Consider the following 140,976-nt stretch of genomic DNA (forward strand, 5'->3'; position numbering starts at 1 on the left):
TGGAATTTTTCTTTCTGGTGTTTATACCAAAAAGAAGTAAACGAAAACGATGATGTTTTTGAATTGGTTTATGTGGGGATGATATTATTGGTTGTTGTGCATGGTGTTTCTATTTCCTTTACCAACCAACCCACTACTTGGACTGGAGTGACTGCTGTCTTTCTAACACAAGGACACGAATCTGTGAATCTAGTCACGACCACTCACTCACCATATTATAAGGATGTTGTGTTATAACAAACAAAATTCTTAGACTGGATGCCTACATTTACTTATTTTATTTCAAAGTGAATATCCAATTCATCTTTAAAATCTCACTTTATGCTTCAAAGTTGAAGGCACATCAAAACAAGTCGCAAATATTTAATTTGTCATTAGTTTAAAATAGATTCAAAAGATTGTATAGTTTTAAGTAATATTATATTACAAGTTACTGAAGGTGTGCTATGAAGGTGTACTAAGAAGTGGACTTTAAGCTTAACTCAACTTCACAAAACCAGCTTATAAGATAAAGTTTGGATCCACTTATATATTATAAATTAATCTCATCTTTAGTCGATGATACTTCTAACAAGATGAATGTTTGTTCTTATATCCATGTTTATCTTAATCATTTGTTCATAATTATATTTTATCGTAAACTAATCAATATTAAATATAATTAAATTATACAATGTTTTGTTTGTGGGTCGTTTAATTTTAATAATATTGCATGTAACATGTTTAACTGTTTGAATAATTCGATTTAGTATTAATGATAAAATCATCCTATACAATAATAAAAAGATAATGTTAAAATGTTTCTAGTTTTTTTTAATGTCAATTTTATTATTCACTTTTTATTTATATAATAATCTGTTTCCCACATGTTATGGTAAACTTGTCCATGATTTTATTTATTTATTTTTAATATATATATATATATATATATATATATATATATATATATATGGGTTTGTTAGTTAATAAAATTTCTTAAAGTTTACCAAATTTTAGTTTAAAAAAAGTTTTCATATATTATGGATTTTAAGTTTTAAGGTTAAGAGTATTTGAATAATTTTTAATCTTTTTAATCTTTTTTTATTTTAAATTAAAAAAAATTCATTAAAATATCCTAATATTTAAATGATACATTTCTTTATGAATAAATATTTTTTCTCGATTAAAATTTGGTAGACTTTAATAAATTACATAAATTAGTGAACTATATATACTCTTAAAATGTCATATAAACAATTCATTATAATTATAATAAGAGACAAAATAAGATGAATTTAAAATAATAATAATAATAAAATACAAGATTGATTTTCAATTTCTAAAAGTAAAATTTATGAATATCATAACTTTGAAATGTTATTATGGTTAAATTGAAGTAGAATTATTGATAAAATAACAATTACATTATTTAATTAATAAAAAATCTAAAATAAATTTTTTATTAAAATTCAAAAGCTTTAAATAAAATTCGGATTTAAATATACATAAACTTATAAAATATTTGAAACTTAATTAAAAATTAATATTTTATTAAATAATAAAAAATACACAAACACTTTTACATAATGATATTGTTATATGGGATATTAAAAAAAATAGATTAAATGTTTGTAGGAAAGTTATTATATGGAAGAAATAGTTGGAAATCTCATTATAAAAAGGATGAATTTCATTTTTTTAGGACTATTGTTTAAATTTCAGGATTGTTCTTTTTCATGAAACTGTACATTTCTTTATTTAGAGTAATGACAATAAAAGATCTAAAGGTCATTCTGAATAAAATTGATAAACCATGTAAAATTAAAAAAAGTATTTTAAAAATTCTCTTAACCATTTTTAATTTAAACAGTGTAACAATATTAAATACAACATTTAATGAATAACATACTTATTATATTTTATTGAGTTCTTTAACCACATTTTTTATTTTAATTAATCGTCTTGCAAAAATATTTCAAGTAATATTTTAATAGCCTCACGATAAATATAAAAAATACCTTTACTTTTATATTCTTAAAATAAACATTGAAAATAAACTCTCTTTAAAAAAAGAGATAAATCATTCATAATATATACGAGCTTAAGTGTTTTTAAATACATATGAATTATTTAGATTTTAAAAATAATAATTAAAAAAATGAAACTGAGAAACAATATATATATATAATTACATATGAAATAAATTTTAGTTATTGAAATAAAAAATACTATAAGTAATTATTTAAATTTAAAAAAGTGGTTACTAAAATGATAATAAAATAATAAAAAAATATTTTTTTACAATTAATAATTATTTCAATTAAAATAAAGTAGTTATTAAAATAATAATGAATAATTATTTAAATTTAAAAATCATATTTAAGAAAATAAATTTAATAAAAAGGACAAAAGATTATGAATTTTTTATCCATAGTTATAAATAAGTAGTAAAATCTTATAAATGAGTTGTTAAAAAATAAATTTTAAATCTAATTTAAAATTTTAAAATTAAAAGCTAGACTTTAAATTTAAATTATTTCTACAAAACTGTTTATAAAAATTAATTCACATGAATCTTTCAACATAGTTTTATAAAACTGAAATAAATTAATATTTTAAAACTTATATTAAAAAAATTATTATTTATCAATTTCATAAAATTAAATTAAATTTAAATGTGTTTACTTTTTAAACAACCTGCTACATTATGTTCCAACGTACAACCTTAACTGTTACCAATTGTCTTCAACATTAAAGTTTTATGATTCCTTTTACGGTCAATCTCTGTCCCACATCTGAATTCAATAATGCCCTTTAATGGCACTTCATCCACGGACATTAAATTTGTGGCTACTTTTTGTTTTAGACATATTCAATGAAGGCTCCAGGAAGCAACGAAGCAAAATAACTTTTTGTTCTTTTTAAGTGAATTTGATTAAATTTTAACGAATTTGAAAATAAATTTTTATTTTATTTATTTAAGTGAATTTGAAGGTTGATGAGACTGAATTTAAAAATAATTTTTTTAATTTGTCACGTCAATACAATTTTATACTAATTATTATAAATTTTATTTTCAAATTCATTCTCATTTATCTCTAAATTCACTCACGACAAAAAAATTATCTTTAAATCCTCTCAAATCCACTCTCTCAAATTCACTCAAAAGAACAAGTTAGACTTTTGATTCTTTGAAAGAAATTTCACCAACTAGGGTTTTGTAGTTGCATGAATCTTAGAAGTGCCATATCTTTTACCAAAGTTGCTTTCTAGCTTTCTTTAATTTTTGTTCACAAACTTTGTTCTGCCACCACTTTTGTTTCCGTGACTTTCTCTAATTTTGAATACTTTCTTACTATCAAGCGAAACTCAATTGTAGTTTCACTAAAGGCGAATCAAACTATTTAATTAACTCGTGCATGAATGAAACTTTATTCAATCATACAAAGAATATCATTTCATTGTTTTTTTCTTATGTTTATAACCTTAAAAAAAGATAACAATATTGGTTTAACCATTTAGGTTGATCCAAAATATAAATATATATAAAAATAAGTTTTTTTATAGGGTCCAAAAATATATAAGACTATTTAACTGTAGTATTTTTTTTACTTGATTTTCGATTTTGGAATTTTAGTTATCGAAACTAATTGCAAGGTTATTGATTTCAGTTTAGTATGGAATATTTGATCGACGATCAAGTTAGTATAAATTTAAATTAATACTAGTTTGTCAAAAGAAACAAACTTTTTACTCTTACATTATGTAACGGAGTTAATATAAGTCGATTTATAATTTAATATTATTTATTTTGTTTACTTAACGTTTACTTTACTTAACATTTTATAGAAGTTGAGTGAAATATGTTTTGATTGTCATTGTAGTTATCATAAAGATCCTATTGAATGATCGAGTTTGATAAAACGTAGTGTGAAACTCTAACGTGTTTCAAGTTTATTTTCTTCTCCAAATTACCATAAGGATATAAATTATTTACGTGTAACAAAAAAAGTTATATATGATTTATTGAATTATTCCGTATGTTTTACCGATTATTTTTGTCTTTTTTATTTAATGATTTTAACTAATTTTACAAAAAATATGGATCAATCCCCCTTATTTATAGTCTTTGGTAGGGTAAGTTTACTGACTTTATCTTATTTTTAGGTTTATAGGTTTAGTGAATAATGTGGTCTATGATGGGCCTACTTTTATAATAAAAAATGTCTATGGGTGCTATGAACTATAAATTGTAGTTTTAATACTCCCACGTAGAATAATACTTTTTTTTGTGTTTGGTAAAAGAAGAAGCATTTGTAATAATGGGCTTAGAGCATTTTTTTTTATAATTACTCGTCCTAATCACATGTTTCATAAATTAAGGTGTTGCTCCCTCCACCACCCCAAGTGCTCCTGCACCTCTCCACTATTTTTTTTAATTCCAAAAATACTTTACACCTCCTCACTATTTTCTTTTATTCCAAAAATACCCTATACCTCCTCAATAATCTTTCTCTCTACATTAATGGAGCATTTATATGGCTCTGATTTGAACTTATGATATATTGCAAAATATAAAATTTAGAGAAACTTCAATCTTAGTGCTTCTACCACTTCCACTTTATAAACTTAAAAGTTAGATGCAAATATAAAATAATAAACATGATAATATTAATAGTAAATAATAATAATATATTATTATTATATACTAACTTTATAATAACGAAATAACTAAATAAATTCCAAATCTTTAACAAATAACTTTTCTTTTATATTTTAAGTATTTAATAATATTTTTATATTATTTATCTAATAAATTAAATAGTTTATTCAAGTTATTTGAGTCATGTAAATAATATTCAAGTTATTTTACATTTTGCAATATATCACAAGTTTAAATCTTAGTCACGTAAATGCTCGATTAATGGAGAGAGAGAAAGAGAAAGATTGTTGAGAATATAAATGTTTCATTGATGCAGAGAGAGAAAGAGAAAGATTATTGAGGACAGTGGGGAGGTGTAAGGTATTTTTGGAATAAAAGAAAACAGTGAGGAGATGTTGAGTATTTTTGGAATAAATGAAAATAGTGGGGAGGTGCAGGAGCACTTGAGGTGGTGGAGGGAGCAACACCCTATAAATTATCGTGCAAATTGTGATTGTTTAACCAACAATTGTTTCTAACCAAAGCATATTTTCAGTTTTTACCAAAAAATTAATAATAATAAAAATAAATTGAAAATAGTAAGATACAGTAATGTGACTAAATTATAAGGACAATGTCTTTAATCACAATGGTAAAGTATACATCAATTGTTATTTTTATTTATAGGTCCTCGACTAATAGAATGATAAACAATTGAGATATATTAGATAATTTTCTTTTGTAAAGGTGTAGATCTAGTAAGTCACGTTGAATTTATAGAATGTTATTAAGAATTTGAGATTGATTTTTCTTAAATAAATTTGACAATTTTAAAGAAAAAACTATCATATATTATCAATACATTCTCACGTTCACAAAATTCATAAAAATAAAAAAACTGATGGCATTACTATTTTTATAATAACCTCGTATATTCCCTTCATATACCAACTTAACTACATTTTATCAATATTAAGTTCAACATGAGAAAATGTTTGAGAAAAGTCAAATATTAGTATAAATTGATTATGATCATGTGTATACAATATAATTGATTTTTTTTACTATACCGTGAAGTCATTTCTATAGTCGCAAAAATATCGCAAACATGTAAGATTGATCTTTTGTAGAACAAAATACTAATTAGTAAGAGTAATATTCATGCGTATGGTAAAAAAGAGTTAAATATACTATACTTTTGAATAATAATATTTTCTTAAAAAGTGAGGAATGATCTTGACTTAATGAAAACATGTAGTAAGATAAAGTTGAATACAAGATAACTAGAAAATTTTTTATTCTTGGGCAAAAACTAAGTCGATTTTGATTATTTAAAAGCAGTACAGAAGGTTTTAAAAAGAATCTGTAAGTACAAAAATTAAAAACAATTACTGATCTTAGATTTTTAACTATTAAATTTCAAATAAAAAATTCAATGTGTATATTTTTATATAACATAATTGTATTTGGAGTTTTATCCATCACTTTTTAACTTTAATAAATATTTCGAATGGTAAAAGAAAAAAAAGTATTTAATTGTATTTAACTTTAATTTTTAAGTGATAAAAGATTATTAAATATGATGAGAATAATATAATTACGTATAGTTTAAAAAAAAAAAGGAATTCCAGACTGGGATAGTGACCAATTACAAATTAGGTTTTTTAAGTCCTCCAAACAAATAAATATCGGAAAACTCATTTTAAAACGAATGATATATACCAAATTTTTACTAGGTACAAAAAAAACACGGCTACAAATTAACACGAACCAAAATGTAACGGACTTGTGAAGAAGAAGCAAGAGGGGGAGTGCATAAGTAGGAGGGGAGTGTAAATAGCTGCTCTCTAATCTCTATTGGAATAGACTAGGCCCAGACACAAAAATGAGCTAAGATGGGCCGTTTCTTCCAAACCTCCATGATTTCTTCCAAATACTTTGTAAACTTTAAAATTTCAATTTTATCTTTCTTTTTTTTCTATTTGTAATTCTGAAATACTTGAAAATATTTTAGAATGTATAATTGGGAACGTAAAATTTGTGTTTTCAATTGTACAATTCAAAATAAAAAATGAAAAAAATGTTAGATTTTTCAATCTAAAATATAAAATAAAAAATACATTTTGAATTTTATAATTTAAAATAAAAAATAAAGGTAAAAATGAGAAAGAAGTGGGTGCATGTAGAGGAAGAAGGGAACGTCGGTGGAAATAGAGAAAGAAGTTTCGTTGGAGATGGAAGATGAGAGTACCAATGGAAGTGGAGGAAGAAGAAGGTCGGAACCCTGGTGGAGGTGGAGAAGAAAAGAATGAGAAGAAGATAAGGACAAAATCGTCTTTCTACGTATGGAGGTAGAAGGAGAAAGTATGGAGGTGCATAAAGAAGCGTCCGCTGATATGAACTTAAGAATAAGAAGGCCACGTTTGATTTTTTATTTTTTTTTGGTTTTATTATGACAGGGCTGTCGATAAATAAATGGATATAGTTAAGGACACGTATCGGAGATAGAAAGACCACCAAAATCTATGGCATAGAAGGAAGCAGGTGGCCGAAGCCAAATCCAAGTCCTAACATCCACCTGAAATCTCGGTTTCCCACTTCATTCCTCCAACATATATGCGCAACGATCTCTTTAACTTCAGTGTGCAGTGTGCTGCAGTGTTTTACCTCCTTTCGTGGCATATATAGCCCCACACCGGTGAATCCAAAATCTAGAGCTACTTAGAAGATAGAATAAGAGCACCGAATCATTCCCAGTTACGATGGCCTTCGCCACCACCGCCTTGCTCTCTTCTAACTTCCTTGGAAGGAAGGTTGTGGTATCACCGCCAACCCCCAAAACAAGAAAACCATCCACTCCGTTACCGTTTGTTTTCAAGAGAACCATTTTTAACGCTCACAAACCCAATTCGGAAAAACTGAATTCCGCATCTTCACAAGCTGCTCTAGCGGCTCTTCTATTTTCCTCCGCCACTCTCTCCGCCACCCCACAGGCCGTAGCCGCTGATAACGTCACCCCTCCACCCGTGATCGAAGCGCAACAGAGCCAATTAAACCCCTCCAACGCAACCTCCTCACCTTTCTCTACGAACCTTCTCACAGCACCCAAACCCCAAGCCTCTTCGGACCTCCCCGAAGGCACCAATTGGCGCTACAGCGAGTTCTTGAACGCCGTTAAGAAGGGTAAAGTCGAGCGAGTCAGGTTCAGCAAAGACGGTTCCGCCCTCCAACTAACCGCCGTTGACGGCCGTCGAGCCTCCGTTATCGTCCCCAATGACCCCGACCTCATCGACATCCTCGCCATGAACGGCGTCGACATTTCCGTCGCCGAAGCCGAATCGCCTAACGGCTTGTTCAACATCATTGGCAATTTGCTCTTCCCCTTTTTAGCATTCGCCGGGTTATTCTTCCTCTTCCGCAGAGCCCAAGGCGGCCCCGGGGGCCCCGGTGGGCTTGGAGGGCCAATGGACTTCGGGCGGAATAAGTCCAAGTTCCAAGAAGTCCCCGAAACCGGGGTTACCTTCGGTGACGTGGCGGGCGCAGACCAAGCTAAGCTTGAGCTGCAAGAGGTTGTTGATTTTTTGAAGAACCCTGATAAGTACACTGCGCTGGGTGCGAAGATTCCGAAGGGGTGTCTTCTGGTGGGGCCACCGGGAACCGGGAAGACACTTCTAGCTAGGGCTGTGGCGGGGGAAGCGGGAGTGCCGTTTTTCTCGTGCGCGGCTTCGGAATTCGTGGAGCTGTTTGTGGGGGTTGGTGCGTCGAGGGTGAGGGATTTGTTTGAGAAGGCGAAGAATAAGGCGCCGTGCATTGTTTTCATTGATGAGATTGACGCCGTGGGTAGGCAGAGAGGGGCGGGGCTTGGAGGTGGCAACGATGAGAGGGAACAGACCATTAACCAGCTTCTGACGGAGATGGATGGGTTTTCTGGTAATTCTGGAGTTATTGTTTTGGCTGCAACTAACAGACCTGATGTTCTTGATTCTGCATTGTTAAGGCCTGGCCGGTTCGATAGGCAAGTTACTGTAGATAGACCTGATGTTGCTGGCAGAGTTAAGATCCTTCAGGTGAGTCGGTCTCATCCACGAACCCTTTCTCGAATATTGTTTTTTAATTAGATCAGTTCCTTGCTGTTTTTTACGCTCTCATTTAATTACAAGATGACAATGGCAATGCATTCTTTGACACACTTTTTAATATAATAGTAGAAAATGTGATTAATATAACCAACTATTATTAGAGAATGTGTTCAGCAGAGTGAGTTAGAAAATGTGTTGATATTTGTCTAATTGGGATTAGAGTTTCACTTTGATAACTTAGCGAACTTATTTTTAGTTGAGAGGAGTGGCAGCACCACATTGTCTTTACACACTGCTTTCAAGAGTTTCTATCCTTGTTTAAAATTTATAGGACAATTCAAAATTATGAGTAGAGGATCATTGACTAATGAATGAGACTCATACATTTCTGATTTCCATAAAGTTTTTGCTAATTATGGTATTAGAGAGTGCGGTGCCAACATTTCCAAATAAGCATTATTAATGTAAAATTTTAAATTTGATTGGAGGTGAAAAACCAAGAGCACCTCAGCATCTAAATTTTCTCTACTTTTAATTCGATTGGTGAATTTGGGAGTTTTTGGTAGGTCAACCTTTGTGTGCAATGCGTGTAGGTCGAATTTGTTAAGTACATTTCTGTATCTGAACTTCTGGATTGATCAACTCTTGTTCTCTGTTAGGTTCATTCAAGAGGAAAGGCGCTTGCAAAGGATGTTGACTTCGAAAAAATTGCAAGGAGAACACCGGGGTTCACTGGGGCTGATCTGCAGAATTTGATGAATGAAGCAGCTATTCTTGCTGCCAGGCGTGACCTCAAGGAAATCAGTAAAGATGAGATATCTGATGCACTTGAAAGGATCATAGCCGGACCTGAAAAGAAAAACGCCGTGGTCTCAGATGAGAAGAAGAAATTAGTAGCATATCACGGTGTGTATTTTTTGTATGTTAAATACTATAGTTTGGGAGGTGTTGGCTCGTTTTTTGGTGTTCAACCTTATCTTTTCCATGTTTATTTTCAGAGGCTGGCCATGCTTTGGTTGGTGCTTTAATGCCTGAATATGACCCCGTAGCCAAGATATCAATTATTCCTCGTGGCCAAGCTGGTGGCCTCACATTCTTTGCTCCCAGTGAAGAGAGGCTCGAGTCTGGATTGTACAGCAGAAGCTACTTGGAAAATCAGATGGCTGTTGCTCTGGGTGGAAGGTTAGTGCAACTTTCAGTTAATAGAAACATGCACTGTTACCTGTTGTCAATTGGCTTAATAGCCTACTTAGTGATCTGCATATAAACTGCTCTTTTTATTGGCTCCTATTATATATTTTTAATGGACTCTTGTGGATGTGAGATTCAGAGTTTTCATTTTTGAGTATTGTCTGACAAATTTCATATCTCTGGCCAAACAGGGTCGCTGAAGAGGTTATTTTTGGCCGGGAAAATGTCACCACCGGAGCATCAAACGACTTCATGCAAGTTTCTCGAGTGGCAAGGCAGATGGTTGAGAGATTTGGGTTCAGCAAAAAGATTGGACAAGTTGCTATTGGTGGTCCTGGAGGAAATCCATTCTTGGGTCAACAGGTAGGCCTTAAAGAAATAGTTTGATGCCTTAGACACAGTTACCGTGTTCTTGATTCTTGAACAACAACATATGCCTCACCTTTTCAAATGACTTTTAATGCAGATGTCAACGCAAAAGGATTACTCCATGGCAACTGCCGATGTAGTGGATGCGGAAGTAAGGGAACTGGTAGAGAGAGCATATTCTAGGGCAACAAATATCATCACAACTCACATTGACATCCTTCACAAGCTTGCTCAACTTCTCATAGAAAAAGAAACTGTTGATGGTGAAGAGTTCATGAGTCTATTCATTGACGGAAAGGCCGAATTATATGTTGCATAATCATACACGTAAGTCATAGGATCAATGTTTGTACTTTAAGATACGCTCAGACATGTACACTGTAAGAATGAATTAAATATTTTATCAAATTCAAGGAGGAAAAAAAATAGCACAACGGCTGACGCCGAAAAAGAAATACTGTTCAGTTCCTGTTTTAGGCCTTCTAATGAAGTCCATTTCAAACTTCAAAGCATACAATGGATTTTCTGCTTGGATAATAGAATCCTATGGCAAGTCACGACGATTTCTTTTGGCTTCCTTTGTTGGGTCCCTCTTGCAAAGAACTAAATACGTATATGAAGACGTGTTCAATGTAACATTTGAAACTTACACATAAAGAACTCGTGTGTTTACAAGTTAGTACCTCTTTACTCCCTTTGCCATCTTTCTCATTGGTCGTCCCAGACAGGAGGTCTTTCACACGATTAAACTCTCCTAGAGTGCACCCAACACTTACGAAGAAAAAATGTTCACTTGTCATTCTCATTATGCTTTTCATCAATGTGCTTGCGGATGATTGTGCTTTTATGCTTTTTATCAATGTAAATATTTACTTCCCGCAATCAAAACTATAGAGTGGAAGAGTGTGTGTGTGTGTGTTTAGATAGTTTTACACCAAATAGGATGGATTAATTAATTGTTTATGACCAAGTTTAAAGGATTTATATTCGAGTTGATTTAGTAAAAACTATTTTAACTCAAAATTCTGCTTGTGTTTGAACTATCTTTTTTAGATCGCACTTGATTTGATTTAAGCTTGTTTGAACTACTTCATTCAATTAACAATTGTGAAAATTATGCTTATTTAATATTTATTTTATGTAAAAAGGAATCTAAGAGAAATAAAGTTACATGAATTTAATATATATTGAGATGATTTAAGCATAAGAAAAGTTTAATTATGCATGTTTCGATTTTAACTTATTTATTTAACGACATCAAATTTAATTTAAGATCACTTCCTTCGCTCAAATCAAGTTCAACTTATCCATTATAAAATTAAGTTTTGAACTAAATTCGTGTTGTTTTTTTCATTGTTAGACCTCGATATAATGTTTAGAAACTTATGTACAAGTAAAAAGTATATTTAAACAATAAGATTTGTATTTACAAAAGCTAATAAGATGATAATAAAAAAAATCATATGAAAATCACCATGAACAAAATATAATCAACAATAAGGTATGGACTTTAAACTAGCCCCCTCCCAAATAAAACAAATAACATTTTATGTTTTTCTCACAATGATTTGAATTTGAGAAAATAAAAACAGTGATATACAACTTAATGAGTTGAACAATTTTACCGAATGATGCAACAAAATTTATCAATTTAGTAGAGATAGAAATTGCTAAAAATATTAATCTTATTTAGTTTGAGACAAAATTTCAATTTGAATCAAATGCCCCCAATTTAGTGTGAAATATGGAGGAATATTTACTTCACATTTTTAAATTTCCTAAATATTTAAATAAATTTTATAGCCAAAAAATATTAAAAACCTAATAAAGTAAAATAATTGTTTTCTTCATTTATTTATTTTTACATAATTTAACATTTTTAGTCTTTTTCATTCATTTAAAAGAGTTTAAATTTCAAAATAATATATTACTTTTATTTTAAGCTTCCCACTTTTACTTAATTTCTCTTGATAAAAAGAAGTAAATTTCACACGCGCAATGTGGCATCTCAGGTGAGGCGAAAGATGCTAAAACCCTAAGCAGAGTAAGCGGAAAGAACCGTGGGAACCCTTTTGCCTTCACCAAACGCAGTCTTTGTCTTCTTCCTTCACCAAAAATCGTTATCTTCCCCGCCACCGCGATTCCCATTCTTCACAGATATCAGAACTCAATGGAGCCACCTGCACAAAAGTGGCTCCTACCTAGGTCACGCATGCGCCAGAGAACCACTAAAATCCACTACACAGGTTCAAGCAGGTAGCCATAGCGGAATCCATGACACAGCACAATCTTCGTTTCCCACCTTGTTCATCCAGAAGCCCTTACAATCAATAAATCACGTTTATAATCGAACTGCGTCTTTATCTCAGCAGTATTTATTCTGCCATATTTCAGAATCCCCGTCACTCGCATTGATTGCGAACTTAGAAGTGTGGCGTCGTGGATAGAGAGATCCAAGGCCCAGGCTGGCCCAACGAAGAAAAAGCCCGAATCGCGTGCACGTTTGGCGAATTAGAACCGATGTTATCTACTTGGAACCCATGGGTTCGATCAGAATGGCCGAAGCCTGGTTCGTCAAGATCGCGTGCACCATTTTCGTTCGCTCTTCCTCGGTGGACCCTTTCCTGGGCTATTTAAGTAAGCACCTGACCCCTTCGCTCGTTTACGAGGTCGTGAATAAGCTGCACATTCCCAATTTGGGTTTTAAGTTCGTTGAATTCAGTAGACACGAGTTGCACATGAGTCACTCTTATTTGACGTATAATCTGCTCTTGAGGTCACTTTGTGGATCGAATCTTCACAGTGCCGCGAAATTGGTGTATGATTGGATGAGGTGTGACGGGCAGATTCCTGATAATTGGTTGCTAGGGTTTTTGGTTTCTTCGTACGCCGTTGTTGGTAGGTTAGATATTTCGAAGGAACTGCTTGCGGATGTTCAATGTAATTGTAATGTTGGAGTCAATGCTGCTGTGTACAATGACTTGTTCAACGTTATGATTAGGCAGAATAAGGCACTTGATGCGGTTTTTCTGTTTAGGGAGCTTATCAGGTTGCGGTATAAACCGGTAACCTACACAGTCAATATTTTAATGCGAGGGTTGTGCAGGGCCGGGGAAATTAGCGAGGCTTTTAAGCTTCTTGAGGATATAAGGAGTTTTGGTTGTTTGCCAGATTTAATTACCTATAATACTCTTATTCATGGTTTGTGTCGGATTAGTGAGGTGGATAGAGCTAGAAGTTTGCTAAAGGAAATTTGTTTGAATGGGGAGTTTGACCCTGATGTTGTTAGTTACACGACGATAATAGGGGGTTATTGCAAGTTGGGTATGATGGGGGAGGGGACTTTGCTTTTTGATGAAATGATTAGATCTGGAGCTGTGCCTAATACGTTTACCTTTAACGCTCTTATTGATGGATTTGGGAAGTTGGGTGACATGGCCTCTGCACAAGCCTTGTGTGGGAAAATGCTTCTTAATGGCTGTCCACCTGATGTTGCTACTTTCACTTCTCTAATCAATGGGTATTTTCGAGTTGGGAAGGTGCACCAAGCAATGGACATGTGGCATAAAATGAACGACAAAAATATTTGTGCGAGTTTATATACATACTCTGTTCTTGTCAGTGGCCTTTGCAATAATAACAGACTACACGAAGCTCGGGACATTTTGGGACTGTTGAATGGTAAGGACATTGTTCCACAGCCATTTATCTATAATCCTGTTATTGATGGATATTGTAAATCCGGCAATGTTGACGAGGCTAATAAAGTTGTAGCAGAAATGGAAATGAATAGATGCAAGCCGGATAAGTTAACATATACCATTCTTATTATTGGGCATTGTATGAAAGGGAGAATGCTTGAAGCAATTAGTATCTTTGATAAGATGTTGGCTGTTGGTTGTGCCCCGGATGAAATCGCTGTAAATAATTTAAGATCCTGTCTTTTGAAGGTTGGAATGGCCCGTGAAGCTGCCCGTGTTAAGGAGGTTATTGGTCAGAACCTGCCCTGCAGTACTATATCGTTGAAGAAATCTTATAACAAAAGCACACATGCAGATGTTCCTGTTGCTGTTATTGAAGTGCTATTGCAAACCAGTGGTTAGACAGGTCTTGGACCATATACCTTGAGTGCTGGGTGCACGTGTCTCCAGTGTGGATCAAAGTAATGCTATCATCAGAGGCAGAATGCCTCTTTTTTGTTCTGGGGATTGTATTTACATCGCATGGTAATTCTCTCCAAGTTTCAGCTGATTATTTTTGGACCCGGAGTTAGGTATACTCTAGTTAACTTTGAGTTGATTTTTCATTTTTCATGGTCTCAGCCAGTCTCAAGCTCAAGTAAAGCAGGTGGAGGCTTTTGTTAGGCCTTTGACAGCCGACATACAACTTTTCAAAATCCCAAACACGGATTTTTCATTGTCCTCTGGATTTTGAATTTTGTTCTTACATGAAATAGATTTTATCAAGTCTCTTCTTTTGTAAACTGTAGTGCTAGTTAATTTATTTTCTTGTTCATATGGAAGTGCATTTACTTGATAGTATATTGAATTCTACTTGAAAGAAATTGAATAAAATGAAATGTCAAGCCCTTTTTTCTTGTAAACTTTACAGTAAATATCCTATATTGTACAAAGATAGGAGATGTATTATCGAGGATTTGATGAGACAAAACCTTTGATAAGAGAAGTATTAAGGAAATTCTTGTCTTCTTAGGCTCAGAAATTGGTAACATGCAGGATAGAAAGTGGTTGTATAAAAAATTTTTTGAACATTGTTGTCATCCATGATTGTGTGTAAAGATTTTGGCCGAAATGCTAGGAATTCTGTAATACTACAGTTCATTTGCAAAAAACCTCCTGTGGTTCGAAACTCGATAACAATTCCTTGTTCCTAAGTAAATTTTGTGTATTGACTCCATACAGGCGGTTTTCTGCGCATGGATTAGTGGTTAAAATCACTCTGCAAGATCTGGTAAGCTTTGCCACTTGAGTTACTGAGTTTTGAGCCATATGGGAAGTTGGTTATCCGTTTGCATAGGACAAAGTATTTCATCATGGGGTTTCTCCGCAAGACGCTTTTATTGAGATATCTCAATTGGTACAAAGGGTGCTTGATGGGTTCTAGGTGATTTGAACTTGCCACTTTTGGCTCATTATTTTTGGACCGAATTAATGCATAGAAAATAGGTAAAAATTGAGCATGAAAACTTCAAAACATTAAAGTTGTATCTGAATTTCTTTTGTTTTTGGATCAATCTGAATTTTATTTTTAATATTTTGTGCTATTTTATCTCTTAGAAATTAAATGAATATGAATAAATTCTGAATTTTGGTGCAGGCTTATGTTCTAGGATACCTACCAAACCAATGAGAAATGGTTTGCTCACAAATGTAGACTTCTATTTGATGAAGAGGTAACTTATCTTTCGTTTATACACGAATCCATCAATTGCATGTTGGCTGTGGTGCATTAACTATAAGTCGGTGCTGTTAATATTAGATAGATGATTAGAGTTAATGAATATGATGTGATGTGAGAAGCATGGGTAACCGATTAATGTGTATCTTTCACCATAGCTATCTCTAGATTATCAATACATCAATACCTATTCTTCAATACTTCTCACGTAAACTGAATTAGATTGTCTTATGTAAAGGATAGGACGTGTAACAAGATAAAAGTGATGAGATGTATTATAGTACCTTATTCTTTAAGACCAATATTGCTGTGTTATTCGAGTTAGGAATATAAAAAATCGCGCTTAATATATTATTTTTAAATTCACTTTCGTTTCTCCCAGCGTTGATTTTATTCCACTGTTGTTTTTTTCACTCTATTTCTCTGTAAACTATTTGGGTGGTTTTTTTTAGTGTTGTATATATTTCTTCATGAACATGTCGATTAACGATGAAGAAGTACAATAATAAGGTGTACGAGTTAGAATCGTTAAGAAAATAAAGAGATTTTCTAAATCAATGATACCGAAAGGGCAAAAATGAGTCATTGGGTCCCAAAGAACGGCTATGCCTTATAGCCCCTTCAGAGAAAACGGCACTGAAATCGTTACTTGTGCAGAGAGAGAGGCAAGGGGTTGGAATTTTTGTGCAAGGTTCAACTATAGGCTATAGCCCCATCACTTGGATGGGGAGATGAAGACAACCCCGCCAGCTACTTGCATGAGGCATTTACAAAATCTTGTGCAGAGGTAGAGAAGGAACTAACATACAAGAATGACCTTAAGTACAGGTGTGTCTGTGATGTATTAGTGGATAGCACATCAAAGATATTAACCATTCTATATGTATTAATGGATATTGATTTTGATGGGGAAAATATATTTTTTTAGTCTTTTTATTGTATATTTATTTTGTTTTGTTTTATTAGCAAAAATAATATATATTATTAGATAGACTCTAGTAAATACAGGTCCAACATGAAGGTTTTAGAGCCTCTCCATTTCGACGTGTTTAATGATAAACATAGGTTTTTTCCTGGTTCTGACGTTGGAGATGAATGCAGTGGGAGTTGTACCATACCTGAGACATCGGTTTTGGTAGAAAGCAACTGTTGCATTCCAGTGTGTATGGATCTAAAGCGCAGGGTCCAGGTGCCAGAAAATAAAATCACTCAAGGATCAGTGGAATCAAATCTACTGGGGTAAACAAATGCTAAAAAGTAAAAAATGACAGTAAGTGTTATGTATCAGTGAAAGCTATAGAAAAAGGAACAACTAAAGGAAGATTCTTGAAATGGAGATACGTACTTGTCTTTGGGTTACCAAGCATCAATGCAAACTAGAGGCCCAAAATGCATTGTAACCCGCACCTGTCAAATCTAACAAACCACACGAACTTCCCCACCGTAAGAACATAATCTATTTGACATTTTCTCCAAAACGAAATATAAATAAAATGCAACAATACGTTGTTTAAACCCCTTGTAATACAGGCCTTCCACCTTGAACGCGTGTGAATGCAAGCTTCAATGTTACTCATCCACTTAACAGGTGAAATACCAGAGTTAGGGAATAGATATGTTTTGAATTTGACTTCCTACACCGAGTTACAAAATCAATTGAGTTTTATTTGTTACTTTCAATTTAGTTTTTAGAAGATTCAATTTGGTTGTTGACTCTCAACATAACATGAGGGTCAATTACAAGAGACAAAAGTTCCCATAGTGGGTAAGGTGTGACCAATAAAGAAGGAAATTGGGAGAAAAAATAGATTGGTGTGGGAAAGAAAAGAAATATATAGGATTAAAGAGAGGTAGTTTGTTTGAAGAAAATAGGAAAATTTGAAAAATTCGAGATTAATTAATATAAATAAATTATTATTATTATTTGTTTCTATTGATAATGTTTATATTAAACAATAAACATTTTTGTTTTTCCTTTACTTTTTTTTTTCTTTATCAATGAAATATGGTTAGCTTCGAACACTTTTCATTTACTCAGAGGTGTTCATATCAGTGGCGTGTTAAAAACAGATGTGAGTACTGGTTAAGGTAGCCATATGAAGCAAAATAAAGAGTACAGAGAGAGTTTGAAGAAGGAAGTACATAGCTCTACTTAGAGTAAGAGTTACCGGTTCCGTACTGAAGTTGAAACAAGTTGATAGAGGGTTGGGACCCAAGAAAAACTCAGCAGCCGCAGAAACAGGACGACAAATAAAACTGGCCATCGTTCACGTTCCGGAAAAAACAAAACCACCAAAGCGACGACTCGATCAGGCACTGGAACAAACAAAGGAACGGTTTCCAAGAGTTTAAAGTTTCAACACTCTCACAACGTAATTTAGATCCTAAAGTTTCAACAAAGGAACACTTTCTAAATTTTCTCTGCATAGTGCTAACTAAGAAAATTGATATTTTGACAACATAGTTTTTACACCTATCTTTCATTATTCTTCACTCTTTTTTTATATAAATATAGGAATTGACCTTTTTTTCATGATCATTTTACCTCTAGATTAGATTATCAAATGGTTGTTTTGGTATGAAAGCAATCTTTTTTCCAGTGCTAAATTCATTCTAGAAACTAAATTACATACCCCTAGTTACATCTAAAAGTGATGAATAATTTCTGCGAAAAATATAAAGGTTCTGTCTCAGAAGCACGGAGACCGAAAATTAGAAGAGACCCTGAACTAGAGCAATTCAGGTTTTTAACTTCTAAAACTGGTTTTGCCATAGGAATTTCATTATTAAAAATTAACAGATCAAGTAAACAAATGTTTTCCTCCAACAAAATTTGAGATACTGTGTACAAAAAGACTAGGTTCGAAAATTGAGATCACATCATCAATCCTACAAAATCCATCGAATCAAAAAAGTCTGAAGCTAGTTATTTTTGTTGGATTCTTCCAAAACATTGTCCTCTTGCTTAATTTGTTGGCAAAGTTCTTCATACAAGCGAGCAGTGGTGTCAGTGAACCTCTCCATGGCACCAAAGATCTGCTTCAAACCTGATTGTAGGTTAGTGGTATCAACAATATCAGCATGATGCACAGCATCCCCTCGTAACAGTGCTTCAAAATCTTCTCTATCAACCGGAACCATTTGTTTCTCTCTAGCACGCACCACTTTGTGCATCTTTTGCTCCTCCCTGTCCAACATTTTCACTTTTTTCTCTAATTCTTTGTCCAGTGTTAGTTTTTGTTGGAGCTCCAAAATATGCTTTTCCAAGAGCTCATTCAATCTGAGCATAAACCCATTTACGGCTTCAATCACATTCTTCTCTGAGAGATTATCTACTGCCCTCGACCATTTGTTGCAGATGACAAACACAGGCGGTGCCCCAATCTTACTGGGTGAAAAGGGAGTTGAGTCATCGGGTACTTCTTCAGGTTCATATAATAGACATCTTACGAGCCAACCATTCAACGCTTTCACATGAGACTTCTGTGCTTGAATCCAATCTAAGAAGCTCAAGTTCCATTTCTGTATCTCAGATTTGAGCTTCATTGTTGCATCAATATGATCACTGCCATGCTTTCTGCTTAAAGAAGAGGCATCTAAAGTTTTGGCTTCAACAATTTGTTGATATTGACACTTGTAACATTCTTGCATGTCTCTCCACATTCCTAGAAACCTTTTCCATACATGAACAGTCATTAGCAAGGGAGAAGAAAGAAAAGGAATATCAGTCTTTTAGATGACTACAAGGACTACAATATAGACGCGTTAATGTCCAATACAGCTTTCAAAACACATTATATAGATAAATAAACTTAAAAACAAAGATGTCACTCAAGAGGTTCCCCTGAATTAATTTGCCAGAAAAGTACATGCCCAGATACGCTTACGTTTTCTTAATTTATTTATTATCTAAAATATCTCGTAGTCTCAGTTTGATACAGAACAAGGTGTGTCATTGTTTCCTAATGCAACGTTACTAGGATGTCATTGTTTTCTCGCTCGTGCTAATCATGCCTGTGATGGTTGTTGGCATAGTATAAGATTATAAAAAACTGTTACCTACAGGCTAAAAAACAACATAACGGCCATCAAGAGTGAAAAATACTAATTCTTAGCTATTAACTTCTCAAAAACTGAGTTATAAAAAAGCAAATATTATTGCTTTAGATCATGATGGCTATATGACGCATCTGCCAAGTGCCAAATAAAGAGTTTAAAACAATTCAGCACAGATTTAGCTACAAGAAACTTCTGTTACGACTTACGTGAGAATAAATCCATTGATCTGCGGCCACAACTTCTCGTCCCTCAACTTACTAATTGTAATTGATATCTTGTCAACTACTTGGATAGAAATTTTCATTTTTGTAGCTAAAATCCCAATGAAAGTTTGAACAGAATCAATTTTCTGTGCATCGGCATCCTTTTGTTTCATTCGTCTCAACTGCTTACACTTCTTCTGATGAAGCATGCGCAATTTCTCCTCGGCCTGAGAAATTAAACACAATGATTATTGGATTAGAAAATAAATTAATTGAACTCTTTTGAGAAACTTATCACCATTTTTACAACTAAGCAAAGTGAAAAGAAAAAATAAAAAAAGAGTTTATACCTTGACTTCATGATACAGCTTCCTCTCCCACATACATAGTTTCTTCAGAGTAGAAGAGAGATTTCCGTAACTACAAACTTCTTCACTCTCAGATCCCATTCTCCGTACAAGCAATGGAGATTCCATGCATTTAGCTCCAAGAGGACTTGAAGGAGTAAACACATGCATCATCTTGCATGAAACTGATCCCAAAAACCTCTCACTTGTTCGTTAGTTTAAGTTAAATCAACAACAGATACAACAAAATTAAAAAAAACAACAAACGTGGAAAAAAAAACAAAAACGCATGCACCATCATGCTTACCCGGATTGAGGTCAAATTTTCGATGATAACGAAGTTTCCCAACGTCCAACAATTCCAAAATCGGGTTCCCTGACTCCGACGCTCTCTCAAACAGAATCTGAATCTCTTTCACCGCCTCGGAAAAACCTTTCCCTGATTTCACTTTCACAGAGTCACTACACTGCTCTGAAACTAAAACCACTTCCTCTTTCTCCAAAACCACCTTCTTTTCCTTCAAATCACCATTCTTCTTATTCTTCCTCGCTTCTCCATTTTCTGCCTTCAATTTATTCACGTCACGTTTCACAACCTTCCCTTTTTCCTTCTCAGCGGCGTCATCGTCACCGCCGCTGGGAATGTACGGTACGTGGTACTTCTCGTACGGCTCAAAGAAGTTAAGGAAGTCCCATGCCGAGCCGCTGGGCGGCGGCGGAGACGGCGGCTTCGAGCCGAAGTATCCGCCGGAACGAGGAGGAGAAAATGGAGAGTAATCATAACGAGCGTGCGTGAACGATTGGAACTCTTCTTTCTCAGCTTCTTCGGTTTCCGATTCAGAATGCAAAAGGACGTGAACATGCGTATCATCTGAGTCTGAACTAAGGGAAGAAGGGGAACGAGGCGGCGGTTCAGATTTCGCGACAGAAGCCTTTGTTTCCTTATTTGGGACATTCGTTTCGTCGGAATCGTCGAAACCGTCGAAGAAACAGAGGAGAGCGGGTCCAAGTGTTCTGAGTGCCTCCATGTGCGCCACGTGAGCATCGGCGAGTGCGTAGCTTTGGCGGAGCGCTTCGTCCAAGAACTTGTAACGGTCACGGCACAGCGCCACTGCCGGTAGCCGGTCAAGCCTCGAGGTGTTGCAGCCCATTGCTCCGAGCAGTCACCGGCGGCGAAGCCTCTTAAGGCGAGAAAAAATTCAGTAAAATTATTTAATCTTTTGGAAAGAGTGGTGTTGTTGGAAAAGAAAGTGATATTTTGCAGTTCTTAATTTCTGTGACGCTTGGAACTGTGAAACGATTTGGTTATAGTGATTGGAAAAAGATTGGTACACGTTTTGTGCTAATTGGTGAATTTGATTATTGTGTTATGCAATTGGGTTTATTATGGTAAGACTGGACCGCTTAGTGCAACTGTTATAATAAAGTGGCGGGTAGCGCATGTAACGTCTCTTTGTTCTCATTTTTTGAGTTTTTTTTTCACTCTTTCATTACCAACAACATCGTAATTTTGTCCTAAAACTAAATAAATAAACAATAAATTTGCTGTTAAAATTGGTAAAATGTTTGGAAAGGACATTAATAATTTATTACTACTAATATTATAACTTAATGTTAAAATAATTCGCTGTTTAATGTCACATTAATATTTAAAGTTATGTTTTAATGATCATAATTTTATAAAACTCGAAAATCATATATTTTTGTTTTTAATTTAATGATAAAATAATCTATGATTTATTGTAATTAATCTTTAAAATTTTATTTCTTAAAAATTAATAGTAAAACGTAATTCTACAATTTGTTTTATTTTTTCCATGAATACATTAACAACTTTTCATATATTTAAATATTAAATTACTCCATTAAAAAAAAAACAAGGTGACGCGAACTACAGTCATCGCCGTTAGATGTATTCAAATTTTGTGGAATATTTGCTAGAAAAAGGAAAAAAGTCTTTTTAAGTAAAACACAGTAAGGTGAAACTTGTCGTACATGTTGTTTTTCTTCTTTTTCTTTTATTCTTTTTCACGACTCATCTTCGTGTCTTTTGTTAATCAAATTCAAACAAATTATATAAAAAATAAAATTACCATGTTGGTGAAAAGTACGAATTGTTAAATAATTTTAATTACTAGTACTTTTCTTGGACCAGATATTCCAAAAAAATATTACTGTAATGGTAAGAAGATGGATGTCTGAATAGGAATATTTTTTTACAGCCATCGTACTTTTAAAAAGTTAGCACTGCAGCCTTTTCCTTTTAAGAGTTTAATTGGAATGCATTCATAGTATAGAGTTTTTACGGTAATAAATTTTAATTGGAATGCATTTCTAGAATTCAGTTTTTATGTTAAGAACTTATTATAAATTAAAGGAGGCTTGATTGATTCGGATTAAGATTTCATATTAGATAAATTCATCAAATTTGATAATGTTTGATTTTATTATACATTAATTTAGATTTTTCCCTTATAAGATTTCATCTTAATTAAATTCAGAAAATTTGATAATCTTTGATTTGAGTATATTCACTTAGAATCGAACTAAATTAATTCTTTATTGTCAATATTTTATTATTTTTACCATTTTATTGGATGCTTTTTAATAGTTATTACTATTTTCTTTATTTTTTTTTAGTCAACGAAGATTAATTTCTAAAGAATACGTTGTTAATACTTTCTAAAATATTCGTTTGTACTGAACAACAAAGATTAGTATACGTTAAAATGTGATTTTTTTTTTAACGATTTGTATACGTTAAATAGGAATCCAATTGATTCCAACTGAACAACAACATGCTATTTTATATATCGTTTGTACTGATACTGAAAAAATTATCAATAAATAAAAACTAATAGAGATACCGATTTAGATTTTATTTATTTTTTAAATACGATACAAACTTCTCCAAAACAAACCTCTAAATTCAAGGGGACCAAAATAAATTCTTTGCTTAGTTTTCTTATTTTCAATGTATTGTAATGTATGTACCTTTATATATACAATCTTAAAGAATATATAAATTTTGAGAATGACAATTACGAATATAATTAATCCTTATGTTTATTGAAAATTTAAGTGTGAATTTATATTTTATGTTCGGAATAAAAAAAGTAGAGTATTTTATAAAGAATAAAACTTATAAATTTATTGTTACTTTAATATTTTAAGATAAAAGTATAATTAAATTTTTTATGTAGATCTTACTTATGTTTTATTATCGTCGAATATCTCCTTTAAAGAGTGTAGTAAAGTCATTTTTTATCTAACCAATTTAAACAATTAAAATATGAATGAAGAATTCCAAATGTAAGGAATTATTATATTGAAAGTCTTTCGATAGAGATTTTAAACAAAAGTATTCCCTTGTGATAGAACAATAGTAAAAGAATATTATGTATGGTTAAGGTATTGGTGAATTGAGAAGGAGTGCACTACCCATTAAAAAACACGATTGAAAATTAAATCGAAAAAAGATGAAAAGAATTGAGTAATAATAAAAATATTCATAAATCACTTTCTTAATATTTTAAGTCAGTATTAGACGGACAATTAATATTTTTAGAAAAACATTTGAAAAAGGTTGTTCTCAGTGCAAATTGGACAAATTTTCAATAAGTTACGTGGATGTTACAAATTTAACATATTAAAAGGTAAAACACATTTATCGATTTTTGGGTTTGATTGGATCGTTATTAGGTCAATCCTAATTAAAATTTCATTTTGAAACTTATAAATAGGTAAAGAAGATAAATAATTAAATTTTTTGTGAATTTAAAACTTGTTATTATAATTGATCGGAACGTATAACTGACTTGATTGTTGGATGGAGTGTGTTTAATATGTATTCATCCGTTCTCGATTTGAAGTTAAGTATGGAAGATAACTTTGTAACCGAAACCTAAAATGACATTAAAATATTGAAAAAAAATCGTGAAGAAGTATTATTTATGATTCTCAACCTCACGACCAAAACTATTCATAAATCATTTTCTCAAGATTGAGTTAGAATGTTTATATAAATTAAACTCAGGTGACATATATTATATATCCTTAATATAAATTCTTTCTAGAAAAATCCATCGTAACCAATAGAAGTTAGTTTTATCTAAGTGAAAGTTAAGATTCCAATAGAAAATTTTCCATATTTGACAAGAAACACAACATTGGTGGCGTGGAGGAAAAGAAAAGCATTGAAGTAGTATGACTTAGAGAAGGTAACTTTTTAAGTTTCCTTCGTGATTAATGAATAAAAGGTGTAAAATATAAGTGTGTTGTGATTATAAAATTACAATGGCATCTGATGTGGAATGATGGACAGTAGGAAACCGTGGTAGTAGCATAGCACTCCGTTAATTTTCACCAATTTTCAACTTCGCCATCAATACCAATCATTGCTAGCTTTTTTTATCGATCATAAGGAGGATGGATGAAAGAATCAAAACGATATGATTTGAGTTCATTAAGTTGAAAGGGAAGTCGAAGGGTTGGTATAGAGGCAAAATGATTAAGGAGAGGAGATAATGGAAATGGAAAGAAAAGTATTATAGTTAGAGAAAATTTTGCAATGCACGCCTTTGGCATTGATGGGAAATTAAATTTGTCTTTACACGAAAAGGAAGTGTTGGGTGGAATTCCAACTCGCCTTTCAGTGTGGTAGCCATGTGTCTTTGCTTTTTAAATCATCTTTTCTTACACTGCCTTTCTTCTTTTATTCCGCGCTCTTATCCTATTTCTACGTACAGTGCTACTAGCCATTATAATAAATAAATAAATTAAATATGATTTTAAGTGTATGTCTAAAATTTTGATATATCTTAATCTTCAAATTTTATTTTAAAAATAGATGAATATAATTATTTTAATCTAATTACGTTAAATTTTTTAATTTATCAAATATAGTTTATGTTAGTATTTAAATTATTTGTACTGTTTCACATATTAATTAAAAACCGTGTTTGAAATATTAAAAAATATTAATTTAAATGAGTTAAAAAATTCGTATTTATTAACTTTTAAAATTTTAAAATTAAATTATATCAACTTTTTTATAGAAACAAATTCTAATATTATTCAAATTTTAAATTCTAAAAACATGTTTAACCTAATAAATAAACAACAAATAAACACGAACACCCATTATGACAAGTCAAATAATAGATTAAAAATAAATCAATCCGAATTTATTCTTTTTTAATGAGTTAAAGATATCGTAATCTAATTCATGGATTAATAAGTTAACTTATTTAGTAATAATTTATTTTTTGATTTATTTCATATATTTATTTCATAAACTTAGAGTTTATTCACTATATTTATTTAGTTATAATAATAAAATAAAAAATGTTCATCTATTTCTTTCAATACTATCATATAAATATTAAATCTCAACTCGAAAAAAAAACATTAATAATATTCAAATATTATTAAATAATATTTTAATATTTAAAAGTATCTAATTGTTAACTAATATAATTAAAAATATTAAATAATTATAATACAAAATAAGTAAGAAATCATTATCTATAAAATTAGATATTAATTTATTTTTAATTCACATTAATATTAAAATATTATTAAATAATGTTTTAATATTTAAGAGTATCTAACTATTAACTGATATAATTAAAAATAGTAAATAATTATAATATAAAATAAATAAAAATTATTATCTATAAATTATATATTAATGTATTTTTAATTCACATTAATTTATTTTCAATTCATTCGAATATGTTTAATTATGAAATAAATGAATTGAGTTTAAGTGAACTTATATTTTTAAAAAAAATCAACCCAATTTCGTAATAAACTAAGTTAGGTCATAGATTAAAATATAGTTTGACATGTTGAGAAAAGGTCCAATACCAATCACAGACACCAAGTCCGACAGAAACATAGGAAAAGTCTGCTACTAAATACGTAACATATGTATGATAATTGGGAAATAGTAATTAGAGGGACATGTTGCTTTTTTGGTGGGTCGTTGTCAGTAGATAAAGTCGTTGGAGATTTATCTTTTCATCTGCTATGGTCCTGCTGGGGATGAATAGATTTTACAGACAACCATAACTTTAGGCCATGTTGTCGTAATCATGGTTTACTTTCAAATAAAATCTACTTCTCAATCTCTTCATACTTTTCTTTAGTAAAACAATTCTGTTCCTTCCTGCTTAGGGGAGACTATTATGTTGAAGGATCCCACATATATTCCTTTTGTTATATTTAACGGTTTTTTCTTTCTCTTTTAGGCTTTGTTGTTTCACAGGAATATAGAGAAGATGATTTAAATTGATTTGAATGGATTTAAAGGTAATTCTATTGTTGTTGTTTTAATGGATTTGTAGATAATGAGAATGGATTTGAAAGTAAAGTTTGTGAGAATTAGTGTAGGATTTGATTGATGTGACAGATTTAAAAAATTAGTGTAATTGATAAAAAGTAAAGATTACCAAAATGCCCCTAGTTATTAAAGTAATATAAAATGTTATTTATTAATGTTATATTTAATTGTAAAAATGTCTATCATAAATAATTTTTAAAATTAATTTTTAAAATCTAAAAAATATAAATTAGTAAAATGAAGTTTAGTATATATTTTACTAATATTATAAATTAGTAAAATTATACATCTTCTTCTCTCCCAACCCCTATTCTAATATTATCAACAATACGTACTTATCACCACTCTCTTTCTCTTTTCTCTCACATACAAACATTTTCACTTCTGCATTTTCATGATACTTTTTTTATTTCTCTCTGGTGCATATTTACGTAAATATTATGTTATATACATGTTTTTTTTTTCTTTTTCATTTTTTACATTATCAAAGGTAAAGATAACGTGAAACAAAAACAAACTTGATTTTCGGATGTGAATAGATTCATTATTTTTAAAGATTTATTTGCTATGTCTAAAGTAAATCTTTCAATATATATAACAAAAAATTTAATTAAATTAATAGTGATCGACCAATAAACATGAGTAAATGAGATATTTTACTAAACACTTCATTAGAAAAATTAACAAAGTCAACGCTATTGACAAGAATCTATAGGAAAAGTGTCAAGATAGTTCTTTGATAAATTTTACAACTTCTAATTTAGTCAGTGTCGTTGTCCCCTTATGTTACGACGTTATTTTTCTGAGACTCTTGATCTAGGACAATGATTGGTCTCATCAATACTTTTAGACCGGACGGCATCATTTACTCTAGCGTTAAAGTATTTGTTCTTAAATCATTTAAAAGAAGCGGTATATAAAATATACAACCACTTTTCCTTTCTAGAGACGTAGGAAACTCACTCCCTCTGAGTTTGGACGAGTGTTAAAAAAGAAGTAATGGCACCATTACACACTTTTACATTCATTTGACACAGAGTACAAGGGTAAAATAGTCATAAAAATGTAAACTTTTGTATTTTTGTAAGAAAGAAGAGAGTAAAAAGTAAGAACGGATAGTATCAAATGAATGTAAAAAATCTAGGTGCGTTAAAGAATCATTTTTTCTTAAAAAAAAATGACAAAAATGGAAGTACAATATATAATTAAAATAAAATTATCATGAATAGAATATTGTATAATTTTTATAGTAGTTAGAAACTAAAACTATAAGTACACCAAAAAAAAAATTTGCAAACAAATTTAAAGTAAAAAAATGTATAATATCGTTTTAGCACCTTGTTTGTGTCAATTTATGTTATATTACTTATTTCAACATATAATAATCGAATACGTAGCAATCAAGTTAACTTTCAACGTCTAAATTGTTTTTTAACTTCTGGTTTATTGTGTTAAATATAACGTTGTTAGTTTTGTTTTTGTAAATACGTTTTATTTCGTATTTACTGATTCTCAGACACTAATTTTTTAAGATTTTAGTTTGTTACTCTTGTATTTGTTTATTTTTATCCTTAAATTATTTATTAAGCTTTTCTTTTAATACATTTTAAAAATAATTTCAGATTTAATTATATATTTTTTGTTTGTTTTCTTTCTACCCACAAGGTGGATTATTAATTTTAATGGTTATAATATTTACTATATTTATTGTATTTTGGTATTAAGCTTCAAATTATTTATAAATGGTACTATGTTATGTTATATTATATTTTTATCCTTTAACTTATTAACATAATAAAAAGACGGTGTTTACTTAAAATTGGAATAATTTTACACTATTCTAAATGTTATGAAAAATATTTTAAGGTAGAATCTAAATGAGTAATATATCACATGGTATACAAAAAATACAACAATTAATGTTGAAAAAGATATAATTCAAATGGTTGATTTGTAAAAATATAATTAAAAATAAATACTATAAACATACCTCATAATAAAAATAAAATCATTATATTTGTAAATTATTTTTGTACTATTTACATTTGTAAATTGTTTCAACAAATAATTTTATCAAACAATTATAGTTAATAAGTTAACTCAACAATTTTCTACTTTTCAATTTTTGACTTTCAACTACCCATTAATTCCTAAGTTTTAACTAACTTTTCCGCTTTGACCTAATGCAATATATTTCCAGCCAAATACATTATTAATCGCAGGAAAAGTTTCAATTCAAAAGCCATCCACCATATCATCTTTATTCCTATAATTATTCATAAATGTCCAGAATTATTTTGAATAGTGTCCTACTACCACTGTCAATAATCATCAAAACCTATAAATGCATTTATTATATATTATTGAATCATTAATAAATTTGGATTCTCTACCGGATTTATATGCATTGTTTTTCTACTATATTTTCAAATACACCAACAATCATTGATGTTTTAAATATATTAAAAATATTTAAAAGTATTAATATCGGTATATTTTTAATGTTAAGTATATGTTCAACGAAGAATTTGAACAATATTTTTATCTTCGAAACATCTTTAAAAGAAAAAATTATAATAAAATTTTATGCTTCAAAAAATGGACAATAAACATGTAGTGATTGGTTCTACTTGAGATTGAATCATATAGTATTAGTATTATTAGGATAAATAAAAATATTGTTTTTAAAATTTAACAAATTTAATCACCTAATTATAAAAGAATAAGGATTTAATTAAAAAATATATTATAGAGGCCCACTTCAAACTTTCATTAAAACGTGGGGATCAGTTACTAATTTAACCATTAAAATACGATTAAAATAATCATAATTGACTTTTGACCATTCCTCTTGAAAGCAAAATATAATTGACATAGAGATATTTAAATTCTAACACTGCACAGTTGGAACTAACTAACACAATAAGATTAAGAGGGACCACACTGGGTTTAGATTAGATAATTGGGCCTGCTATAGGAAGGCCCATTCCACACTGTCGTGAGAGAAAATGGGCTGTCTCTGCCGGTGGACCACGAGGAAGCACCACCAATGATTGCAAACAAACCTTCGTTTTCTTCAGCAACACTGCCAATAATTAAGGAATGATTGAAACTATAAAAGAAATAATAATGACGATGATTAAGAAGAAGAAGGAGCCACTGGCTGCATGAGTTCAGTTTTGCATAGCAAATCATGTGGTCCAATTAATTTTCAAACGCTGCTAGTAGCCTCAACGTGCTACCTTTTTATCATCTCTATTATTATTTCTTTAACATCTATCAAGTTTTTACACACTTTACATTTAGTATTTATTTTTTTAATTTGTTTTATAAATATAAAAATTAACTTTTCTTAACTATCAAAACACATCTAAAAAGTGGAAGTGGTGTAAAGAAATATTTTCCTTTATTATTTATAGATAAAAAATATTATTTGACACACTTAAATTTTTTATATTAATTTAACACAGTCTTTTTTTTATTTTTTATTTTTTTTATTTCTTAAAAAAATATAAAAGTTTATATTTTTATGATATTTTATCTTTGTATTCTATTTCAAATAAATATAAAAGTATGTATAGTTACTCTATAAATTTAAGCAATTAATTGGCGTTGTCATCATTTTCTATGTCCTTTTCCAATCAAGAACCATCAACATCCCATGTGCATAACTAATGCCTCATCACTCATCACCCATCTCCCATCTCCTCTTTTATTTTCTTATGTTATTAAAAAGGAATCTTATTCCTATATTCCTTTCCTAAATAATGTACATGCAAAGTTCAAAAATATAATTTAACTTGTATTATTTTTAAACGTGAAGAAGGTATCACGTAGGGATTGGTGGCCAGGGTGTTAAACATGTGACTAATTACTTTTAGTAGAGAAATGCTACAAATATTCTATTATCAAAACAAAAATAATTGCCTATTTTGTTTAATTAAAGTATGCGCTCCTCCAATACCTTTTTGACAATATTTATTCCATAAACAAACTTTCCAATTTTTGTAAACATTATGGTATAAACCACAATATCAATCACATTAAACTTCTAATTACGTCTTCAAAAGTTCATTGTTGCATAAAATGTAGATTCACCTTACTTCCCTCGCAAATTTTGAAGAAAAAATGGCTTATTTTTTTTAGATAAAATTGAGATAGCTCAGAAAACTAACTTACACACTACACAATCGTGACGAACGTAACCAAGGTTATCGAAGGAGACAGCCTAGGATACAACAAAAATTAATCTGTTTGGATTAAATCCAATATGTTCCAATCATACACGTGTGTTTACAAAGAATAAGAGCGTGAAAATTTTCTAATTTCGTAAGGAACAACATTAAAAAGAATGAAGTTTGTTATATCTTGTTCAAAAATTAAAAAGAAAAAGAAAAAGTGGGATCTACTGTGTAAGAGTAAGAAGGTTGAGCAGAGCGACACGAGAGTTTATCAAAGCTCTCAACACTTTCTCGGTATCGTTTTCAATGGCGGAAATACATTCATCCAAATCACGCATTTTCTTCAAAACCAATCTCACTTCTTCATCGCCTTTCTTCTTCAGATTCCGAAGACTTTCCATTTCCACCACATCCCGTTCTCGAAGCTCTTCACGATCTTTCTTCACCCTCCCACCCTTTCTCGACAGCTTCACCATTTGCGCCCACGACAACCTTCGAGGCGCGAACGACGCTGCCATCCCGTTGAACAGCGCAACGGAAACGGACACCGTCACGGACATAACGTCCGCGATGACGTGTCTCAGCTCGGCGTCCACGAGGGACGTTGGAGCCTGCTGCGTGCAATGTTGTTGGTGTTGGGCAAGACTGACACGTCGGAGAACAGACACGATCTTTTCAATTTCTCTGGAGATTTTATTCTTGGCTTTTACGTAGGCGACCACCTTGGAGTCGTCGCGTTTTCTTATGGCCATCTGGGCGGAGGAGTGCTCTTCCTTGAGAGTCATGACGGATGTTTGGAAGATTCCGAAGGCGTCGACGAAGCGGAGGAAATCTTCTAGAAGGTTGTGGAGCCAGATAGGATGGTTTCGGAGGGATTCTAGAGTCTGGGGGAGGTTGAGTATGTGTTGAAGGGTCTCGTGGGTGTCCTTGAGAAGGGTCAAGCCCCGAGAAAGGGTCGTGCAACTTTGTTGTTGGGCTTTGGAAGTGGAGGCCCACGATCTGAGGCCGTTGATCTCGTCCCTGATCTCGGAGATCAGAGGGTGGGATCTGCAGGGAAGACTGATGGACCTGATGTGGTGGGATATGTGGGGTTTTTGTGATGGACGGTTCGGATTTTTGTTTGGGAAGGAGAGGGAGCGCCGGAAAACGCCTACCATTTTTATTTCTATTTCAATCTTATTCTCAGCGAATAGAGAGAAGCTTCGTGTATTTTGGGGTGCTTCGTGTGATTTCGTTTGAGTATTTATATAACGATGTATAATAATAGTTTATTCTGTTAATTTTTTATTCTTTCTCAAAGTTGCTTTTTTATATTCTTCGTCTCTGTAAATACACGTGCACGTCTCCAAATAAATATTTTAGCTTTTTTGTTCTTCAATTTCTTCTTTGGTGTAGAAGATAGTAAGGGAAATCAATCTCAAAAGAAAGAAAAAGCAAAATTACTGTGTTGAAGTTGAAGATGTTATGTTATTGTTTTGGAAGAAAGAAATGTTTGTAAGTAGCTGTCAGTGATACAAGTTGGAGCTGGATCACGAAAAGAAGCGCGTGCGTCGGCGTGGTTTCTTCTGTAATGTCTGATACATGGATGAAATGGAATCTTTAATGATTCTCTAATTTTTGCATTAATTGAAAGCGTGTTTGTTGTAATTACGCACATCTTCTCGTCTTCCAACTCCAACCCTAGAAGATTATGCACGCCTTGCTTAATTATACGCGCCGTTTATCATTTCTAAGAAGATAATGTGGAAACCAAGAATCCTCCAAAAATATCGCTCAAATCTTTTCTAAAGTCAAACGGCTATACCCAGCTTTTTTTTGCACATGAAAATAATCCCTCCTTTTTTTTAGAAAATAAAATGGTTTTCAGATCAAAATAAATGTGAAGACATTAAATTTTAACAAATGGGAAGAAACTATTTACATAATTTTATTTTGAATTTTCTCTCGTATATTTTCTTTTCAGAAAATAAAATAAAAGGTTATTTTAATTTATTATATATAGAAAACAACTACTATATAACAATGGTATTTTGTACTTGATAGTTAAAACATAAGGTTGAATCATTTCTCCATTTTAACTATTTTTTTAATATAAATAATAAACGATGTTGAAGAAAGTAGTTAAAGTGGAGAGATTTGAGTGCAATAAGGTGTAGAAGGAAGATGGAGAGGATTTCGGTGCAGCCAGGCGTAGAACGAAGAAGAAGGTCAACTGATTGATTCTTTTTTTTTTCAATATAAATTCATAAGAGTAAGGGGACTTTAAAATTTATTGGGGTGCAGGAAGAAAGTGAACAGATGCACGACATCAAAGCCCAAAAAAAAAGAAATTATGGGCCTGGGAAATAAAAAGAAGAATAAAAGATATGACCCAAAAAAATCTGTAAAAGAAAACAAGATAAGAACAACACCTTTATAAAATGTTGAAAAACAGCGTTCTTTAGAGGGGTGAAAGAAGGAAATTTTTAGTATCTCTTATAATTTTAATAGACAGAAATAACTTTTTATTAAATTAATAAATAACAAATAACTTTACGATTTTAACTGTCTACATTTTATTATCTGAATTTGTTAAATAATTTCCAAGACTTTTGTTGCGTCTATTGTTTTTATATTTCCATGTTTAACATTCAAAAACAAAAAATAAACTTCATTCAAATTTTCTGCAATTATAAAATATTGTTACAATTAAATTTTAACTTATTATACAAAAAACTATATTTTAAAATAATCGAGAACAGAGATAACAATAGTGGAAGAATGGATATGGATGGGCTGAAGGTATTGAAAGAGAAGATGGGATACGTGGCATGGACAGGTGCTGCCACGTAGATATAATAAAAAGACACTTGTCAAACACAGAAGGCGAAATGAAGATCTAAAAATCTGTGATTCTAAATATAAAGAGAAGAGATGAAGAGAAGACTCAGTGAAAGCGTGGTCAATGGAGAGAGAGAAGGAAGAGAAAAAATTGGGGGAGGGACCCCAAATCTCAAAAATGGATCCTGTGACGCACGGTGCCTATGGTGGCGGAATGTACGGTACCGAGAAAGGCCAACCGGAGAAACCTACAAAGCCACCGGCTAGTGACAGTCAGAGTGCTGATGGCCCCGTTGATAAGGACGCTATCAAGCCCAATCTCAATCCTCCCCCTTCATCTGGGGACAGAGATTTAGATATCACCGGCCAATCTTATATCCAGTAACCATATATATATATATATATATATATATATATATATATATATATATATATATATGTGTGTGTGTGTGTGTGTGTGTGTGTGTGTAAATATGTAATAATAAGGGTGTTGGTTCATTAAATCTCTTATAATGTTTATTTTCGTCTGTAAAATATGTAGATTTTAAAGGTATGTCGACAGTATTGTCGAGTAATTAAATTTAGAGTTAATCTTGAGCTATTTTTAAAAAAAATATAATTTTAGTTTAGACCATAATTCAAAATGAATAAGTATTTCTTTCCACTAACAAAATATACCATTAATTTTAGTTTAGATATTAGTCGTTTAATTGATTTGTTCCTATAGCTGTAACTTAAAAAAAAACAACTTGAATTAAATTATTTTTAATTAATTCAGTTCTTAAATTTATCTTTCTTAAAACCCAGATCAAATAATATATTGTTTCAAAAGTTGTATGATTATAAAGTTAAATTAATGCAAACCAACAGAGTAAAAGTAATAAAATCAGATTTGATTTAACTCTAATTTATCACTATCTATTCCTAAATAAGAAATAACAAAAAATGGAAGAGAGTCAGTACTTACTACCTTGTTTTAAACTTAAAGATGGCAGAGTGGTAATTTGCAAAGTGAGGATGTGAAATGAATGAAGGTAAAGGTGGTTAGAGAAAGAGAGGGAGATGGGAACGATGGGCCAAAAGGAAGAAAAGGCAAAGCCACCTTCGTTTCATTGTTTAAAAAGCAAACGAATGGCCCCATCGTTTTGTGCCAAACTTTCCAAAGTGCCAAAGTGAAGTGAAGAAAGAAAAGAGATGACGAGAAAGTCTGAAAGCGATATAGTTTGCAAATGGACATGAATAGAAGCGGCAAGAACAAAAAGATGAATTTAATATATTATATTAGTTACACGATGTCTTTCACTTTTTCATTACATTGTTAACACTTCACTTTCTATGCTTTTTTGGTTCGTATTATTTATAAAATTCTCACTGCATCATCTTTTATATTTGTTACATTTGTTACTTTAAAACCGATATAATATGTAACTGTAAAAAATATTTTATGTACCGGTGTTCGACAAAGAAAAAACTATTGAAAGGTGGTGGAATAGAGGGTGACAAAGCACAACTGCTTTTAGTTGCACTGTGTACGTGCATGACACAAAGCTAATTCAAACGGGTCATGATTTTGATGCTAACAAACGTTCACTGTTTTGTCTTTTATGTTCTTTTGATCATTCTTTAATTATTGAATTTTATTTTTCTAATGACATTTTATTTTTCATTTCAAACTGACCTTGGCTTATATCAACTAACCTGTTTTTCACATCCGCTCGTGAACTTTTAAATTGATTTTTAGCTTAAAGAAGCTAGAATTCCAGGAAAGCTAACCCGGCACGAAAAATAGTTGTATGGAGTGAATAATCAATATTTTGGGTCATAAACGGGAAAAATAAGCTTAAGTTTATCTAAGGTAAGCTTGATTCCACACCCTTCACGCATTTGAATGACGAAGACTTCACCCATTTGAATGACGAAGACTTCACGCATTTGAATGACGAAGAGTTTCCGACAAAAGATCTTTCATTTTTTTGTTATCTCTTATTTAGGACTACATGATCGATGAGTTAGGATTAAATCAAATCTAGTTTTGTTACATGTACTGTGCTGGTTTCCATTAATTTAACTTCTTTTTTTTATAATTGTACAACTTTTGAAACAATTTGATCTGGGTTTTAAGAAAGATAAATTTAAGAACTGAATTAGTTAAAAGTAATTCAATTCATTTTTTTTAATTACAGCTGTATGAACAAATCAATTAAACGACTGATATCTAAACTAAAATTGTTAAAATTGTTAGTATCATTTGTTAGTGGAAATAAATTCTGATTAATTCTTGTATATATCTAAGCCGAATTGTTAGTATCTAAGACCGATCTGTAGCAGCAGTTAGCTCGTCAATAAAGTTAAACGTGAACAGCGTTTGCTAACATTTAAGTTATTGAGTTAATAATTCAGAGATAAAATAATCAAAGATCACGCTTTATAAAGATCCAAATACTCAATAGTGATAATAATTTATTAAATATTCAATTGTGAGCAAAAGCTCATCAAACCAATTCAATAGTAATAACAATTTACTAAATATTTAAGCGTCATAAATGTTTAGTGTTTCGGTCCTACAAAAGATCTACCAAAACAATTCTTAATTATGATCTAAACTAAGATCATATTTTTAAATATATAACTCAAGATTAACAGTTTAATTACTAGACAATAGTTTCGAAATACATTTGTAATCTACATATTTTAGAGGCAAACGTAAACCATATAAGAGATTTAATGAATATGGATCTTAGTAATAAATTTTTTACACTTAAGCAATAAAAAAATACTTTTAATATAAATTTTAAAATAATGATTAAAAATTAAAAAGTTATTACAAAATATCAATTATATTATAGACACGTTATTATTTTTATCCATAATAAAAGATATTTGTAATAGTTATTTACAATTAATTTATAAATGCGCTATATTTATTTTATTTTAAATATTAAAAATGCTGTATTTTTATCTCATGGGATTTTCTAATATTGTTTTGATGATGGAGAAGAACTCAGAAATTTTAGAAAACTGATTTATAAACATAAAACAATTTTTTTATATGTCCTGTATTTTCAATTTAAGATATTTTTCCTATTTCTACCCTGGGACAAAGAAAAGGGTGAAAAGTTCAGTGTGGAGTCAAACCGAATGTACAAATCTCATCCTCCGGAGGCGCACTCCAATGCGTACTGCGTTTTCTCAGCTTCTGAAAATCCTCAACGCATTCTCCCATTTTCATAAACTGGATTCCCTTCCTAATACGCGCAAGTTTCTTCCCGGCGACCCCATCGAAAATCTTCTCCCAACCACTTTCCCATCCTTCGCGAGCGTCGCATAGCTCAAGCACGCCGTTCTCCCACTCCGTCCAACTCCACCCCTTCTCCACCCACTCCATCACGGTCTCCACGCACAGACCCTGGCACACCGCCGTGCACGGCCTGCACTTTGCGCCGCTGAGCGGCCCGGGGCTCGACAGCGTCGCCACCGGCACGCCGAACTGTCCCGGGGGGAAATCGTAGCGGCGGTCAGAAACGACGCAGAAGGGGAGTCGTTTGGCCACGTGGGTCACATTCTGCGTGGTGAGTTGGGCCTTGAAGGCTGCCTCCGAGTTGAGGTTGTTGAAGCCCGCGGAATCGAGTTGCGGAATTAACGAGAGACGCGACAGTGCGACCGTGGAGGTAGTGAGGTCGCCGATTCCTAAACGGTCGTTAAGTCCGCCGTACGAGGAGCCCGGTGGGACCAGGTACTTCCCGGGAACAAAGTTTTGTGGGCCCAACGGTGCGTTCCAGTACCCGTCTACACGTGTTCGAACTACCCAGTCGTACGTGAAGTTGTTCTTCTGTTGGTGTGATCTTATCATTGTTAAGCAGCCCTCCACGAGGTTAAAGTACTGAAGAAGCCCCTGCAAAACGTATACTAATTAAATTCACTCATAATTAGCGTTTGGTTTCTACGTTAGCGTCACGCTTCAACTCTAAGCAACTTTGGTTGGTTTAGCTTTTCTAAAAGTTCATGGATCATTTAGACGTGTAGGGCCAGAGAGGAACTTCCCCTCTCATTACCCTTTTCATCAAAACTGAAAAATACTTCCCACCAACTCTCCAAAGTTTCCACCTTTTCATCCAAATCCCAAGTAAGTAATTCAATATTAATGTCAACAAATTTTAATCTACAACATACTTAGCAAAAATTAAACAATTTAGGAATTAATTTAGGTATAAACAAAGATGGTTGGTCGCGAGCAAGAATTGCAGCCAAGTAGAAAGTGGTTGACTGGTAGCTAGTGCATAAAAAGGGAAGGCTGAGGCTTTCTTTATTTGATTCTATTTCTATTTCAGAATGAATATTGCATGTGACATAAGGAACATTTTTTTTAATCTTTTTTGTGTATACTTATCTTAAGAAATTTAGAAATTTAAATGCTCTTGTTTTATCGTCCTAGTTTTGTGTTATAGAACATTTTCCAAAAGAAAAACCTTCCTATGAAACTGAGCTGGATGCTATTCTAAATGTTATCTATTAACTTAATCTAATAATAAGTAAATATAACTTGATATACATATAATTATTTAACATTTAGAATGGACACATTTTATATGACTAATAACAATACAATTATAATATACTATGATAGTGTGCATATGAAAAAACTTAAAACTAAGAACACCTAAAATTAACATTTTGACACAAATATAAAAATATATAACAAAAATATCGTAACAACCCTTTTTAAGTATACATAAATCCACAAACCTAACGTGATTACGTGCCTGCAATAATAACCTACCCATACTAAAAACGGTTAAAATATTGTGCCCCACCCATAAATGACAGTTTTTCCATTCACCAAACTTCATCTGGATTTCATGGAATTGTTTTGGAAGATGAAATGTAAAAGTCAAGATTTTATATGAATTTTACTTTTCTTTTCTTTTACGATAGCATCCAAAATGGTACTGGGTAGGAGGAGGAGAAAAGGAAAAGAATTCGATACTGATATGACAACGTCTGCAAAGGTGCAACAAGGGTGACCGAGCAACTCGCTCAAATTCTTCCACCAAACAATATTCGTAAAATCCTCAGTTTTAAAAAATAGGTGATAAAATTAATTTACTGTAAATATTTCTTTTATTAATTTCTGATAACTGTTCTTAAGACTATCCATCCATATTTTGATTATTTGTTATTTCAAAAGAAAACTAAAAACTGAAACAAGCAAAATATATGGAATATATCTTTAACAATTGATTCGAAGTGGTATTTTCAGGAATCCAGAAAAAAGGAAAAAAGATGCAATAAAGCAAGAAAGAAAAAACAGACGCGAAAATTACCTGGATGCCGTTGGGTGAGTTGTGCGCGGTGAGGACTCGAACATAAGACTCGTTCTCCGGCAACGGCTGAGGGTGGAAGATTCGAACGGCGGCAACATTTGGCGCAGACTTCAACAGCGAGAACTTGAACGTGTCCGAATCCAACGGACTGTGAAGAAAAAGATCCGAATTGGGATACTCTTTGAGGATATTTTCAATTATGGATGGTCCCGTGAGTTCGAACCTCCTAGCGCCACCAACCAAACACACGGCAATTTTCGACCGCAACAACTCCTCCTTATCCAAAACATGGTCGCTCTCGCCGGAACAAGGGAGCCGGAGAAAAAACTCAACGGGATAGAAAGCGTTAAAACCGTTTGAAGTGGAGGAATAATGGAGAGAGAAGAAGATAATGAATAAAACGAAAGGAATGATCAACCCGGTTAAACGCCAATTAATCTCACAGACCCATTTAGTAACGGGAGCAACAAACTTTTTGGGGCTCTTTAACATCTCTTTTTCGTCTCTCGAATTCTCTGCTTTTTGTTCTTCTGATGCCTCCGTTTTCAGCAGCTTCACCGTCTCAGAAGAGGGTGGTTGATCACGCGACGTACAACGCAACAAACGCAGAGAGCAATAGGATTCATATGAAGCGATGCGTGATGAAATGGAAGGAGCATGGTTTGGTGAGAAATGGTGTTGGGTTGCATAAGAAGGTGGCGGGTTTTGGTATGACTAGAAAGAAGTGTTGAATTAGCATGAAGAATGAGAATTTTGAAAATTGCACACACAAATTTTCCATTAACACACTACACCTAATTGTAACGCCGTGTTTGAATCAAAATAATGAATTCGATTATTCTTCCATTTCCTTAATTAACTAACATTTTCTTTCTTTTGTATATTTTTTAAAGAAAGATGGTTGAGTCGGGTCAAATGGTGAAATTGTAGATGTAAATCAGGTAAGATTTTGGAAGATATTATGTGGTTGCCAAACACAACTATATCATATCCCTATCTTCCTAATAAGGTTTCATTGTTTGTAGAAATCTATAGACCCCTTAAAACTTGGATACGGACGGTTAAATTTGTCAACTTAATATCCAATAAAATAATTAATTATGCATTTTATCTTTTAAGTATCATTATTTTACTTTTTTACTTAGTTTTCATTGTAAAATAGCCATTAAGGGAGAATTAATTAATTAAATGTGAAGAGCAGAGAACATAATTTAATATTGGTTAATAATATTTATTTGTTCTTGCTGATATATAGTGCACCCAGATGTTGATCTGGATATGCGAGTCTTGTTTATGACTAATTATTATTTTATTGGATTTTTTATTGATTATTATTTTAATTTAATGATTTTATTTTTCTTTATTGCTTGAATTATGATTTAATATATCACCTTTCCGAATTCTTTTCAGATTATGTATTTATTTGAATTTAATTGTAATAAAAGTTTTCTATGTACATACAAGATAAATATATTTTAAATCATTCGTTGAGGTTTGTATTTTATTTGTTATTTCAAATGTCTTCAATTTTATTTGGTAATATTTACATCTCATCCTTCTCAATTAACATCGAACCACAAGACTTAAGACTTGTTAAAGGTAAATTAAACTCTTATTTTTTTTACTACATACTTTTTTATATACTCTTAAGACTTTTTTATAATTAATTTACCTCATATATTCGATTTCTACCTATTATTAAAATAATTAAATTCATTCATTTTCTTTTCAAATTGATGCGAGGAAAATATTAGATTAGGAGGATATATACAATTGTGTTTGATGTTTTAAACCGTTACAATATCAGGAATTGTGGAGACTGCGTTTGATTAAAAATCCATATTTACTTTATATATAAATTTTAAATCTAAATCTCTACCGTTCATTTGGATAGATTTCGATTGTCCTGGGTGGGTATCTATGTATATTTTCTTACCACTGGATTTATAACGTTAATTTTAAATTCTTTCAATAGTCAACTGTTTTATAAGTTTTTTTCTTTTAATCACATTAAATATTTATCTTTTTCTTATACTGAATACTACACCAAGTATTTTCTATTTATAAAATGCTATTTTTACTTTAATTTTTTATACAATATAAGGTGAGTAAGTTTGGATATGTGATTCGAAAAATAATCTTTTATACTCACTTGATATCTATTTTTAATGATAAAATATTATATTAAAGTAATAATAAATATAAATAAAATGTTACAATAAAATAATAATTTATATAATTAGTACTTAATTAAATATCGTAAACTTGTCTATTTAACTTTGTTGAATTAGGAGTTGAGTTAGGCATAACCATCGTGACTGCGTTTAGATACTATAAGTAGAAATATTAAGATTGTACTTGAAGTTGAAAAAGTTAAGAATGACAACAAAAACTAGTTCACAACTTTAAGATACTAACTAAAAGGTCTTAAACTAGTTTAGTAAATCATAAATATTTCATAATATCTATCCATCAAAGTAATTGAACATGCCAGATAATAAGCATACACATATTCATGTGTTATTTTTTATTTGCTTTATTTTATTTTCTGGTTAAAAATACACTTTTATGTGTTTAAATTTTTTTCAAAATTTACTTTTTAACTTTTGAATTCTTTTATTTTTAAATGAACAATTTTAATTGAAAATTTAAAGTTTGAATTGATAAAAAGTTTATATTACAAATTAAATATTATAATTAAGTTAAATTCAAGCCAATTCGATGCAGCTGTAAACAAAAGAAAATTAACTTTTACATCTAAATATTATCGATATGAATATATAACAATGGCGTTTGGAATTTCTGATACATTGATTAATATTCAGTGGTCATTTAAATAAAATATTTGCCTCATACTTAGATTACTTCGTAATCTATCTTGAATTCTGACTTAGTCATATTGGTGAGATAGTAATTACTATGATTAAATGTAATTTTAGTATTTAAATTTTGATATAAAATTAAAATTTATTAATATATATTAAAAAATTTGTACAATTTGATTCTTAAGTTTTAAAAATAAATAAATTTAGTCATTAAAATTATATAGTATTATTTTTTTTAGTGTTAAATGATATTTAAACTAATATTTGAAATGTTTACATCGACAAATTTTAATTTAAATAAAATTTTGAAACATTATTTAACCCTTAAAAAAAGTTGACACAGTTAAATTAAAATAATTAATTATGTAAATTTATTTTTTTGAATTTAAAAAGAAAAAAATATATTAAAATTTAAAAAAAAACATTTAATTTTTTTATCTAAATTTTAAATCTAAGTACCTATTTAAATGATTATTATTTTGAGCGGATGAAATTCATTCTCAACAATAAAACGATAACTTAACAACCGAAAATGTTTTGTTAACACTCGAGTGTTCATAATGAGCAATTATGCATGCAATGGTTAGTTAGCCATGCCTACTTCCCTGTTACAACATGAAGTGGCCATGTTCCTCGCCAAATCACCACCAAACCAGTGTACCTCATTTTGCTTTATCATCACACACAAACCAACCTGTTACATATGATGTTACATATGACATAAATGAAGGATAATGATGTTTTCACAATATTCTTTTTATAACATTTTAATATTATTTACGTATCATTATATATGATTAGTTTAAAATTACTTTATAATCAATAAACATTAACATAAACTAATCACAGAATGACACATAGATGATGTTAAAATATTATAAAAAAAAATGTTGTGAAAATATCATTATCCAAAGAAAAGTAACGTTTTAGTGATATTAGAAGGTTACATATTTAGGATACGATGGATTCTTTTATATATATATATATATATATATATATATATATACTCATGAGTGGATCAATTTTAGAGTGATGATATCGATCACTTTTTGACTAATCAATTAAATTGAGTAATAGGATCATTGATTAAAATTGAAAGTTAGATTAATACTTAATTAATAATAATTACAAATTATTTTATTAATGTTGTTTATAGTATAATTTAATTATGAATAGACCAATAAAAAGTAAAAATCTATAACAATTATTATAATAAAAGTTTAAAATATATTTGTTCATATTTAATCACATTTAATATCTTTTTAATCAGTCACATACTAATTTTAACGTAAAAATACTTTTTTTAAAATATCATCCAAACCAGTTTAGATATATAAAAAACCCAAAAGATCGAATGAACAAAATGTAAGAATCATCTAAAATCAGAAATTTACACTACTCATCTAGCACATATAGAAATAGACTCTATTTTACAAAATCTAATTATCCCAAATCAATAATTGTGCATATGGATTTATCCTAAATAATTTCACTTTTACATTTTCTTCAATGGTGTGTTTGTTTTTACAAATGAGAAATTTGTAATCGCATAAATACAAAATATTAAAAAATAAAAAACTCAAAAACAATAAATTATAAAAAACAAAACAAAATTATTCATTTAACTTTCCTCTCTCTCATATATCTGACTGGAAAATATGTTTTTCTTTTAACTTTTATATTAAAATATAATTTCATAATTATTAAATAAATCAACCTAATGGATTAAAAGAAAATCGAATATAATAAATCAAATAATAATAATAATAATATAGTAAAATAAATAATAATATTATTAAAAAAATAATAAAAAGTAAATTTAAACAATAACAATGAAAATCACAAAAAAAAAATATTTTATTAATTAAAATATTTTTTAATTTACTAAATTTATCACATTATTTATTAATTTTTATAAAATTTAATATTAAATTTCTCAATCCAAACAACTTTATTTTCAAATTCTTGTTCTCCTCAAATCCACTCATTTATACTTTTTCAAATTCACTCTTCAGCTCAAATACAAGCTAAATTTTCCCATTTTGGCTTCTTGAAATTCATGCTTTAATCAATACAAATTTGTCGAATTGATTTTAAAGTTTTACTTCTATTATTTTGGAACAGATTACAAAAAGTATATAATTTAATTTTTTAATAATCATATTAAATATTAAATATTATGATTTTATTCATTTATTATTCAACGTATTAATCAGTTTTTAACTGATTTTTTTTATTATTGTATTTTGATTGAAGGATGTAAAAAAAAGGGTAAAACTTTAATAAAATAAAAAAATAGAATTAAAAATTGAAAACTACAAGAAAACCAAATCATACAAAATTGGTTCGGGCTAAAGTTCTTTTTTTTTTCTTTCAAACTGAATATATTTTGTATATATTTATATGGATGTTTATTTTAACAAAAGAATTGAACCAACTCGCACCATTAACACTTTTAAAAATAATAAGTGTGTTTACTAAACTCGTGTACATTTGTTCCCGTTGTCATTTTAATAAAATGTTGTAAGGTGATTTAATAAACTGCTGATAATTCAAATAATGAATATATAAATACCATTTAATTTGAAGAATAAAAAATAAACATTTGGAATAATTGAATGATAAAATATGTTTTTTTTATTAGATGACTAAAAGAAATAGTATCCATAATTTAAAAGACTACAATTTATTAAATCTTTCAACAAACTCTTAAAAAATTATGTGGCTTATTTGAATGAACGAGATACATGTTTGTTAAATTACTATTTTTTCATATAATTTCACTGATTTTATCTAGTCTCAAGACTTAAAATTAATATTTTATAAAATTGAAAAAAACAAAAATTATACTTTTAAAATTTGAGGACAAGATATTACTATCTTCAATTTAAAACATTAAAAACATATTTAATCATTAATTTCATGATTTCGTAATCTGACGTTGCTTGTTGATAGAAAAAAAATTATGTCTCGTTATTTTTTATCTGATCATAGTTTTAGATCCAAGTGATTTTTAAAAATGGATATTGACAAATAAAAATACTTTTTAATAGACAAATTTTAAAAATATATTTAATGTAAAATTTTAATTTTGAATAAAGGAAAAAATAAATAAATAAAATATCATGTACTACTTCTACTCATAAATTTTGTTACAAAAAGTGAAAGCGAGGCACTATAAGAGAAAGGTGACAATAAACAAACACCCAAAATCTTATTCAACCCTCTATTCCACACCTATAAAATAATATTTTTACTTTAAAATATATAATAATTTAAATTAAATAACTTAGAAGAATAAAAAAATTAATATATGTTAAATAGGGGTAAAAAACTCAAAATGTGTTCATCAAACCTTTTCGATAAGGAACTAGAAACCTATAACAGAATCATAAATCAATTGTCACATGTAGTGATTCCATATAAAATTAGAATAAACATGTTCAAATGAATAAATTGAGCAATAAGAGTAAAGCTTAAGGTAAAACAACCTACATGGTTGTTTGTTTGTTTCCCAACCAAACAGTCTAGAATTTAACACCTACCAAGTAACAACTCTATTTATTTTTTATTAATAACCTTTTTTTTTCTTTAAATAAATTTTGCTGCTTTTTAAATTTGACTTGTTTGATATAAAAAAAGAAAAATCAACGTTGTCATTCAATTTTTTGTAGTAAACATGTTAATTTAATATTAAATTAATAATATTAACATATAATCATCAAATTAATAATATTAACATATAATCATCGTAGTAAAATATTTTCATCATGTCTATGTGTATTATTTTTAAATTATCGCATTGCTATTATTAATTCCATCATATCATAATAATTATGTCTAAATTTGTATATTTATTAAATGCTTGGCACAGGGTCTCAGTATATGTTACCTAACTTGTAATTAGGAATAAAATATAAGTACGATGAAATTAATTTTATAAAATAACTTTCATTTGCCTAATATATGACTTTTAAAAAGTTTGACTTGAAAGATTATTTAAAAAACTTTTTTATGATAGGGTCATTTAAAAACAAGAAAAAATTTGTATTTTAATATACTGTAAAGTTGTTATATTTGAATTCTCTCAAATGGTTGAATTCAAAGTAATTTTGATGGTTAATGATAACAAAATTAATGATTAATTTAAATCGTTTATTTTGAAGGAGACATGCCACGTATTTAAACCTTCTATTAGAACAACTTATAAAGTCTTGAAAACATTTCTTTAGATTTATATTTTAATATTAACTTATATTAATATGTCTGGTGGTGTTATGTTATTCAAATAAGTTATCTTTCAAACCTAAAAAACTTACAGAATAGTCAAAGTTTGACCTTTCTAACAAAATGATCCTTTGAAAATTTAGCCTAACTTTGCTAATAAATGTATAAGATGTGATTTTAACTACATCAGCCTAACAATGTAAGTTAGATCGTCCTTTTTTCAGCGACTGATTTTACATATTTTTATTCCTAATAAAAAACATTTATGTGTAACATTTAATTTCGTAAATATAAAAAAAAAACGACGAGCACCTCTATCTTATACTCACTGAATATTCTAATTATTATTTTTATTTTATTCTGAGTTTCTATTACAAGTCGTGTATCTCATTATATGTTTTCTTTTTTTCTCCTCAATATTTCATATTATCTCTTTTATATTTTAGAAAATTTAAGTAACACGTGATAAATAATTGTTTACATAACAAAACTTCTCTAATTTCAAACAAACCGAAATCCAAAGTTATATGTGCAATTCTTTCTGTAAGTATATTATAAAGTATAATTAAACATTCATTTTCTTTTGTAAGCATGCCATACATTATAATTAATCAATTTTCATTATGTGTGTTTTAATAGTTCATGGTAAAGAAGACTACTGTAAACACATTCGGACTTACTAGTTTTTCACATGTAAATAATGTTTTTGAACAGTGTTCAAGCCCTTAGCCATCTTAATCTTTCCTATTATAAATGATTAATAACATTTGTTTGATAAAGTTAATGAAAAATATTATTTAAAATAAAATTAATGTTTACAAAAATATTATTATATGATTGTAATTTTAAAATTTTTAAATAATTATTTTTCCATTAAACTTTTAAAAATCTGTATTTGTTAAATACAGAATTAGTTTTTCGTAAAATAGTAAATGATAGTTAAATGTAAGGGTGAGTGTATTTACTTCCCTCCTTTGAAGCTAAATGAGAGAGATATGGATTGAAAAAACAAATCCGAAAATAAAATATGAACAAATACAACTTAATGGTACTCATTTATCATCTTTAAAAGGGAGAGTTCTATCTTTTCTATTTTTTTTAAGTAATTTTTGTTTCTCCCTAAACTACTTTCTGAATATGTTAAACTTTCAATATATTTTATAATGTTAGAGAAATAAACGTGTTTTCAGAACATAACTTCATTATTTAAAATTAGTGGAAATATAGCATATGTGTTTTTTTAGATAATTAATTTAATTAAAAGAGTAAATGAATTTAAATAAATAATGATTTTGAAAATAAAATAATTAAATTTAAATCAGTGATAATTTAAAAGATAAAAAATATATAATTATTTTAATTAAAAATAACATTTGCTTAAACAATAAATTTAAAAGGGAGAGTTCTATCTTTTCTATTTTTTTTAAGTAACTTTTTCTCTCGCGAAACTACTTTCTGAATATGTTAAACTCTTAATATATTTTATAATGTTAGAGAAATAAACGTGTTTTCGGGAAATAATTTCATTATTTAAAATTAGTGGAAATATAGCATATGTGTTTTTTTATAGATAATTAATTTAATGATTTTAAATAAATAATGGTTTTAAAAATAAAATAATTAAATTTAAATTAGTGATAATTTAAAAGATAAAAATAAAAAGATAATCATTTTAATTTTCAATAACATTTGCTTAAAGAATACTTTTTTTCAATATATATATATATATATATATATATATATATATATTAAAAATAATATATGTAAATAATTCATGATTGATATTATAGTTTCTGAGAAATATATGTTAGTAAAATATGGGCTGTTCCTCCTAAACATTTACAAAAGTACAAAAAGTTTTTTTTTGTATACTAAGATTAACTTAAAGGTAAATTAGTTTCTGATTTTTTTTTTATAATTTTTTCTACGAACTAATTTCATAGTAGATAAATATTTTTTGTTAACTTTATTTTCTACGGAATACTAATTCAAATTTATCCTTGTTAATATTTTAAGGCAGCTTCTTCTTGTATTTCATGAATTTTTTCTTTTAAATTCATAAGTTTTTATATTTAAAATTTTACAATCTAAAATATAAATTTTATACTTTAGAAAAATTAAAATATATATTTTTATTTTATATTTTAAAACATATAATTTAAATTATAATATTTTTTATTATAAAATACACAAACTAAAATATATTTTTATTTTGAATTATATAATATAAAATACTTATATTCTAGATTTTAGTTTCTTAGTAAAATAAAAATTATGAGTAGTGGCCCAAAAGCATATCATAGCTGTCATATAATTATAAGGAAGAAATGAGAGAGTTGCTCCCTGTATAACCACGAACTCTGCTCCTTGCATATTCCTTTTTTTTTTGCCCTTCAATGATATTTAATAACTGAGGTTAATTTTCATCCGTCCATTACATTAATGAAATATCAATGGTCTTCCATATATGAATGCACCCCTACCACTTCTATACAAAAATCATCTTCTGTTTTCTTTTTCCCCTCTAACTATTTCATTGTGTGGTAGTGTTACGAGTGTCTCTCTGTAAGTGTGGTATGCTTGGTGGGAGGTTGCAAAGGTCAATGGTGGTGAAACTAATCCAGTGATGACAGAGTTCGATCTTGATGGTGGTGGTATCAGCAGCATAGGAAGTTAGCTTTAGATGCGAAAAAAGATGGTAACCCTTCAACGGATGTGAAAATCCATCAACAGATATCAACATCCGTCGAAGGAAGAACGGACGTTGATATCCGTTTTATATAAAAACTATAATGAATAAACTATAAAAACTATAATTATATAAAAACGGATGTTGATATTCATTTTATATAAAAACTATAATTTATAAATTATAAAAACTATAATTATATAAAAATGGATGTTAATTATATAAAAACTATAATTTATAAACTATAATTTAAAAATTATCAATTATAACTATTTACAAAAATTAATTTAAAAACAATTTGAAAGCAATAAATTGAATTAATTGAAAAACTATAAATTATAAAAACTATAATTTATAAAATATAATTTAAAAATTATCAATTATAACTATTTACATAAGTATAATTAAAAACAATTAATTTAAAAACAATAAATTGAATTAATTGAAAAACTATAATTTAAAAATATAAATTATACGTAAGTATAATTAAATTGAATTAATTTATAAACTAAATTTACAAACAATAAATTAAAAGCTCCAAACTTGACAACATCACGAATAGAATAAAATCACGAATCAAGCACCACAACAAACAAGCTTTAACCACACAAAAAATGTGGAAGGAAGAAGAAATGAAGAGAAAGAGAGAGAGGTGGGTTCTATGTCTGTTGTAGGGAGATTTAAGGTTTAAAAAAAGGTAAATAAAGTTAAATGGTAAAAGTTAAATTAAAGTAAAATATTTTTGGAATAAAAAATAATAATAGAGGTGTAGGAGACACTTTGGACAGGGGAGGTAGCAACTCTCAAGAAATGGGCATGGCGTAAAAGCCCATCATAGCCGTCATATGTACAAAGGCCTAAGTAGCGGCCCAAAATACGGTTTCAGGAAAAAAAGTAAAAGAAAAGCAGCAAGAAGCAACTGCCTGTTATGGTGTTACCATTCTCCGGGTTTAACTCTGGTCTCCCTGGACAGTGTTCGCGCAACTCCACGTTGAGGTGTGGCACAGTGGAGTAGTAGGAAGATTCTGAGTCCGAAAAACCGCAATGCAAGCTGCATCTTCAGGCATTGGTTACGGTCTCAAATATCAGGTTCAACCCACAAACCCCCCACAAGTTATCCCTATCGATCTAATTGTTCCATTTCTCATACTCTGTTTATAATGATAGGCTAGATGCATATCGGATGTGAAAGCAGACACAGATCACACTAGTTTCCTTGCAGGAACTCTCAGCCTCAAAGAAGAAAACGAGGTACATCTTCACATCTTCTTGTTTCTGGCGCTTCAATTTCCCTCGTTAGCGTTTGATTCGTGTGAACAATTATAGAATGGTTCATTCGTAGGTACATCTGATTCGGCTCTCGTCCAGTGGAACCGAACTCTTCTGCGAGGGATTGTTTTCTCACCCCAACGAGATCTGGGACCTCGTCTCTTGTCCGTTTGATCAACGGATCTTTTCGACCGTCTACTCTAACGGTAATCAACCTCGTCTTTTAACTTTCTATTTCTGTATGTTTGTCCTATTTGGGATTTTATTTTGCGCGTTGTAAATGTTTTGCTACCTCTACAGTAGCTTTTTGCTTCTTGTGCATCAGTTTAATATTCTTGGTTTCGAAAATTTATGATTGCCTGTGTTCTTATAGGTGAAACGTACGGGGCAGCGATATGGCAGATACCTGAGTTATATGGCGAATTAAATTCCCCTCAGCTTGAGAGAATTACTTCCCTTGACACTGATTCTGGGAAGATTAAATGGTGAGTTTGCCTGTTAACTCTAGACTCTGGAATGATGTTTCAGCCTAATCTTTCGCAATTTGATAGTTTGGGTTCTATCATGTGCTTTGTGCGGTGAAACTGTTTGTGTGGGAAAGTGGTTAGATGCCGATATTAAGTAAGGCGGGGTTTCTTTAGTTTACAGTACTGGCTTTACTTTAAGCTATATACTACAAAATTTGCTAATATTATTTAGGCTTAATTGTAATTTGGTTCCTCTATGTTTTTCGAAGCAATCAATTTCTCCATTTGCTTAATTATAGAAATCAGATCCTAGGTATTATCATGTTGTTTAATTAATAATAGAAGTTAGTGACTGATAATTTACATGTGACAAAACATTTTATTCTGTTGACTTATTAATGATCTCACTGTTAACTTTGACTTAATTAAATCCCCAATACAAATAAAATATACAATGATACATTTAAGTGTAATGAAATGATATATTTAAATAGGTTAATACTGCCAGTGGGTTCATTAAGTTGCTTTACTCTGTAAAACGTCATGTATTGTATGTAAATTGTTGGCCATGTCACCAACTTCTCTATAAGTAATTCGGCCCTAGATTGACAAGGAACCTGAACTTTCAATTAGGAAATTTGGGGAATTTGATTACTGCAAAAAATTGGAGCCTCGATATTGGGATAAAAATTGTAGTCAAGCCTATTTGTAACCTTTAATAACCTTTCTGTTTACTATATGTTTATTGAAACCTTTGAATTTGATACATTGATTTGTATTCCTTACTAAATATTCACACCAAACAGTATTCTTTGGTGGCCATCTGGACGGCATGATAAACTAATCAGCATCAGTGAGGAAAATATGTACCTGTGGAATTTAGATGTTTCAAAGAAAACTGCACAGGTATGAAGTTCATGTTATTGTATATTTTTTGTGACACAAGCACATTTAAAAAGAAAAATCATTTATACATACAGGTAACATATTGGTGGAAAATAACATGCTTTCACTGTTCAAGGTACCATAATTTGTTTTATTGAACAGATAAATGAGCTCTAAACGGTTGGAGGAAGAATTCACGATGATTGGGGCAAATTAAACAATTGCTCGTGTAAAAATTAAGTGGATAGTTTCTCTTGTAGCTCTCTTTTTTCTGGGCATCTGAACTTTGAAAGTAATTTGAAAAATGTTTAACTATTTATATTCCTTCATTTGTTATGCATCAACGATTAATCAGTTCATTTCTGTTACGGAATCTTATAATGTTATTTGAACGAGAGGCATTATAGAAAATGATTGGTTGAAGATGAGTGAGGATATAGGTCAATGGACTTCCTGAAACCAATCTGTGAAGCCTAAATTTGTTAGAAAGTGTTTCAAAAGTGGATCATATTGCCCATAATGGATTTAATTTTGTTCCCTTATGACAGTTGATTAATTGAAATGGAAAAACTGACATTTAAATTTACTTCAATTCTCATTACAAGTCAAACACCCAAAAAATTTCTAGGAAGTTGGTGTTAAATTGATATTGTATGTCTGTGGTTCATAAATTTAGCACTGAAGATCTAGTTCAGAGTTAAATAACGAATAGTCATGCGTGATTATGATCACTACTATTTGTAAAAATGCCTAGATTTCTTTTTTGGTGATTTTGAACTAGTTCCTCCACGGCCTTCCAATACATTCAAACATAACATCAGGTACAATCACAAGATTCAGCTGGTATGCTGCACAAATTATCTGGAGGGGCATGGGATCCTCATGATGTGAGTTCTGTTGCTGCAACTTGTGAATCATATCTCCAATTTTGGGATGTCAGAACAATGAAGTATGTAATGTTTATATAACATAATTCAGTTTATATGGTTTAATTTTTAGCTATGACATGATAATATTCCATCCCATTGAGTCGAAATGTGATTTTGTAGTTGAATTTTTTTAGTGGTTTAGTTTTGTTTGAACCTGGAATTATGCAGTAATATGATTTTCGGTATCCAGAAAATCATGTAATATTGTTTAGTTTTGGAAGTTAATATATATTTGCACCTGACTTTTCCTTTTGGTTAAGTAAAATGCTTGTTTCATTTGAAGTTCATTATTTGGGGTGCTAGGAGAGGAATATACTTTACCCTGAAACCAATTTGCTTTTTGTCTGAATCGGTACCCCTCCTAGGAGTTTCATGTATACTGATGTGATTAATTTTTAATCACAGGAAGACTATTTCAGTGGAATGTTCTCATGTATGCAGTGTTGATTACCATCCTCAGAAGCAGCACATACTTGTAAGAGTTGAACTTTGTGTTCCTCACTATAATGATAAATGTTTATACCTTCACTCATTATAATGTGTTCATTCACATGTCAGTGTTTGTTGTTGACATTCTATTACAAATACAAATAAACTCATCCCGGATAATTATTTTTACTTTTGTTTTCCAAGTATACTTTGACTTGCATACATGCTTTTTTTTCACGCCTATTACACGTTGAGTTTACAAAAGCAACTGCCTTATGAAATAGTGTAGGAATGCACCACCTTTTGATCTTGTTAGCAAAATTGAATTCTATGTTTTGGACAGGTTACTGCAGAACATGAGTCTGGGATACATATTTGGGATCTAAGAAAACCCAAAGTTCCCATCCAAGAGCTTCCAGGACATACTCATTGGTACTTGTCATGTATAGTCGCATAGCTGGTTTATATTTTAGCTATATTCCCAGTCCAAGAACCCTACAAGGTTCCAATTTTTTGTCATCCCCGTGGTGAAATTATGAAAAAAAAGAGAGAAAAAAAGCAGAGAGGGAAACAACTGCTTTACTTTCAGTGGTTGCCATGTATTGTTACAATCGTTCTTTTAAAACAGAAAAAACAACTTTTTTTCATTGAAAACTTGCATCTAAAATTAAAATATATTATTTGATATTATTTTTTCAAACATCTGATTGGCCCTGTGTTACTTGTGTTGCCAGGACGTGGACTGTCAAGTGTAATCCAGAGTATGATGGAATGATCTTGGTTCTCTCTCTCTCTCTCTCTCTCTCTCTCTCTCTCACTAACTCACACACACACACACACAGGAATGCTGTTCCTCTGAAGTGAGTTTGTTTCTAAAGTGAAGGATGTATCAATCCTTGATTTATTTTAAAGTGGGTGGTGAGCTTAACCAACTAAAATTTGAGGGTGGATACTCGTTTAATTTCTTACTTTAGAAGTGAACTTGGATTTGAGAAGCTTTTTCCCACACTCACATGTTGAAACACATACAAAAATGCATTTTTTATTGACTTTTAAATCTCTTGCTGGTGTCATTCATTGGTGAAAGGTGGTCTGCATACTAAATTATCATGAGGGGACATTTAGTTATTTGTCATGGATTGTGGTTGTTACAGAGTAGTGGTACGGATTCAACTGTCAACTTGTGGCTTGCCTCAACGAATCATGACGAGCTAACAACTGAAAGGTCATTGTTATCTTGTGATATTACTATATTGCATTTTATTTTATGGCTACTTGGTTTTTCATTCATCTGTGCTTATGTTTTAGCAGACTAGTAGACTCATCTGCTCGATGGGTTGATCCATTGCTTAATTCATACAGTGATTATGAAGATAGCATTTATGGTAAGAGATTCAAGATTTTTAGTCCATGATCTTTGTAGTTGTCTGGAATTACGTCATGTCAAATTTGATCCACATTCGATCAACATATAAAATTGTAGTTTCTGTTTCTTTTGTGAATTTTGACATTTAGCTTTTACATACACACAAAATACCATTCCAAACACATGCAGACAGACTTTCCTTTACAATTTTTTTTTATTCATGTTACAGGGCTCACATGGAGTTCCCGTGAACCATGGATCTTTGCATCATTATCCTATGATGGCAGGGTAAGACTACAAGTAAATCTATAGGCTATTTTCAAAAGATGATAGATTCCCTAAATGAAAAAAAAAATGCAGAAAACATAAAATTCTACTTTGGGTGTTGAATTTCATTGTTTCTTATTTCTTACTGTTACATACTTGATTGGTAATGAATTTTTCTGCTAGTAGGGCCACTAATAGGATGCATATGGTCCATCATACTACTTAGTTAAAAACTAATATTTATAAACAACAGTGTAATATCATGTTTTGTTATTTGATCTATGATTAGGTCTTGGGTTGGGTATAATGACAAAGACAAAATAAACAAGTGACTTTCTTAGAGCATTAACAACAATTTGATTGACTAGTATACATTTATCAAAAAGTTGTCCCATTAATTTGATATTTCGTTTCCAAAACAGGTTGTTGTAGAATCAGTTAAGCCTTTCATACCCAAAAGATGAAGTTCAGCACCAGTTACCATGATGCCATCATTTGTTATCTTGTGTATGTTAGTGATGCCCCGTTTCTCGGGTCTTTAGATAAACAGTTGAATCAAATGTCTTTAAATATAAGCAGATGACTAAAATGCCCGATGATCATGCTCTCGGTGACGAGGCTGAAGAGGTTAACGTTACATGCGCATTTCATCTTTCTGGCAAGAAAGCATTGATAGATTCTAAACATTTCTTTTTGTTTAATTTTTTTATATTTGGACATTAAAATGTTTTAGGCTGGACTGTGTTTCTAGCTAATTCTTTTATTACACATCCATGTCATGTAATTCGTGGAGTCCTTGTATAATCTATGGAATTATAAGTTTGTACAAGTTCGAACAATTCTTTCTTTGAGGAAAGGTAATAACCCCTTCCCTTGTTTTATAAACGGCCTGTAATTGAGAAACAGAGAAGTGCTAGATGAAAGAAGTTTCAATTTTGCTGTCCCATCCCAGTTAATTATCATGAAATGTTACTATTAATTTTTTTATACTGCCAATCAATAATAAATAAATTGTATTATGATTTTAAAGTTAGATGTTGTAGAAACTAATAAAATTATTTATAAGTAATAGTGATTGAAAGATAATAATATTATAAACATTTTTATTTATTGTGTTCTACTTACATCTAAGGCTATTCTGTTCTATTTATAATTAGCTGACCAATAATGGTTAGGCTGAAACACTGATTTATGGAAGACGTGATGTTGTAGGTGTATTTTAATCAATCTCAGTGTAACTAAATCAACACAGAGCTGCCGAATAGTTATTGACACCTATTTATGTGTGAAGTAGGTGTATTTTAATCAATCTCAGTGTAATTAGTATGATCAATACAGAGCTGCTGAATAGTTATTGACACCTATTTATGTGTGAAACTCACTCAACCGTGGAAATAGTCTAGTGGGAAATCATTTGTTTTCTATGTGGTGGTGAATCTAAGATTTCAGCATGTGGATTTTACTCTTCTTAGTCTTGGCAAAGGCATGGTATCAGCTAAAGGAAATCTAGCAACTGAGTTTGATAAATTATTGGATTTCTGTTTGCTTGCTGAAAACATTTATTTCAACAGAGTATTGAATCATATCCATTAATTAACGTCATTTCAGGGACATCCTAATCATATAAGGGGTGACTAAATTGCGGTCCTTGAGAAACAAGAATATAACAGGAAGGTTGAGTTGCATTGCCTTGCATTGTTATCCACTTGAGGCAACACTCTTTTTGTTCTCATTCTGAATGTAATAAACCACAAATAACATTGTTTGGTCTCCTCGTCAAAGTGCAATCCGAGTGATTTCACTTCTTAAATGATTTATGTGTGCCACGTTAAGAGGTTACTGACCAAGAGTTTTATGTCATGTGTTTGGTACCACGTCAGCGTATACTTGAATTGAGTCAGCTTCTTATCCACCATTTCTGTCAAAACATATAGTTTGATGTGTCTTGTGGAAATGGAAAGACACGTGCCAAGACAATGTTTAACTAAAGGGTGGAAGTGAAGGTGCAAGTAATTTTCAGTGACTAGACTCAAGACTTGGGGCTGAGGTGTGGATAAGGTGAGAAGACTTTTGCTTTCCAACGAGGATCAATACTTCATTTACTTTTCTGCCGTGTGGTGTGTCCCTATTTCCACGTTATCCATTCTGCCCATCATCCTATTTGTGGATTCTCGAGTGTTTGCAAATCTCTCATAGGATGACACACCACTCAATACTTTAATAACACTTATTTAGTAATAGTTTTAATATTATTTTTATGACCACTATTATTAATTTTATATTTTTTTTAATGAAAAATCCATGGATCATAAAAGAGACCTCCAATATTAGTCAATGACAAATTTGATAACATATCACTAAATATGAATATTCATCAATTGTTTAAAGCATCAAAGCCAATATTTAATCATTAAAATTGTTCAGACATTTGTGTAATATAATTGGTGTGTTGGTGGATTTCTTCACTCCCACTTTAAAAAAAAGTTTCCAAATATTTGGTTTAGAAAGAAAACTAGAAGAAAGGAATGAGACATTAAAATAAAATAAAAAATTTACTAAAAAAATTAGAGAGTCCATTGTTTAATATGAGTAAAATATAAAATAACATAAATACTTGTATATTTAATTAAGTTTTCAATTGTTTACAATCTTTAATATTTTTAATTAGTTTTTTTAGAATTTTTATTTTTTAATTGAGTATTTATCATTTAATTTCTTGATTAATTGAGTGATGATGATATTGTTTAAAATCCACAAATACATTCTTTCAATACTTCAAGTTAAAAGTGACATTTATTAAATTAATTAACATCTCATTCATGTTAGATTTGTCATTAAAGAAATTTCTTGATCTAAATTTCGTAAAAGTTATAACAAAAGAAGCATCAATGGTGAATGTAAAACAAAATAACTTGTACAGCTTTTCTAAGTCCTTACATATACAATATGTATTTTTGTTTGCTTTGTTAATATAAACTTTACCATTTTTTTTTCAATTTTCCGTCTTGCATAACTTGGAGATAACTTATTATAACTATTACATGGAGATATATCATTAATGTAGGTATTGAGAAGAATAGAACGAATTTTTCTACTTCAATCTTCCATAGCCGTTCAAAATAATATTTTTATATTATAAAATAAATATTAAATAACAAATTAATACTTTATTTATAATTTGAAAAATGTTTTATCATCATACAACCACTCGATAACTTATTTTTCAAGATAATATAATAATTAAAAAATTACCTTTTTCTAATCATGAAAAAAAAGAGTGTCAAATTTATTGAATAATCAATGTATGTGAGGTTTCAAATAAGAGTACCCTCAAGACAAATTCAACATTTAATAAAATACAATAAATGTTTTATAATAATTATTCTTAATCATGTCAAATAATTGTTTTCATTTATTTTACTTAATTTTAATTGTTTTATAATTGTCTTAATTCTCTTTTTTAGTTTTAGAATTTAACATAAAATTGATATTAGTTTATGAAACTTTTCAAATTTTAAAAATGAATAAATATAATCTTTTTTAACTTAAATTCATTAAACTTTTTGTCATATGAAATACATTTTTCAATTCAACGCGTTAAAATGTGTAGATAATTCAAATGTTAATATAAAATGTGTTTAGTAGGTGAAATTTTTTTAACATAATTAAGTTAAAAATTCATTTTTAAAGCTTTTGACAAAAATATATTAAAATTTTGGACATAAATGTATTACAATTTTACGTTAAAGTTCTATACTAATATATTTAATCCTTTATAATTTCTTTTATCTTATAATTGAAGTTCAAAAAAACCTTGAATGACAAATTCTAAAACATAATTTATTTTTAAATATCTTCATGTTAGATATAATTAAGTTTTTATAACTTAGTTATGCAGGCACTAAAAAATTTAACCATAGACATCACATGAAAAATTTATCAAAAATTTAAATTAAAAAAGAAGAAGAAAACAATACATGAAAGATTGTATCAAATTCATAATAAAAAATAAGATTTATTATGAAAAATATTTTGAATAAATACATGTAAACCACTGTATCGTTCATTGTAAAAGAAATCAAGATGAATATTTTATTAACATAATGAATTTGTTCCATAAAAATATGAAATTTTTTAATTTGATATATTATTAGTTAACAACACTATAAACATGAACACTTTTTAATTTAAAACAATTAACCGTAATAACAAATGAAATAAATTGATAAATAATATTAAATATGTAAAACTTTTATCCAACAAACATAATCTACTAAAACTCAGTAATTATTAAAAAAAATTATTTTGAAAGATTTAATATTAACTTTTTTTTATGAATTATTCTTACAACATTTAATAGTTTAAAGAGACTCATCAATAGTTTTAATATTAAATTTTCTTTTTTAAAAATTATATCAATTCATTTAAAAAGCTACTTTAATTTTCTTCACCAGACCGATTTCCTTATACAATGAAAATGTAAACCATGCAAAGTATGTACAATGAGCTACATTCTATCTGTAACTAAAATCACCGGTGTCCTAATTGAAATTCATCCACAAGTTAGATAATTAAAAAAAGAGCGCTCTAAGGCAGCTGATTTTGTGCTCCTCATCCAACAAAGATACAGACGGCTGTTGTAGGAGTGACACGTGGCAAGACCAAAGTGGAATAAGGGTTAAGGGTCACAAATGTTGGTGGGACCCATGTGCTCACGTGTATATGTATATTGGAGTAAATCTTGGGATTCGTAGTATGATCAAAGTCCAGCCCGGATCTGATCTCTTTCTCTCTCTCTTTCTCCTCTCTTCCCTTCTTCACCATTCCCCTCCTCTTCTCACCTCTCTTCACGTCTCTTCAAATTCCACCTTCTCACTCTCAGATCAAATGCTTCGAAACAACGATTTCTCTCACTCACTCCCAACTTCTTTTTCATCCTTGCTTAACAAATACCCAGCCGATTCCAATTTCGTTCGCATTGCTATTCTCTGAACACTCCGCCGCACAATCCAAACGGTGAAAAGCGACAGCGCGGTCACGCTTCGCCGCACTATCCTTCGCTGCCTAATTCGTCAATGTGTGTTTGCATTCGTCAATGGCGGCGAGTTCAAGAGGTTTATCCACTACGCAGTTCGATTTCAAGCTGAGACTAGCGCCGCTCAATGTCGTTCCGCTTCACAAGAGTCACGTGCTGGAGCTAGCTCCGAGCAAGCGTAGAAAGCTCTGCTTCGACTTCGCTGATCGAGTTCGATTCGGAAGTGGCGCAATTCGGTGCTGCTGTTCTGACTCGGTAACTCCGATTCGCAGAACGAGTGGACCTGGCAACGGCGGAGACAAGAACGAGGAACGGAGGTTCGATACCAAGAAAAACCCTCACATTCACCGAGTGAGGGTTCAGGCCTCTCCTGCCGCAATGCCTTTCGCCTCTCCACCGTACGTTAATAATTAAAACTGTTGTTGCGTGAAAATTCGTTTCTATATTTAGGTCTTAATAACCTTGCGTCTTTTATTGATGAAAAATTAAAAATAAAGGGATAACAGTGTTGAGTTGCCGTTTTTGCATGATATTGGATCTGCATTTTGTAGATGTTACTTTCATTATCTATTCGAATGTACTGACAAGTTTATCATCGCGATTTGTAATATTTATGCATTTGTGGTAGCTGATAATGTGCTTGTATCGTCTTGGCTCAATTAGTAAGTTGAGGTGATTCCCTGGTGAGTGGAATGTGTGTTATAACATCATTGCTTGTGAACTAATTAATTACGAAAACTTCTATCCTGTTCTTGGCATTCTCTTTCATATTTTCTAACATTATGGGGCCAACAGACGACATGTTGATTCCCTGGTGAGTGGAATGTGTGTTATAACATCATTGCTTGTGAACTAATTAATTACGAAAACTTCTATCCTGTTCTTGGCATTCTCTTTCATATTTTCTAACATTATGGGGCCAACAGACGACATGTTGATTCCCTGGTGAGTGGAATGTGTGTTATAACATCATTGCTTGTGAACTAATTAATTACGAAAACTTCTATCCTGTTCTTGGCATTCTCTTTCATATTTTCTAACATTACGGGGCCAACAGACGACATGTTGATTCCCTGGTGAGTGGAATGTGTGTTATAACATCATTGCTTGTGAACTAATTAATTACGAAAACTTCTATCCTGTTCTTGGCATTCTCTTTCATATTTTCTAACATTATGGGGCCAACAGACGACATGTTGATACGCGTGAGTACCATGTTATGGTTTTTGTGAAATGAGAGGAAGAGAGTGGTTTTATGCACATTAGGTTAGTATGTAAAAATTATGATGCGTCGACCTTATTGGAGATTTGAATGATTTAGCAGGTTAAGTACACAAAGTGCCAGCTGGGGTAGACAATATTTGTAATATTGAGTTGAGTACATACATTATGAAGGTTGATTTCATTATATATACTTAAAGGGTCAATTCTTTTTGAATTGTTAAACGTTTTTGGGAAGGAATTTATCTAGATTTTAATAATGTCACGGTGCTGAAAATGTTCTGACCTACATTTAAAAGCATGAAAGGATGAAGCATGTTTTCAATTTTTCCTCCCTGTCTTTGCTTTCCAGTTGTCAAATGGTTTTATTGAAAATAAATGAAGCTTTTCTTGAGCAAGAGATTTATACCCTTGAATGTTAATTGGCTATGGTTTATACATTATATGCAACATATGGTTGTAATTGAAGATTTTTTTTCGTGGTTATGCTGCTTTGTGCCATGATGGCAACAGATCATTTCTGAAGCAGGAAAAATTTTCTCCACGTTGCACCCCGAGAAATTCTGGTCCACAGTCACGTGATACACCCCCGAAAAGAGGTATTTTTGTGTAATTTATATCCTTACTGCTTTGCTGCAAACATTACTGAAGGCCTTCTGATGATGTTCTTCAGTGACCAATCATGGAGTGCTAAAGTACTATAACTGTTTGTGTTCACTGATTCCTAACAGACACTGGTATAGCAAATGAGAAGGACTGGGGTATCAGCTTGTTAAATGAAAACGTTAATGAGTCAGGCACAAATGAAGATGGGAGTACCTGGTACAGAGAAAGTGGGGAAGAACTGGGTGAAAATGGATATAGATGTAGATGGACAAGAATGGGTGGTCAATGTCATGATGGTTCTTCAGAATGGAAAGAAACGGTATATTGTAATTTTAATATTTGAATGTCCGTATACGTTTTTAAAAATAAAATATAATATTAAACAGGGTAATAAATCTATGAAAGCATGTTACGTTAATGCAAGTTTTTGAATGAAAGCTATCTTCCAATTCTTTTGAGGAAGTCATCACATATAATCTTCTTGATACCTGCTGTTTATTGTTGTTTGCCTGAACAAATCGTCATACCATGGTAGAGGACTGGTCCCTTGTACCAAATGAAAAGGAGAGATCTTAATTTCCAAACCCTAGATAATAAAGATATCTGTGCTGACCTTCTGGTTATGAATGTTTTATGCTAAAAACGGTAACAATGAAAGCTTGTAGCTGAATAATGCTTCATGAATTTTCTTTTAAACAGGTCTAGAGTAATTTCTCTCCACTTGGATTAAATACCGTAGTTGATATTAATGCATTAGAATACGAAGTGTCGCTCAATGTAATAAGATCTTGATATGTAAGCATTCCACATACCTAGAAAATATCTAGCATTGCATTTGAATATTTCGACAGAATTTTGCTATAACTTTGGGATTAGTTCTAGTAATTTGAAAGTCAGTTATTATTGATATAAATATTTTTAGTGCCAAGTAACTCTGTAAAAATACCCATCTTCTTGATGAGGGAATGCTGTACTATTTATAAAATCTAACATCTGGATGTAATTCTTCTATAGCTGAACCAGGTATGACTTCAATTTGAATTTATTGGGGAGTATGGTGGTTTGGGTTTTCATTCGTTTTGTTAAAATCAGTCATTAGGATTGATTTTAAGCAATTAAAAGTGGAATTGTTTTATTGGAAAAGATATAATTTATTGTTCTTTTGTATTTTCAATGTAATGAGCACTTTCTTTGTCAATAATAACTTTCTACTTTTAGTTAACATAAAAGCCCAAGGGTTGATATTAACAAAACTCTTCTTTTAATGATAGCCTGATTAGCATCTTCCCTGGTGGATTCATTTTTAATGTTAGTTTCACAGTATTCATAGTGTTATCTGTATCACACCTCAGGTGGATTCCTTTTAATTGGTTTTATTGATCTAATTGGCAGTGGTGGGAGAAGAGTGACTGGACTGGATATAAGGAACTAGGTACGTTCTTTTCTTTATATTTGAAATAGCAGCCTTAAAATACTATAGGGCCAGTGCAGAATTACTTCTAGAAGTACATGGTTTTCCTGGTAAAAAAGAATATAGTTTGAGGGTTTCAAACTTACCTTTGGGCCTTGCCCAAACAGTTCATTTAGTTAATTAACTATTATTAATATTTGGATGGGCTATGCTTATATGCACATGTATGTAAACGTGACATTTAATTTATAAAAGGGTCCAAAATGAATCAACTGATTAAGATCGTGGATAGGAGAAGGAAGAATAAGCTAATAGCTGCCCAGTGATGTGGAATGTGGCATGCCACATGTGATCCAGTTGAGAGGGAAGTCAATTATAGGAAGTGTGTCAAAGGAAGGAAGGCAGTAATCAATTTGAAGTCTTGTTCGGAGGAGACTAAGCACTCTCATAATGCTAAGTTTTTCAGTTCTATACTCATACACATTGTTTTAGGCTCTGTAATTAGCTGACATGGGTCTTATACACTTGGTAAAATACAAATTTTCCTTATCTATAATACCCTGGTACCTGTCATTTTGGTATTATAGTCTTGATTCTGAGAGCTTGGATGGTCATCATACAAGCTCTGATGGAGGCAGGAGTGATAGATGTGGATCAAGAAAAGTTGAGTGAGATCAAGAAGCTCTTGCTGTAATGATTGTCATTGGTAAGTATAGGAAGTTGGAAATTGTTCATGGATGGAGTTATGGGAAAGAACCTCGTAAGTCATATTCATCATCTTGATGCAGTAAAGATACTCCCATTCCACTGTAATGGAGAGAAAGGAAAATGGAGATTCTAATATTCTTTGATGATGCGTATGGGTGTATTGTTTGGATTGAATGCTATTTCAAATTAAATTCCATCACTCAGAAGAAGCTCAATATGTTGTTGCTTGTAGGAAGTTCTGGCCTTGGATAGATATCATTGATGGGGAGAGAAGACATCTACATGGTGTTGGGAGGACTTCAAGGTAATTATAACACGGCATTTTAAAACTGGGTTCACCAATTCATTGAAAACCCATTTTGACCTCTACTAAGTATTCAATAGACTAATTATCATGGAGCCCATTAACAATTGCAATGCTCTTTTGCAGCTCTAAAGAAACTGGATTATGCCATGTTGAAAATCATTAGAATGAAGGGGACATGAGGCCCAGAGAACCAACTAGAAAGTTAGCCTGATAAGAGTTGCTTATAAATCAAGAGTTTGTTTGGCTGAGCTTCTCCATGAGATTGATACCATCAAACTAAATGTTTATAGGTGGTCCAATAACAGCTTGATAGTGGGTGACACGATAGGTTCAACACACCTCGCTTGGATAAACTTTGATATAATCCTAAAAAGTAGACTTTAAGTTGAACTTAACCTCACAACATTCATTTGGTAATATAAGATTTACACACATATATACAATTTGATTATATTTCTAGTCGATGCGAGATATTCAATAGTTAAATCCGTTTTCTCTAGCTCCTAGTTCATATTTTCTTCTGCTGAGTGATTGCTTACCTTTTTAGAAATGAGTGGACTTCTATGCCCTTGATAATTTATATCAGAGCAAAGCTCAGCGCCTGCTTATAATATTAATAATTTCTTCCATTGCTTTAGTTTCTCAACAAGTAATGCAGATTTAAGATGATTGCTTACTGCCCCCACCTGTCAAACAAGTTGAGGCTGGCTGACCTAAATTGCAACTTAGTTTCTTTTTGTTGATACAAAAGTTACTAAGAAAAACTTTACCTCAATCAGAAACAATTGTCAAAGGGTGAATCCGTGTAAGCTAAGCACCTCTTGGATTAAGTTTTCTGCCATTTCCTTGGCTATGAAAGGGAGACGGACGTGTACAAAGTGCATATATATACCTAGTTAGGTGATCTACCACTACAAAGAATGGTATATTGACAAACTTAAGTAGGCATTCTTAGGGGTTGCAATGAAACCACCTAGCTATATTAGAGATAATGTTTGGTGTTTGTATATTAGAGATAATTTTTATAATAAAGATATAGTTTGTAAGTTTTTTTTGTATATATAACAAAAAGTTGTCTTGTTGTGGTGGTTGAATTTATTTTAGCTTCCTAAAGGAACAAGGCAGGAACCCATATGGGACCAAAATTTCAAAATTTGGCGATTTCACTCCCTATATTTCTTTGCCTGCATGCACCTTCCAGGTTCGTTATGTGTGATCAATCCAGTTTGTGGAAAAAAAAAATCCACAAAGAAAACAGTGTTGCCATGTCAAGCATGCCAATTGGTATGAGCTCACTTTATAGACAGATTATTTCCGACTGTCAGACAAGACTTGAAACTCCTTACATAGTAGTATGGAGCCTCCTTTATCGTCATGTTCCCTAGCAGATCAATATAAGTTGTATAAAATTGGATCCCATTATACAGTTGGGCCCTCACTACATACTGCTGTACCTCATAATGATGGATCTTCTTTTAAGATCACTTTTGCTTCAGACTTTTCAAAGTGATTCCCTTGAAGTTTCCATGATTTTGACCAAACCAGATAGTCATTCCATGCCTAGTGCCCAACCTTAGAAATCTAGCTGATTGAATTGCAATGTTTGAAATCCCAGATAGCGTACACAGTGGCAGACACTAAAAATGCTACAGTGAGATAGCGTATAGCAGGATAACTATTATTCTGAAATTTCTTATATTTTATATACGGTAGGTACATATAAATTCTAAAAGATCATACTCAAAATTGATAAAGTCGCAGACATAGGTATCTTTAACAAAACATACAAGTAAATACCAATACAAGTCTGTACGAGTTTCGTACATGGGAATTATCAATCATCATCTTCTAAATTTAAGTATTCTTTATGATTGTCACTTTACATCTATTGATCTCAATTCTGGAAATTAAAATCTCAAAAATGTCATTCCAAAAACGCTTAGTTTCTCTGCTCACAGGGTTTTTCTTTTGTAATCAACACATAGTGTTGTTATATCATATAATTGAATGATTCGTTATTTTCTCTTTTCACACTTTTCTTTAACCAAATCTCATGAATGAATTAGAAAAGCTATATAAGCTGGAATTGTAAATGAAACTATGAAAGAAATTAAGAAAGTTCTTCTGAAATTATTTTAGTTGATTATTCCTCTACTTTATTTGTCATCCAATCATTCAATGCATACAATATATTTGGTTGTTTTATTAGTTTCTTTCCATTCTTCCAAAATAGAGGCTTTACAATAAATAGTTGTTTGTTTTATAAGACTTTTGATTAAGTTCTTTTATCTATTTTCAAGTTTAAAATTATTAGATTAAACATTATATATCATCTATACAATATATTTCAAGTCATTTTTCATTGTCTCTAAATTACAGTTCACAATTAAAAAATAAGCTTGTGTACTTTGGATCTCGATGTGATATCTTTGATGTGAATGATCATTTATCAATCGATGGTGGGGTTGCTGAGTTGTAATTTCATATATTGCCATTCCCGTACATGAGCTGGCATTAAAACATTTCTCTGAATCGAGTATCATTATCATCCAATGGTGTAATTGATTGAAGAAATGCTGGATAACAGTTTGTTGTATCACTTGTTAGACTCTTAAATAATCTTCGAAGACTTTGGGTTTGGGTGTAACTGAACTTAAAAACCATAACTATAGGGTAAGGGTTGTCCCTCACTTGTATATATTATTTTGTCCCTACAATATGGGATTTTCAACACTCTCCCTCGTAACAAGATTTGGGCTTCCTGAGTGTGAATTTTGTAGGATTCAATATCTAAATGTGATTAAATATAGTTTTGAAGCCATCTTAAAATCTGGTTTTTGGGTTTAGTTCAACCCTAACAGCTAGCTCATAGAATTGTCCCTCACTTGTATACACTATTTTGGCCACACCATTCGACAATGGGGGATAACCTACAATTATAAATCCTGTGACTTGTTGGTGCATTTGATTGATTTTATACGATCTTGCAGGTGTGGAGAAATCTGGTAGGAATTCTGAGGGGGATTCTTGGTGGGAGACGTGGCAGGAAAATCTTCATCAAGACGAATGGAGGTCATTACTTTATTTCTCTGCTCGTGATGATTAGGTAAACCCTGTGAATTCTTGACACCATGTCTTGCATGTTTAAATTTGCAGTAACATAGCAAGAATAGAAAGGAGTGCACAAAAACAAGCAAAATCAGGAACTGAAAATGCTGGATGGTATGAGAAATGGTAAGGTGGTGTAGTTTACCAGGGGGAGGGTGTTTGGTTTTCTGTATGCGTTATAAATAGGTCTAATGCATTCCAATATTCTGTGTCTGTTCAATTTGGCTAGGTGGGAAAAATATGATGCTAAAGGCTGGACCGAGAAAGGAGCACACAAGTATGGTAGATTGAATGAACAATCATGGTGGGAAAAGTGGGGAGAGCATTATGATGGAAGAGGGTCTGTTCTCAAATGGTAAGGGTTCTGATTTTCCCATCTTCAAATGTCATTTACAATGTCATGTTACTCTGTACAAGATATTTTTTAAAATAGCTTATTAATTTGTAGTGATAACTGGGTGTGGTTTGGTGAGTAGAGTTGGTTTTCATTTGTATTGAAATTTGCGTAATTGTACCGTCTAATTTTCAATAACGTACTGTAGAATGATTTGATGAATCTAAACATCAAATTACTATATTGATTTTGTGCACTAAAATTTAAAAACACTAAATGACTATGGGTATGTGATCAAATGGTGGATATCTTTATTATTTGTATTGGTTAGTTTTTAAGACATTGTAGACTTAAAATTAACATGAACTTAATTTGCATGACTTTCAGGATCTTTCAAACTTTTAGCCCAGCAAGGATTTTTCGAAATTTTATCTTATAAAATAGTATTCATGATGTAAGATTGGTTTTGATTTATGCTAATGTCAATGGATACTGTCAAGCGTTGAATTATGACAGTTTTTTCAGGAGCATAGGAATGTCTTACTTTTTAATTTGTGGTCATTGTTCTTTTTAATTTTTTTTCCTTCTTTCTAATGGTAATGTGTTGATTTCTTCGGATACGAGGGAAATATTTGAGTTTATAAAAAATTTATTCTGGGTTTTAAAATTAGTTTTTTTTGTGCTTCCTCCTCCTTGCTTACACTTCCTCAGGACAGATAAGTGGGCTGAAACCGAGCTTGGAACGAAATGGGGGGACAAGTGGGAGGAGAGGTTTTTTAAAGGCATAGGTTCAAGACACGGAGAAACATGGCACGTATCTCCAAGCAGTGAACGTACTGTTACCATCACTAAAATTTTAGTGAAAAGTCTACTTTCATATTCTTACCATTCAATAACGAAACATCATAAATATTCAACAAAATTAAATGTGATAAAATATAACAAATTGTGATTTATATTATTAATTCTAAAACTTTTCTATTGATGAGCCACAAAAATTATTGAAATAGTTCAAATGAAAGTGTCTTTTCATTCCATTTCATGATTCTCTAGTGCTCCCAAAGATTTAATAGTCGAAGGTTGCATTCCATTTGAATAAAGCATGATAGTTGATTTCGTGTGTAAGATATGAAATATGTAATGCATTTTGTCCTTTAAAGTATTAAACATGAATGTATGACTCTAAAGAGTTGAACTAATCTTTGGACAAGTTTTTCTATACGCAATTATAGGAAATAAAAGGAAAAAGAAAAAAATGAAATGTGTTTTTTTGTGAGTTGAAATTAACTCATGCAAAATAATTTAGAAAAGTTATACGAAAGAACTTTCACAAATTAGCTTGTGCACAAATTAATTTGAGTTTGCGGAAAAGTTCTTCTGATTTTTTTCTCTCCTACTGATGCTTAAAAAGAAGTTTGTTCAAACAAATCTTGGTTCCGCAAATGGGTCTTCTGGGTTTCTCTCATTTTCACTCCTGCTTTTACATGCTTGCTAACATGGTCTTCTGTCACCATATTCCTACTTTTTACCAGGTTGGTCTAGAACTTGGGGAGAAGAACACTTTGGAAATGGGTATGGTATCTAAAGTTTACTTACAGCTGATTAGTGGATTATTTGTTCATGGCAACAATTTAAAAATGCTTTGATTGTTAAATAGATCTGCATCCAATGCCCCAGTTTTTTATTCTATATCGACTTCTTTCGCTTTCGTTTTTAACAGGAAAGTTCATAAGTATGGAAATAGCACAACTGGTGAGAGCTGGGATATAGTTGTAGATGAAGAAACGTACTATGAGTAAGATTTTCGGCAACTAGCCATTCTATTGCTCATGTCCTCTAGTTAATCCAAAGGCCTTTGATGCATCTAGATGGGTTTAGTCCATATAGAAGTATGTGTCTAGCGATTGTTGGGTAACCCGCAAGTACATATTCTTTCCGTTTTTTCATAAAGAAAAAAATTGCTACAAAATACTCAAGCATTACAATAAAGTGATAGACGTGTTAGATCAGGATGAAACATAATACTGGTTCATTCTTTGCTTTGTACATTTTAAAAATAGAATATATTTTGAATTAAAATTCCGAGTATTAGTCACAAATTGATCTCTATAATTAGATTATAAAATGCCATTAACGTTTGTGATTATGAATGATGATAGGCATATTGGTAATTTGAATTTGATAATGTCTAAAATTTAGGGCGGAACCTCACTATGGATGGGCGGATGTTGTGGGTGATTCAACCCAATTACTTTCAATTGAGCCTCGGGAGAGGCCTCCTGGTGTCTTCCCTAATATAGACTTTGGTTCGCCTCTATCACCTGAGGCTAATGATGACTCGCCTCAAGATTTGCCCCCTTCACAATGAACATGATCTGACTTACAAGCTCCATTATTTATTTTCTTCAATTTTAGGGAGATTCCATCATAACGAGTGGAACCCATTTTGTAATATATACTGTGGATCGATCATTTTATTCATTCTTTCCATTTTAATGTTATACCTTTACTTTTCTCCTTTGGTTTTCCACTATTTAAAATTGACAATTTTGTCATTATTTTGGATAACTTTCTACGGTAATCGATACTGTGCCACATAAATTATGCTAAACGCAGCTTGATATTTAATGTTTTTCGGTCAAATTTAGTCGGCAATCGCTGGTAAGATAAAACTATTGTGTCTGCCACCCTTGAGCTTCCCACCCTACAATATTGCTCTTTATACATTTCGCACCCAACGCAAGCAAATTATTGGAAATAAAATCTACCTTTCATTATGACAACATTTATGAAAAGAATTTATCCATGCTTTAAAATGGTTAACCTGTCAGGACAACACTATTGATTGCTACGTTCCCTTTAGGCGAATAAACGACAGTTGACATCCAGTTGCTTCTAAAAATTATGTTGACCGCATTATACGTTAATGGAAGACAGGAAGACAAACCAGTAAGTACAGATATACAAATTTTCCTACTTCCTAGCAAACTCGATTCAATTTTGTGTGCAGCTTCTATATGTCGAACGACTGTCCTCTAAATCTACTTCCGTTGCTCGCTTCTGATCCCCTCTTCACAGATTCAAGTATAAGTCCAAAACAATACCACCAAACTGAGGTCATTATGTCCTTAGAAATGCAGAAGATGATCGTATGATTAATTTTTTTGAATTTCTTTTTACTATAGTTCGCCAGTATTGAGAAAGGAGCGCCTTTTCTGTTTCCTTTTTTGGGCTTTATCAGCAGCTGTCAAATTGAGCAGCAACTGCGTAAGGGAACGTGATGAGGACAAACAACCATAATAAGTCAACAGGTACATCAGCACTGGACAAGGCACCATCACTAATCTGATATAATTTCCTCTAAATCAGGATCCTCGAAGTTCATAGCATCATAGTCCGAAAATGTTTCATTGAATGTACCCTTATCTGCTAGATCATTCTGATCATCATCATCATCATCCATTTCTGGCCATTCAGCCTCATTGTCAACATCCGGTTCATCATTTGATGCATTTCTCTTCGTTGTATTATCCTTTCCATGTTTTCGAGGTCCTGAATGTTTCTCAACTTTGGCTGTGGAATCTTCACATATGCAGGTCGATGGATTCTCATGAAATCCGCCTCTACCTGGTCTAACCTCCTTTGGCTCCCCCATGAAGCCTCTCTGGAAATTACGGACACTGGACGCAAAAACATCCCAAGTCATGTTTCTTCTATTCAAGAACAATCGGTAGAGTTTTTTAGCATTTGGACGAATGGTTGGTTTATGCCCAAAGTATCTCCTACAAGAAAGTTCCCAGAGAGCTAATTAGCAATAGATATCAGTAAACAACAGAAATTAAAATAGATGTAAATGGAGTATAACATACCTTCGTCCAGCTAAAATTTTTGCCATATTTCCATTATTATTGGTTACAAATACATCACTTTCATCACAGACGATGAAGTCAAGAGCAGCCATGCGAGAAGAAAATGAAGAAAATGATTGTAATTCTTCCTTGGTAGCAATGGTCTCTTTTGAATGGTAATTAGGAAACAATTCCTTGAGAGGCGCCAGTGTTCTTTCCCCTCCATATACTTCCCCTGATGCAACGTAAATATGAACATCAGAACCATATCCCAATGCTCTTAGCATGAGACCAACTTCTTCTGGGGTTAATGGGCATCTTCCCTGCCTCCTTGCCCTATCAGGATTGCTTCTCTGCATGTCAATATTCCTCATATTATTTACCAGTCCGTAAATCAATTTTTAAAAGTGTAAACATAGTTCAGCCAAACATTTCTCGACTAAGTCCTAATTTCATAGCATCTTGCCACTATCAGGGTGAAGAATGCTCAGACGTTTAAAGCCATTGTTGTTATTCATTCTATGAAAGGATCCTGTTAAGTTTGTGTATCCTGTGTACTGCTATGGTTTTGGATTTCCACTCAAGCATATATAAAAAAAAAAAAAAAAAAAAAGCTACCTAAAAGTGAACAAGATGTGATCACATTCTCAGTATCTCCTAATAAATTATAGTCGGTATATAAAATTTTGTGAGACTTACATGTAATGTCTTCCACCTCCGCCTTATTGCGCCTAGTTCTTTCTGCTCCTTCTCTCCTCCACCATAATCACATCCAGAAAATGCCAGCATATCAGGTTCAAATCTGTACAAAAAATGGCAATCAATGTAAAAAAATTTCAATTATCATCTCTTATTCTACCTAATTAACTGCATCTTAAATGTAAAAGAATAAAAGAAATTGCTGCTTGTGCAAATAGAATCAGCGAATGTTTTTAAAATTCAAGCCATCTTTGACTTGTAGAGGTACATAATCAATGGGTCACTAGTGTGTGTGGTGGTGTAAACCTCTCCAAGCTAATACAAGGTGGCGGGTGTTGTTCTCAGCTATTACACTTTTCACACAATTTAATTATTTTGAATTAATTTTCAGAAACAGCGAGTTACAAGCATATCAGTGTGGGTCTTGAGGTACACAACAAATGTAGCACAGGTCTCGAGAGAGTACTATCAGGAATGCAGGACATGGGTCTTTTATTAATATAATGGAAAAAACGGACGGTCCATTCGGACAGGTTTATACCGCTTAAAAACTAACTTTTTTTCTAGTACGATGAAATCTACACCAAGTTAGAGACATGCTCGATCTAAAAAGTAAATCGGGCTGTATACACCTTTGAATCCCAATCGGACCGACCGGTCCAAACAGGGTTTTAATACTCTGGAATCAACAAAAGCTGCAACAAGTACGATCAATCAGATTAAGCTCAGGATGTGGACTTGACCTAAATTATGAGCATGTGAATGAGTGCTTGGGAATTTCTCAAACAAACTGGCTACTTTTTACGACAAGGAGAAAGGGAAAAAGGCAACAACTGGCTGTTAGACCAAAAGGGTCAACAAGAATGCACATGGCAATTCACTGGCTCAATTTAAATTGTACTACTTGCAAATGCTGTCAGTCAAAACTCGGTCCTCCATGAAACAGATCATTCTTGTGTAAGTGTTTCATATTTTATGGAAATAAATTGGATGGACACTTTCGTTATATGCTTATCTAGCATATACGTATATGCATGTAATGCAGCCGCGTAAGATTTATCAGCATAGGCATAAACACTAATTATATATTCTAGTGTTTTGGTGGTCATCATATTGATAAATCAAATTGATACCAAATTTTGGAGATTTAATGCGATGGATACAGATAATAAAAGACCAAAATTCAATCAAACTACCTTAGGTGCAGTGCAATATAATGTTTACTTCTCATCCTCATCCAATGGACCAATTTTTCCCCCATTCCAAGTATTGGGCTGGTAAATTTTAAAGCATGGTAGTTAACTCTACATCTCAACTTCTGATATTCTGTATCCAACCTGTTTGCAAGCCTGTAGTCAAATTTGCTAAGCTGGACAGCCTGCCACAAAATGAAGCAAACAAATAGATTTCCTGAATAAGTAAACATTCAAATAGTTATCCATTTATATGGTGGACAGAAAAAGGTATCAAATTTTAAGGCATTAATTACTGTTTATCAAATCTTTAAAAAAATGTAACATTTGGCAACAACTAACTAGAGCTTTCATGTCTTTCTGAAATATAAATTTCTTGAACATCTATTGCAGTTTTGTGAACACAAAATGTCCCATTGTGGAAAGCAAAATTCAAAAAATTAAAAAAATCCTGTAATTTATAAAAACTTGGATTTCAAGTCCTCTAAAAGTTGAGAACTTCAGGGTTTGAAATTTGAACAAGGTAGTCTTTCTCAGCCGTTAGATATGATGGATAAAATATGTGGCTCTGAGCGAATGATATCTTTTTGACTGAAATTTTTTGGCAAAATTGAGGAGGTGAATGGATTGGGATATTGCAGACAGAGAAATATAAGAGTGCTTCGCTGATAGAAAAGATTTAGATAAGACATTAAAAAAAGGTAAAGGAGTAGAAATAACCTAGCTTGATTCATAAGATAAGTTAGGCATCGCACACTTGGGGGATAAAATTCATCAGACTCATGCATTCAACTCACTGGAGGACCAATGCTGAAGAGTCATACACTCAAATAAAACCATTTAATCAAATCTAATAGACTCTGTATAAGATCTACCTAACCAAGAATAGAATTCTAGTCCTTGATCTAAATGCATTAACGAAACATCTACTTAACAGAGAGAATCCAGTGTGTTGGAACCCACAGTAGCACCAGTAATAGTTTCAGGAGATTAAAAAAAAAACTTACATGCTTTTTCATGATTACAGGTAATATGCGAGTTATATAACATCTTTCATTACACTTCCTTGGAACCCGCATATTGTATGCAGATAATGGTTTCCTACCCTTACTGGGAAGTTGCTTTATAATCTTGACATCTTTGGAAAGATGTGATATAAACCAATCAACATCAAAGATCTCTGAGAAGTTACTGCAAAAAGTAAAGTATGTCACCATTGCACAATACTTGGATATCCAAATCAAATCACAGGGGCAATCCGTGCCTCTTTTCTAACTGACCTAGAATCTTTCCAGAAAGATCGTTGATCCAATTTTGGAACAACAAGCGTAGCATTCAAAATTCGTGCAACAACAACAGCATCTGTAATCTGCCAGTTACGGAAACAGAAGGATTGACATTAATAGCAGAGTATAATTATAGAGTGTTCCAACAACAGATATCCTATACTGTAATGTACCATTGCGATATGCATCATCATAACCAGAAAAACAGATGCAATTGCAGCAAACAATTTAGGGGAACATTTTGTCCAAAACCTAGCACATCCAGAAGGATAAGGGATATATATTTCATCCATGGAAGCAAACAATAGGATTGTCAGTATAATTGTGTATTGAGAGAGAGATACATAGACAAGAAAAAATAGTCCTCTACTACGAAATGCCACATTACTCACTACTGCAAAAGCAAGTTGATTCCGTTCGACAACATCAATCTTCGACCGAATCCAATTGAGGCAGCAGAAGCATTTTCCCCATTTTTAAGTTCATTTCACATTTTTATTAACTATAAGTGTATAGATAAAAAAATCAGACTCCGAAACCCACAATTTTTTAGAAGTAGAAACAGAAGCCGAATATCAAATCCATCATTGACTATAACAATCACAGAGAGTCCAAATAATTACCCCCGTTCTTTGCTGATTCAAGCCTCCACTTGTCGCAATCAACAAATATCGATTCGGAAGTGTAATCACTTGAGCTTCTGCCACACGGAATGCATAGTTATCGGTCATTACACACATTCATATATCCAAAACCAAATCCAAGTTTCAAACGAAAAAGTTTTACATCGCATCACTCCACACTACTGAACCAACAATGATACGCACTTTGAAACTTGTTGCTGGAATTGCTACAGCCGTAGAAGTGCTCTGAATTTCGAGAAGTCCAGATATCGCGTCCCAACTTTCCTCCGTCTCTCTAAATTATTATCATTAAATTAAGACAAAATCAATCAACAACTGAATCAAGATCCAATAACATAAACGTCATCGCCAAATTCAAACAGAAGCCAGCAAATGAAAAGCCCTAACCGGAACGCCGAACTCCGGATGTTCAATCGCCTCATCCTCACGAAAGCTAATCTGAACAATAATTCCATACATAAAACAAAACGATTAGGAATGTGCGATCAATTACTTGAACTATCAGAAACCTCTATTCGTTAGAGAGAAAGAGTACCGTAGTGTGTTGTCGTTTCAAGTGCATACGATCGGTTTCCACGGGAGAAGGAGCTAAAAACGAGAGGAGAGCGAAGAGAAAGAGTAGTGCGGCGGCGACGGCAGAAAACACCGGGATCACTACACGGAACCGTTGATAATAGTGTTGGCGCCGCCGCTGATATGCCATTTCTCTTTACCTCTCTCTGTCTCTCTCTGAGCGTGTATGTGTGCTTATTGAAGCACCAACTCGATAAAATTATTCCAGTTTCATGTTCGTCTCACACAAATAATTAATAAATCATTCTGAATCTCACACGACTACAGCATGGCATTGCCTGTGGCGTGGTGCGTTGCGAAAACAGATCTGTTTGTTCGATATGATAGCGTTGCAACAGAGTTGGTAACAATACGAGAGCCTTTCCTTCTTCTCTCGTTGCAACGCTACCAGGTAAGGTTTATGACGCTTCCCTTCTTCATCTCTCTATCTGTTATGCCTATCTTATTTCTTATTTTTGCCTCCCACGTGTACTGTGTCGCAGTCCTTCTATTTCATCCTTTTCTTTTCCTTTAACAGACGCGCATCACTGCTCTCTTCTTCCTCCAAATTTTGGGAGATTTGATTTGTTGTCAACTTCGCATGCTGTTCAATGGTTGGGATAAATATCAACACATGTAAAAAATGTTTCCATCAAATATTAAGGCTGGAATATTGGTCGAAGCGTTTTTTCTAAGCATTTCGTACCTCGGTAATCTTATATCCTCTCTGTAATAATATTTTCAAGAAACTATTTATATAAATGCATCGAAAATAAATACTATATATGTCATTTTTAATGAAATTTTTTTATTTAAATGTAAATAAAAAATTCAATTGAAATAAAAAGTTATTAGATTTATTAAAATTAAGTGATCTGTTTATGTTAAAAACATTGAAGATATACTTTAAGACAATAATTACTATATTTTCATTAAATTATTTTATTACAAAATTATTTGAAATAAGTAACGTTTTAAAAATCTTTTTAGTAGATTGTTTAATCTTTTGAAAAATAATAATAATAATTAAAAACATTTATAAAGATTAAATCACTTGCTTTTTTACATAAAAAACAGTGACTCAAAAATGTAATGTATTAAATTTGGTGAGAAACAAATTCATTATTATTCTATTATTGAATAATTTTGTGATAAAGTGTAAAAAAAGTTGTTTCCTAACTTGGACAGAGAGGAATTTTAAAGAAAAATATATCTATTTACTTATAAATATTTTTATGGTTTTGTATTAGAAGTGTACAATATTTTTATATTGATATTTAATCTTATAAATGATGATAATTTGAGATTAAATAACTTCTTGAAATAAGTCATTTTATATATTTAGTACTGTTTGTTCCCACATAAAAAGAGGATGACAGTACTTTTTATTCGAATTCAACTAATAGGGATAAAGAATGTTTTGTTATTTTGATTTTTTAGAATAAAGAAAAAGATTGATTCAATTTATATTCCTAACTTTGAACAAAAGGAATGTTTTAATGAGAATAGACTTACATTTTCATCAAACTTCGTTCAATTTTAATTTATTTAAGCAATTTACGTAATAAAGACATTTCTACTTTATTCGTCCACTTTTATTCTTTCAAATGAAGGGAATAGAGAGATATTAAGAAGAACACAGGTCGATAAAATAAAAGGAGAAAAATGACAATTTCATGGTTAAAAATAGAAAAAACTAAATACAATTGAATTTTTTTAAGAATATTTGATTTTAAATAAAATATATATTGTTTATATTATTTTATACTCTTAATAGCATTTTTATTAACGTTGTTGTTTATTTTTATTATTAATATTATTTTTGTTTATTGTTATTTCTATCATATAAGAAATTAAAGACAACCATTATCAATTATAGAACATGTTTATAATAAAGAGTAGACTATACAGGTAATGTGATCATTTATGTTAAGTTGTGAGTATTATTTATTCCTTAAGAAAATATGAAGATTTTCATGGTTTCCATATTTTAAAAATCATACATTTCATGGTTCTCTCTACTCTATCATATTTTTCCTTCCCACCATTTCATTGTTTCCAAACAATTTATAAGTCTTCATTTATTTGTTTCTAAACAATTTGTAACTATGTCTAACAATTTTGAAAAAATATTTTTTTATACATATTATATAAGTCTGTTTAAAAGAAAATTACTTGATTAGGTCTAATAATTATTTATATAGATCATATTTTCATAAAACATTTGTTAACCGAATTTAATTATAAGTTCATGATACTTTAAGTCAAATATATTTATTGAAATAAATTAATTTGGAGATAAAAGAAAAAAAAAGGACAGAAGAAGGTAACCACGAATTCCTATATATAAAATAAATAAATAAATATTTTTTATAAAAATTATATATTGACCTTTACCTTCTTAACATTGGAAAAAGATTGTACAATACCAATAATTATCATTTGACAATCTATTAAAAGATTAAATGATTGTAATAAAGTGAACTGATTTGTATTTTGTAGAGAGAAAAAAAAAAAGATGATGAATGAAAGTGTATAAATCAAAGAGTAATATCAAATAAGTGTAAAAACTTTTTTGAACATAAAAAATACTAACGTCTTTTCAACATTAAGGTGAATAAAAATTTTACTGATAATGATAAGTTGATACATTTATATTTATTTAACATACTTTTATAATTAAAAAAATGAGAAATAATGTGTTAAAGGAAAAGTGTCTTAAAGTATGTTTTGATACTGACATTATTTTGTATGTAAATTATTACATTGTAAAAATGACTATTATCATGTTATTTAGTTTATTATTGATATTACCAGATATATTTAGAGGTTTAATAACTAAGGATAGAATAATGTAAACTAAATTGATTTAAATACTCTGAATAGTAAATGGATTGTTAGATACACATATAATAATAAGACTACAATATTACATTGAACTTAAATTGATGAAGCTTTGTGGTTATGAAACCTTTAAGCATTAAAAACAAGATGTAAGTGCTTGTTGTGGTAATAAACTTTTGAAGTTAACTTTTAACCAATTTTTTCCATTCAAGTTATACCATTATTTATTGAAGAACTAATGTGAAAATGATATGGTTATTTTTATTAATAAAGTTAAATTGTAGGCAGAATTAAAATTGTTTTTATTGTGATTAATAACACCATATGAAATGAAAATTCAAAAGTAATTAGTCATATAGTTATTTTTGAGAAACCAATATGAATAATAATGTAGGACATGGGATTAGAAAAATTGTGAAAAGCTTTAAGTATTTTAATTAATTAGTCCATCCCACATAATCTACAACACGTACAAGTCAATAATATTGATTGGACTAATCTACACTTAAAAAAATCATTATTCCTAAGTAAGTCAATTATCCTTTATTTTATTTTATCTTATTGTTTATTTACTTCATACTTAAATCCCTGTATTAATTCTTTTGATTGTATTTGAAATTGATTTTTAAATTATTAACAAATGTGGGAATCATGTCTTGTTTGAAAATATAGAAGCATGTACTTCTAATTGAAAACATGAATTTTTTGAGGACATTAAAATATTTTTAACTAATTATATGTTTATTTTAAATTCACCATCTCCAACTATTCAATTACATGCACATTACAACAACAAACATGATAAATATAGAAAAAGTGGAAGACGAAAGTTCTTCCAATGTATCTAATGCTATTGAAATGAAAAAACAAAAATAGTATTATTAAAATATGATGATTAATTATTATAATATTTCTGTAATCTAAACAATAATTTATTTTTATATTTTCTTATTTATAGAAAATTTAACTTTGATATATTTATTAAATATTGTGTTTATTTGACTTTTTAAACTTGTTTTTATCGATGATAAATTTATGGAGTACAACAAAAATATGAAACATTAAAACAAAATTATTATTGTAATATTTTTCTAAGATGATGAGGATTTTATCCGTTGAATATACTAATCTTAGATTTCAAAAAGAGGATCCACATATATTAATTTTTTTCATTTTACTTGCCGTTCATGGCAACTTATCATTTATTGTACCAGCTGTAGAATTCATGTAGACCATGGTTGCACTAAAACTAGGGGAATGTAACATTTACTAGGTTTGAAGTTGCTTGTTGGGTTATCTTCATATAAGTTATATATATATATATATATATATTGCTTTAAATGTTGAAATAAAGAATTAAGATCCTATTGTTATGATATTTCTTTATTCATATTCCCATAGATTTGACAAATTAAATAAAAAATATTTTTGAACGAAATTAATATAATTAAACATATTGAGATTAAACTGATAAAAAAATTGTCATTAGTTTTAGTATTATTGGTACGTGTCAGGTGGAAAATCACGTGTGAGCCTCATCCCTGAGAATTATGAAGCAGAAGAATGGGACTCCACAGTTGCAATATGAAACCTTTCTCTTTGTGAAACCAGAAACAGATTATTTAACCTTTAATCATGTATTCCTTCACTGTGAAACCCTTTTTCGTACCTCAATTTATTTCTTCTTCTTCTTCTTCTTCAACTTCTACTTCCTCCTCTTCAATTTCTCTCGCCTCCTTCTCATCTCGTTCTCTCTCATCAATTAGCTTTTCCAGAAATTCAAAGCACAGAGGAAGGTTTGGTCTGAAAGTTGAAGCTTATGATTCCTCCAACAACGACGCTTCTAAACCTTCAAGTGCTGGCGATTCCAAACCCCCTAATGGCACTTTGGTACTGCTTCTCCTTCTTCTTCATTTTCTATTAATAAAAGTTATACTTTTATTGGTATATTTTATCATTTTAACAGAAAAAAGTATTTTATTAATTGTGAATGAAAACCTCTTACAATAGGTTAGTGTGATCCTGGATCAGTGAATGAATATTTATAATCTTTAAACTCTCCCATGGAATCTCAAGTTTCTTCAGCATTATATGCCCTGGCCCGAGTGACTATTTTGATGGATATGAAATTAAAATAGGATCTGCTGTCAAAATAATTTTTTTCTGTGAATAAGTATCTACTTCTGTCTGGTAAGTTATCCAAGGAGTGATTTAATGTTTTGAGTTCACCAGTCAAAGAGCAGGAGAGAAATTTTACTGGAATATGTCAAGAACGTGCAGCCAGAATTTATGGAATTGTTTGTGAAAAGAGCGCCTCAACAGGTATGAGGATGTCTTGTTTATGAACAGTTTATAGGACTTTTGATTGATTGCAGCGGAAAGATGGCTGCTTTTTTTTTTTTCCTTGCCATGTCCTCTTAGTGTGGTGAAATTTATTTTGGTGATTAGGTTGTGGATGCAATGCGCCAAACAGTGACAAATATGATTGGAACACTGCCCCCTCAATTTTTTGCTGTAACAATTACCACTGTAAGATGCAATGATTTTTTTTTCTCCTCTTGCTTAAATTTAACTATCATTTTTAGTGAGCAATATTGCAAGCTATGATGTTTGTATTTGGATGGATAGTCAACTTGTAGGTTTCTTTGATGAAACGTTGTTTAGAGGGGATACCTTACTTTGTTTGGTTTATTTGTCCCTGAAATCTGTTTCTGCAATGATTATCCCCATTTATTTCATGTCACATATTAAAATTGAAAGTGTACTTATTTTACCTTTGTTGCCATTTTTATTTCCTTTGTTTGTTAATATTTACTATTTGTGTTGTTAGTCCCAATCTCAAAGCTTTTTATAAATTCTTGCCCAAAGAGAAATTGCCTGAATGAATTAATTGAAAATATTCTGGTCTTGGAAGAATAACATGTTTTAACCACAAAATGGTTAAATTGGCAGAGAAATGTTGAGCCATGCGGCTGGATTGAATTGCAGTTCTTCTTCTTTTTTGCGTGATCTTACGTGTTTCTGTGGAATCATTTGGCTATTTATTAGGTAGCTGAAAATCTTGCACAGCTCATGTACAGTGTCATAATGACTGGATACATGTTCAGGAATGCACAATACCGTTTGGAGTTGCAAGAAAGTTTGGAACAAGTTGCTGCCCTGCCAGATGTGCAAGATAAAAAGGTAATACTGTTTCTCTTTCTTCTCTTTTAGCATTCTGTATCTGATTCAAAAAATAATTAAATGCTTGGATAAGTGAAAGGATGTCACATATTCAATTTGGTGGACAGAAGATTCATTTCCTATCCTTATTAGTCTTTCCTATTTAGACTCCAGTCCAGCTTACACAAATGAAAAATGGCTTCTTTAATTTAACCAGGTGTTGACTAGTAGAAGAAAAGCTTGTTATTGGGTGAAGGAGAATATAATAGTTTCTTCTTCTTGTTTCTCTCTTCCTCTGTATATTCAATATGGTTTCAAGAGCATAACATCTTGGTTCTTTGGTCATGGTGGATTCTTCTTCATCCCTCTGCCACACTCTTTTTCTGCTTCAGTGGTTCCTTCACTCTCACCAGTCACTCTTCTCATTCCATTGCAGAGAAACTCAATTAAGATAATTTTCTGCTTTGGAGAGAACGAATTCAACTTGTGATAAAAGGTCATTATCTTGCATGACCAAATCTGGATCTGTTAATCCTTCATATCTAACCTGGGAACAACATTATAAATTACTCTTCTTGTGACTTCAGTCTACTTTAACAAGTAGTATGCTCATGCAAATCATTGGTTGCGTTCTTTGTTGGGAGCTTTGGAGGAAACTGCATGAGCATTTTGATGCACATATGCAAGTTAAAGCAAATCAACTGCACACTGAATTACATAGTACAATTCCTGAAGGAAAAACCATGACTGAATTATTGGCTTGTGTGAAAGCACTAGTTGCTTTGATTACTAAATGGCCATAGTGTTTCCTTTAGGTACCACATTATTATTGCACTAAGCAAATTCGAATAATAATTTAGTTTGTACTTTCTTTAATTTATGCTCTTAAAACATTGCAGGATGTGTCAGATTATGCCCCTGGCACACAAAAAAATGTTTCAGGTGAAGTTATTCGGTGGAATAATGTTTCTGGGGCTGAGAAAATAGATGCTAAAAAGTACATTGAATTACTTGAAGCGGAGATTGAGGAGCTGAATCGTCAAGTTGGAAGACAATCTAGCAATGCACAAAATGAACTATTAGAATACCTAAAATCTCTCGAGCCTCGAAATTTGAAGGTTAACTCAACTTTTCATTGGTCAATATAACTCGTTCATCCAGCTGTTTTGTGCTGTCTGCTAAGTATAAGTTTTCACATGTTGAGCTGTACTGTACTTTTTATTTAGAATTTATACTTAATCAGTATTGAACAGTCTGGTATTGCATTTTTTTTCATAACTAGGTATTGGTTTGATGTTGATATATTCATCTCAATTATAAACTCGCTTCCACTGCTGTAGATTTACTTACTGATTGTGATATTTGCTTCTGTATCTTTTGACATTCCCATGCAGATTATTAAACTTAACCAAAATAAGTATCTTTGATTCTCTGCAGTCAACTTTTTGCCTTAATAACCCTTCATTTCATTTTGTAGGAGTTGACTAGCAGTGCTGGTGAGGATGTAGTGTTTGCTATGAATACATTTATAAAGCGACTGCTGGCTGTTTCAGATCCTAGCCAAATGAAGGTTTATTTCTGCATTATTTTGATCTCCTTTGTTTTCATTTTATATTCATCATTAATGTAAATTTTGTTCTTTTGGCATCTTTCAAAATGGTCTAACATTTTCAGATTACAGTAACTGTATTTATGTCTGTTCGAAAAATTGAACTGATTTGAATTGTATAAAGAAAAAATAATTGTTCTATTAATTTGCTTATTTAAATTGAATTGCTCTTAAATAAAACTGCTTGAACTAAACTGAATTTTAACTTAAAATATTGGAAAATAAGCTTCAAAATAGGATGTTTATTATAATAATTCAAACTATTCATATGGTTTAAGCAATTTAGATTAGTTAAATTTAGTTAAACCATGATGTAGTTAAGTTCAATTCCTTTAAATCATTATACAACTCAATTTAGTTCAGTCAAATCACTTTTTAAAGTTCAGTTTAGTTTTACAATAGTTGAGTTCGAATCATGCATTTTTGCCTATCCCTATCACTCTACCCACCATTATTATCTGGGTCAATATTGAATGCTTTTGTTTTTGTGTGATTAATTTATTTTTAGGATACATATTAAATTGAAGTCCTAGTATTTGATAAATACTTCCGTAATCCTTGTTGTGGTGATGATATATTGTCTATTACTTCAAATAATAGTTTCTTTGCCTTTTTTGAGTTATGACTTGAATGATTGAACTTGAAATGTGCTCTTTAACTGTCTGAACAAGTTGCATGGAGGCAAAATTTCCCTATTTTTGAATAATAATTTTGTCACCTAAATTGGTGGTGGTTTTGTTTGTATAAACTGAGGCAACCAAAAACTAGAATTTTTCAAATTGATTTAAGTTCTGTCTGAGTATTGTGACAGAGTGAATAACCTTCTCTATGCTTATTACTGTGAACAATATCATTCAAGACTTTTGAATTAGTTGTTTTAATTATGATTTTTCAGACTAGCGTGACGGAGACCAGTGCAGCTGAACTAGCTAAACTGCTTTATTGGTTGATGGTGGTTGGGTACAGCATTCGCAATATTGAAGTTCGTTTTGATATGGAAAGAGTACTTGGCACTTCTCCAAAGCTGGCTGAATTGCCACCAGGTGAAAATGTTTAAACAATCTTGAATAAACTAGGTCATTGAAGTACTAATGTCCACAAGTTCTAAGTGGCCTATTTAGATTTTGCACTTTTTTGGTTGATTGGCTGAATGAATGGCCACGACCTAAAAGAGAAGTCTGCATTTTTCAGCGGTCTTTGAATGATTGGTCTCCTGATAGATTATTTAATATATCTGATGGATAACATTTTTTCTCTGGATACTATGAAAACTCTTATTTGCAATCATCTGACAACGATATCAGGGTTGATTTCCCTGAAAATGTGCTATGCCTCTATTTTTATGTTACTTCTTTGACTGTCTGAACCCTGGTGATTCTTTATAAAGGCAGCAGTGAACTTGGTCCCCTTTTCAGCGTTTCCATATTCTTCGCCAGAATGCATCAACATATATTCTTTTTGTTATGTACGGTGCAGTGAGCTGAGTTATTCTTCCTAGATTTATTTTAAATTGTTATATTTTCTAATTTCATATTTTAATCTTGTTATTCTTTTAATTTCTAGTTCATATATATATATATATATATTGATGTTATATTTTTAAATGTGATCTTTAGTTTTATTATATTTAAATTTTGTTGATTATGAAGAGCTGATTAATGTGAAGAACTAAAATCTAATAGTCAATTTTTATACTGTTTATGTAATGCCTACTATAGTTGAAAAAATTTCTTTTGCCAATAATTTCACTGTAATTTTCATTCCGAAAGCATCATGGAATCGAAAAGATGTGTCTTTAAATATTGGCCTAGTTTCTACTACGATAGCTTTAACAGTTTGGACAGGTGAAGGTTGGAGTTATAATCTTGATGAAATTTCAGCCAATCAAACCCTACTTATATTTTCTGCTTTTAATTCGAGTTTCAATGGAATGTTTTTTGAATTAATCTGATATTTTGACTCAGTTATTTTGTACGAAAATTTGTACAAGAAATTTCATATATTGGTTTGTACTTATGTTTCTTCATCCTATATTAAACAATATTATACAATAAATATTATTGAAGAAAATATACAAATTATTTCATACAATAAATAAACTAAATAAAAGATGTCGTCTCCTAAACAAAAGTAAATAGATAGATATTTGGTAAACTAAGGGGCTCGCTTCAACGAGGGTATTAACAAAGTCTGCTCAAGAAACAGAACCTAATCATTTATAGAGATTTATTTATGGCGTACTTATATTTTTTTTCGTAGTCATTTATGTATTTTTTAAGGTTTAAAAAATATATATTTCTTTTAATTTATCTAAAATGCAGGTGAAAATTGTTCGTACATGTGCACATATATGTTTGACATTTTATATCATTTTAATATTTATATAGAGATATAAATATATTCACATCACGAGATAATAACTTCAAAGTATATCGTAGTACATAAACCATATATAAGAATAAATCAAAAGAAATAATTACACAACACTAAGAAATGATACATGGTATGTATATTGATTGATAACTAAATCAAAAGAAAACGTATTGCCACTCAAATAATAATAAAAAAACCATTATATTTACACTAAATACAAACAAATAATCATAAAAAGATTTAATTACCAGAAGACGACAAAACTATCATACAAAAGAACGAATATAAATTGATATCACACAAGGATTTAAAGTTCATACAAAAAAATTAAGAAAACATTTCAAGCAGTTATGACGAGAAATTTTAAGAGCAAGAGGATTATTAGTCGATTTTACCTTTTAAAATCCAGCAACAGATATAATATAAGTGTGTCAATAATATGTGCAGGACGCTTCGCCCACAAAATGAAACAATAAAGTACAAGACTAAAATAATTAACAAATTTAGGCAATCAGCCTTTAACCGATATTATGTGAATAACTTACATCTCAGCGTTTTTGCATGCAAATACAAAAAATTACAAACGTCGTATCACTCACTCACTGGCAGTAATAGTCGCAAAACTGCATCCCCCATACGAGGAAGTCCAATCTGAACCAAAGCTTCATTCCCAATCAATATACACTTCTGAATTCCTTGAGCGGCGGAAACAGAATTCAACGGCCGTCCCATCATTCAGACAGAGGAAAATAATGGGTTGGCCACTTAGGGTATGCACGTTTGAATAAATTCATACATACAGTATCACGCTGTTCAAGAACCCCGTTGAGAAGGCATTTCATTGTTCCTGCGAAACAATTGATCCAATGTCATTAAACTATCATAACCCAAATATATTACTGATCGATAACAAGCAGACTATGAAATGAAAATACAATCACCAACCGGAAACCTATAATGTACCAGAATATATAACTCTATCTTAGTTCAGTCAAATTACCCTTAATCAATCCTCAACACCTCCCAACCCGGGGTATGTAATTACAAACTAGATGTACATGTACATGAAACCGTATTCGACATTAAAAACCTTCACATCATAACTACTAGTACTCTGAAAAAATAGATGCGATTGCCTTTACAACAGCTGTGCTGATAGATTACTCTTTCAAAGATAAGAATGCTATCAATATTTATTACCAGACAGGATAAATTCACGTTGGTCGCATATCATAACCCTATCAAGGAATAAAGAGTTTTTCCGAAGAAAATGGCAGAAAGCAATTCAAAACATAGACTACTATGAGAATCATGGAGTTCACAGGAACATCTTTGACCAGGTAACAAATAATCTATATTCTCCCCATCAAATAATTAACAGTCAGAGTGCTAACAGTAAGATTGATGGTAAATGTTTCTAGCATAACCAACATACCATGGGTACCAACTGGTTCTTTAATTCGCCCACGGAGGCCACGTTTGGTATAAAGCTCAACAGGCTGCAATCACCAACAATATTAAAAAACTAATTAGGGAAACAATGGAGACCAGTTTTGAGGGAGTACACCTCATTACTGTCCAACTAAAATTCAAAGAATCCGGATGCTGGGTTATTTTCACCTTAAACCATTTAACATCCTCTGGATTATAAAACATGTGTCTCACAGAAGCTTTGCGTTTCGACACTCTTTGGGGGTAACTGCACCACAAAATGTTTAAAATCTCAATAAGAAAACAAGAACTCAATCTTCAATTTTCAAAAAAGATCATAATACAACCCTGAAATTTCTTAACTAGAATAAAAAATGCAAAGATGTAAACAAAAACAATAGAATCAATACAGGCAACATGCAAGGTTTCCATAAGGTGGGCCAAGACAACACATATGTGTGTGTGTGTATATATATATATATATATATTTATCCATACCCTGTCAAAATAACTCGTTTAAGGATTATCCTATCTGGATCAACAGTTTTCAGTGAGCCAACAGCAGCCACTACAGGTGCAGCATTCTCTCCGGATATCTTAAGGATTATTGAAGGAAGAGGAGGAAAAGAAATTGGAGCATATATTGAAGCCACTGAAAAACGCCCAGCATGGAGAAACCTCTCCATCTTGTTCTTGTCAGTATTTATGAACTCACTAGAGAAAACTGGCCTGCAAAAAAGTCGCAACTCTCAATATTTTTTCACCCTGAAGAGATCTACTATATACCAAAAAATCCTTTAAATTGAAGACCATACCTGCCAACAAATTGCCTAAAGCCAACATGAAAAATTAACTCTTCCTTGGACTTGATGGGTGCATCATATGTTTCATGTTTCTTCACACTACACAGCACAAGTCACTTCAGTTCATGAAATCTTTTGAATGTTCAAAATCAACCACAGCTAGTAATAAGGCCATTTAAGCAAACAGACATTGAAAATAATAAAATAGTAAAATGATACAGTGCAAAAATACCTGAAATGAAGGACAGATACTTTGGACTCGTGTTTCAACAGGCCACATGTTGTAACTGGCATTCTCTTTGAAAGCAAACACAACTTTGAAGCAACAGCACTGGGCACATCCTTGATTTGCAGCCTAGCATATGAGCCAACTGGAATACAGTGCTTGCAATTTTCTTGATCCAATTCTAGAGCTTTTGCAAGAACATGTTTTTGTGTTCTTTTAAAATTATCAAATTCGAAAATTTTGGAATAATCTTGAGGTAGAGATTCCTGATAATATTAGAAATGTCAGATTGTTGTTTTGGGAGGTTAGAGATATTGACTTACTATACAGGACCTCCAAAGACACATACTTTAGGATCCCATGAAGAAGTCCTAAAAGACTTGAGCCCCCTATATTTTGCAAACCGCTTCCTAGCAGGAGCATCCAATGGTGTATCCACTTCATCTGGAAACTCTGGAAAAAGACAACAAATAAATGAAAAACAATACAGTTAGAAATAGTAGAATAAATCACTAATACCACCAAATTATCCATATTGTCATCTCTAGCAAACTTCTCAATGAAATACAATTCATAGGAACAATAAAATAGAAATTACACAACCTAATTTAGATAAACTTTAGATGCAGGCATACCAAAAATTCGAGTTGTCTTCAAAAGAAGCAAATATGACAATTGGTTTTCTTTAATCAGCGAATGTGACAATTGAATGCTAATAAGAATTGAAAACGAAAAGAAATGCACCTTCATCTGCTGCATGTGCTTCTTTAAGTTCCTTGAGTTCATCTTGTATTTTCTCTCTGGTTAAGTTATCCACTTCCTGTAATACAACGCGAAAAAATCATGCATTGATGATATAGATTAAAATCTATCAATATCAATGAGGGGAGGGGGGCCACAGACTTCCAATTACAACCACATTTAACTAATGTGTTGTATACAAGCTCACCATCATCACTGAATCATTGTCAGTTTCTTCCTCAGAGTCTCCAAGTCTAAGAGAAACGTCATCACCATCAAATTCTGAATATTTATTTGTCTCTTTACCAGGTAATCCATCTTCCCCTTCATCCAACACCATACCGTCATCATTTTCATCATCAAAATCTGACTCATCAGAATCAACTATCCATGCAGCCTAAAAAATTGAACATCAAAATAAAAGCCATATATATATCATTTCTTTTTTGAAACTGAATATTTTGTAAGCACCAAAAAAATATAAAATATAAAGAGAAACAATAAATACTCAGAAGAAAATTTCAGACCTGATACTCTGAAGTGCCATGGGGTAGACTCCTCTTCTTTATCTTCCTTTTCTTTTGATCTTCATCAGCCTTTGCCATTTCAGCCTCAGTCGGCCATGTCTAGTAACAAGGAAAGATGCCGTACCCATTCATTAAAAGGTGTTAAGTAAAGACTGAAGCATACAGAAGCTCAAGAAACAAATGAATAATGAAAGAGGTAGGATTTCATTATCTACCTGCTCTCCAGCAAGAGGATCAGGTATATTCTCAACAACTAAAGCTTCATGGTTAAGAGGATCAGGCACAAGAGAGCCAATGACCTGAAATATGATAGAGAAAAAATTGAAAGGCACGAAAATAAACGTAAATACAAATAAATAAATGGTTAAAGAATGCAAGAGTTTAAAGGGTTCAAAAAATTGGAAGATGACAATATACTAGGGCTTCCTAAAAAGCCCATGTTAAAATTTCAAATATTCAATTCAAAAGGGGAGGGATGTGCTTATTTTGAGATGGACCAACACTGTATATTTGAGTACTGAATATCAAAGGTAATCCCTATCGCATATTGGTTGTGGGACTGCCATATATCCTAGGGAAATAGACAGCAACATTATCAAAATTCAACATGCGTTTTTGATTTATATCTATCTCAAATATGGGAAAACAGTAGCTTAATGTATCAGTACAAACTAAACAACCAAACCTTTTGCCACTAGGAGAGATTCATGGTGATCACACGCTATTATGATCTATTGTGAATCATTTCTATAGACAAAGCATTGACCTCTAAATCTACTTATCATATGAAACGTGTGTGAACTCCAATTCAATCACAATTATGTTGACATTTTTGACAATTATATTCCTTTATCAATTCCATGAATGCTCTGGTTTTGTATGGAAGACCACGGGTAAAACTGCCAAAGTACATACCTCCGTATCATTCACTTCATCTGCATCCATTAGGTCTTGATTTTTCCTTGAATTCAAAGGACAAGGATCTTTTAATAGTTCAATTTTAGACAATTGGAAATCTCCTGCACCTGAAACATGAACCTGGCAAAAAATTTTAAGACAACTAAATACTGCAACTACAATAGAAAAACTGCAAACTTGACAGTTACCAGCTGATTGACTGAGAGACTACGAGAACGAAGGTAACCAGTGAGAAGCAAGGTGCATTTTCCTGAGTTGCCCTCGTATACTGCACCAACCTGTAATTTACAGTGGGTGGCAACCATGATTAATGTCAATAAATAGGTAAATCAATAGCATCAATCAACATCTAGATCAAATTACAGTAATGGCTCTAGAAAAAAAGTGACTGTAAATTTCTCACCAACTTATTGTCCAAAAAAAACAACATCAGGTTTGTTTAATGCCACAGGATTACAAACATGATCAAACTACACCATTACTCTCGGTATGCATTTGGCCTGGGTAAATGGTTACATTTTATTGAATGACAATCTTAGGAACGTAGTGTGGGGTTTTAAGGCCATAGCCTCTCCAACTACAACAGCTATATTTAATGGTGTAATTCTCCCAAGGATTGTGATCAGAAACAAACACAGAAGTTCTATCAGCATAAATTCAAACCTTTTGAGCCAAAAGGTATGAGCGTTGAGTTCTCCAATGAGGAACTTTAAGCCTTTGTTCTTTAAAGAGCCACAAGAACTGCATTATTAAAGAATGGAAAAGTGTAAGCTTAGACCATCATACTGGGAGTACATTTGATGGAAAAGGTACTATCAGCATTGTCAGCTAACAATGAGTGAAATAACCTTATGTAGGTCATCCTTTGTATCAGCCGGATAAAATTTACAATCCTCAGGAAATTCCGAGGAAAGACTAGATGTGCATGTCTTCTTCAGTTCATTCCTTTGTTTAAGATCAGAAGGTAAATCCTGAAAGCATCAAATGGAATTTCATCATAAATATCTAAAAATCAATTTGTCAGCGAAATGATAGGAACTTGTGAATTAGTTCCCGAGTTGAAAACAATAGGATCCATTATAACATACACGGATAAACACAGCAGTGCCGGGTAAACCAAGAGATCTAAATACAGAAAGGCATTGACTTCCAAATGAGTCAACGTAGTTGGAATCAGTTTCTTCATACAAAGACTTTGCCGAGGCCACAAAAACCATTAGATCAGCAACCTACAACATAAAGTGCCCAATGCTAATCAACATTTCAGCACCTTTTAAACTTAAAATAATGTAAAGCACATACAAACTATGATACCTTAGCCATTTCCATGCATGATAGTAGATCACCATGTGGTGCTTTCAATACCTGAAATGTAAAACATTTAGTCACTGTTATAAAATCCTTTTGCTTTGGCTTTAGACAGAAAGAATCATCAAATATCTATTCCATACATGCATAAATTTAAAATCTTGTGCTTATTTTCGAATTAACCAGGTACAGGTCTATATCCAACATACTACAATGAAAAAACGTTGATCTTCGTAAAAGAAAAAATGCGAAGTTTTCTATTTCTACCGCTAATTCAATCCATTTTGTATCTATATAAGTTTTCATTAAAATTCATCACTAAGTGCTTGCAAAGACACATGCCAAAGCAGCAGCAGTGTACTCCCATATAAGAACCACTGAAGCATATGAAAATAAGGACCACCAGATTATATTCGTCTTTTATTTCAGTTTTCGAAAGATTTGATACAAACATTCAAGATAACGGATGGTGGTAATTCAGCAGCTGCAAGAATGTTATGTGCTGCACCAGTGTAAACATATCGTTACTCTGTATAAACATTTGTAAACATATTCATTAATTCTTGTCCTGTGCTCAGGAGAAAAAAATGCAGCATCTAATATACCGTTATTCTTGTTCTATATTCAGAAGATGCAACGGTTCCTGGCAGCACCACACACGTATCTTTAGATAATAATGACAAGAGATCATCAGCGAGTGATTCTAAATCCAAAGAAGCACAGAGGGCAAAGAGAACCTGCGAGGAACAAAAGATAAACAATCAGTATCCAAGAAACAAAAGTCCGATTCTGACCAATAAAAATAAAACATGATTCACTCACTATGACTCGAGGAGGACTTCTCGACCCACTGAGTTCTCTTTTCTCTTTCAAGACCGCAGCCCTTTTCTGATCACGTATCTGTAAATTTCCTAATCAGATACTCTGGAAACGACAACGCAACGCACAAGAAACAGTGGGAACAAAGAAACAGTGACAAATACCATTTTACTTCTCTGAATTCGAGCTGCACGAGCGCCTTTGCCAACATTGCGCTCTGCTTTTGAGATTGCAAGTCTGTCTGAAAAATCCAACAGAAAAAAGCAAACAATAAGAAAGAGGCAAAAGAAATCAACGGCACGGCTATGAAATACTAACCCTTGTCAGAAGTTTTATGAAGATTGCGAGAAGACTTGGATGAGAAACGGGACTTGTGAGCCTTATTGACTTGAACTCTGGACCCTCCCATTGTGGTCGAACGCACCGGTAGCTTTCACCGCTGCGTCGTCTTGTCGATCCCAGTTGCAAGCAAAACCCTATTTCCTAAGCAAATAAGCCGCGGAGGGTTTAACAAACAAAATATATGTAAGCGACATGAAATTACTTATATAAACCCGGTTCGGACCATAAGCCCATTATAGTCATACAGTTAAAACTATTTTCCCTATTTGATTGCTGATTAATTTTTAATAATTAATAACTATGAATCTACTAATAATAATTACAACTATGATTTTTTTATAGTAATTTTAAAAATTAATGTAAATTTTTATTTTCTAATGAGTTTGAAGTATTTTCACAAAAAAGTAAGTTCTCGTACTAATGTTTGGTTTGAAAACTATTCATATTTAAAGTATTTTTATTTTGTTTTTCATAAATTCAAAACATAACATGTCAGTTAAATCATATTGATTGAATAGAAAAATTATTTTAAAAATATATATTTAATTTCATTTATTAATTTATAGTTTAATTTTATAATAATAATTCACATTTTTTTATTTATTTTTGAGAAGTAGATTTAATTGTAACTATTAATATACAAAAAAAATACATTATTAATCAATAAAAAACACAATATTTATTTTAAAAAGGGTAATTGTAAAAAAAATAACTTTTTATCCACTCTTAATATAAACCTTTTTAATCAATTATAACGATTAGACACTAAAAAGTAATATTAAAAATAAAATTTAAGATAATTAAAGTTATAAAATTATGTTGTTGATAACATAATAATCATTTACATTGTTATACTGATTTTTTTGTTATTATTATTTTGCATCGGATAAAAGGAAGGTTAAACTTCTTTTACACTTTGATCTTCTTGATAAATTTGGGAATGATTGATTGGAATTTAAAGGATAAATTTGGGAATGATTGATTGGAATCTGAAAAGATTTAAAGATAAATTTTTTTTGTTGTTGATTGTTTGAGTAAATTTGAATTTGAAAGATTTAAAAGTATTTTTTTACAGTGGTCTGTTTGAATAGATTCGTAGGTGAGAGGAAATTAAGAGTGAATTTGAGAAAAATTATTTTTATTTAAGGACCTTACCTTATCTTTGACGTGTGTTTGGTTGATAAAAAAAAAGTTCCAATTTCTGTGCAATGCAACTTTGGTGATAAAGAAGCTTCGGCCTTGAGAGCAGCAACCTTCATGACAACATGTTGGTTTTCCCACCACAACTAACCAACCCATTCCCTTCCCTCCACGTCACCCACTTATCCACCCACCGCTACCACCACCACCACCACCATGCCCTCCCGCCGCCGCACTCCGCCGCGAACTCCGTAACATTTTCCCCCCCGAAACCAGTAATCGTAGAAGAAGGCCCCGACGACGTCCTCTCCTTCCACAACCGCCGCTACGACTTCACTCCCCTCCTCCACTTCCTCTCCAACTCGGACCCCAACTCGGGCTCCGACTCGGCACCTCCAACGTCCCTGGACTCAACCGAGTTCCAACTCGCCGAGTCCTACCGCGCCGTCCCTGCACCACTCTGGCACGCGCTCCTCAAATCCCTCTGCGCTTCCCCGTCCTCCATCAACCTCGCATACGGCGTCGTTTCATGGCTGCAGAAACACAACCTCTGCTTCTCCTACGAGCTCCTCTACTCCATCCTAATCAACGCCCTTGGCCGCACCGAAAAACTCTACGAAGCTTTCTTACTCTCCCAACGCCAAACTCTCACTCCCCTCACCTACAACGCCCTCATCGGCGCGTGCGCGCGAAACGGTGACATCGACAAGGCCCTCAACCTGATGTCCAAAATGCGGCGAGACGGTTACCAACCGGACTTCGTGAATTACAGCTCCATCATTCAGTATCTTACGCGCTCCAACCGCGTGGACTCTCCTTTTCTGCAGAAGCTCTACTCGGAGATTGAGAGCGACAAAATCGAAATGGACGGTCACCTGATGAACGACATCATTTTAGGGTTCTCGAAAGCGGGTGATCCAACACGGGCCTTGCGTTTTCTGGCCATGGCTCAGAGCAACGGATTGAACCCTAAACCCTCGACGCTTGCTGCTGTTATCTTGGCGCTTGGGAATTCGGGAAGGACGCAAGAGGCTGAAGCGTTGTTTGAGGAGATTAGAGAGAACGGGTTGGAACCAAGAACTAGAGCTTACAATGCTTTGCTTAAAGGTTACGTGAAAACGGGTTCCCTTAAGGATGCAGAGTTTGTGGTCTCTGAAATGGAGAAAGCTGGGGTTATGCCTGATGAGCAAACATATAGTTTGTTGGTTGACGCTTATGCACAAGCTGGGAGGTGGGAGAGTGCCAGGATTGTGTTGAAGGAGATGGAAGCCAGCAATGTGCAGCCCAATTCGTTTGTTTATAGTAGAATTTTGGCGGGTTATCGCGACAAAGGGCAGTGGCAGAAATCTTTTCAAGTTCTGAAGGATATGAAGAGCTGTGGTGTGAAGCCTGATAGGCATTTTTACAATGTGATGATTGATACGTTTGGGAAGTATAACTGTCTTGATCATGCAATGGCAACGTTTGAGAGGATGTTGTTGGAGGGGATTCAGCCGGATACCGTTACTTGGAACACGTTGATCGATTGTCATTGTAAGTCCGGGCGCCATGATAAGGCTGAGGAATTGTTCCAGGAAATGCAACGGAGGGGATTCTCGCCTTGCATAACTACTTATAATATTATGATTAACTGTATGGGAGAGCAGCAGAGGTGGGAGCAAGTGAGTGAGTTTTTGAGCAAGATGCAGTGTCAGGGATTGCTACCCAATTCAATAACTTATACAACTCTGGTTGATGTGTATGGAAAGTCAGGGAGATTTAGTGATGCGATCGAGTGCTTGGAGGTTTTGAAATCCACGGGGTTCAAGCCTACTTCAGCCATGTATAATGCTCTAATCAATGCCTATGCACAAAAGGTATGTACCTTGTTCCTCGGAGTCTGTCTCATTGCAAGTAGTTCAATGCTTGCTAATCTAATCGTTGCTGGTCTGCAGTGTATGCGCCAATATACTGATTGTGTTAGTTTATGAACTGATTTAAGTTTAACTTTCTGCACCTTACTAGCTTTGACATGAATATTATTCTTTCATTTGGCTAAATTTTCGTTGAGTGAAGTCTAAAACTTCATTTGTCTCATACCGGCTTGCTGTTTTGTATTGTGTCAAATAACTCAATTGAAACCATGAAACCTCAAATTTCTTTTGTACCTGGTAACTTTGCATTGATAGTTTTTTGTTTCTTTTTCGAAAAAAACTGATGTTAAATTGAGGTGCCGACAGTCATCAATTGTATTTTTTCTGTTCTGAAATTCAGTGGTTATTTATTCTTCTTCCATTGAAAAGCATAATGCACTAATGTGGGAAAAGAGAGCAGGCTGAAAGGGCACGATATGTTTGGTAAATATTTGGCTAAAATTTTGCAGGGTTTGTCTGAACTAGCAGTAAACTCATTCAGGTTGATGACAACTGAGGGTCTGACACCCAGTCTTTTAGCTCTCAATTCATTAATTAATGCATTCGGTGAAGATAGAAGGGATGCTGAAGCCTTTGCTGTCCTGCAATACATGAAAGAAAACGTATGCTTTTCTGTCATTTTTTTTTCTTCCATTATGTATGGCTATACCCTTTTATATGGTATTTGACTTGTGTCTTTGGTCAAGTACTGATTTATTTGTTCATATTAACGGCAGAACATTGAACCTGATGTGGTTACTTATACCACTCTTATGAAAGCTCTGATTCGTTGTGAAAAGTTCCAAAAGGTACGTAATATTAGCATTATCACATAAGTTTGTTGTCCTTGTTCTTCAAAGGCAATTATCATAGATATTTTTTTGCACATAGTACGTTCCAAGTGTGTCATTTTACTGTAGTTCCCCTCTTCTGTGTTGGTTCGCAGACCCTATACTTGATGAATTAATAAATCGATGTAAATAACATGATTTCAACATATAAATTGACTTGGCTTTTGGTTGTTTTGCCATGTTTTTGGGAGATTAAGTTGCATTACGTTCCACATTATCCCTCCCTAACATTGATGATAATGTGATGGAGAAAAATAATAGCAACTTTGGAGAGAATATCGTAGCTCGTTTATTAGTTTATTTGTGACTTAATTCTCGCTCAAACTCTGCTGCATAATTTGGGTTTCAGGTTCCAGGCGTATATGAAGAAATGGTCACATCTGGCTGCGCTCCTGATAGAAAAGCTAGAGCAATGCTGCGGTCTGCACTTAGATATATGAAGCAGACACTGAAATCATAGTTAAATTATCAAGCACATTCTTTCATAAAGACAAAACAAAATCAAATTTCCTCACCTTGGTTATAATTCTTAAGGTTAGTGCAAGCTAACTAGCAGACTTGGCTTAAATTTGCATGACGCGGCGGGACTTCAATTTTGATTTTGAAATTAATAATTTCTTAGTAACTGCCTTGTGGATTTGGTGCTAAACCGTGAAATTGGTTGGCATTGTGTATAAAATTGGTCTGAAATTGGCTCGTATTAGTGCCTGAGTGGTGGTTGTATATGTTGATACATTTGAACAATGAGTCTGTTATATTTGTTTTGCTACGTTTACTTGGAAAGCTCAAATTGTGATGAATATTTTAATCTTTCAGGTTAATGTAACAATAAAATCACGAGTTCTGTTCTAGACTAGCATTAACTCTTCACAGCAGGTGTGATTGGGCAGTATCATTGTGAATATGTACGCTCCAATAGTGCCTGAAAGAGAAATGAAGTTCGGAAATCACGGGGTGGAGCGCAAAGAAATTAATGACTTAGGTAATGCTGTACGAATGTATATCAATCGTTGGGATTTATGTATCATACGTTGATGTAAGTAACAAGTTATATGTTAAAATGCATATTTTGTTTATAAATGTGAGTTCGTGTAATTTAAGATAAGAAAATGGGAAGAGTGAGTAGGTAGGTACGCATGTCATTAGCATTGCCATGATTACTTCAGAGGATTGACAGAATGTTTGTTTTATCGATTGTTCCACGTTGAATGTATTTTGTCTACTTTCCAAGACCGAACATGGAAAAGGGAAAATTAGATTGTTTTTTCAAAAGCAACTAGTAAACAGAAAAATACTGACTCGTGCAATTTCTTCATGGGAATTTGGATGAATAAATACTATATATTTAATTTACGTGTCAATCGAATTTTACTCCTAGCATGTTTGGGTATACAATGCAAATTAAGTTTCCCACATTACTGAGAATAAAACTGTTAAACAAATATTTCCAATCGTTTACGCATTTGCGGTCTATTGCAACAGTTTACCAAATACACTACCCGTGTGTTTGTAACCCCATTCACGTTGAAAGTGTCACTATTTAAGTTCTTTTCACATGAACTTTATCATCAAACTTATCATTTTTTTGTATATTTTAGTAATCTATTAAATTGATAATAGAATAGTTATTTGTTTAAAAAAAAACTTGGAAACAAAACAAGTTGAATCTTTTTTTCAACTTTCTATAACGTCTCTTAGAAATTTTAAAGACAGGTAAAATATGTAAAAGTTGTAAAATTTAGATAAGAATTAAAAAAATAAATAAAACCTTCGATGATTGTAAAATGACATTAGTTAAGTAATAAAGTGTGCCATTGAGTCATAAGATAAAAGATTCACATTCAAGTAAAACGCACCCTTTTACATTCGTGTACAACAAAACTCATTAGTCCATGAGTTGGACGCATTAAAGAATTAGATTATACAGCCTGAAAGTAAAGGCTCGCATTACATAGTATTACAGACAACAATTTAACTTACAATTTTTTTTCTCAAAATTGGATATACAATTTAACCTATGACCTAATTTTAGAGGGGAATAGAAGAAACCAATGGTCTACTACACTTGCTTTTTGAAATTCTAGAGCAGAACATGAACAACAATAACACTGAAGATAATAAAAATAACCTAAAATATGTTCTTATTTCTTGCATTCCAAGCTCAAGCACCTCCATCTTCTTTCCATATCTATTTCTTCTCTCCATCAAATACCCGTCTAGATATTCATCTATAGATACCAACTTTTCCAGTTTCAAAATAGGCGCTTTTTCACCAATCTGGAGCGGCACCAATTTGAAAATTGTAAAGAATGTCGCAGACCAGTCACTGAGAACTCTCTGAAAATGACAATATAAAATATTAGAATCATTAGTGTCCCACTTTTTCGATAAAGGAACAGAAAACACTTCGAAGGAATAGAGTGATCATTGCTTTTAGACAAAGTAACATACATTGTAGGCAGCAGGGTCGGTGGGATTGAACATTTTGAAACAGTCCTTTGATGAAGCTGTTCCATCTCCATATATCTGCCAGTCAATACAATAAGACAATAAGGACAACGCCTAATCTCAAAGGTTAAACGTCCAACAGAAAAAAAAGGAAGAAGTTCGGCAGACAAACCTCAAAGGTGAAAGCCATGGGTACCCCTACAACGTCATACATGAAATCAGTTGCTGTCCCGTGTGCAAAATACCTGGATAATCAAGTTCAAAACTTTAAGGAAGGAATGTAGTATAGATGACATTTGACGACCTCAACACCCGCAAGTACATATTGTGTACTTTGTAGTTTCGAAATTTATAATTTAAATTTTTAAAACTGCTATGGTCAATTTTCTCCTCTGTTCATAAAATACCCCAAAATGGGCATCACCTATGAACCAGGGACAGACGATAGAAGAAAATAGCTTCTACCACAAATCAACTATCCCTACAGAATCAATTCTGGACACAGCAGTACACTTTTTTTTCCAACAAAGATACTTAACAGAAGAAAACAGATACATAAAATACAAACAATTGACCTTCCAAAAATTTTCATTAATCCTAATCAAATTCAGATAAAAATCAACTGACCCGACTGAACCGCCTCCAGACCCAATCATGCAGCGCTCTTGGCAATGATGATGGTTTACTTCTTCAAGAAACGATTTCATCCGTTTCAATGGCAACCCATCTAGTGTTGTGTTTTTATGATCGTATGGCATAAAAAGAGCCTACAGATAGAGGGAAGGGAGGAAGAAAGATCGTGAAAAATGTCATATGAAGTGATATATGAAGGGCTCCTTAACGTGTAAACCAAACTACTATTAACTAGCGGAAAGAGATGTTGTTATGTGTGTGTCCGCATTTTTTAAATATTTGTTTTGTAACATAAGTTAATGATGTTTGGTTATCATTACAAACTCAATCTTTTGGTAAATAATACATAGAATCTTTTATATTTTTTCTCTATTGGGAGTTTTAGTTGTTTGGTCAGTATCATATGTTATTTTGTTATAACAAACCTTGTTTTCATGTTTTAATTGTTCATTTTTACATAACAATCCTAAAAAGGCTTTTAATTGAAGCATCTTGATGGGCTGTCTATAATCAAGTTAGGCAAAAGAGAATATCAAGACTTTCCACCACGACTTTTGGCTGTATAAAAATATCACAAATATCCATGGATCCTTGATCTTAACCTTGATTCCTGTTTATGCTTCAAAAAATGAGAACTAGGTTTTCAAGAAAATAATTTGCTAAAGAAGAGGAATGGTACAAGAGTACTGGTGCACGTGATTCCCTAGATGAAGGATCAAATTTGAAGCTTGCATGGGGAGTGAGAAAAAAAAAACTAGAACAATCCAGTGGTAAAGGTTCCTCTCTTTACAAAGGCATGGGAGAGGACAATTGTACACTGTCTTCCCTTCGCATATGCAGAGACTTGTATTGTGAGTGAGACAATAAAAAATAAAGCTGGAACCACTGTCTAGTCAAAGGGATTTCAGTTGTCCTTATAGACATGCTTTGTGCATCTAGAAAGCCACTTTTTCATGTTAGCTCAAATTGGTTAATTCTTGAAAAACTCAAGCATTAGAAAGATACGATTGTAATGAACATGAGGTTGAAAAAAAGCATAGTGGCGTGTAAGCTATAAGGCTATAAAGAAATTGATGCAAAACACCAATAGAATAGATCGGAGCACGTATGAATTATGGTCAACAGTTCAGTTATATAATTCAGGTTCTGAATTAAAAGCACATATACGGATAAGAAATCAAAGAGAACAATAATTTTGTTCTTAGAGACAGGAAAAATGAACTAAACTTACCTCCATTCCGGAGTGCACATTTACCCATAGATGTGGTTCAAAAGATATAGCAAGTTTCCGCATAATTTGACTTTCAGGCTCGCTGAATGGAGCAACTCCAGGATTCTCCTCATATGGATCATAATCCTATGGATTTGAGAATAATAAAAATGAAAAAAAATGGACGCTTCAAAAGTATTAAACATTTGACACATTTCTGGAAAAGAAAAAGATCAGTGCATAGATTGGCAGGCAGACAACCACAAAGAGCCCCTCTTAGTGCCACAGCATGCAATATCAATACTACAACCTATCTATCTACTAATGGAGACAAGAAAAGAACCATTAACAATATTGTATATAATGAACTAAGATATTGAAGACGCAAAACGAACCTTCTCCTTTTTGCCCCAATCTACACTCCAATTTCGATTGAGATCCACTCCCCTTCCTGCACATTTCATAGCATAAACTAAGGCTTTTTCAAAGCGAGTCAATTATTATACACAAGGTTATAAAGGAGAAAATACCATTTCTTCTCTCACAGAGATCTCCACCTTCAACGACTTTGCGGCCATTCGGGTTTTCCATTGGAACCACCTGAAAATAAATAGGTGTAAGCATTATATATATACTACATCTCTCCTTTTACACGAATACATATACATTCCCATCTGAATCTCTCTCATAAACTAGCTTCAAGATATAAATAAAGATATTGTAAATTTCCTAAAGAAGCACTGTTAAAAGTTTTTCTTGCATTTGTTTCAACTTTACAAAAAAGAATATAAGATATGATTAAAATCAAAAAGTACTTTGAATAACTTTTTATAAAAATAAACTTCTTTTAAAAAACAGATTTTATAATGTAAACAAACGTGTTTTTGCTGATAAAAAAAAATAATTGTAAACAAACATAAATGAACTTCTACTTCTTTGATCGGCAAATAACGGGTTCTTAGTGTAAAACTTCAAAATATGAATGGAAGATACCTAAAAAATTATAATGATTATGCCTAACAGAAAGTGAAATTTTGAAATGTAACGCAGTAAGCCTGGATAATTTAAAGTGTGAAACGACCGGGATACTTCATGAAGTGCTCAGAAACTTTACTAGCATACGATAATCAAAATCGAGTTCCAGATGGAATGATGGATTTCACAATTACCGTCCGAATACTTAAGGTAGAAATTTCGACTAACCTTTATGACAAGCTTATCAAGTACGCTGTTTAAGGAAGCTTGGTCCATGCCGGGTAGAAGTTTTTCTTCACTTAAGATTGACAAAATCCTTAAAGCAAGTTCTGTGGTAATCAGCTCCCTTCCATGCTGCCCAAAACTCTGGAAGACAAGGAATCATCTGTCAAAAACACCAGAATAACCAATTTGAGATAACTATCCACTACATGCCAAATTATAGCTTTCTCCCATATGAACGTCCAGTCATAATTATATCATTATTACCATAATTTCCTCCCTTTTATTTAGGCTTTCAACGACTGAAGAAGAATCTAACGTCTTGCGTACAATTGTTTACAATATTAAAGTTTTATCATTAAGACAAATGAATGTAGAAAACTTACAAGTAAAATCCGAAGCTTTGACCTCTTATCTTTCTCTTCCTTTTCTTTGCCATAAGTAACCACGGTAATCTGAGCACCATAGCCTTTGTTTGCAGCTTTAAGGTTCTCCATCTATTTAGAAACATCAAATATAATAAATTATTCATCCTAGAGAACTGAGACACACGCAATAGGCACTCTAGATACACCATAAATGACCCACAGTGAGCTTATCCGGGTGACGGCGGACCAAAGCCCTGATCTCCCCCATCAAATTGCGACTGCAGAATCCCACAAAAGGGTTCAGCAAACAAATAAACAATTTCATAAAATCAAATGAGCTGGCCAAATAGCTTCAAAAGCATTGCTTCACCAGCAAACAGCAATTCATTAGCACAACAAGAGCATAATAATTGAGAAAGTAACTACATGTTCAGATTGACGCTAGATCATCTAAAATCACCTAAAAGTATCAGTTAACATGAATCAAAACCAATATTCGCATGTTAGATTCCACTTTAAGGAATCAATTTTGAGTCTAAACTTGATTGAGTTGAAGTAACTTCAGGTAACTTTTGCTTTGGATCAAAAACCTTATATTGAATTTTTCTATTAATTTGCATTGAGAGTAATACACGATTTGCAAAATCAATTTTCTTCGGAACTAGTTCTGCTCGAATATAATTTGTCAATTCCTCACCAAACACTCAATAAGACAAGTGCAATAAGGAACGCTGCCAAACAAGGAAACTTCCAAACTGGAAAGCGTCCTTCAGATTCATTCAACAAAATGCTAACCTAATTTTAACGGTGAATAAAACGTGATCTACACTACGTAAAGAAAACAAGCAACAAAAAAAAATCAGATGGCGAATTCCAAATTCAATTACAAAATTAAAAACAGACTCGGTTCGAACATATGGATGCTGAAAAAAAGTAGATCGGATGGTGGCATCGCGATGAGTAACCTGGAACGGTAGAGATCGTAGTTGATTGGCGTGACTGAATTTTGAGTGAGATTGTGAGATTGAGCGTTAGAGGCGTTCACAGAGAGAAGAAGATCTTGTAAAAAAACGAGGTAGCAGATGCTAATTGAGAGCAGAAGAAAAACTGAAAGAGCCATGGCAAGATCCAGAACAAGAAATTAAATTTCATTTCAGTTTTTTCATGGTAATGTATTGTTTGATTTGATATATATGTTATTAATTAATAATTAACTTATCATCTTTCTCTAGTGTGTGTCGCTGCCACCAAGGGATTACATTATTTCCACACCATAAAATTATCTTCTTTCTTCACTTTTTTCCATGTTCAACGGTCTCGATCGATCGTTGGTAGGTCACCTCACACATTCATTTATATATTTGTATTTTATAAGAATGGTGCCATTTGAACAGCAAAATGAATAATTTATGTATTATTGTGCCAAAGGAATGGGAAAATGTGAGAAAGATGTAGTGGAGTTACCCTAATAATGAGGATATATTTTAATAATTTGTATGACATTTTAACTTTAAAGATCATTTGTAGATTAAATAAATAAAAAAAAATTATAAAAAATTAATTAACTTGGCAAAGAGAGATATAAAAAAACATTAGTTTTAATATAGAGTTTGTAAAGACTATGTCGTATTCTCATTAATAGTTTTGTAAACAAAACTATTAATTAATATATTTAGAAGAAGAAAGGTTACACAAGGAAACTCGTGTGATAAGGAAAAATACAAATATATAAATGTCACATTTATATTATAGGTATAAATCTTTATTAGTAGATGAAAGCATTTTAAAAGTTTGCTTTTAAAACTAAAGTTTTTCAAAATTATTCTTAAACTAAAGTGTTTTAAGAGTTCTCTTCATATTATATTTAACAAAATATTTTAAATGTATTTATTGACTTTAATTTCAAATTTATTTTGATTTGATTGTTAGTTCAAATCACGCTATCTTTTACGAGGAAAATTATGTACAACTAAGACAGACCTACTGTTGTGGAAAATTCTAGGTATTTAATGTGATTGTATACCCAAAATCCAAAACTCAAAATTAAAATAATTGCTCATTATTTCGCTTTCTTGACTCTTAATTATTTCTTATATATTTTAATTTATTTTTTTCAACTTCATCTCGAATTTAATCTTTTTATTTTGTCAATGCACAAAATATTTCTTTTGCAACTAAATTTTATCGTGAATAAAAAGATCTAACTAAATAAATTGTATTATTATTAAAATTGTAAAGATCTAATATGTTTTAATACGTGAAATATATTGTTTAACACATGATAATGAAAACCATTGTTAGAGATAGTTATTTTAAGGTTAAAATACTAATTTATCAACATTTTTTTTGTCAAATTAGTTTTAATATATATATATATATATATATATATATATATATATATATTAATAAAATTTTAATTTTTGTTAATTTTGTAAAAAAATTAATGTTGTTTAAATAATTCATCGTGTATGTCAGTTAGTGATTTTTAATTTTATTTTAATTACTTTTTTTAATTTAAAAATTATTCACACAAGTTAATATAATTTCATATTTACAATAATAATAGTCACATGTGTCGGTAGTAACTTTATTTGTGAATCTTATATGTCACCTCTTATATTTAGTTTAGACTCTATTTTTATTTGATTCAATTTCGATTATTTTTAAAATAGAACAATTTAATTCTTTATAAATTAAAACCAAATTAAGACTCTAAGTTGAGGTGATATTTTAATTTATCACATCTTATTAGTGTCAAATTTCTTTTATATATTTTCTAAAAAAATATTAAAAAAATACAACTATATCAGAATCATTCATATTTTTATTAAATATTTCTAATTTAATAGTTAGAATTAGTTTTAAATTAGAACGAAAATTTTAAAAATAAAAACTAATACCATTGGTTTAAAATTTTAAAAGATTAAAAATTACTAAACTATTTAATACTTGATGTAAATTTTAGTTTAAAAATAAACTAAATTATTTAATATTTTATGTGATTTTTACATTAAAAATCATTTAAATAGTTTAACCTAAAAATCAATATAATATTTATATAAAATTAATTTTTATTAGAAATCAATAAAAATTACTTTATTTAAAAATAATAAAATTGAATTAAATAAAAATAATAAATATATAAATCAGATTGAATATAGATTGAAAAAAATCAATAAAAAATCTACCAAAGCAAACAAACAAAAATTAACCAAAACTAAAACACATAAATTTTGTATGCACTAAAAAGAATAATTGAAGTAAGATTTTAAAGCGAAAGATCATGGGTCAACGGCAGGCACACCACACTAAAACTCGGCAACAGCACAAATCAAACCCACCCTATCCAAACATCTTTATGTAAATGGACCAACTTGGGTACAGTGTCTTTAATGTCGCAGACCAATAAGGAAGATACACAAGCCAATAATAAAATAAATCCAAAGCATTAATTAATACTTTAATAATAATAATAATAACAGTAATAAATAGATATTATAGGGGATACGTTAAGATTCACTATTTCAAATGAAGAATGTGTGAGCCGTCTGATCCAAAATATGACCGTTGTAAACGCTCCAACATCTGTTTCAATTTAAACCCATTCTCTTGATCAATAAAATAATAAAAGGGAGACTACGAAAGGCACATCAGAAGACACTGTTTCTCAAGTACTCTGTTTCTTTCATTCAACAATCATGTATTCTGCTTCAACCATGAACAAGCCTCCATTGCCCAGATCTCCGTCGCGTCTTCGACCGCCGCAAGCTCTCCGATCATCAAACTCTTTCTCTCTTCAAACGCCACCAGGTCTTTCTTCTTATTCTTTATGCCCTGAATATTTTCTTTCTTTCTCGTCTTATTTACCCTTTTTACGCGTTTGATTTGAAGCAGGTTCTTTGACGAAATCTCAGAAGCCGGCTCTCTCTCCAAATATGCGACCGGAGTACCTCACAATTTCGTCCGAGTTACGGGCTCTGGCGAGGATGGTCAACGACGAAGTCAATGACGTGAATTTGGAGAAAGCGGCAGGTGGCAATTCTTGCGGTGTGAAATCAAGTGCTCTGTTCGAGAGGGGGAGATTCTACGAGGAGTATTCTGCTAGGAGGAACGAGAGGCTCATGAGAAAGAGAGGCGTAACTGCAATGGATGAAGTTAAGGTTAAACCGGTTCGCAATCTTGGGGTTTCAGTGGAATCTGGAAAGAAAAATAGTGTGAGAAAGATTGGAAGTTTGAGAAAATCTATTTCCGCTGCCTACTCTGCTGGAGTGAGTGAAACACCAAGGTACATGCTCAGAAGCATGACCAAGGAAAACAAAAAACCTCCTGTCGCTACGAAGTTTGAGAAATCGGTTATGCCTGGGGAGAAGAAAATGGGAACAAGAGCAAGGAGGATTTAACTGAAGGTTTTATTTCTATTTGGTAGGGGAGAAGGAGAACCTGATTTAATTTGATGTTAAAGGTTAAATCTTGTTCTCTCTCGTCTGGTTATATACTTTGTTTTTTTAGTTTGAAATAAGTGTTACAGTTATTTGAGATCACCTTCTCTCTGATTCACATATAATTAATTATATGGTAGTATATACATCATCTTCTTTCTGATTCATTATTCGTTGGATGATTTTCTTTTTGGATGTATTTGATTCTTAATTTTATTTATCTAATAGTTTACATATATTACTGTTTATCTCTTTTACTCGGGTTTCTTTACTTACTTGAAAACAAATTGAGTCTCCAATAAATCATCAATCAAATGACAGAATGTTATCAAATTCCAAGAACTGGTAGCCTTTGTCTTTTTCTTTAAATCTTGGAAGATTTTTGGGTGTTATAAAAAATCACTTTAATGTTATATGCTGTTTATGCTGTTGAAATTTTTGTTTTTATCGTTTACGGTCTTTTTGAGTTTGTAAGCCAAATCTGTGTTAAAAGCTAATATTTACAATCGAAAAAGATTCTCATATCCCTGCATCTTCTAGATAATATATACATGATTTTTGAAGAGCAAAACATTGTCCATCTCATTTCCCTGGATTCCATGCTCAGGAGCAAGTAAACACTAAATTTACCCCTCGTTCAAATTTCTACCTTCACTTCTCAGAAATTTTTTCAACTTCGGCAGAGACATCTGCTGGAGTTAATGTACGCTTCACCCCATCCAAATTACTGTTATCTTCACTTTTTATAGAAGCAGATTTATCAGGAATTTTTGCTACATCTGCTGCAGCAGAAGTGTCTTCTCGCCCAACTAAACTGTCATTGCTGCCTTCACTTTTTATAGAAGCAGATTTATCAAGAATTTTTGCTACATCTGCTGTAGCAGAAGTGTCTTCTCGCCCAACTAAACTGTTATTGCTGCCTTCTTCTTGGCTTTCTTCCACTCTATAATATACCTATCGAAATTTTTAAATTGAATTAGCGATTGGGTTTATAAGAAGAGCAAACAGAAAACCTTGACATGGTAACTCAAACTTAATCTGGGCACAAACCACTTCCTGATAGAGATTCTTCCTTTCATATTCATCTTATTATTTTCAATTTCCAGCCAAACTAAATTTGTAATGGAGGAATAATAGCATATGTATTTAACGAAAAAAGCAAAAATTCATTGTGTAAATAAACCAGACAAAGAAGGCAATAAAAAACATAGAATAAAAGATTTTAATGGGGACAGTATATGCATACCACGCAAGTACGGGCTGGGGAGAGGACCTTGAATGAGTTAGGGCGATTATTAAAATTTGTTTCGGGGACTCCTGGTATGCCTTCTGGAGACGTGAAGTGATCTACATCGTGCCCCACCTATAACAGTGGAAATGTTCAAGATGAAAAATAACAAGAAACGTATATTCAACCATCAAATAATAGCAATTGAATTGAGCTCTAAAAATGACAGCCCTATGCATGTACTGACCCTCGCCCCATTCCTCTCTCCACCTCTTAGCTATTCTTCAATACCATTTTCAAGGAAAATCAGGACACATTTTATGATTTCACTTGTAGCAATTCCACCTTTTCCTCGTTAGTTATTCTCCAACCCCATTCACACCCAGCTGAAATCACTGATGTAAAGTGCCACTTGTTTAATAATTCATTAGACTCGAGCAGAATAGAGAAGGTGTGGGAGGTAAAATGAAGTTTTAATGGTTGATATTTTAATTAAACATAAAAACTTAAGGGAAGGTCCAGTGCAATTTCAATACAATTTTTGGAACGACGGCATCCCCCTTGGACTGACCATAGTTTATATATACTCATGTTTACCCCCAGAGAGATTAGGGCTCCTTACTCTTCCATGACCTCCAAATTCCCAAGCATCACTATCCAATGCAACTCTATATTTCCCAGGCAAGTCACATCCAACTTTATACCTGCATGTTCATCGTTTCAGTAGTCATTTCTGGTTAACTGTTATTACTACAGTAAAATTTATAAATCTACCATACATGAAACAAAGTACAGAACCAATTAAAATCCCTTAAACACAAATGAAAACTAAACATAGGCTGCATACCCTTCATATGTATTCTCTGGATGAAAATTGAATACAAATATCAGATCTCCTCGCTCAAAGACTATAACCTATAAAAGTAAAAATTATTAGCCACTTAATTATAAAATAGCAAATGGAGCCCCATAAAAGACAACGTTCTTTGATCATACATGTTTGAGGAATTTGTTCGCATTATGTTCACAACACAATACCTATATTATTTTCTTGAAACTTGAAAGCAGTATTATTTTGATCAATTTTGACATAAGGAAAACCAATTAATTGAATAGCAGCAAGTGGCAAAAAATATCAAATTATGATGAGTATAGTAGACCCATTTGGGGGCATATTCACCTTGTCTTCATCATCTGCACTGCTCACGATTTGTTTACTTGATGCAAGGAACGAAAATTTATCATCAAGCAAGTTCATTGCGCTGTCAAATGCATTCATGAACTGCACAAGTTTCAGAAACAAAGTCATAACAAATATGTCAAATAAGTAACACGTGTAGAAGAAAAAGAGAATAAACAGAGGTCTGCAGAAAGCAAAAAGGGGGCCCACAAGATAAAATAACGCAGTTCTCTCCTGAATCCCACCAAAATATTCTGAATGACAGTGCCCATTTTTTACTACATTATTCTGAGGAAAATGAAGATCTGAAATAACCATGCCTAAGCCCTACCATATCATTTTAACAAAGTTAACACAGATAATCCAATTGTAACGAGAAATTCTAATTTATGAATTCTGAGAATTCAAACGCTACACATTTCTGTTTACTCCATTGTTTTATCATATGTACAAAAATCGTACGTGAAAACATGCCAACAAGAAAACCCTTGTACCTTACAAATTTATATTTTCTTCATTTGTTTTAACCAAATGAATTAGGGCTTTTGCAATTTTAATAATTTGAATAAATGGTTTAGACCACACAGGCATATTCAAAGGAATTGATGTTTAAAGAATATACTTGCTTCATCCTTGCAAAACAACAATTCAAGGACTCCAATGATGTTAAAATTAATAAAACTTTTGAAGAAGTCTGAGAAATGAAGCCACAAAAGAGATGTCAATGCTGTGTTGTTCAGTGAATACATATGGGTATAAATCACAGCCGCCGCCAAAAAAAAAGTACATCTTAAACTCAAATAAATCAATCAATATATAATTACCTTGTATCTCAGGTGATCTGTATCCACCAGATTCCACTGACGCCTGCACTTCTCATAACTCCATCCATTGCCTTCTCTTGGGAAATCAATCCACTCCGGATGGCCAAACTAAAAAAGGCCTCATGATTATTAACTTAAAAAAATGCTAATGCATGATATACAACTATAGCAAGAGTTGATTGCTCATATGCAATTTGCATTATGTTCTACAGAAAAAAACCAATGGTTGGATGCATCATAATAATACAGTGAACAGCACTTTTGGAAGAAGAGTGAAGCAGTAAGCACACCTCATTGCCCATGAAATTAAGGTAGCCCTCTCCACCTAATGCCATGGTTATGAAGTGTATCATCTGAAAAGATTGAGACAACAATGACCAGAATGAAATTATATACCAAAAATAATTACGTATTACATTAGCATCTTTGCAATCTAATTTCTACTTAAATGATGCAGTGCAGTGATCTCAATCAACAGATAAAAGACCTTCTGAAGAGCAATCCCTCGCTCAACAATAGGAGAAGGATCACCCAAGCAAGACATCCCAGAATACATTTCCTCATCCATTAGGAGAAATGCAACAGTCTTATCGCCAACGATGGCCTGTCCAAGGCAAAAATTATATAGCATTGGTAGTAGTGGAATTAAAAACAATGAAAGATATAAATTAATGATTATTTGACCTCTCCAGTTTCCATCATTTTCCTGTTCACAAATTTAATTTTGCATAAATTCTTATTGTATTTCCATCACAAAGGTAACACTGCATACAAAATAGCAGAGCTCATACCTGGTCATGGCTTTCAGCATAGGAAACACATTTCTCAGTGTATCTCCTATTTGTCAAACTCCAAGAGATTTCCTTCATTGACCATGTGTACTCATTTTTGTTCTTCAAGTAATCAATCCATTTATCAGGGATAGCCATGGCTAGACGATAGTCAAAACCAATTCCACCGACAGAAACTTGTTGACCAATTCCTGGCATGCCAGAAACATCTTCAGCAATTACAGTGGCATCTGGAAAAATACTGTGGATCAGAGAATTAGCCAGCATCAGATAGACAACAGCATCCACATCTGTTGCTTCGCTAAAATATTCATTATAATCCCCTGTAAAAGCAATGTTGACTCCATGGTGATGATACAGCATTGATGTTACTCCATCAAATCGAAATCCATCAAATTTAAACTCCTCGAGCCACCACCTTAAATTAGATAAAAGGAAACGAAGAACTTCCCAGTTGGCATAGTTAAATAGTCTGCTATCCCACAACTTGTGATAACCTTTATCTCCAGCATGGAAGTAAGAATCTTGTGAAGTTTGGCCAACATCAAAGCCATTGAGTCCATCGGTGATATTATTACTGGCATGACTGTGGATAACGTCCATCAAAACCTGCAATCCTAGGCTATGAGCCTTATCTATCAGATATTTAAGATCTTCAGGGGTTCCAGATCTACTGCTCACAGCGAAAAAATTTGTTACATGATATCCAAACGATGCATAATAAGAATGTTCCATCACAGCCATCAGCTGGACTGTATTGTAGTTATTTGCTCGAATACGGGGCAAAATCTCATCTGCAAATTCCCTGTAAGAGTTTATGCGAGGTTCAGAGCTACTCATCCCCACATGAGCCTCATATATCCGTGGGGCCTTCGGCTTTGGTGGACGTGGATATTTAAACTCATATCTGCAGAACAGAAAAGAAGGTGAACAAATGAATATAATTCTTTCTGCACATAACCTACAGAGTTAAGTGTGAGGAAAATATAGATAACAAATATATATATATATAAAAGAATGGTAGGATTATTGGATTCAGTTGAGCAATTTACAACGTTTAAATCAAATAGACATTTTCCTCATTCTGTTTCAAACTAAACCCCGAACAAACAAAAGTTTTTTTTCCAATGACCAGTCAGAAAAGTGGAATGAAACATGCTAGCGTATATGGAATATAAAAAAGGTGGAACTCCGTTGATTCCTCCATGGATTCTATCACAACTCACATTTGAAATCTGTATTTGTTATTTTATCAACCATGATTTGAAGCGACAATTTCAAATAATGACATTTGATGGGATTTTGGTAGTATCATTTCCAAAAACAAATTATATTTTATTTTACAATAAATCACATGTCACAGTACATTTATGTTTCATTTATGCCTCAGATGAGACTTTATTTATAATGCAACTAAAATAACCACGTTCATTTTTATCCAAACCTTTAAATTAATTGTAATTCAACCGAAAGCTATGAAAAATTTTGAATCTCCAACAAAACTGTAAGAAATTATTTACACAATTTTAAATTCAGTTCATCTGTGGCATACACCAAAGTCCCTTTCAATATCGATCCTTCACATGTAATGATTAGTTTTTATTAAAGAAACCAAGTCAAAAGATATTCAACAGGTGAATTATGTGACCTCTCTGAAAGTGGTGGATCCCAGTACACACCATCATATGGTGCTGCAAATCTGTTAGGATCAACAGTGGCATATTTGATCCAAGCAGGGATGCGATCAACCCAAACTCCATCCCCATGGAGGAATCTAAACTTCACTCTCGAACTGTGTGGTATAGCTGGATTTCCATCAGCATCAGGGATCTTAATACTCCAGACACCAAACTGATTTTTTTCCATTTGGTGGTTGGAACCATCCCATCCATTAAAGTCTCCAATAATTTGTGCTTCCCTGCATTGAAAGAAATATAAAATCTGAAAAAATCACTCAATAAAACAATGACAAATAATTGACAAATATATAACTTACTGAGCAGCAGGTGCCCACTCGCGGTACACAATTCCACCTTCTTCTCTGTTAAATCCAAATTTCAAATAACCTGAGAAGAAAGGGGAAGTGAAAAAAGAAGGAAAACATTGTATCAAAGCTTTCGATAGAATCAATCTATCAAATGAGTGAGGCATTTTAAAAGAGATCGATCCAGTTGAAGCACACTTATGATACAAGACATGGATAAACATTAGTAGTTGTACTTAGCAGCTACAATATTGTGTATGCACAGATATATAGAAAAGGAAAACAAACATGAAACAATGCCAAGAATCATAACCACCTTTGGCAAATTCCTCAAGACCTCCTTCATATTCTTCAATAAGCTTTTTCTGATCTACGTATCTCTTCACTCTATATTTGAAGTGATCTTTATATGGCTTTAGGGACGGATCAATAGAAAATATGCCAATGTTTTCTAAGTATTCCTCGGCGGATGATATTGTTGATTTGTCATCAGTCATAACAGCTACACCCTTGAAACGAGAGCTCACCTAGTTGTAGGAAAACAAACCGAGACAACTTATCCACATGCAGCATATTCGCATATCAACAGACATAGAAACTTTCATTTCTAAACAAATGTGGCAAATATGCCCGACTAGAGTCTAAACGTTCAAAGTCATTTCAAGAATTCTCTTTGATCATTCACTTGTATCTGGACGTGACAAGTAGAGAAAAGGACAAGAGTTTTAGCACGCTATAAAACACGTTGAATTTGTAATCTGTTACCTTTAATTTAATACGTCCATGTTTAAACTAACTACGGCTCCATAATTAAATTAGGAACTGCCCACCACAGTTCGAAACATACCGAACTATATTCGAAAAAAAAAATTGATTCCAACAAAAACAACAAACAGTTCTTAAGTTTCTCAGGAAACATTGACCCTAATTGTTTAATTGTTGAAATAAAAAGACATGAAACATGATCAAACATACCATCTCGTGCTGTGATCTTCTCAATCCAAAACCAAACCCATATCCAAGTGGATTCCGACAGCCAAGAGCAAGATCAACTGACTTTTGTGGTGCAAGACGCTGCCTGCTTCTTACAGTCTGCAAAAAAATAGAGTATCGAAAGCTATCATTCACATTAGATTTTGACAAACACGGGGTGGTGTTTGCGGTAATCATAATTCGATGCTCAAAAACCTCTTCCTCTTAAATTAAAAATAGAAATGAACTAAAATAAGCACTTCACTGACAACTTACTTCAGACAATAAATTCTAGAATGAACCGTGAGAAATCTAGGGTTAAGGTTTTTCCATTAAGGATGAGAAAACAAATCAAAACAAATCAAAAGAAACCAAAATGCAGGTTAGCTTGAAACCAAAACAGTGCCATGAAAGCCACATAAAGTTCCTAGAGAATAGAAACAAGAAAGCAGCATAAGCAAAAATTTAAGATGGTGAATTACGTGAGAGGTGCAGGCAACGGTTGAAGAGACGGAAATGAACGGATTAAGGCACAAACAGTTAACCATTTCCCCGAGATCCAAACACGGCCTTCGATCAAGTTGGCCAAGTTCGACTTGAGCTTCAAGCAATGTCCGTGAACATGATGAAGCGAAGAGTATGGAAGAAGAAGGGCATTGTTTGATTGTTTAAATAGCAATAATGAAGGACCCACTTTGGCATGAATCATTACCCTTAACCGTCTTTTTCATGGCTATATTACAAATAAGAAACTGAGGAAAGGAAAGCATATCCTTCCCCACGTGAACAACCAAGTAAGCAACGGTGCTAGAGTTTCCATCTGTTTCTTTTTCATGCGTTCTCCTTCTTCTATCAAACCTCCAATCATTTTTGTCAAGAAAATAATAGAAGTTTTAGTTTTTTTTTTCTTCTCAAAGGAGACAGTAAAGTTAATCGTGTTTTGATTATTTCTCAAACGGCCCAAGTTTTAGCATAAATGTAAATAGAATAAAATTACTATAAATTTATCAAAATATGTTTTAATTTATGATATTTATCGAACAGGGTAATTGCTGCAGTAATGTATGTAGAAATTGAAATTTGATGTAGACTTGAAAACTTATAAATTGATTCTTGAGTCATTTCGTTGATTAATAAGCTGTATAGTGAAAAAATAAAGCTTGTTTCAGTTTAGGTGCCTACAAAAAGAAGGCGCCAATTGGAAGAAAAATCAAAACCATTTATGGAAAACAATAAACAGACAAAGATTTAGCCTTTACCTTACCCTCCAACACTTGCATGTTTATGTCCCCCCGCCTTTTCTTTCTCTTCTTTGAATCACTATTTTCTTTTTCAGAATAAAAAAAAGTTGAATATTATGTAAAAGAAAATTATAAATATTAATGGTTTTGGGTGTGAAGTGGAGAATCCAGTCACTCACTTATTCACGGGTTAAATTCATAATAAATATTATCATCTATCTCCTTGCTTTGTATATATATTTATAGATTTTGAGATAAACTTTTGATTAATAAAGTGGTAATCACAATTTAATATCTAATAAATAAGACTTACCAATAAACTTGATTAAAGATTATATTTAAGATTATTTAGATCATGTTATATGCAAACAAAGTTTCACATGAGATAAAATAAGAGATGAACACGAATTTATATATACATAAAATACTTCCGTTGATAAGAGACTTTTTTCTCAAAGCGGACAATATCTCGTTAAAGATTTTCACTACAATTTTGAGTTAAAAATAATGTTAATATATTATGTAAATTACACTGACGTCTTATTTAGGATTATGTCTAATTGTAAAACCTAAAAAAACAAAAAAAAAAACATAATGCTTCACACAATATTCCATAACCTTTGGCAGTGCCAACCGCTCACCTCGCTTTCCTAATGCTGCTTTCCATAACCATGTTCAGCTTCGACTGCAAAATGTGAGCTCAATTCGATCTTTGGTTTTCTTTTTCAACCTTCTTTAGTTTCACAGAATCATAGTTGAAAAGGGCCTAGTTTTTCAAATAGCTAGTGAGAAATTTTCCTGCTCAATCGAAGTGTAAACACTACATCAGAATTGCAATATGCTAACTTTTTTTTCTTTTACTTGTGCATCACGAGAAGTTGAACGCCATTTGTGGCGAGCTTTCTTGTAAGATCGAGATATGTAAGACACAGCCATGTTGGACATGCTTTGAAAATTTCTTCGTCATAGATATAATTTTTGTATTGCGTAAATAAAATAAAACACGTTTTCATCATATATTTTTTCCATCTTTCTCGTATTTCACATGATAGATGAGAAAGTAAAATTTAACCGAGCACGCAGTTTAAAAAAATAAGATACAAAAAAAAAATTGTGAATGAATTAGGAGTGACTATTTTAGAAAATACAAAAGAAATAACTTCAAATGATGTTTGCATTCATCTAAATTGGTAGGTTAAGACGTTACTGTCTGGTTAATGATTCTACAAGTTTTCTGCTTTGAAACATGCGCTGGTTTAGATATGTGAAATGTTTATTCTTTCGGTAATTTTATAGTTGTCTACATGATGATAATAATAATAATTTTAGTTCAACAATTTTAACAAAAGGAGTATATGCATTTGAAGTTTATTCTTTCCGTAATTATATTACTTAGTAATTTTGTTTAAGATGTGTTTTAAAAACTGGTTAAAATAGAAATGAGTTCAACGAGTGGTAAATATATACACTTTTTAGTTACTATTTTATTTATTTGATTGTGGTTTTTTTACACTTTCTATTATGACATTTGTGGCATTGTAATTTTGTAAAAAAAAAGAAGACATCAGGTGCAAAGTTCCATTGAATGAAGGTGTAATAACTTAAAATTAAATATATTGAGTTAGATATTTGTTTCATGATTTAAAATCATTATTTTGATTGTTTAAAGTTGTAGTGTTTATTATCTTGTTTCAATTATCTTTTTTGTCATACATATATATATTTTGAATTTCTTATTTGTTGTTGGATTATTGTTATGCACTTCCACTATATCTACTATCTAATATATTTACCATATAACTAAGAAATAAATACAACAAAAAATAAAAATGTATTGTGACACTTATCCATTGTTTTTGGATTCTTAAATGGTTTTAATTGTAAGTGATATGATATTATGTTTCCTTTACTTGGTATATTTTTATATTTGTGCTACTCTGATTGTTGTTTTTGGATTTGTTATAGTGTTTATTGTATAATGCTGATGTCATTATTATTTTGAAATTAATTTTGATTAGTATTGAACTTTATTTGAGCAATAGTATCTCTAAAATACTAAAGTGGAAGAAGACTACTATATGCATTTATTAAGTAATTAATTTGTAAATGAATATATATAAAAATAAATTCTCTTCCATGTTCTTTATTCTTTCAAATAATTGATATACATGTCAAATGATTTATAAACAAATTACGTGCATAAGTATTTATTTCCAACTTAAACAAAAAAAAACATGATTACATAAATATTCCTTTTCAAACAATTTAAACAAAATAGTTAAGCAATTTTCAATATTACAACGAGATTTAGCTAAGTTGATTTTACATAGTGTGAGCTGTTATAATTTCATTGACATTAATTTAATTTTTTATTAAAATAAATTGCGATGAATTTAATTTTTGTTAAGATAGACTCTAACCTGATTATGATATTATGTTAAAAGTGAACTTTAAGCTTAACTCAATCCCACAAAATCAACTTATAGAACGAGGTTTGCAGCTATTTATAAATTATTAATTGACCTTATTTTAAGAAAAGAAAAACAATGAACTAAGAAAGTCTTGAACCAAAGTCAATGTTGGAGTTTGGATCTCCATGTGTTTTTGTGATAACATTAGCAAACAAAGTTATTGTTGCCTTCTTCACAATGTTTCCATATTAGGCGAAGAAAATAGAACTCAAGGTGAGTTAGCAATGTACATGGCTTTATCTCATCCACTGATATTGTATTCACGTTTTTTCCTTGCTTTGTAATATCCTTGTTCAGACCAAAAACGCATTTTGATACTCTAAAGATTCGTACAAACTCATGACAACGACTAATTTGGGTGTTTCGAAGCCTATCGTGTTCTTACCAAAATCACTTAATTTCCACGTTAAACGTGAACCCTAGTAACAAAATAGCTTTTAAGAAAACAGTGCCCACCACACATTTTTTATGTATTGGACGTTCCCAAACAATTCCCAATTTGTTAAAGCTGACTTCTGAAATTGATTTTACGGGTGTTTCATCAGTTTTGGATGCTTTTAATTTGAATAAATAGTATATGTAATGGATGTTATAGTGTTATCTAATTATAATTATAAATTGTTATTGAATTTGTTGAGATTTTTTATTATGACTTGCGCGGACAGGTAAAAACATTCGAGTGATGATTTTAGAGTTGTCTTACTAGAATGGAACTTCTTTTTTAAGATAAAGGAAATTCACGTGTAAAAAATACTAAAGTTAATAAAAAGTTTAATATCTTTATGAATCTATTAAATATAAATGATCATTAAATTAATATTTCTATAATAATACATCATCGAAAATAATAATGATAATACAAAATTGTTTAGATTAATTCTTTAATTTTAATGTAAAAATAAAATTTGTATTTATTTAAAATTTTGATACATTTTTATCTATATACATTTAAAAAATGAATGACTATAGTTATTTTAATTTAATTATTTTAATTTTTTTTATGTTAAAATTCATTTGATGTTAGAATTTCAGTAATTTATATCGCCTGAAATATTTTTCTTCAATGAGGAATTGAAAAATATCTTTGACTTGTGGAAAAATTTAATATAATTTAGTTAAAAAATATTATATTAATTGATTTTTAAAGTTTTGAAACCAAAATTAGGATAAAGATAAAATCTAATTTTACATCAAAATTTAGAGACTGAAATTTAACCTTGTATTTTATTGAAAATTTTAATCATTTCATATTTGTTTGAGGTTTAGTTGAGTTCTAAATTTTTCAATAATTTTATATCTTCAATTGATTAATTATTAAATTTTTTAGTTAATTAAACATTATAAAATTTACATTGTTCAATTAAATTTGTGTTTTTCATTTTTCTTAAATGGATTGTGATTATTATTTTTCATATTTTATTTTTTTTACATTTTTCTTAAATTTACATTGTTCAGTTTACATTTGTGATTAATATAAATAAATTTATATAAAATAATAAAATATTTTTTATTTTTTAATTGAAAACATATTAAATAACAATAGTAATCTTAATTGAATAATAATGAGGAAAATTATTGGAAAACATGATAATTTTATTATCTAACTTAATTTTACTTAAAAACTAGGAGGCAAAACATTGAAAGTGAAAAAATAACAATGGTATTAGGCTAATTAAATAGAATGTTAGATGGATTTAAAAGTTTGAAGAACTTTCAGAACTACATTGCATTACATGATATAAACTCTAATTGAAAATTTTGAGAAACTTAAATATAATCATACTTAAGTAGCAATAAATTAGATTTTAGAAAACCAAAACATCTACGTATACGCACTCCATTAATATGTTCACTAATTATCTGTTAGTAATTTGATTTCATTAATATTCCACTCTAATTACTTATAAAGGATTTTTATATTATTAATCTATAAAGGATAAACACATATAATACATGTGTTGATTTTTATAAAAGAAAATTGCAAGGACGGACTCGAAGGTTGGTCATAAGATGCACCCAAAACAAAATTCGTCCTTTGGGTGCGTTTAAGGACATGCAGCTATAAGTTTTTGAATAAAATTTCATCCACAAAAATTATAATATTTCATTACGTATTTTAAAGGGATAAGTAGTAACATAAATGAAAAATAAAAAAAAAAGATATTGATGTAATAAACATAATTTTCTAATACATTCAGTAATCAACGTTACTTATAAGTAGCAAGTGATCTATTTTTTTTTCTTAACTTTTTTATATGTTTTTTTAAAAATATTATTGCAAATCAATTCAAAAATTTAATTTTGATTATGTTATATCAACATTTTAGGCTGAAATTTTAAACATATTAAAAATATTATATAAAATAACAAAACTATTTATGTATAGGTTGGACGAAAATTATAATAAAGTATTTATTTTGAATTAATTTAAGCGATTTTGGTGGGAGACCACGTTTGGAGAACATTGGGTAGCGTGTGATATTAGGAATGGTCCACGTCACCATCTCACATATTCCTAAGGCTAAACTTAAAAGAAAAGGCCGAAACAAAGATAAGGAAGCGCCAGTTCACCACGTTCTCAAATATTTTAATAATTTTTCTCAACTTAATCCATTCTCTTATCTATCGCTTTTTATTCTCACACCATAAAATATTATGCATCTATAGTAATCCATGAATAATACCTGTGGTTCTCAGTTCTCGCATCCCATAAAATATCGCCGAGTTATTCGCGAGATTCTCGTATACTTGGGTCCGATCCATTTTAAGCAAAAAGTGAAATTAAAATAGACGTAAAATATAATTAAAGTCAGATTTACTGTCAGCAGTTAATATAATCCATTTTTCATCGTTATCATCCTACACTTCATACTTTAATACTGTTACGAACATGATATATGCAGACAATTCATATTGAATTTTCAATAGAAAATGAAAAACAATGACACATTATGATGATTAACTAATAATTATTGAATTTTTAATATATATAAAACAACACTATGTCAAACGGGATGTTTGCATTTAATCCTATTTATGAGTTATTATCTTATGTGTTTTTTTTTGTTTAAAAAGTTTTTCTGGGATAAAACATTTAGTAAACTCAGTGCAATTGCAAAAATTCGTTTTCAATATTTTTCTTACAATTCTTTTAGAAATATGAATTAAATAATTGGTTATAAATGAAAAAAAGATAATGAAGTCGATGTACATCTACAAAAATTATCTATAAATATAATGATTCCATGTTAATATGAATGTTTTATTTTATTTTTGATTAATTCTTTCATAGAAATAAATGTTCTTCTTTTAGATAAACGTGCATATATATATATATATATATATATATATATATATATATATATATATATATATATATATATATATATATATTCACTCTTACACATTAAAAAAATGGAATTCGTGGAAAGAAAAGAAAGATTGTTTATTTCCAAGAACTCAGAAGTCTGAAGGAGGTAAAACAATTATTTCGTGTGTTTGAATTATCATTAACTTTATAACACCAATTTAATTTTCAAGTTCATTAAAGAAAAAAAATATTAATTATTTAGATGAATCTCAAAATAAATTACCATATATATTTTTAAAATAATATATAACAAGAATTTTATTTTCTTCAAGTTCTTACTATTGAAGTATTTATACTCTGCGCATAATTTTTCTTCTTTGTTGATCTGAATAATTTTGGAGGATAAGAAATTGAAGATATCAATATCATATTTAAGAATGGTAACAGGTTAGATATAAATCATATTTATGCACTATCCAATTAACAATAAAAGTATTTATCTATTATTTTTTTTCATACTTGTCCGATATATGTTAATATTCATCACATGTATTTTATAAAATTTTAAAATAAAATTAAATAAATATATAAAATATAATATAATTAAATTAAATATAAATTAAAATTTATCCCAATAAAATATATTAAGTTTTAATTTTAATTAAATTTAAGTTGATAAATTTAATTTCTTCTTTTTGTAATAGATATCTACAAATACATATCCATATCCAATCAATTTATAAATAAGTGTTAAAATATTTAGTATCTATTATCATAAATAATAAATATTTACGGAATTAATTATGAATTTTATTCATTTTATTTATGGGTATTGATAAACACTTGATATTTTTATTATCTCATTTCTATTCTAGAACATCTTTGAAGAGATTGGTATACGTGAGCATGTTTTTCTAATGTCAGTAAAAGTTTAATATAAACTTTTTTGTAATATAATTCCTTGTGAGAAGCATAATAATTGAAATAGGCTATCTTGCTTCATTTTTCCTCTCTCAATAAGTTTAGATAATACACGCAGAATGTTATATCTCATGGATAATTATTAATTGTTCTTGAAGAATCGGAGATGGCAATTTAAATTTTAAAATCGGACTTTTTAATATTTTCTTTATTTAAAAATATTATCATTATCTTCTGTCATTTTTCCTTTCCCGTCTTCCAACGAGGCTATGTCTCGTGTCTCACAGAAATTCATTGATAATTAATAATTATGTTATATTTAAAAAATAAAAGACAAGTATGAAATATCAGAAAAGAAAAAGAAAAAGAAAATAATGTCTTTATAAGGCCGTAAGACTCGCGATTGCCACACGAAACGAAATAGAGTTGCCGTTTTCCTAATCTCATTCTCATCCTCTTCTTTCGTCTCTCAGTCTCATCCGTTACCATGGATCCCTACAAGGTATTGCCATTCGCTATTCTCTTCTTTTATTGCCTAATGTTTTCCGACTGCACTGCACCATAGTAAACTCACCAAATCTTCTTCGGTTTCGCCGTTTCATTTATCTCAACGTGTTCCATTCTTGATTGTTAACTATAACTTGTGAACTCTTTGAAATTTGCGCTTCGTGGAGCAATTACTGTGGTGTGAATCGGTTATTAGACTCTGTTTGCTTATTGGTGCTTTGTGTGATGCAGCACCGGCCATCCAGCGCTTTTAATTCTCCCTTCTGGACTACAAATTCTGGTGCTCCTGTTTGGAACAACAACAACTCTTTAACTGTTGGAACTAGAGGTATCGATCCTAGCTGAAATTTTGCTTAATCACGGCATTTGAATGATTTTTTGTTTGCTGGAATTGTTCAACTCTAAGTTTTTGTGTGCCAGGGAAGTATAATCGTAGTAAATAATATTATTTTGCTGGCTTTATTGTGTTCTGAAGGCTATTAGTGCAGGATGTGTGGACCGTGTGAATGAGTATGTATAGACTATAGCTAAGTCTGGTTTTGACAGTTGGTTATTTCCCTTGGTAGTTACAGTTCACTGAATATTCAGAATGCAACATCTAAGCCATGTTCTGAAAAACTTTTCAACAAGCATGTATACACTGCTTGCTTTTAGTTCTTGAATATTCGGTTAAACGTGATCAAGGTCCATGTACTCTTCTATCTGGTCTTTGAATTTTTTAAAAATATGTGTATTTAGATTCTCCTAACTTTAGAAAGATGTTGAATTTTTAGGAAGGAGGAAGTAAAATCTATGGAAGAATAATAAATTTATCAATTTTTAAAAATATAGGGATCTTAACCATGTTTAACCAAAAGTATAGACTAAAATCCTTTTTTCCCCGAAAAAAGAGAAAAAAAATGAACTAAGTTTCTTCCATTTGGCATAGGTTAGTTTATACATTAATTAATTTGTAAAAGTGCTATAATTTAGTTTTACCAAAAGTTGATTTTATTTTATGCATAAATTAATTTGAGTTTAATGGGGGAAACTTGTTTAATTTTCTTTCATATTTGTTTTCCTTATTACGATTTACGAAAAAGTTTATCCAAATAGAATCCTTCTAGCATGTAATGATTCTTTGCACTGTTTCTATCACAGAGATTGTATGTCTATGTAGAGTTTAAACTTTGATTTCACTTATCTACGTTGCAACTTGTTAGTTACAATTACGTGGAAAAAGATTACGAGATTTCGGTCCTTTTTTTCTATACTTTTGCGAGGGTGCCGATGGGGTGTTGGCTTATTTATGTGTTTGTCACACTGTTGTATATCTGTAGTGAATTCGAATGAATATTATTTTATCGATTTTGGCAGGTCCAATTCTCCTGGAGGATTATCATCTGGTGGAAAAGCTTGCAAACTTTGACAGGGAACGGATCCCAGAACGTGTTGTCCATGCCAGGGGTGCTAGTGCAAAGGGTTTCTTTGAGGTCACACATGACGTTTCTCACCTGACATGTGCAGATTTCCTTCGAGCTCCTGGAGTTCAGACACCAGTAATTGTCCGTTTTTCAACTGTCATCCATGAGCGTGGTAGCCCTGAAACTTTGAGGGACCCTCGAGGTTTTGCTGTGAAATTTTACACCAGAGAGGTATAGATTAATGAACATATTGCATGTTTAGAACATGTTTAGGAAATATTTTCCCAAACATTTCAGCTGCTATTGTTGAAAAATATTATGTTTAAAACTAAGCTCATCGTAGAGCTAAAACTTAAAATTTTCTTGTGCAGGAACAACTAGAAGAATCAAATATTTAGTTTAACCTTTAAAGATATATGGCAGTAGTAGTGCTTTGGTATTGTACATTATTCCTAATTTTGCCTTGTGAAACAGGGTAACTTTGATCTTGTTGGAAACAACCTTCCCGTCTTCTTTGTACGTGACGGCATGAAGTTTCCAGATATGGTCCATGCTCTTAAACCCAACCCTAAGAACCACATCCAGGAGAATTGGAGGATCCTTGACTTCTTCTCTCACTTTCCGGAAAGCCTTCACATGTTCTCCTTTTTATTTGATGATTTGGGTGTTCCACAAGATTACAGGCATATGGATGGTTTTGGAGTTAACACATATACCCTGATCAACAACACTGGGAAAGCACTGTATGTGAAATTTCACTGGAAGACCACGAGTGGTGTGAAGTGTCTATTGGAGGAAGAGGCCATTAAGGTGGGAGGAGCCAACCATAGCCATGCTACACAAGACCTTCATGATTCGATTGCTGCTGGTAACTATCCTGAGTGGAAACTATTCATTCAGACAATAGATCCTGAGCACGAAGACAAATTTGACTTTGACCCTCTTGATGTAACTAAGACTTGGCCCGAGGACATTATACCCTTGCAGCCTGTTGGTCGCTTGGTCCTGAATAAGAACATAGATAACTTCTTTGCTGAGAATGAGCAACTTGCATTTTGCCCTGCCATAATAGTTCCTGGTGTATATTACTCTGATGATAAGATGCTTCAAACCAGGATATTCTCTTATGCTGATTCACAGAGGCACAGGCTTGGACCAAACTATCTGCAACTTCCTGCCAATGCTCCCAAGTGTGCTCACCACAACAATCACCATGAAGGTTTCATGAATTTCATCCACAGGGATGAGGAGGTAGGTTAAAGTTTTAACTCTTTATATTCTCGTATTTTTTCCTGCATGAAAAGCCGATTGCATTGTTAACTAAATTATTGTTGTTAAGTTATTCACGCACATCCCGATTGGGTGATGTTGCTACAATTCTTCAGTTATTATTACATTTCTTTCTTGGGACTAAATTCTGCCAATTTATAGGTCAATTACTTCCCCTCAAGGTATGATCCTGTTCGTCATGCAGAAAGGTTCCCCATACCTCCTGCTATCTGCTCTGGAAGGCGTGAAAAGGTTAGATTTTATCAATTGGGTAATATGCAAATGTGGAGCACCTGTTAGCAAAGGAATCCACCCGCCATGAGTTTCAGTTTTGATTGCATAGTTCCTTTCAGTTTTTGTTTGTCTAAGAAACTATGAAACCATATTACGCATTCTAGAGTTACTAATAAAAATTTCTGAAAATTCAAACTTCAAAGCATTAGTCAAAACGTGCATTGCTTTGATATGTTTTTCTATTCTAATCTGTTAGACAAAATACTGTTGCTGAGCAAAAATATGTTGTGTAAATTGATCTGACAATAAAGGAAGCAAAGAAGTGGAGTGGACCCATAACATGGTTAAATGTTTCTTCATTGTAGAAGAAACAAATTACAAGATTAGGTTGTGTTCTTTTTTAGCATTGCTTTTGGATAGAAGAGATTAATGCTTAATAAACAAATGACAAGATTTTCAAAAACAATAAATAGCTCTGGTAAAACTGTTGAAATGCTGACGATATTAATTAGTGCAAGAATGAATGAACAACTCTACTTCTTAATGCAGAATGCAATTGAGAAGGAGAATAACTTCAAGCAGGCTGGAGAGAGATTCCGATCTTGGGCACCTGACAGGTTCCTGTTATAAACTACTGATATTATCAATGCGAAATATGTTTGGTGATGTCTAATGTCGGGTTCCCTATTTCTGTGCAGGCAAGATAGATTTATCCGCCGATGGGTTGATGCTTTATCTGACCCACGTGTCACCCATGAAATCCGCAGTGTCTGGATATCATACTGGTCTCAGGTGAGATAATGAGATCTAAACTTTAGACGTGTTAATTTAGCAGTGTATGAACTACTGGGTATGGTTTGCTCACATGATGTTCTTGGAATTGTCGTGCAGGCTGACCGTTCTCTTGGCCAAAAGATAGCATCTCATCTGAACATGAGGCCAAATATTTAATGTTGTTACCAACCGCAGAATGATTGCAAGAGTTGCAGTCGTGTAAAGGGTACGATAAGAATGTGATTTTGAAACCTTTGGAAGGACTAATCTTTTTCTTGCATTATTATGTTGTATAACTCATAGGTCTCCATGCATGCAACTCGTTGAGCTATCTTGATGCCGTTTGTGTGTTAGTATTTATTTACCTTATCGGCATGTTTCCCTGCTACTGTTGTGGACTGTGTTCCTCCTAGCTATTCTATTAAGAAAGTATTAAATAAAAATAATAACGATAATTTTAAGTTATTCTAAACTTTTATTACCATATATACATCTAAGCACATATGATTCAATTGTTAGGCATACTCTGACATGATCAGCTGGAAATTTAGATTAGAGGCTCAATGGGTCCAATGAAGCTGCTTCATATTATTGTTTAAAGGTTGTTCAAAATTCAAAATGAAAATCGACCAATAACAAAATGTCAGCATGAATTTGTAGGGTGGCTTGTGTTGATTAGAACTTCCATTCTTCCTGGTAGATAGCTTTGAGCCTTAAACTCTCATTTTCATGCAAACTCGTTTCTTTTATTTTTCTTTTACATTTGCCTCTTATTTAAGCCTCACTGTTGAAGTCTATTCCCGTTTATTTATTTTTGCACAAAATTTAAATACGATATTTGTTTAATGTGCTTGTTGTGTTATATTTAATAACAATTGGAGCAACTTTGGAACAACACTGAAATTTGTCACATACATTTAAAGTGACACTGATTTTAATCGAAGACACCAAAAACATCTAAAAAAACTGAACTTAGGCTTTGTCCTAATTCTCTGTTCTGGTTGGTGATGATGAGGATCCCCTTTTATCATCTATCTTCTCATTTTCTCATTTCACCGTTTTCATTTACCTCTTGCAAGTGTTCTCTTAAAATATTGAAGAATCTCCCAAGCTCATCCATTTTGTTACTTATTTATTTATGCAACTCTGATAATTCTATGAAGCTATAAATTTTGGTTTGAAGAATTTTATCATCCATAAAATCTTATTTACTTGACATAAAACAGTGAATGAAGCAAGCGGTGTAACAAATTATTATTTTTATTTTTATTTAATACCATGGATTATCACCTGTTGAACATCGTTTTGGTTAAGTAAAAAGATTAATTCACCATATATTCCAATAAAAGTTTATTTAGAGTAAAAATAATAATAAAAGATAATAGTGGTTTCTTAATTATTGTTTAAACTATTATAATTCTTGAGATAATTATTATTTCACTTTTCAATAAAAAGGTTCTCCTTCTTCACAAAACACGATATTTTTATCTTACAATTAGAGTTGGATATGCCATTTAATCTTGCATCTACATAAATAACAAATTTGTATTATTAAAAACATGTATGCGCAACTCATATTTTAAACAATTTTAATTTTTTGAAAATGGTACCCAAAATTCCTTGATTAAACAAATCGATACACGTTCCAAAAGATTTATTAAGATTTTCTAATATCTATTTACATTATACTAACATACTTAATTCATTAAATAATGCACACCTAATCAAATGTTTAATTAAATTGAACTTGATTATATTCTCGTAAGATAACTTACGAATTCCAAAAGTAAAGTTCATTTAACTCACAAGTTCTGCAAGGGAAAATATAAAGATAATAATATTTTGATAATATTTTAATTTTTGTGATTGTGGTTGGTCTATGTTAATATTTATAATTATTATTATTGATTGTGGAGTAATTTTGGATCTAATATTAAACGTAATTAATGTTAAAATGTTATCAAAAATATTATTATCTAAAATATAAACCTAAAATATAAACACGTGAAAAATAGGCTTTTGCTTCCTGCACCGCCTACGTGCATCCCTTCAAATTTTCTTAAAATAACCATTTTCCCCTTCAGAAAAATGTAACTTCCGATTACATATTCCGGAAACTTTTGGAACAAGCTTTTCAAAATTCAAAACAATTTTCCGGAACAAAATTTTCGAAACATAATTTTCAGAATATATGAAATGTGTTCCAGAATAAATTTTCTTGAACGGGATTTTTGGAAAAATCTGTTTAGAACTCATATAATGTCTTTAAGAACAATCTTATATTAAATATGTTCTAGAAAGAGATTTTCCAAAAGCACGAAATATGTTTCTGAAAAACTTTTCAAAACCTTTTCTGCATTTTCTTTCATCTTCTTCTGGAGCTTGCTTTCTCTCTTCTCTTCCCACGCAGCAGCAGTGCGACAGGTGATGGTAACCAAAGCGATGACAGTGGTTGAATGATGTGATGCAGCGATGAAGAATGTTTAAATCTTTTTCTAATATTCTGAGGGTACAGTAAGTAATTCCAGAAATGCAGTAAGTAATTCCAGAAATGCAGAAAGCAATAACAGTAAAAAAAATACAAAAAACATGCAAATAGGCACTAAATACAAAAAACATGCAAATAGGCACTCACCAAGACTGCGGATTGCATAGTTAATCCAGGAAAATTTGTTCAAATACCCTCTTCTCACATTATCTCTCTTCACACTTTATATTTTCTCTTCCAAATATCTTCTTCACGTTTAAATATGAAAAATAAAACATTTGATTTTATACTGATTAAAAAATATTTTAACATTATCTAGTTTAGTCTTAGTTATTTTCTTAAATTTTTACTAATTATAATTTAGTTTCATGGATTACAAAAATCGTATGAAATAGAATCTCAGTTCAATAAGATGCTTTAATAATAATTATAAATTTAATAAGATATTTAATAATTTTTAGTCTACTGATCTACAGTTAGTTTTAGTCCAAATGTAATGATTCAACCTGTGTAAGACATGTTTTTTTAAATTATTCTATCTTATCTCTTTAATTAATTAAAATTACTCACAAACTTTTCTTCTTCTTGTTTCCCATTACTTTGAAACAACTTTATACTTTCTCCTCTTTTTTTTTTTAATTTTAGAAGGAATTAGGAACATTCTAAGTGTAGAAGAATATCCAGAACCTTTCTCCATCGCTACAGAATCTAATTATATCATTTCATCCATCCAATCCTGGGGGAACACCTGTCCTTTATAGTTAGTTACGAGCAACATGATTGGGAGAACCTTTGGGCCCACTGATGGGCCTGGGTGAACTTTTAGTTGGGCCTATAATGTTTTTTTCTGTTCCATCAAAAGGGTGTTGCTCCCTCCACCTCCACAGCCTTCTCCCTCCACTTTTCCAATTATCTTTAATTTTAATTATATCCTTAAAGTTAAAATTTTTTATTTTTATTATTTTAATATTTTAATATTTAAATATAAACTAATATAAATATACATTATTAAAATACATTAAAAAGATATTCAAAAATAATAAATCAAAATATTAAAATATCTAATAAAATAATAACAGAAACATAAAATTAAAACAAAACGGATGACATCCTTCAACGGATGTCAACATCCGTTTAAGGCGAAACGGATGTCGACATCCGTTTTGCCTTAAACGGATGTTGACATCCGTTGAAGGATGTCATCCGTTGAAGGATGTCATCCGTTTAGGCTTCGTTTTCATTTTACGTTTTAGGGTTAAAAGATTATTGGAAAGATTATTGGAAGGATTATTGGAAGGGTTTAGGGTTTAGGATTATTGGAAGGATTATGACTACGTACCTGGAGAGGAACCACGACAAGCACATTACACCACAAACGCACTGCACCACGTACTGCACCGAAAGCAAGAGGAAGATTGCTTGATAATTCTTTTCACGATCACTGAGCTTTGCAGAAAAATATTTTACTCATACAAGGAACTACGTAGGTTATCAGTGAAATATGTTATAAATGAGTAAAATTAAAAAACAATAATTCTAAAAATAAAATTTTACTGAGAGGCAAAATAATAAAGGAAAGGTGGAGGGAGAAGGCTGTGGTGGTGGAGGGAGCAACACCCCATCAAAAACACAGAAGGAACGTGTCTTAGTCGGTTAACGTCACCAGCTTGGTTACACCGATCAGGATTCTATGGTTGTGTTTTGATACGCAGGAGTAATGATCCTATCAACGACGTCGTTTCGATAGAGATTGGAAAACAATAACAACAACAGCACTACCATTTTGGCCTCTCCTACAACTTGGCTCATGGTCCCGTTCTACTCCTTCAATCCAACCATCATTTTTCTATTAATTCAACTATTTTATTTTATTTCATTTCATATATTTTCTACACAAATCCCATTAAACATTTCATTGCCATCTACATATAAACATGCTTCTTAATTTACATCAAATATTTATCAAAATCGTTTTTCTAATAAACAAAATAAGTTTTATTTTTTCAAGTAAAACATAATTAAACCTCGAACAATGTAAAAACAAAACTATGTTCAATATATTTTTAAGACAACATTTTTTAATAATATTTTAATATTATTTATGTACCATTTAGTAATTGGTCTATTTTTTTATGTGTATGATTATTGTTATTGATGGTAAAATAATTTTAGATTAATCACATGATTATACATAAATAATATTAAAATATTATAAAAAAATTATTATCAAAATATTATTATCCATATTTTTATTCACTCCTATGATGTCTGCTTGCATGCAGCAAAAGCAAAATCAGTAACAACATTTTATAGTACATGCAGAAGTACATCACATGCTAGTATGCTACCCTGAATGCCGTATACATCCAAACCAAACCCTAAAATTAAAAGCGATAACAATAATAATATTATTATTATTGTTTATTATTATTAATATAGTTGGTGCATATAAAATGAAATTAATTATTATTTGGACGTCATGTTTCCAGCACAGAAAGTGACATCGGTTTTGATTTTGAGGATTCGGTTCGGGTTGCCGTTTGAGACCGAATATTATGGTTGTCCGAATTTGTGGTGGATAGTGGATCTCACCCTTCTGGATCTCTTTCGCGTCAAACCAATTAAAAACATTTGGTGGGGATGGATTCTTATTCCAATTTTGGTATTTAAAACCCTAATATTTAAATTATATCACTGGGAATCTCTTTATCAACTTACCATTTTCACTCCTAAACGCAAACCCACCAATTTCTTAATAAACAAATATTTCCACCTCACCTTGAAAATGGACCACTCTTATTTTCCTCCCTTTTTTAAATTATTTTTTTTATTTATTTAAATCACCCATGATAATTATGCTGAAATTATAAAATGTAAGAATTCGATTCTTACTGTTATTGAGCATATCATCAAATCTTCACCATGATCTCGTTTCCCTGTGTGATTATGGAGGAGTTATGCCCTGCAACATTTCAAATCCATTTAAATATTTTATTTCCACATACCGTGACGGAAAATCAATTTTAAATTAATTTTTTAATCGTGTTAAAATTTACTAAATATTTGTTCTTTTCTCATGACTTAAACTGCAATAAACAACTACTAATGTCTGTTTCACTCCGACATGTATAACTTCTGTCAATGAAACATGACACGTAATCCTTAGAAATAATCCTTAAAAATACTACCAGTAGTTTGTGATGATTCAATGGAAAATTCAAGATTCATGCTAAAAGTTCAGATCTTTGTACATCTGGTAATAAAATTTGAAGAAATTCTGATGATCACACGTCATAATATGCAAATCAAACATTTTTCTTTTTTATAATGCATGAGCGTGACTCGGTCCGCGCTCTCCTCACGTTATTGAAAATGAGAAATTGTTAGTTAAAATTTGTTAACGGTAAAATGAAACCATTTTAGTTAATTAAGTTCTTTTCAGAAAGTAAATTTTGTGTATTAAAATAGAATCATCCTGTACGATTCACAATAAAAGTGTCAAATTAAAACGTATCAATTATATTTTTTGTAATTTATGTTAGAAAAAACTAGTTTATTATCATTTTATATTATGATTAAATATGTTTTTAGAATGACATTATATTTAATATATTTTTTTAATGTTAATTGGAAAATATATTTAAAATCTCATCTAAGTTTAATAATCAAATTTGATTAAAAAATTAAATTCATATCATTCTAAAATTAAAAAATAAATTAATCCAAAAAATTAAGAGGAGACTTATTTTAATTTTTATTAAAAATTAAAAAACTAAAAAATATATATAATTTTTTTAATTATTAATCATTTAGCAACATCAAGGGAATCTTTATAATTTACTAAACTTTGTCTCTTCAAAGAATTAAATAATAGTATAAAATGATTAATTTATTTTCTTCTTTACAATAAAAAGCTATAAAGAACACACAGTTCCAGAAAAAGGTAATTCAGTTCCATATTTAGTTTCATTTATAGGACAAATGTTATGTTTCTTACTCCATGCAAAAGTTTTGAATTGCAGGTATCTAGAAAGAAGATAGTGTATTTTTCAAGTATTTGAACTCAGTCCATGTATCGGATACATAAATATTGAAAATTCTTGATAAAACATGGATTTTTATAATTAAGAAAAATTGATGAAAGAAAATCAGCTGCCTCTAGATGAATTATTGAAAAGAAAAAAAAAATCTTTGCATTGAATTGTCAATCCAAAGAAACGAAGTCATACAAGGTGGATAAATAATTTTTTGAATAGTTTTGAATGCTAGAATTAACAAAATTATTAAAATATAATAATATAAAAAAATAATAATATGAGAAAATAATATTTTCTGCACAAGGATAAATATTTTTTTTAAGATTTAATTATGATTTACATTACACTTGAAATTATTGATGCATAATATTAACTGAGTTGTTATAAGTAATCTATTTAAAAATTATTGATGAATATTATAAAATAACATTTTGGAGATAGTTGGAAGCAACTAAGAATGTTAATAAAAAACAATATAAATTTTCATAATGAAATGTTATAGAGAAAACTAATTATTTATGTAATTGAGGTCATCTTCCTTAAGTAAAGTCAAAAAACAAAAGGCCACGGGTCCCACACGAGCGTGAGCCACAATTATTTATTTTATAAATTGCATTTTAATAGATTTGTGGGGCTTTCTGCTGAAACAACCAATGGAAAAGGAATCGACAAATTGCAGAGATAGTGGCCAATGTTCAACACTTCTTTAACCCACTCTCCCAAAGATTCTGATTCCACCAAATACAACTTATTTTAGGATCACAATAAAAAAAACGACAAAAAATAATGTAGTTGCACCAAGCTAGAGTAATACAATTTCCTCAAGAAATTTAGGTCAAAAAGTGCTTAAGAATTCCATAAAAAGTTCCACTACTTTTATGAGGGATTTCAAATTTTCCTGAAATTATTTATATATTTATACATTTTATCATAAATTATATAAAAAGAAAAGATACGAGGATTAAATATATTTTTGTTTCTTTAAACTTTCATCAAATTTAATTTTTTAATTTAAAAAATACGTAAATTTAGTGTTTTTAATTAAATTTTATTAGTTAAAAATATGTTTGAAATATTAAATAAATTTATTAAAACTTAATTAAAAGAATTAAGCGTTTTAACATAAAAAAAATTTAAATTAATTTAAAAATTTGAAAAGAAATTAATTTTTATTAAAAATATTAAGTAATAAAGACATGTTTAACTTTAAGATAGTTGAAGTACAAGACTAAAATGTATGATTGTGTTGTGTTTGAGCATAGTTTTGTTGGGTTTGTGGTTTGACTTTAACGGGAGAACGAGAGTTCCAAAGGTAGAGAGAGAAATGGGTTGGGACTGCATCAGTATCTTCTCCCCCTTTGCTTGGAATCATCACCTTTGTGTGGCTCCTTCTGCTGACAGTACTGTTATACAAATGCTTTCTGCTGCTACTTCTCCAAGATCAAACCTTTTTTTTCTTCTCTTCTGCTCCCACTCATTCATTTTCACCACTCAAAATCTTTTCCCTACTTTACTACCTGCTCTGTTCAACTTCTATTTTTTCGTCTTTTTTATATTATTATTTTGGGGTTAGCAATAGCATGGACTAGGGTGGGGGGGACATTATAGTAAACAGCTAACAGTGGAGTGTGCAAACTGCAAACAAATTAAATAAAAATAATAAAAAATGAAAACGCAAGTTGGGTATCTTCAAGAATCTTTACATGTCCAGTTATTCAAATTCTCTTTCTCCTTCTCAGCTTTACTTCACCCAGCTTCCTTCTGCTGTTTTCCTTTTTCAACAAGGCTGGAATCTTTATCATCTGCAGCAAAGTGTAGTGTTGTTGGGAGAGAATCTTTCTGAGCACTGCTACAGTTTTTCCGGTCCAACTTCCTTCTTTTTTTCGCTCCCTCCTTTTTGATCATGGTTTAGAAGGGGGTATATATTCTATTTCTACGCGGGTGTAAAAATTTCGGCTCGGTTCTGCAAAAAGTCACCACTGATGTTATTTTGACTCTGTTGAGATATTCAGTAGAAAAGAGAACATCATTCGTTGGCAAGATAGAAATATAGAGATATATATATATATATATATTCTGCTGTAGTAGACATTATTGACAACTTTGGGCAGAGGACAAGGTTTGAGGAGTGAAGACAGATATTATCCAACCCAATCCTGGTTTGTTCTCTTTTGACAAGACAAGAATTTTGAGATCTGTTTGAGAGCTGAGGCTTGCGTTGTTTTTGTGAAGCAGCCACCCATGATGAGAGATGGTGGTGTGACATCATCATCTGCTTCCATGATGGAAGCTCCACCACCAGATGGAACAATAACAACAACAACAATGGATTTTGACTACATGGGTGAGCTTTTCTTAGATGGGTGCTGGTTGGAAGCCTCTGTTGATGGATCTGACTTCTTGCCGCAAAGTCCTTCCTTTTCCAATCCCCTCTTTGACCCTTCATTCTCCTGGCCAGCCTTGGAGACTAACCACGACGAATCCCAGGGTGCTGCTTTTGGAACACAACAAGAAGGCCACAACAACAACAACATGGTTAATGTTGTTGTTGGTGGTGGTCAAGAGTTGCAGCCTGAAACTATTACAACTGAAGGAGCATCCGAAGGGGTGAGAAGATGGAGGTTTGCAGCCACACCTGCTCCTGCACCTGGACCTTCCATAATGGAGAAGCTAATAAGGGCTCTCATGTGGATCAAAGACTACAATAGGAACAAAAACATGCTTATACAGATATGGGTGCCGGTTCATAGAGGGGGTAGACCGATTCTCGCAGCTAATGATATTCTGTTCTCACTCGATTCAAGGTCTGTAAACCTTGCAAAGTACCGCGAAATCTCTGTGAGGTACGAGTTTTCTGCGGAGGAAGGTGAGGTCAAGGAGTTGGTGCCAGCAGAGAAAGGTGGCTCCAAGGAATTGTTACCAGGATTACCTGGTAGAGTGTTCAGAGACAAGGTTCCTGAGTGGACTCCTGATGTTAGATTCTTTAGGAGTGACGAGTATCCGCGAGTTGACCATGCTCAAGAGTATGATGTGAGTGGGTCACTAGCAGTACCAATCTTTGAGCAAGGCAGCAAGATGTGCTTGGGAGTTATTGAGGTTGTGATGACTACTCAGCAGATCAACTATACTCCTGAACTTGAGAGTGTTTGCAAAGCACTTGAGGTTTTTCTCCTTTCCTATTTGCATCACTTTTTCTGTTCTGTTGGTTTTTTACAATATAGCAGTGTGTAGGTAAATAAATATCCCAGGAAAAGTTGAACCAAGGGTTTGGAATAGTGAGATTTTATCTTAGGTTGTTTTGAACATGCATTTGCTGATTCTGAAGGGACACATATGCTCAAGAAGTGTTCTCGGTATGTCCCTTTTGTCCCTGGTACCCCTAGGATTTTACAGAATATGGCATGGTTTTGCTCGTGAATCCATATTTTCATGCTTATCTGATGTTTTACACTTTTCACTGCTGTCAGTTGCGATTGAGTTGCTTTCTTTTTGCATATTTGAGTAGAAATGTGTGGTTAACACTTAACATGCCCAATATGAAAAGCTCGTAAAAACTCATTAACACCAGTTTGATGATTGGAGAATGCGTGATCATGCAGGCTGTTGATCTTAGAAGCTCAAAACAATTAAGTATTCATAATGTGAAGGTAAATGAAAAAGGCAACTGAGAGGATGGATTTTTAATGAACTTAAGTTTGCAATTCTCGTTGTGACAAGTCTTTTTTATTTTATCAGGCATGCAACAGGTCCTACGAAGCTGTACTACCTGAGATTCAACTGGTGTTGAGATCTGCATGTGAAATGCATAGATTACCTTTAGCTCAAACTTGGATCCCATGTGTCCAACAAGGCAAAGAGGGATGCCGGCATTCAGAAGATAATTATCTACTTTGTATATCTCCTGTGGAGCAAGCTTGCTATGTTGGTGATCCCAAAATCAGGCCTTTTCACGAGTCTTGCACTGAACACCACTTGTTGAAGGGTGAAGGTGTTGCTGGGGGAGCTTTTGTCACCAACCAACCATGTTTCTCAGATGACATAACATCCTTAAGCAAGAAAGACTATCCACTGTCTCATCATGCAAGGTTGTTTGGATTGCGTGCTGCTGTTGCCATACGCCTTCGAAGCATCTTGAATGATACGGATGACTTTGTTTTAGAGTTCTTCTTGCCTGTAGAATGCAATGACAGTGAAGAGCAGAGAAAGATGCTCACATCATTGTCCATCATTATACAAAAGCTTTGTCACAGCTTGCGGGTTATAAGTGATAAGGAATTGGAGGAAGCTAACTTGTCAATTGATGAAATGATTTCCTCTGTAGAGGGTGGATTTGATAGGACTGTAATTTGTGAGGAACTTCAACATAAAGGGACGGTTGCCTCATTGGATACTGAAGAAAAAATAAGTGAAACAACTGGTAGAAAGTTCTCTGACCCAAGGCAGCAGCAAGAAAGTCCTATTTTAAAAGGAAACTTTGACTGTGTCAGGGAGTGTTCTACTTCTGTTCAGGGTAACTTATCAAGTGTGAGAATGAGTAAAATGGGAGAGAGAAGACGGGCCAAAGCAGAGAAAACTATCACTTTGCAAGTTCTTAGACAATATTTTGCAGGAAGCTTAAAAGATGCTGCAAAGAATATCGGTGGTAAGTCTTGTACAAGAGCATGTTTCTTTTTTTTTCTGTTTTGGTTTTTGTGTGCAAACACTAGGTACAGTTTGCCATGCAGATAGAACAGAATGGAACTGAAAGATTCTATTCTATACTACTTTGTTCCACCCTTTCTAATAGAACCAACACAAACCACGTTTTCAACCTCTTGTCTTGTACTGTTTCATTCTTATAAAGTGCACCAAACATAGAACTAAACCTTATATCCCATTGTTTTCCGTTCTGATATGTGTCTACTAGACACATTTTAAAGAAGCTAGAGTATATGTTGATTTTAACTTTTGCAAGGAGTTTGATTCGTTTCACTTCCTTCACATTTGCTCATTGAAAAGTTCATCTGATACGGAACAGTTTTCTGGCATATTATTTTATACCAGTAGTTTTTATTAGGTTTTTCTATATGAGAAAAACAGAAAAAGCTGGGATTACATACATATATGACAATGCTTTTCTGTGGTTATCTAGTAGTAATCTCTTTCATTTCAATATAAGCATGCTTTACATTTAAACATTTTGCAGTGTGTACTACAACCTTGAAAAGGATCTGCCGGCAACACGGGATAAAGCGTTGGCCCTCCCGAAAGATCAAAAAGGTTGGTCACTCCTTACAGAAACTTCAACTTGTGATTGACTCGGTTCAAGGTGCCTCTGGGGCATTTCAAATCGATTCCTTCTATTCAAACTTCCCAGAACTAGCTTCTCCAAACTTATCAGGAACAAGCATGTTCTCAACTTTGAATCAAACTGATAATCCAAACTCAATAAGCACGCAGCCAGATCCTGGCTCATTGAGTCCAGAAGGCACATCAAAATCTCCCTCTTCCTCCTGCGGTCAGAGTTCCATTTCAAGCCATTCCTGCTCCAGCATGTCAGAGCTACAGCAGCAGCATCACACAACCAACATTGCAGGTAACAAAGATTCCACCATGGCTGGTGAAGATTCTGCAGATGTTGCGCTGAAGAGGATCAGAAGCGAAGCAGAGCTTAAAAGCCTGAATGAGGATAAAGCAAAGCTCTTATCAAGATCACTGAGCCAGGAAACACTTGGTGAGCACCCAAAAAACCAGTATGAACGACCCTTATTGAAAACAAGTAGCAAGGTGGATGCACACAGAGTAAAAGTCACATATGGTGATGAAAAAGCTCGGTTTCGGATGCCCAAGAACTGGGGCTATGAAGATCTTGTGCAGGAAATTGGTAGGAGATTTAATGTGAGTGAAATGAGCAAATTTGATGTGAAATACTTGGATGATGACAGTGAGTGGGTACTACTCACTTGTGATGCTGACTTAGAGGAGTGCATTGATGTTTGTCGATCTTCTGAGAAGGCCACCATCAAACTAAGCCTACAAATTTCTAGTCATAGTTTGAGAAGTTCTTTAGAATTTAGATAACAGATTGATTGTAAATCATAAGATCCTTTTTCATGTATGTGAATCAGTCTTAGAGAATACATAATTCTTTTTTTGTGATTATTTTAGCAGAATGTAAGGATAAACTTCCTTGTGCTCTAAGCAATAATCAGATTCTGATATGTGATATTTAATTCTCGTTGAGTTGTTCCAGTTAGAATTGAGTTGATTCTACAAAATTGATTTGAAACGAGGTTTGCATGTATTTTTTTTAAATTGGTCTTATGTTGATATGGAACTTCTAACGAAAAAAAAGAACACGGAACACTAATTTAATGTTTTTTTTGTACTTTTATGTTTGATTCCATTGGAAAGAAGAGTGATAGCAAAAACACACTCAAACTATGTTGAATTTTCGATTACATAATAGAAAATTCTGAATGATGTTATCGCAGAACTTGTTAAAGCCTATCGTACTTGTTCAGTTTTGGTGAGGAAATAATTCGAAGGAAAATAATATTTTGATATTTTAGTTGGCTGAATCATCGTTTATTTAACCAAAACCTCAGAGAGATTCGTCGAACGTTGAATCCAACGCAGCAATCACGTACTGTAGTTGTCGTTTCCATTATTGCCTCATCACTATTCCACTAAGATTGTCTATTTTCTATTATGCATATCCATGATGCACTTACAAATTTTAGTTTAATAAAGTTGCAACAACGACACATGCATAAGATAAGATGTTGAGAAATACCAACCAGGGTTCCAGGGTTACTATTCATGGTTCCAAATATAAGATATTAAATGGAACACTTTTTATGTGAATTTATTCTAATTTATGTCGATCACTCTGCATTTCCATTCGAGGTATTCATGAATGGATTGTATTAGATTGGTTTTGAGGGTTCAAACTAATCTCTCCCTCTCAAGAGTGAGTTCCTTCCATGTTGGTACATTATTTCTCCAACGAAAACATTTTCAACCAACCACAACCACGAGTAGCCATTTTCAACCACGATTTACGCTTACTTGAAGATATAAGAAACATTTTCAACCACCATGACAAATCTGGCTGTGATACCATTGTTAGGTCTAACAAAGAGGAGGCTCATTAGGGAGACATAAACACCAATGACATTTGAGTCCAACCACATAAGGGATTGACACCGCTCTCTGTCCAAAAATTAAGACAATGAGGTAATGGGTCTTTCACCTTTATACAGTGCTCCACTCTCTCATTTCTATCTAATGTGAAACTTAGACTCACACTTGGATTCCCAACACAGACATGACATATTTTTTACACCATGTATTTTTAAAAATTAAGAATTAAGTATATTATATATGAGAAGTTAAGCTCTTAATACTATAACATGTTAAGTAAGTGTAAATTGATAATAACTCTTCAATATGTCTAATCGTAGTACATCATCAAAGGTGAGGTGCAAATGTTACTTATACTTTAAATAGTTATTCACTTTTTATTTATGAATGCATACATCACCTACAAATTCGTAGTTGGTGACTACGTACAACTGTTGTCTTATCTAAAAATTGTTTTCTTTTTTTTATTAATGTATTAGCGATTAAGTCTACTCATATTTTCTTGCGTCAGAGGCCCATTTGGAACAAGATAAAAATAATGAAAAAAAAAACATGTAATATCTGTTTATGAAAAGTATGTATGAGTGAAAAAGTAATATACTTAATTTATGTGATTTTTACCGTGAGAAATTCAGTTGTAAAATCATAATATTGGATGAGTATAACTATTACTTCAGCCAAACTTAATGCACCAAATATTTGTAACTTGAGTTTTATTCATATTTTTCCAATAGTATTATCTTTGTGACTTTCCCATGGTGCTTCCGACTTTGTTATGATATCAATCACCTCCTTCTACGATAAATGAAATATCATGTTTGCCTCATCCTTTGTTAACTCAGCACGATCTTGCTGTTTCCAAAAAAATTCTTAATATCAAACTTGGTAATCATATTTCATAATTTTTTTATTTTCTTTCTTTCTTTCAAAAAAAACACTGTTTAACTGTTTATATAAACTTGAAGTGTAAGACAAACTCATAAAATCCTTATTGTAAGACTTCAAGTTGAATTATTGTAATAAAAATAAGAAATTAATTTTGAATGATGAGATTTCTAATGAATCCTTAATATAATAGACATGCCAAATAAGAAGTGAGAGAAAAAGCACTTAATATATATAATGATAAATGTCACTCAGATTTGTTCATATATTTTTTGAAGTCAAGTGATCTCTTAATCAGAAGTTTGTTTTAATGTTAAAAACTTAGAACTGCAAGGATTTAATTCAAAAAAATTAAACTAAAAACACTTCTAACAAAAAGATACATGTATAGACAGTCAACTGAAAAGTAAATAAAACTAAGACCTATATATTAAATTAACATTTTAATTTGTTTTTTCACAAACTTTCACATTACATTACATACAGGATATTATTATATAGGTACAAAGAGTAATAATGATAAACAAGTTAGGGGGATATGTCAAAATTGCTGTATTTCCTATCTTCTGTTTGGCCTATAAAATTCTGTACTTTACAGATGCTTCTGCATTGCTAGCGGGCAACCCATCGTTGAATGCCTGTAAGTTTACTGCCGTGAAGATGTTGATGAACGATTTTCCCCTTGCTCAGTGATAGAACATCTTGAAGGTGGACCAAAGATGCTTAATACCACCTGCACCAGAAGGAGAAGAAAGGCATAAAAACATAATGTATTCTCTCAACTCTGATGC

The 140,976-nt window shown here is 31.7% G+C and overlaps 18 protein-coding genes across 31 annotated transcripts in view; 10 read left to right on the forward strand and 8 right to left on the reverse strand.

Moving 5' to 3' along the window:
- The first annotated feature begins 7,188 nt into the window (after positions 1-7,188).
- On the forward strand, positions 7,189-10,715 carry VAR1 (FtsH extracellular protease family). The gene is made up of 5 exons (XM_047293505.2): positions 7,189-8,688; positions 9,360-9,606; positions 9,699-9,882; positions 10,083-10,254; positions 10,358-10,715. Exons 1-5 carry the CDS (start codon positions 7,384-7,386, stop codon positions 10,577-10,579), a joined length of 2,130 nt encoding a protein of 709 aa, XP_047149461.2. The 5' UTR covers positions 7,189-7,383; the 3' UTR covers positions 10,580-10,715.
- A 1,541-nt stretch (positions 10,716-12,256) lies between these two features.
- LOC124821599 (uncharacterized) lies at positions 12,257-16,619 on the forward strand. Of its 11 annotated transcripts, XM_088107420.1 has the most exons (4): positions 12,257-14,486; positions 15,183-15,231; positions 15,598-15,673; positions 16,336-16,619. In XM_088107420.1, the coding sequence occupies exon 1, from the start codon at positions 12,801-12,803 to the stop codon at positions 14,361-14,363; it is 1,563 nt and encodes a 520-aa protein (XP_087963546.1). In that variant the 5' UTR covers positions 12,257-12,800; the 3' UTR covers positions 14,364-14,486; positions 15,183-15,231; positions 15,598-15,673; positions 16,336-16,619. The 11 variants fall into 11 exon arrangements, with proteins under 11 accessions (XP_087963546.1, XP_087963539.1, XP_087963540.1 ...); XM_088107413.1 differs by having other exon boundaries at positions 12,257-15,446; XM_088107414.1 differs by having other exon boundaries at positions 12,257-15,384.
- A 1,812-nt stretch (positions 16,620-18,431) lies between these two features.
- On the reverse strand, positions 18,432-21,667 carry LOC124821604 (girdin (DUF630 and DUF632)). The gene is made up of 4 exons (XM_047293517.2): positions 20,595-21,667; positions 20,291-20,472; positions 19,944-20,167; positions 18,432-19,351 (listed from the first exon to the last, which is right to left on the reverse strand). Exons 1-4 carry the CDS (start codon positions 21,436-21,438, stop codon positions 18,601-18,603), a joined length of 2,001 nt encoding a protein of 666 aa, XP_047149473.1. The 5' UTR covers positions 21,439-21,667; the 3' UTR covers positions 18,432-18,600.
- A 9,200-nt stretch (positions 21,668-30,867) lies between these two features.
- On the reverse strand, positions 30,868-32,455 carry LOC124821598 (DUF241 domain protein (DUF241)). The gene has a single exon (XM_047293506.2). It carries the CDS (start codon positions 31,969-31,971, stop codon positions 31,039-31,041), a length of 933 nt encoding a protein of 310 aa, XP_047149462.1. The 5' UTR covers positions 31,972-32,455; the 3' UTR covers positions 30,868-31,038.
- A 1,303-nt stretch (positions 32,456-33,758) lies between these two features.
- On the forward strand, positions 33,759-34,019 carry LOC148204277 (transcription activator-like protein). The gene has a single exon (XM_088107869.1). The coding sequence runs from the start codon at positions 33,759-33,761 to the stop codon at positions 34,017-34,019; it is 261 nt and encodes an 86-aa protein (XP_087963995.1).
- A 2,713-nt stretch (positions 34,020-36,732) lies between these two features.
- Positions 36,733-39,858, reverse strand: LOC124821596 (uncharacterized). The gene is made up of 2 exons (XM_047293504.2): positions 38,956-39,858; positions 36,733-37,526 (listed from the first exon to the last, which is right to left on the reverse strand). The coding sequence occupies exons 1-2, from the start codon at positions 39,445-39,447 to the stop codon at positions 36,753-36,755; spliced, it is 1,266 nt and encodes a 421-aa protein (XP_047149460.1). The 5' UTR covers positions 39,448-39,858; the 3' UTR covers positions 36,733-36,752.
- Positions 39,859-49,611: 9,753 nt separating this feature from the next.
- DWA2 (DWD (DDB1-binding WD40 protein) hypersensitive to ABA 2) lies at positions 49,612-55,254 on the forward strand. The gene is made up of 13 exons (XM_047293514.2): positions 49,612-49,785; positions 49,864-49,947; positions 50,039-50,171; positions 50,339-50,450; positions 51,239-51,338; positions 52,139-52,266; positions 52,652-52,721; positions 53,019-53,107; positions 53,410-53,455; positions 53,830-53,900; positions 53,987-54,060; positions 54,271-54,329; positions 54,731-55,254. Exons 1-13 carry the CDS (start codon positions 49,741-49,743, stop codon positions 54,770-54,772), a joined length of 1,053 nt encoding a protein of 350 aa, XP_047149470.1. The 5' UTR covers positions 49,612-49,740; the 3' UTR covers positions 54,773-55,254.
- A 3,798-nt stretch (positions 55,255-59,052) lies between these two features.
- LOC124821603 (inactive purple acid phosphatase-like protein) lies at positions 59,053-69,554 on the forward strand. The gene is made up of 11 exons (XM_047293516.2): positions 59,053-59,741; positions 61,078-61,163; positions 61,296-61,489; positions 62,563-62,602; positions 66,587-66,668; positions 66,753-66,830; positions 66,934-67,059; positions 67,750-67,871; positions 68,571-68,610; positions 68,759-68,833; positions 69,238-69,554. Exons 1-11 carry the CDS (start codon positions 59,404-59,406, stop codon positions 69,404-69,406), a joined length of 1,350 nt encoding a protein of 449 aa, XP_047149472.1. The 5' UTR covers positions 59,053-59,403; the 3' UTR covers positions 69,407-69,554.
- Positions 69,555-69,786: 232 nt separating this feature from the next.
- On the reverse strand, positions 69,787-75,866 carry LOC124821602 (O-fucosyltransferase family protein). The gene is made up of 10 exons (XM_047293515.2): positions 75,244-75,866; positions 75,096-75,146; positions 74,892-74,982; positions 74,688-74,764; positions 74,059-74,147; positions 73,786-73,969; positions 72,782-72,963; positions 71,586-71,688; positions 70,908-71,239; positions 69,787-70,820 (listed from the first exon to the last, which is right to left on the reverse strand). The coding sequence occupies exons 1-10, from the start codon at positions 75,409-75,411 to the stop codon at positions 70,379-70,381; spliced, it is 1,719 nt and encodes a 572-aa protein (XP_047149471.1). The 5' UTR covers positions 75,412-75,866; the 3' UTR covers positions 69,787-70,378.
- A 3,774-nt stretch (positions 75,867-79,640) lies between these two features.
- On the forward strand, positions 79,641-84,223 carry LOC148204278 (uncharacterized). Of its 3 annotated transcripts, none has more exons than XR_015784464.1 (7): positions 79,641-79,994; positions 80,337-80,426; positions 80,553-80,633; positions 81,153-81,287; positions 81,484-81,762; positions 81,854-82,081; positions 82,166-82,301. XR_015784464.1 is itself a non-coding variant. In XM_088107422.1 (7 exons), the coding sequence occupies exons 1-7, from the start codon at positions 79,740-79,742 to the stop codon at positions 83,930-83,932; spliced, it is 1,035 nt and encodes a 344-aa protein (XP_087963548.1). In that variant the 5' UTR covers positions 79,663-79,739; the 3' UTR covers positions 83,933-84,223. The 3 variants fall into 3 exon arrangements, 1 of the variants encoding a protein (XP_087963548.1); XM_088107422.1 differs by lacking the exons at positions 81,484-81,762; positions 81,854-82,081 and adding exons at positions 82,744-82,836; positions 83,771-84,223 and having other exon boundaries at positions 79,663-79,994; positions 82,166-82,384; XR_015784463.1 differs by having other exon boundaries at positions 81,484-82,081.
- Positions 84,224-85,666: 1,443 nt separating this feature from the next.
- LOC124845209 (pre-rRNA-processing TSR1-like protein) lies at positions 85,667-92,536 on the reverse strand. Its single transcript, XM_088107424.1, has 21 exons — positions 92,340-92,536; positions 92,186-92,262; positions 92,025-92,102; positions 91,808-91,939; positions 91,209-91,259; positions 90,983-91,123; positions 90,743-90,865; positions 90,558-90,635; positions 90,083-90,172; positions 89,892-90,014; positions 89,192-89,275; positions 88,977-89,075; positions 88,658-88,846; positions 88,453-88,528; positions 88,058-88,161; positions 87,715-87,974; positions 87,495-87,581; positions 87,178-87,408; positions 86,869-86,947; positions 86,684-86,747; positions 85,667-86,095 (listed from the first exon to the last, which is right to left on the reverse strand). Exons 1-21 carry the CDS (start codon positions 92,428-92,430, stop codon positions 85,980-85,982), a joined length of 2,373 nt encoding a protein of 790 aa, XP_087963550.1. The 5' UTR covers positions 92,431-92,536; the 3' UTR covers positions 85,667-85,979.
- Positions 92,537-93,552: 1,016 nt separating this feature from the next.
- Positions 93,553-97,326, forward strand: LOC124845208 (Pentatricopeptide repeat (PPR-like) superfamily protein). 2 transcript variants are annotated; one of them, XR_015784465.1, is made up of 5 exons: positions 93,554-95,359; positions 95,866-96,018; positions 96,133-96,204; positions 96,596-96,780; positions 97,063-97,326. XR_015784465.1 is itself a non-coding variant. In XM_088107425.1 (4 exons), the coding sequence occupies exons 1-4, from the start codon at positions 93,629-93,631 to the stop codon at positions 96,704-96,706; spliced, it is 2,067 nt and encodes a 688-aa protein (XP_087963551.1). In that variant the 5' UTR covers positions 93,553-93,628; the 3' UTR covers positions 96,707-97,021. The 2 variants fall into 2 exon arrangements, 1 of the variants encoding a protein (XP_087963551.1); XM_088107425.1 differs by lacking the exon at positions 97,063-97,326 and having other exon boundaries at positions 93,553-95,359; positions 96,596-97,021.
- A 734-nt stretch (positions 97,327-98,060) lies between these two features.
- LOC124845210 (Zn-dependent exopeptidases superfamily protein) lies at positions 98,061-103,372 on the reverse strand. The gene is made up of 11 exons (XM_047322279.2): positions 103,068-103,372; positions 102,323-102,380; positions 102,121-102,231; positions 101,741-101,878; positions 101,068-101,137; positions 100,933-100,988; positions 100,559-100,684; positions 99,322-99,461; positions 98,867-98,939; positions 98,698-98,772; positions 98,061-98,583 (listed from the first exon to the last, which is right to left on the reverse strand). The coding sequence occupies exons 1-11, from the start codon at positions 103,220-103,222 to the stop codon at positions 98,275-98,277; spliced, it is 1,311 nt and encodes a 436-aa protein (XP_047178235.1). The 5' UTR covers positions 103,223-103,372; the 3' UTR covers positions 98,061-98,274.
- Positions 103,373-105,664: 2,292 nt separating this feature from the next.
- LOC124845204 (uncharacterized) lies at positions 105,665-106,708 on the forward strand. Its single transcript, XM_047322268.2, has 2 exons — positions 105,665-105,912; positions 105,997-106,708. Exons 1-2 carry the CDS (start codon positions 105,801-105,803, stop codon positions 106,500-106,502), a joined length of 618 nt encoding a protein of 205 aa, XP_047178224.1. The 5' UTR covers positions 105,665-105,800; the 3' UTR covers positions 106,503-106,708.
- Positions 106,709-107,023: 315 nt separating this feature from the next.
- Positions 107,024-114,283, reverse strand: LOC124845205 (1,4-alpha-glucan-branching enzyme 1, chloroplastic/amyloplastic-like). Its single transcript, XM_047322270.2, has 14 exons — positions 114,003-114,283; positions 113,524-113,640; positions 112,865-113,075; positions 112,561-112,630; positions 112,213-112,482; positions 110,565-111,471; positions 110,261-110,377; positions 110,064-110,126; positions 109,774-109,881; positions 108,950-109,051; positions 108,617-108,684; positions 108,392-108,473; positions 107,788-107,904; positions 107,024-107,495 (listed from the first exon to the last, which is right to left on the reverse strand). Exons 1-14 carry the CDS (start codon positions 114,066-114,068, stop codon positions 107,193-107,195), a joined length of 2,601 nt encoding a protein of 866 aa, XP_047178226.1. The 5' UTR covers positions 114,069-114,283; the 3' UTR covers positions 107,024-107,192.
- A 7,523-nt stretch (positions 114,284-121,806) lies between these two features.
- Positions 121,807-126,115, forward strand: LOC124845211 (catalase). Its single transcript, XM_047322280.2, has 8 exons — positions 121,807-121,965; positions 122,202-122,298; positions 123,327-123,604; positions 123,848-124,624; positions 124,805-124,894; positions 125,426-125,493; positions 125,575-125,668; positions 125,768-126,115. Exons 1-8 carry the CDS (start codon positions 121,951-121,953, stop codon positions 125,825-125,827), a joined length of 1,479 nt encoding a protein of 492 aa, XP_047178236.1. The 5' UTR covers positions 121,807-121,950; the 3' UTR covers positions 125,828-126,115.
- A 7,318-nt stretch (positions 126,116-133,433) lies between these two features.
- LOC124845207 (Plant regulator RWP-RK family protein) lies at positions 133,434-138,406 on the forward strand. Its single transcript, XM_047322272.2, has 4 exons — positions 133,434-135,337; positions 135,775-135,822; positions 135,911-136,817; positions 137,361-138,406. Exons 1-4 carry the CDS (start codon positions 134,417-134,419, stop codon positions 138,233-138,235), a joined length of 2,751 nt encoding a protein of 916 aa, XP_047178228.2. The 5' UTR covers positions 133,434-134,416; the 3' UTR covers positions 138,236-138,406.
- Positions 138,407-140,585: 2,179 nt separating this feature from the next.
- LOC124847406 (Patched family protein) overlaps positions 140,586-140,976 on the reverse strand; it is a 15,328-nt gene continuing 14,937 nt past the window's right edge. The window contains exon 39 of the mRNA XM_088107427.1: positions 140,586-140,918. Coding sequence (XP_087963553.1) covers positions 140,832-140,918 — 87 coding nt within the window. The 3' untranslated portion in view covers positions 140,586-140,831. The remainder of the gene's footprint in view (positions 140,919-140,976) is intronic.

Source organism: Vigna umbellata, chromosome 2 (genome assembly GCF_029865625.1).
Source record: "Vigna umbellata cultivar VRB3 chromosome 2, Vumbellata_1.0, whole genome shotgun sequence".
NCBI classification, from domain to species: Eukaryota; Viridiplantae; Streptophyta; class Magnoliopsida; order Fabales; family Fabaceae; genus Vigna; species Vigna umbellata.

What these genes read in the sequence shown, in the direction of transcription:
- LOC124845211 (XM_047322280.2), top strand. An exon ending in TGAAATTTTACACCAGAGAG is followed by an intron (nt 123,605 to 123,847) that starts GTATAGATTAAT and finishes CTTGTGAAACAG; the next exon opens with GGTAACTTTGATCTTGTTGG. An exon ending in GCTCTGGAAGGCGTGAAAAG is followed by an intron (nt 124,895 to 125,425) that starts GTTAGATTTTAT and finishes TTCTTAATGCAG; the next exon opens with AATGCAATTGAGAAGGAGAA.
- LOC124845208 (XM_088107425.1), top strand. Translation starts at nt 93,629, where the DNA reads ATGTTGGTTTTCCCACCACAACTAACCAACCCATTCCCTTCCCTCCAC. An exon ending in TGCAATACATGAAAGAAAAC is followed by an intron (nt 96,019 to 96,132) that starts GTATGCTTTTCT and finishes TATTAACGGCAG; the next exon opens with AACATTGAACCTGATGTGGT. An exon ending in GTTGTGAAAAGTTCCAAAAG is followed by an intron (nt 96,205 to 96,595) that starts GTACGTAATATT and finishes TTTGGGTTTCAG; the next exon opens with GTTCCAGGCGTATATGAAGA.
- LOC124845209 (XM_088107424.1), bottom strand. Translation starts at nt 92,430, where the DNA reads ATGGGAGGGTCCAGAGTTCAAGTCAATAAGGCTCACAAGTCCCGTTTC. An exon ending in CATGCATGGAAATGGCTAAG is followed by an intron (nt 91,124 to 91,208) that starts GTATCATAGTTT and finishes TTTATGTTGTAG; the next exon opens with GTTGCTGATCTAATGGTTTT. An exon ending in AGGATGTTAAATGGTTTAAG is followed by an intron (nt 86,748 to 86,868) that starts GTGAAAATAACC and finishes TGGTGATTGCAG; the next exon opens with CCTGTTGAGCTTTATACCAA.
- LOC124821603 (XM_047293516.2), top strand. Translation starts at nt 59,404, where the DNA reads ATGGCGGCGAGTTCAAGAGGTTTATCCACTACGCAGTTCGATTTCAAG. An exon ending in GCTGGATGGTATGAGAAATG is followed by an intron (nt 66,831 to 66,933) that starts GTAAGGTGGTGT and finishes CAATTTGGCTAG; the next exon opens with GTGGGAAAAATATGATGCTA. An exon ending in AGAGGGTCTGTTCTCAAATG is followed by an intron (nt 67,060 to 67,749) that starts GTAAGGGTTCTG and finishes ACACTTCCTCAG; the next exon opens with GACAGATAAGTGGGCTGAAA.
- LOC124845207 (XM_047322272.2), top strand. Translation starts at nt 134,417, where the DNA reads ATGATGAGAGATGGTGGTGTGACATCATCATCTGCTTCCATGATGGAA. An exon ending in GTGTTTGCAAAGCACTTGAG is followed by an intron (nt 135,338 to 135,774) that starts GTTTTTCTCCTT and finishes GTGATCATGCAG; the next exon opens with GCTGTTGATCTTAGAAGCTC. An exon ending in TGCTGCAAAGAATATCGGTG is followed by an intron (nt 136,818 to 137,360) that starts GTAAGTCTTGTA and finishes AACATTTTGCAG; the next exon opens with TGTGTACTACAACCTTGAAA.
- LOC124845204 (XM_047322268.2), top strand. Translation starts at nt 105,801, where the DNA reads ATGTATTCTGCTTCAACCATGAACAAGCCTCCATTGCCCAGATCTCCG. An exon ending in CTCTCTTCAAACGCCACCAG is followed by an intron (nt 105,913 to 105,996) that starts GTCTTTCTTCTT and finishes GATTTGAAGCAG; the next exon opens with GTTCTTTGACGAAATCTCAG.
- LOC148204278 (XM_088107422.1), top strand. Translation starts at nt 79,740, where the DNA reads ATGTATTCCTTCACTGTGAAACCCTTTTTCGTACCTCAATTTATTTCT. An exon ending in TGAAAAGAGCGCCTCAACAG is followed by an intron (nt 80,427 to 80,552) that starts GTATGAGGATGT and finishes TTTGGTGATTAG; the next exon opens with GTTGTGGATGCAATGCGCCA. An exon ending in TCGAGCCTCGAAATTTGAAG is followed by an intron (nt 82,385 to 82,743) that starts GTTAACTCAACT and finishes TTCATTTTGTAG; the next exon opens with GAGTTGACTAGCAGTGCTGG.
- LOC124821602 (XM_047293515.2), bottom strand. Translation starts at nt 75,411, where the DNA reads ATGGCATATCAGCGGCGGCGCCAACACTATTATCAACGGTTCCGTGTA. An exon ending in TGAAACGACAACACACTACG is followed by an intron (nt 75,147 to 75,243) that starts GTACTCTTTCTC and finishes ATTATTGTTCAG; the next exon opens with ATTAGCTTTCGTGAGGATGA. An exon ending in GGAGGTGGAAGACATTACAT is followed by an intron (nt 71,240 to 71,585) that starts GTAAGTCTCACA and finishes ATTGACATGCAG; the next exon opens with AGAAGCAATCCTGATAGGGC.
- LOC124821599 (XM_088107413.1), top strand. Translation starts at nt 12,801, where the DNA reads ATGGGTTCGATCAGAATGGCCGAAGCCTGGTTCGTCAAGATCGCGTGC.
- LOC124821598 (XM_047293506.2), bottom strand. Translation starts at nt 31,971, where the DNA reads ATGGTAGGCGTTTTCCGGCGCTCCCTCTCCTTCCCAAACAAAAATCCG.
- LOC124845210 (XM_047322279.2), bottom strand. Translation starts at nt 103,222, where the DNA reads ATGGCTCTTTCAGTTTTTCTTCTGCTCTCAATTAGCATCTGCTACCTC. An exon ending in GTCACCCGGATAAGCTCACT is followed by an intron (nt 102,232 to 102,322) that starts GTGGGTCATTTA and finishes GTTTCTAAATAG; the next exon opens with ATGGAGAACCTTAAAGCTGC. An exon ending in CCATGGCTTTCACCTTTGAG is followed by an intron (nt 98,773 to 98,866) that starts GTTTGTCTGCCG and finishes ATTGACTGGCAG; the next exon opens with ATATATGGAGATGGAACAGC.
- DWA2 (XM_047293514.2), top strand. Translation starts at nt 49,741, where the DNA reads ATGCAAGCTGCATCTTCAGGCATTGGTTACGGTCTCAAATATCAG. An exon ending in CTCAGAAGCAGCACATACTT is followed by an intron (nt 52,722 to 53,018) that starts GTAAGAGTTGAA and finishes TGTTTTGGACAG; the next exon opens with GTTACTGCAGAACATGAGTC. An exon ending in CTTCCAGGACATACTCATTG is followed by an intron (nt 53,108 to 53,409) that starts GTACTTGTCATG and finishes TTGTGTTGCCAG; the next exon opens with GACGTGGACTGTCAAGTGTA.
- VAR1 (XM_047293505.2), top strand. Translation starts at nt 7,384, where the DNA reads ATGGCCTTCGCCACCACCGCCTTGCTCTCTTCTAACTTCCTTGGAAGG. An exon ending in GCAGAGTTAAGATCCTTCAG is followed by an intron (nt 8,689 to 9,359) that starts GTGAGTCGGTCT and finishes GTTCTCTGTTAG; the next exon opens with GTTCATTCAAGAGGAAAGGC. An exon ending in GAAATTAGTAGCATATCACG is followed by an intron (nt 9,607 to 9,698) that starts GTGTGTATTTTT and finishes GTTTATTTTCAG; the next exon opens with AGGCTGGCCATGCTTTGGTT.
- LOC124845205 (XM_047322270.2), bottom strand. Translation starts at nt 114,068, where the DNA reads ATGGTTAACTGTTTGTGCCTTAATCCGTTCATTTCCGTCTCTTCAACC. An exon ending in CCGTTGCCTGCACCTCTCAC is followed by an intron (nt 113,641 to 114,002) that starts GTAATTCACCAT and finishes ATTTTTTTGCAG; the next exon opens with ACTGTAAGAAGCAGGCAGCG. An exon ending in GAGTGGGCACCTGCTGCTCA is followed by an intron (nt 112,483 to 112,560) that starts GTAAGTTATATA and finishes CTTTCAATGCAG; the next exon opens with GGAAGCACAAATTATTGGAG.
- LOC148204277 (XM_088107869.1), top strand. Translation starts at nt 33,759, where the DNA reads ATGGAGAGAGAGAAGGAAGAGAAAAAATTGGGGGAGGGACCCCAAATC.
- LOC124821604 (XM_047293517.2), bottom strand. Translation starts at nt 21,438, where the DNA reads ATGGGCTGCAACACCTCGAGGCTTGACCGGCTACCGGCAGTGGCGCTG. An exon ending in AAAATTTGACCTCAATCCGG is followed by an intron (nt 20,473 to 20,594) that starts GTAAGCATGATG and finishes TTTTGGGATCAG; the next exon opens with TTTCATGCAAGATGATGCAT. An exon ending in ATCAATGGATTTATTCTCAC is followed by an intron (nt 19,352 to 19,943) that starts GTAAGTCGTAAC and finishes TGTATGGAAAAG; the next exon opens with GTTTCTAGGAATGTGGAGAG.
- LOC124821596 (XM_047293504.2), bottom strand. Translation starts at nt 39,447, where the DNA reads ATGTTAAAGAGCCCCAAAAAGTTTGTTGCTCCCGTTACTAAATGGGTC. An exon ending in ACTCACCCAACGGCATCCAG is followed by an intron (nt 37,527 to 38,955) that starts GTAATTTTCGCG and finishes TACGTTTTGCAG; the next exon opens with GGGCTTCTTCAGTACTTTAA.